Here is a 142,160-nt window from a genome sequence, read left to right as displayed (position 1 = left end):
GCATTTCCCTGATTGCTAAGGAGGTTGAGCATGCCCTTAAGTGTCTTTTGGCCATTCGAACTTCGTCTGTTGAGAATTCTCTGTTCAGTTCAGTGCCCCATTTTTTAATTGGGTTCATTAGCATTTTAAAGTCTAGTCTCTTGAGTTCCTTATATATTTTGGAGATCAGACCTTTGTCTGTTGCGGGGTTGGTGAAGATCTTTTCCCAGTCAGTAGGCTGCCTTTTTGTCTTAGTGACAGTGTCCTTTGCTTTACAGAAGCTGCTCAGCTTCAGGAGGTCCCATTTATTCAATGATGCCCTTAATGTCTGTGCTGCTGGGGCTATACGTAGGAAGCGGTCTCCTGTTTTGCATGCAAATGGATACAAATAGAAAACACCATCCTGAGTGAGGTAACCCAGGCCCAAAAAGATGAACATGGGATGTACTCACTCATAATTGGTTTCTAGCCATAAATAAAGGACATTGAGCCTATAATTCATAAAAAATCCTAGAGAAGCTATATAAGAAGGTGAACCCAAAGAAAAACATATAGTTATTCTCCTGGATACTGGAAGTAGACAAGATTGCCGGACAAAAAATGGGAAGATGGGGGTGGGGTGGGATGGGGGAGGGGGGAATGGGGAGATAAAAGTGTGAAGTGGAGGATGGGAAGAGCTTGGGGGAATAGGATGGTTGGGATATAGGAAAAGTGGATATGGGAACAAGGAATTATATATCTTAATTAAGGGAGCCATTCTAGGGTTGGCAGAGACTTGACTATAGAGGGGTTCCAAGGTGTCCAGGAAGACGCCCCCAGCTAGGTCCTTGGGCAGCTGAGGAGAGGGTGCCAGAAATGTACAGATCCTATTTCCATACTCATGAATATCTTGCATATCACCATAGAACCTTCACCTGGCATTGGATGGAGAAAATGACAGAGCCCCACATAGGAGCACCGGACTGAGATCCCAAGGTCCCGATGAGGAGCAAAAGGAGGGAGATCATGAGCAAGGAAGTCAGGACCATGAGGAGTGCATTTACCCATTGAGACAGTGGGACAGATCTAACGGGAGACCACCAAGTCCAGTTGGAATGGGACTGATGGAACAGGGGACCAAACCGGACTCTCTGAATGTGGCTGACGGTGGAGGAGGACTGAGAAACCAAGGACAACGGCAATGAACATGACCTCTACAGCATGGACGGGCTCACTGTGAGCCTTGTCAGTTTGGTTGCTCACCTTCCTGGACTTAGGGGGAGCTGGGAGGACCTTGGACTTAACATAGTGAAGGGAACCCTGATGGCTCTTTGTCTTGGAGAGGGGTGGAGTGGGGGTATGGGTGGAAGGGAGGGGAGGGAAGGGGGAGGAGATGGAAATCTTTAATAAAAAAAAAGAAAAAAAAGAAAAAGAAAGTAGTAAGAAAAGTTAAAAAAAAGTGAAAGCAAGTCAAAGAATGAGAGAAATATCCACCACTACCTATTTAATCAAGCATTTATATCAAAAATTAATAAAATTAGCACAACTCAAGGAAAAAAAAAAGAATTCCTCAGCGGCAGGACGGATGAACTTGTTAGTGAGAGTGAGCGCATGCAGGCAGAGAGCAAAGGCTTCTTCTTTCGCATCCTTTTATGTGGGCTGCCACCTGAAGGCGCCACCCAGATTTAGAATGTCTTCTAACCTCAAGTGATCCAGTCCAGAAACTCCTCCACAGGGATGCCCTAGCTGCTTGGCTTTTAATTGATGTAGGCAAATTGACAACCAAGATGAGCCGTCGTAGTGAGGGAAGGGTTTATTTAGCTTATTATAGGTTATAATATCTCTTCAGGGGAAGCCATGGCAGGGACGTGGAGACAGGAACTGAAGCAGAGGTCTTTTATTTATCAAATACCGCAGGACTGATTTAATCAGTATAAAATTGAAAGAGATTTAGGTTTGTAATAAAAATCCAAATTTGAGGAAGGGCAAACATTAAAACAGCAGCCAAGTCTTGAGGGAGGGTGAGGGCAGGCACACTGGACAGCGGGGCAGAGAACTGTCAAACCAGTTCTCGTGGAAAACATTTTATACACCTAAGCCCATCAGTGTCCAAGTGTCTGTTCCATTAGTAATATCACAACATAATATTTCATTTACTCCAATTCTGTCCCACGTGGGAAAATTAGATGGTTTCAAATACTTTCTTCAGCTCCACAATATGCTGCCAGTCTTCTGCATTTCGTCTCTGAACCAGTCTTTGAGGGCACTGATGGACTGCCGGCTGATCTTGCTCACAAGAATGACCATAGTGGGAGAGCGGGGGGAGCTCGGAGGAATGGGGTGCTTGGGATATAGGAAGGGTGGATATGAGAGCAGTGAAGCATATATCTGAATTTAAGGAGCTACCTGAGGGTTGTCAAGAGACTTGACCCTAGAGGGGTTCCCAGGTTTCCAGGGAGACGCCCCCAGTTAGTTCCTTGGGCAGCTGAGGAGAGGGAGCCTGAAAAGGCCAGTTCCTATAGCCATACTGATGAATTTCTTGCATATCACCATAGAACCTCCACCTGACGATAGATGAAGAAAATGACAGAGCCCCACCTTGGAGCACCGGACTGAGCTCCCAAGGTCCTGATGAGGAGCAGAAGGAGAGAGAACATGAGAAAGAAAGTCAGGACCGTGAGGGAACCTCCAGCTGGCGACAGATGGGGAAGGTGACTGAGCCCCACATTGGAGCACTGGACTGAGCTCCCAAGGTCCCGATGAGGAGCAGAAGGAGCGAGAACATGAGGGAGAAAGTCAGGAACGAGAGGGGTGCGTTCACTCATGGAGACGGTGGGACAGAACTAATGGGAGATCACCAACTCCAGTTGGAATGGGACTGATGGATCATGCGACCAAACCCGTCTCTCTGAGTGTGGCCAACAGCGGGGGCTGACTGAGAAGCAAAGGAAAATGGCTCTGGGCTCTGATTCTTCTTCATGGACGGGCTCTGTGGGAGCCTTCTCAGCTTGGTCGATCACCTTCCTGGACCTGGGGGGAGTTGGGAGGACCTTGGTCTTAGCATAGAGTGGGGAACCCTGATGGCTCCTTGGCCTTGAGAGGGAGGGAGGGGAGGTATGGGTGGAGGGGAGGGGAGGGAAGGGGGAGAAGGAGGGGAGAGAAAGGGGAGAAGGAGGGGAGGGAGGGGGGAGGAGGAGGGAAGGAGATGGAAATTTTTAAATATAAAAAAAAAAATAAACCATGAGAAAAAAAAAAAAAAAAAAAAAAAGAATGACCATAGTGAAGCAGAGGTCTTTGAGGAACACTGCTTACTGGCTTGTTCTTCATGGCTTGCTCAGTCTGCTTACTCATATAGCCCAAGGGTAGCATCACCCACAAAGAACTGAGCTCTTCCATATCAATTATTAACAAAGAAAATGCTCCATAGACTTGCCTACACACCAATCTGATGGAGGTATTTTTTCAATTGAGAATCCCTCTTACTAAATAGCTTATGTAAAGTTGGTAATATATATGTATATTATATATGTATATATACTATATATACGTTTTATATATATATATATATATATATATATATATAGTGTGTGTGTGTGTGTGTGTGTGTGTTAGGGTTTTTATTGCTGTGAAGAGACACCATGACCATGAAAACTCTAATAAAGGAAAACATTTAACTGGGGTCCTTAGCGTTACAGAGGTTTAGTCCATTAACATCATGGTGGGACATAGTGGCATACAGGTAGACATGATGCTGGAGAATGAGCTGAGAGTGTTACATCTCAATCTGCAGACAACAGGAAGTGAACTGTCTACCACACTGAGCAAAGCCTGAGCAAAGGAGACCTCAAAGCCCACAAAGCCACACCCTCCAATAGTGCCCCTCTCTGTGAGCTTATGGGGGCCAATTACATTCAAACTTCCACAATTACCTTATCTATGATATATCATATTATTTGTATCTATATCTATCAGGACAGATATCCAGGACAATGAATTGCAGCCAGTTGAATGAACAGATGGGCTGCATCCAGAAACCTAAGAATTTTTGAAATGGTTTATAGAGGTCCCAGTTGCAGTCGGGAGGCCTCTTTCTTTCCAGATGGTCATGTTGGCATGGAAGGTGAGATTGGCACCTTTACAGTCTATATGAATATCAACTCTGTTCCCTTGGGACAGTCAAGAGCTCCAGAGAGACCTATAAACTGGGCACTTGAGTTCCCAGGTATCAGTCCTGGGAGCAAGTACATCCAAGCCTTTACTGTTGTATAACTGGGATATCAGATCCCTTCTTTCACAAAGTAATTACCGTCTGGATAGGCTCAAGCTGGGGTGTTTTAATGATTGATCTCAGAGGTTAAGATGAGCTGTATGCTGTCCATGACTTCTTCACAAGAGTAGACAGCCTCTTCCTCCTCTGGAAGAGAGGTAACTGGGTTTAGTTTTTGTCAAGTCTCAAAGGCAATTTCAGGTTCCTCCCACAAAGAGGACTGATATTTAAGGAGTCTGCTGTCAGTCAGCTGAAGGTCCCCCTTGGACATTACAATATCCCTATATCATAAGGTTTATAGACCATGAAGAGGTACAAGGATACATTTTGGAGTTTCGGGAGTCAGAATTCTAACAACAGCAACTATGCATTAGCCTCCAGGCCAGACCTTTGCCACCTGATCTAATTCCTTAATTAGGTGTTTTACAGGTTGAGAAGAGGGGCCTATGAGCTGGGTAATCATCCTCAAATCTATGCCTTGTCTTTCAGCTGCATGCACATGAAACTCAGACTTGGTAGGCAATCCCAGGGCAGAGTCCTTGGCTAACATCTCCTGAAGTTCTGAAAAGCTTTCTAGAACTCAGGAACCCATTCACATTTTGTTAGTCCTCGAGACTGGTTTTCATTGAGGGCCGGGTATAGAGGTTTAGCTATTTCTGAATAACCAGGGACCCAATTTCTAGAATAACCTGTCATACTTAGAAATGCTCTCACCAGTTTAATGGTTGGCTGTTTTGAATGAATGGTTAAGTTGGATTGGATCTATTCAGATTCTAAGACTCTGGCTTGTTTGGACAAAACAAGTCCCTATCCCGGACAAAATCAAATTCAAAGTAAATAACTTTGGTTTTACATACCCGGGACTTTCTTCAAGACAGACTGTAGTTTCTGTCAGCTAAGACATTGAGAATAAATTTTGTTCCTCAGGACGTAAGTTCTTCAGTTGGCCTGCATAGAAAGAGGTTTTCTGTACACTGGATGAGTGTGGTCTCTGTAGTAAAGTATTCCTTCAAGTCTTGGGAAAATGCTAAGTCAAAGAAATGAGGTCTGTCTGGGAACCCTTGAGAGAGGACAATGCAAGAGATTTGCCCTGCCCTCTGAGTGGCTTCCTCACAAGCAAATAAAAGTGACTAACTGGACGGGGCAGTTAATGTCCAGCAGTGAATAATGGGTCCTATGAAAGGGACTCTGGGTGAGGAGTACAAGGGTTAGGGACCACAGTGTGGGCTGGACCCACAACCTCATGGGTCAGATCGAAACTGCAGAGTGGCCTCCGTTTATTGGGTCCTTTTATTTCTGAGATAAGGTTTCTCTGTGACATAGTCCTGCTGTCCTGGACTCACTCTGTAGACCAGACCGGCCTTGAACTCACAGAGATCCATCTGCCTCTACCTCCTGAGTGCTGAGATTAAAGGTGTGAGCCACCGCCGCCTGGCTTGGGTCCTTTCTTAACAACAAGAAAAAGAGTATGATATGGGTTAGAACTTTTAATTAGGAATCCTTGTTTTTTCAGTCTTCTATTATGGGAATCGATATCACTTTCCCTTTAGGCTTAAGGAGATATTGCTTTTGATAGAGGAAATGGGTAATGTTCTTAAAATGTATGCCCATAGGTGTGGCCATTTTAATCCTTCCTGATATATCTCCATCTGTCCATACTGAGATCTTGACATTGCTCTCTAATAGAGAAAAGCAAGGATACTGCCCTGGAAGAGAAAAATAGTTTAATATTGAGTTTAAACAAGAGGTATCTTTCCTATAGAAAAGACAGGGTATGGGTGACAACCAAAAATGAAAGACAGAAGTGGAGGGCCATCTGTGGGGCTAACCCAGTACATCCTGAATAGTTGTACACTTTCGAGATTGGAGAGCAGGGAAGAGAACAAAAAAAGAGCATCTTCCTCTGGAGTCTATCATAAATCAAAGTTCACAATCACCCACACTCAAAATTGTCCAGGGATCCTCTAGATCAATGGGTATAACAGAGCCAGCCTATTTCAGTTTTATTTAGAGGTGTGATAAGCATAAAAGGAAAAGGTAGGTTCAGACAAAATCCTGTGGCTAGTCAGAGAAAACTATGCTTAACAGAACTCAATGTCATCCAAGGTAAAACTTAGGAAGTCTCCCTAGAACCAGCTCTCAGTGATCAGTCCTAAGGTATCTCTGACTCCTGTCCCAGCCGATAGTTGACAGCTGGAGGTTTTGGTCAGAACTATCTGAAAAAAGTCTTTTGTTCTCCCAAACAGTCATTGAACCTACAGTTTAAACCTTCCATATCAGAAAGAAAGAAAAGATTAAATTACCAGCCCAGGACAACCACACACCTAGACTGTGGTGAGAGGTCTCTCTCCTCCCAGGATGGGGGAAGGGTACTGGGAGCTCAGTGGTCACACATTTTGATCCTTTCTCTATTTGGCTTGTTTTATAAAGACCTTGTTGAGTCAGTGGTCCTCAGAAGAAATCCTGAAACAAGGTCTCCAAAATAGTATAAATGCATTCTTGCTTAAATGATGTTTCCCTTCTGGCTCTGGAAAAACCAAAGCTCAAGTTTAAGAAAAACCTTGAGGACCAACTAATTCTTGGTAGCAAAATCTCTTACTAAAGTAGAAATGTTCAGATATGGCATCCTTCAAGTTGTGGTAAAATATAAAATAATGGAAATGGGTTACATTAAGATGTAAGAGCTAGCCAATAAGAAGGTAGAGCTAATAGGCCAAGCAGTGATTTAATTAATACAGTTCCTGTGTGGTTATTTTGGGGCTGAGCAGCAGGAAACAAACAAGCCACCTGCACCTACAAATTGACGTACTAACATAGTCTGAAACTTTTGGGGCTGATGCCCACCGCCTACTTCGGTTCGGGATGCTTCTGTGCCCACTCGGGGTCAGTAGTAAACTAGCTGAGACCATGCCCACGGCTCAGCACTCCCCACCTGGACAGGCGGTGGAGTCAGGTCTGCTAGGCGTACACAGGCAGGAGAGCATGGTGAATTCCCATCATACACAGAGACATTTCCCCAGCCACGCAGTGCGCTGCATGGCAGATTTAGTTTTGACTCAGATAAAAAGGGTTTGTATGCTGCACGGTGCTTCCCAGAGTTGAGGTGGTGAGTGTAGTGCCCAAGCTGCAGGGACCCCAAGAAGATCACCAGAGACACAGATTCACCAAAATGCAAAAACAAGGTTTAATCCTGTAGTACAAACCATGATAGGGACCTCGTCTAGCAGACTGAGGGACTAGCAGCAGGGACAGGGTAGGTGTCCCACCATTCTTAGGCAGGGTTTATAAAGGCAAAAAAAAAAAATCACAAATCTATTGTTATGGGCATAAGGAGTACGGGTGACTCTCTGATTGGCTCCAGTCTAGGGAACTTCCCACTCTGCAGACAGACACCTTCAGCAGCTAGGCTCCAGTCTGGGGAACTTCCTGCTCTGCTGATAGCCACCTTGGGACCTAGCACAAAATGGAGTTGGCTTTGTCCCTTCATTCCCCCCCCCCCCCTTTTCTTGTTGATCGACCCAATCCTGGGTCTCTTACAGTTAGTTTGTAGGTATCTTCTGTCCTGACAGGTCAATAGTTTTGAGTTCGCTGCACCATAAGTTGGATGGCCCCCAACCTTTCCTTCATAAATTGGACTAGCCTATTGAGTATACATGGTTCAAAAGTCAGCAGTATCAGCAGAATTACCAGGTGTCCCATCAGAGTGGAGATGAGAGTAGTCAACCGGGGAACTATGAAACCAGGATTCAACCATCCTTGGTTGGCTTCCCTTTCTCTCTTTCTCTTTGTAAGTTCTTCCCGCACCTTGGCCATGGTATCCCTTACAAGTCCTGAATGGTCTATATAGAAACAGCATTCTTTGGCTGGAAAGATGGCTCAGAGGTTAAGAGCACTGACTGCTCTTCCAGAGGTCCTGAGTTCAATTCCCAGTAACCACATCATGGCTCACAACAATCTGTAATGGGATCTGGTGCCCTCTTCTGGCTTGCAGCAGACATGCAGATAGAATACATAATAAATAAATCTTTAAAAAAGAAACAGCATTCTTCCCCCAGGACTGCACACAATCCTCCCTGTTGTTAAAGGATTAGGTCCAGTCCCCTTCTGTTTTATAAAACCATTTCAGCCGGTGAGGAGAGGGAGTCCTGCAAGTAGGAGACTGAGGTCTCTAGGCATTCTATGTCAACATCTATAGCTTCTCTCAAAGCAGTGTAGCGTTCACTTTGGCACAGAGAGAGGCAGTTCCTGTCCCCAACCCTGCGAGGCTTGCCTCTAGCAGGATGCTGAGTGTGAGGGTGCTCATGGGCTCCCTTTTTATTCTAGTTAGACCTGCATCCTGCTCCATCCTATCTAGGAGACCTTGGTAGTCATGATAAAGAAGCCGGGTACCAGGCTGATGAGGCCACAGTATCCGTTGGTGTCCTTTAGAGCTGTCGTATGTGCACAAGGGGTTAACCCCGAGGAGCATGCCCACTACGTATCATTGTGGGGGATTAGGTGCTCTGCAGCGGTTGTGAAGGGATAGGTTGAATTGCAAAGAAAAGCCTCAGCAGCGGGAACTTCACGTATGCAATGCCCCTGTCCTGTTACTTGTTCCAGAGTTGGAGAGTGTGGTGAATGCCAGTGACATTCAACAGATTTAGCTGCTTCTCGAATAAGGCCCTGGACAACAATTCCCTCCTGATTTGTGGCAGAACAAGAAGAAGCACGAACTCCTATCAAATGAGAGGAAAGGAGAAACTACAGGGAAACCCTGTCTCGAAAAACCAAAAAAAAAAAAAAAAGAGAGGAAAGGGAAGGAAGATGTCGTCCATCTCAGAATAAATGGAGAGTTCAATTCTCTACGGAACTGATTTCAGCAAGCTGCACTCTGACGTCCACATTCAAACACAGGCACATGCTCATGCCTGCACACCACACACACACACAATTACATATATTCTCTCCTCCCGTCTTGTATATCCTAGGGGTTCCTCTGTGGTGCAGGCTGCGGTGTCTGACGGTCACGTGTAGTTAACGTGCATGGCATGGCTACCCCAACCTCCCACTAGACCCCTCCTACTCCTTCTCAAGTTGACCTGAGTGAGTCTTCCAACCATGGTCACAAGATGGCAGCATGGCTGCACCCCTGTTCCCTAAGAACTCCCTGAACCTGAGCACATCAGACAGCCCTGTTAGGACTAAGGAGAAGCCACAAAGGAGGTGAGCAAGTTGACTTCCCCCTCCCATTAGGTCACAGACAGGAGGCAAGTTATAAACACGTACGGTTAGAACTGGAAGACCCTTTAGAGAAACACTTGACAAATGTGCTTGCAGATTGCCCAAATGACTAGCTTTTAAATGTTTTTAAAAGATGTACAACTTTTTAAAATTGCTTGTGTGTGTGTGTGTATCTGTGTGTATAATATTTTTTCTGAAAATACCTTTGCTTTTGAGGAGACTAGACATTTTTCAGACCTTGAAACCAAGTTTATAATAGACCTTGAGAGCATTTAAAATTGTGCATTCTCTCCACTGTCCTAATATGTACTTAACCAGTTTAAACTTAACATGTCTTCAGGAAAGCGATGGAACTTACCTTACTGTGCCTTAGACTGCTCATAGAGTCAACTTTCGGAACCAAAACTGAATGCATAGCATTACTGTCAAATAATGTACTATTTTATGCCTTGACCCAGAATGTACGTGCGTGTGTGTGTGTGTGGTACGAAAACAATGTGTGGATATAGATAATAATATCTGTAGGAGATTTTGAGTGCTACTTGAGGTCAGTAAAGATACTTCTTCTCTTGTAAAACTCTGTTAAAGATTTCTATTTATTTATTTATTTTTTTTAGACTTTTTGAGACAGGGTTTCTCTGTGTAATTGTCCGAAATGTCCTGGAACTCACTTTGTAGACGAGGCTGGACTCGAACTCACAGAGATCTGCCTGCCTCTGCCTCCCAAACGCTGGGATTAAAGGAGTGTGCCTCTACTGCCCGGGATGATTTCTAAATTTTAAAAAAGTGTTCCTCATTCCTTTCCCATAGCAAGTTTTCTGTGATGATCAACAAATACAGGTCAAGGCATGTTTTACAGACGGACAACATGGTCAAACAGACAAAAGACAAATTAGAGACTGATCACAGACAACGCACACTATGAACAGACAGACAGAAGATGCAGGAAGAAACGTGGAAAATTCAAATCGGGGCTCAATCTTGGTCTAAACTACCCAAAGAGGAAGTATCTGGTCTCATTCCTTCATCTAATATCTGTAACCCCCGCTTGGCGGGTCAGCTATTCAGGGTCCCCTGAAGGGGCGCTAACCTGCAAGACATGAGCTGGAGAGAGGAAGGAAACCAAGCAAGATTCTATTGTCAAGGTCTTCGTTTATTGGGGTGAAAGTTACAGCTTATATACCCCTTGAATGGGGTGGAGGTAGGGGTAGGCAGAAACTCTGCCGGGGTAACGGAAGGTCATCAGCCAGCACCTGGTGTAAGCCGAAGCATGTGATCCATTAACACTGGAGTAAGGGGCGGGTCCCATTAACAGATGTGATCCATTAGCAATGGAGTAAGGGGCGGGTTCCGTAAACATCCTTAGGGCAATGACCTCTACTATCCCTGTAAGGACGACGGTCCCTGACAAATCTATCCTTAGGAAAATGGTCCCTGACAAATATCAACACGCATGTCCATGTGCCCATATGTGCCAGAGGTGTTATGTCTTCTAGAGCTGGAGTTACATACAGGCAGTTGAAAGATACCTGAGGTGGACCCTGGAAATCAAACTGTGGTCTTCTGCAGGAGCAGGAAGTGTCCCGAACCCCTGAGCCATCGGTCTAGCACCCCAAGGTTATTACTGAACCGTGGAATGGATTCTTCTGATAGAACCTGAGAGCCTCTCTTCCTCTAAGTTACCACTATCCACAGTGAGAGGTATCAACATCCTGGGCTCCCTAGGGCACTAGACTGAAGAGACAGATCACTTCTGTGGCATCTGGGGAAAAAAATACAGATCTTAAACTCTGTGGAAAAAAATTAGATAAGTTCAAATCGAGGTTTATTCTTTTCAAAATGTAGTTAAAACTCCCCCAAAATGTTAAAGTCAGCCAAGTATTGTGTGAGTATTTGTCATTCTAGCAACTGGGAGCCTTCAGATCATAAACTCTAGGCCAGCTTGAGCTACCTGGCAAGACCCTTTTTGTTATTGCAATAACAACAACACAATGCTAATTGAACATGGTGTCACAACCATGTGATTCTACTGTTGCAGGGTATTTGATAACGCTGTCAACACCGAGATCATATTATTTACTGGAACAACTTGTTTCCAGTTGTGGTGAAGCTCAGCCCATAGCACACACCTTTAATCCAGAGCTTTCTGACTGAATGTTGTAAACAGGATTAAGTAAAGTCAATCATAGGTCAAGAGGCAGAGCAAGAAACCAGTTGGCAGGAAGTGAATTTAGGATTTTTAAGGGACAAAACACCATAGAGTAAAGAGGGAGTCAGGAGGATGCATAGAGAGATGCACTGAAGTAGACAGGAGGGACATTCAGTTTAAGGAGGTCTGGTTTGAGATGGCACAGGAGAAAGGGGGCTTCTGGGATAACGGCAGAGGAGGAAGGTCAGTTTAGTGCTTTCTCTACTTCTCTGAGCTAGCAGGTTTTCGCCCCAGCATCTGGCTTCTGAGCCTTTATTGGTAAAACCAGATGATTGATATTTTGTTAAAAACAACATTCAACCACTTGGCAGTTGGAGGCGGAAGGATCAAGAGTTCAAGTCTCCACCATGCAATAAACTCAAGGAGCGGGCTACAAGATGAGATGCAACCTGGTTTTAAAAAGGCCAAAAAGAAGGCCGGGCGGTGGTGGCGCACGCCTTTAATCCCAGCACTCGGGAGGCAGAGGCAGGCAGATCTCTGTGAGTTCGAGGCCAGCCTGGTCTACAAGAGCTAGTTCCAGGACAGGCTCTAAAAACGCTGCAGAGAAACCCTGTCTCGAAAAACCAATAAAAGAAAAAAAAAAGAAAAAAAAAAGGCCAAAAAGAGTACCAGACCAGCCTGCCCTTTGACCCCGATGATGCTCCATGGGAAGGTTCTTGTACAAGAGGGACTCTTTAGCAATGACTATTCTTTCTGCTTATCACAAAGCATCTACTGCCCTTGAAGCTTGCCTAGCCTATTACTGGGTTTCATGGAATGTCTAGCTTTTTTTTTTTCAGCTTCTAGACAAAGAATTAAAATTGTTTGGAAAACCTCAAGCAGTTCTTTTTTTAAAAAAATTTATTTATTATGTATACAATATTCTGTCTATGTGTATGCCTGCAGGCCAGAAGAGGGCACCAGACCTCATTACAGATGGTCGTGAGCCACCATGTGGTTGCTGGGAATTGAACTCAGGACCTTTGGAAGAGCAGGCAATGCTCTTAACCTCTGAGCCATCTCTCCAGCCCCCTCAAACAGTTCTAAACATAGAGTAAACAGCATGATGAATTTACATTTATTAGTGTCTTAGTTTTTTTCCTGTGAAAACATACTGAGAAAGCAATTGGAGTAAAACGGAATCGTTTATTCTGGCTCAAGGACACAGTCCATCATGGTGGGCAAGCCACAATGTCATCTGGTCACACTATTAACAATCAGAAATCAGAGAGCCGCTCAGCACACTTTCTCCAGCTGATATACTTCAGGATATCCTGCCCAGGAAATGGCTTTGCCCACAAATCTGAGTCTTCCTAGTCAATTAACATAATCAAGATAATCCCTTACAGATATTCTTGGATATTCTCGGAGACTAATGTTGTTTACAAAGGTGTGCCTGGAGGCTTGTCTCCTGGATGAGTCTAGATTCTCTCAGATCCGTAGGACTAACCACCACAACTAACACTGACAGCATCTGAGAAATTTTAAAATTACCAATGCTTGAATTCCCTTCTAGACAAATTAAACTAGAATTTGTGAATGAGACCTAAGCATGATTTCTTTTCATAAATATCTCAATTCCAAGGTATAGATAGCCATATGTTTTATTATCCATCAGATGTTTCCATGTCTTCCTCACCAAAAGGAGGTTTTTGCCCTGCATGGTGACTTAAGCCTTTAATCCAAGCACTAGGGAGGCAGAGGCAGGCAGATCTCTGTGGGATCCAACTGGTCTTCATAGCAAGTTCTAGGTCAGTCTGGAGCACACAGTGATAGCCTGTCTCCACAGCTTCCTAGACGAGGGATAGAGAAGAGGAGTTGGGCACAGAGGTCAGAAAGCAGCCACAGGGCACATAAGCAGCCGTGTGGGGAGAGAAGAGAAAAGGTGTCAGAGAAAGAGCAAGCAAGCCCAGAATATCAGAGAAAGCATGCCCAACCTCTTTCCAGTATCTGAAGGGAAGAGAAGGAGGAGGAGGGGAAAGAAGGAGGAGGAGGAGGAGTGAGGAGAAGGAGGAAGAGGAGGAGGAGGAAAAGGAGGAGGGGGGAGAAGGAAGAAGAGGAGGAGGAGGAGGAGGGGAAGAGGAAGAGGAAGAGGAAGAAGAAGAAGAAGAAGAAGAAGAAGAAGAAGAAGAAGAAGAAGAAGAAGAAGAAGAAGAAGAAGAAGAAGAAGAAGAAGAAGAAGAAGAAGAAGAAGAAGAAGCAGCAGCAGCAGCAGCAGCAGCCAGGCATGGTGGCACACAACTTTAATCCCAGCACTCAAGAAGCAGAGGCAGGCAGAGCTCTGTGAGTTCCAGGCCAGCCTGGTCTACAAAGTGAGTTCCAGGAATGTAGAAAGACCCTATCTCAAAAAAACAACAATAAAAATGAAAGTTAGCTGGAGGTTCCTAAAGGAAAAATAAAGCTTCAGGCTGCCCCCCTACTGCCAGCATCCTCGGGCCAGTGCAACTTTGGGCAGAGCCTGGCTGAAATAAGACAGCAGGTGATCCTATGCCTGTGGAGACCTGGGAGGCCTGTTTACCAGAATCTCTAACCTTAAATAACCCAGGAGCCAGGTCAGACGATAGCGACAACCTAGCCAACCACAAGGGAGTAATGTAGGAAAGTAACAACTTGGCAGGCAATCTTACCTCCAGCAGTGTTATTCAAGAGAGGACATGTTCCTCCTCCTCAGGGTTCCTTCCTGTTGCTTAGAGCCTGAGCAGCCACCTTGGACCATAGGGACAATGCTCACTTGCTAGTCACCAGCCTGTATTCCTGACCCTAGAGAACCCTACTCCAGCTCTGACCCTCGTGTTGTCTTGGGGGTGGTTCGTAGAGCTGAACTGGGAATGAGGAAGAAAGAGTCCTGCGACTTTGTGCAGAACGAGCTCAGGAAACAGCTAGCTGCACCACACGACTGTACCAGCAGAGGGCACCAGCACAGAGCAAATTCACACAAAGTGTGTGCTAAGATTAGGTTTGTACTGCGGGGGGTGAAGGGTAGGGGTAGAGGAGATATGCTGATCAGGGTGGGCAGGGCAGGAGTGAGAATAAGTTTGACCAAAATTTCTCTAGGTCCCTGGGGGATGGTGCTGCCTTAGCATGGGAATGGAGACAGGATTGTCCCACACTCACCAGACTGAGCACCCCTTCTACAACAAGTTACTTGAGACAATGGATTATAAATAAAGCTTACATGGAGAAACACTCTCAGGGAGGGGTGAGCCCAAATTGGGATCTCCAGACTCATTCAGCTCCCTGGATCTGACACGTGCATGCGAATCCATAGAAACCCTGTGCGTCCGCTGAGCAGCGTTACCCCAGGCAACTCACATCACCCAAGAACATCCTCACAGGTCTTGAGGACTCTATTCTTGGGACTCCCAGGTCTCTCCTGCCGCTCTGGCTGCCCCATGGTCCCCACTTCCCTACTGCAGTTACTGCTCCTGCTCCAGGCACAGGGCCTTGTCATCCACTCACCCAGAAGCCCAGGGAACTGCCTCTGGGGTTGTTCCCGAGGGTCCTTGAATTGGCATGCTGTGATTAGCATCAGCTGTCAACTTGACTACGGGGAAGGGTGAACCTCAACTGATACATTGCTTCCGTGGAATTGACCTGTGGACATGTCTGTGGGGTCATTTTCTTAACTGCTAATTAATGGAAGAGGGCCAAACCCACTGGGGGCAGAGCCAACCCTGGGCAGGTGGTGCTGAGTTATAGAGGGAAGACAACCGAGCTAGCCAGAGGGAAGCAGCATTTCTCCATTGTCTCCAGTTCTTGTCTTCAGGTTTCTCCTCTCTCCGGGATGTACTGCATTGTGTGGACCGGGTAAACACTTTCCACCCCCACTTTGGTTTGGTCAATGTTTATCACAGCAATAGAGAAATAAATGAAGGCAAGGATAAAGACCCTGTGTGTGATGGTCACGACCTCAGAGGTCAGCCTAGGAATCAGACCTCAGTTTTCTGAGGCAGAGTCCTGGCTTGGCTGAATATCTACCCAATATCCTGACTCCTACACTCAGGACCCAGGGACAGGAGAAAGAAATGAGGATGGTACCTAGCTGGATGGGTCATCTCTTACCTGTCCCCAGGCTACCATAGACACAATAGACCATGGGAGGGATATCAAGGCAGAAAGGGTACCATACCTCAGTTCAGGCCTGACTTCCTATTCTGAGTCATGGGGTCCTGAGAACTCGGTCCTGGATGCCAACGAGCCCCCATTTACACATGCCCAGCCCCATTCTGGGATGCTGAAACTTCTGTGCTCACCACAACTGAGCTTTGTCCATGCCTGCCCTTCCAGGGACCCTGGCTTCCCAAGCACGTCTGTCCTGTCCTAGTCCCTGGCTCACTGTGTCAAGTCTCAGCGTTTCACACACCCTGCTTCAGTTCTGCAGCCTTCATTCTGCCAAAACCAAAGCCACGCGAGGAGACTCTTACACAGATCAAGTGTGTGGATAACCACACAAGGTGCAGCGTTGGCCCCCTCCTGAACCACACTTCTGTATGCTGACCCCAAGGGAGTATTTCCCAGGAGATTCCACCTCAGTGATGCTCATTTCTTCTTAACCACAGCTGATTTTTCAGCCCCAGCTAAGCCTCAGCTGCCCCAGCAAAGGTTTCACATTGATGGGTGATGGTGTCTTGTTAATTGAAGCTGATTCTCCAGCCCCAGTTGGTCAGAAACTGAAAAAAAAAAAAAAAAAAAAAAAAAAAAGCCGTATGGTTCTGTACTATCCTGTAAAAACTGACGGTCCTGTAGCTCCTGTGCTGCTCCAAGGCCATACATGAGCCGGGAACTAGCCTGGAGACTTAAAAACACATAGACAGAGACAGACAGACAGAGAGACACGGACACAGGTCATCCCTGATACAAGAATGCCAATGCCCCTTTATTGTGCTCAGGGGCAGCTTGTATAGGGATCCTTAGCCACGCCCAGCTCTCGGGATCTTTCAGCTGCTGGCCCACCAGCCTGCCACCAGGGTCTCCTGCTCAGAGCAGCTGCAGGCAAAGAAAGCCAAGGGGCCAGGGATCTGTAGCTCCCAACAAGAAACCACAGATTTTTCTGTTCAGATTGACTATTCAAACTGCTCTGACAGAGTATGTCTCCAGGATGGCAATCTGCACACTATCCAAATAATGTCCAAAGATGAGGTGTTATCTCTAAAGGAAAAACTTCAGACCTTGGAATCACATGTGCAGAATGAGGACCAGAGGCTAGGTGCCTCAATGAAATCACTAGAAATATATAAGGAACCTCAGTAAAACCCTACTGAATACTCAGAGACTATAATTATGCCAGACAGTCATCTTGGAACTTAACCATCATTTTACTTTCATAGGATCCCATAGAAAGAACATTGCCTCCATGACAGCTGGAAGTATTTCTAGAAGACGACATCCCTTTTCCTAGCAAAATTTGTCCTCAGGGTTAGGTACATCATTTAGGGGTTGATTATAATTGGTATAAGGTTTGGTGTTGGGGAGAATTATGTAAAATCAGGGATCTCTTCGAAACAAAACTGAAATTGGATGGGATAATAGACTAGTATGAGCTTACTCAAACTAATAATAATAGTGAGTAATAGAGTGAATACATGTGAGCTATTATTTATAGGCAATTACATTGGTATAGATTCTTGTATATTGATACAAGCTTAAATTATATTGAATATGTTCCTATTTTCATCTACAATATTTGTATACCTAGGCAAAGTTATTTTGTCATATTGTATGCATGCATGCTTCCACCTCTGCTTAAGACGTCTTGTATACTGATACAATTTTAGGATATATTTATCGTATCGCAATATACATTTCTACCTCTGATCAAGATACTTACACATTGTTTACTTTTTTAGATCATTGTCCTCATTTGTTGCACAGCTGTTTGAAGACTGTTTAATATTCTAATACAAAGTCTTAGTCTTTAAGTTATATAGGTATTAAGATTCATAGGTCAATAGCCATCCATGTTTGTCATACTTATAGTTAGACTAATCAGGTTCTTTAGATACATAGATATTGTATTCTGCATATATATATATATATATATATGTGTGTGTGTGTGTGTGTGTGTGTGTGTAATCTTCAACCACTTCAAAGAGCTGTAGAATATGTCATTTAAATAACTTAGGGTTCTGTTGAAGTGAGACACAATTGTTCCTGGCAGCACCGATCTATTTCCCGAGGGAATGTTGAGCACTGAAGACACTCCACTTGGAGCTTGTTTCCTTGGCAAAACTGGCCTTTGGGCAAGGAGCTACCCATGCATCAACCACTGACAGAATGGATGGTGTCCGGACAGGACAAGCAGGACACAAGAAAAAAGATGGTCAAATCTTGCCAAGACAGGGTAAGACGATTTTCAAAAATTTCCTGCCTTACTTACTTACTCTAGGCCTTAGCCAAAGTTGGTTGCTCCAATGTTGCAAATGAGACTTTGGGTGATTGTACAGGTATCCAGTTGTCTCTGTTATTTGTTGCACATTTTGGAAGTTGCTTGATTGCACTTCCTGCTTACTCAAGCAATATTATTTCCCTTCTTGGGTCTGTGTTGGGGTTGAGGTCTAGGTAATTGTAGTTACTTTCCTCTCATGACTTGGCCAAGTTATTTATTATACAAGACTTGAACTCATTAGGGTAGGGTCATTATTGAAATATTTATTACATGTTTCTTGCTTGATATTGTTTATGCTGGTTGTAATTCTAATTTTTATACCTGATATTTGTTCTTATTGTATATAACTTTGTATTAGGCTTAAAACTTTCTTATTTAAACAAAAAGGGGAGATGCTATAGGAATTCTTACAGTCAGTAGCCTTTAAGTTACCTGCCCACTTGGGCGTGATCTCTTACGCTATATATGCCAATGTAAAGCATGCCTCTTGCCTCTTTACTGGCTGTGGGTTGGTTGCTGTTCCCCTTTCCAGCAGAGGGTTGTGATCTGTGAGTCTACCCGTAAATAAATAACCCTCTGTTATACTCAATTCTAAGCTAACGTGGGATTTCTTTTTTAGCATCCTTCTTCAGTCAGTAAATATTCAGTTGGCAGCTTGGGCAGAGTCTATGACTGGGTCCTATGATTTTCCCTAAGGACATCACTAGTACTACGGTACACTTTATAGACAGAGGTTTCTGTCCTGCCCAGTCCCACAGCCATTTAGTCCCAAATAAACACACAGAGGTCTACATTAATTATAAACTGATTGGTCTATTAGCTCAGGCTTCTTATTAACTCTTATAACTTATATTAGACCATAGTTCTTGTCTATGTTAGCCACGTGGCTTAGTACCTTTTTCAGCAAGGCAGTCACATCTTGTTTGCTCTGTGTCTGGCTTCCTCTATGTCTGGGTGACGAATGCAGACTGACTCTTTCCTCTTCCCAGAATTCTTGTTGCCCCACCTCTACTTCCTGCCTGGCTACTGGCCAATCAGCATTTATTTGAAATACGAGTCACAGGGTACAGACCATTGTCCCACAGCCACACTTGACTCTGAGTTCACCAACTCCTGACAATATCACAAAGCCACTGACAACAGGTGAGTGGTGAGCATATCACACTGAGGCAGGGCCTGAGTAGATGCTTTGTCTTTCCCCCAGGGAGACTGGTAGGTCTTGCCAACAAGGCACAGAACATGTTGGGGAAACTTTGCAGTGCCTGGCTGGAAGGACAGGAGACAGCCAGGGAAATGTGGGTGTATGTTGGCAGCAAGAGTCACAAAGGACATCTGTTGTCTTCCCAGATTGAGTGTGTCACCTAAAGGGATGGGACCCTGTCAAGACCACCAGGAAGGAAAAGATTCCCTGCAGCCATGTATGAGTCTCACACACAGCAATATGCTCACGCCCAGGGTATTTGGCTCACAACACATGGCACAGCCTTTACCTTGGGAGTCTGAGGCAAAATGCAGACTGAGGAAAATGAGTGCCCAGCATAATCAAAGGGAGACCAGCCACTCCAAACCAGGAATAGCAACAACTTTGCACTGCCTTGACCCAGTAAATCTACCTCTTAGTGCCTTCAGGTGTATCCTGTTCAAAGCAAGCATACCAAGGCCCCGAGGATCACAGCAGGCACTGCTGTCCTTTCCTACATCCAAGCTGGGCCACCCTCACTGTGCAGAACTTAGTTTCTAGCAAGAGATAATCCCTCATGCATGCTGCCCTGACTGGGTCTATACTGGGCAAGACCAGTCCTCCCCAGAGAGGACATAGGTAGTAGGTGTGGCAGGGGCTGGTGTGGGACGTCCTTCTGTATGCTGCAAATATGGGTTGCTTGTATTGGTTGATGAATACAGCTGTTTCAGACAATGACCAGAAAAAATAGAGCTAGGTGGGAAATCCAAACAAAGATGCAGAGAGAAGGAAGGCGGAGTCAGAAGACGTCATGTAGCTGCCGGAGTAACATGCTGGAGCATCACCAGTAAGTCACAGCCTCATGGCAATACACAGATTAATAGAAATGGGTTATTGTGAGAGCTAGTCAGTAATAACCCTGAGCTATTGGTCAAACAATTGTAATTTATATGAAGCCTCAGAGCGTTATTTCATAGCGGCTGCGAGGACCCATGAACGGGAAAGAAACTGGTCCAAGGGAACCAGTGGGACAGAAAAACATTCAGCTACAAGGGGCCTTGAGTCGTGATTTAGAGGACCATGTTTGTGACCCATCGCAGGCCTGGTGATTGGGTCGTCCCTGTGATGGGCCAAGATGTATGTCTGGCTGTGTCCTCCTTTCCTCGGCCACAGCCATGCATCTTCTGATAGCCAAGCATCAGATAGAACCAGGATACTAGCTGACGCCTTCCAGTGTCTCCAGAATTAACAAGTTCCATTGGTCTGACTCTTTAAGTTTAGACCTCATTTTTTTTTTTTTTTTTTTTTTTTTTTTTTTTTTTTGGTTTTTCGAGACAGGGTTTCTCTGCAGCTTTTTTTAGAGCCTGTCCTGGAACTAGCTCTTGTAGACCAGGCTGGTCTCGAACTCACAGAGATCCGCCAGCCTCTGCCTCCCGAGTGCTGGGATTAAAGGCGTGCACCACCACCGCCCGGCTAGACCTCATTTTTAAGAACAGTTTAGAGTTATAGATTTTAGGGGACACAGCAGGGCAAGTCCCACACGTCCGTCACTCCCGTTTCCCCTATTGCTCCTGTAAACTCAAGTTCACAGAAAAGAGCCACACCTTTGACAAATATTCGAAAAGCTGATTGACTAAAATGTCTGTGATTTTGGAGGTTTGGAATGTTATAGGTCTAAAGTCGAATTATTCTGGGCTATCTTTAATCCCCTTAATAATTAGGTACTCATTGACCACCTCTGTGTCGGACATAAATCCCTTATGACTATTAAATTCTTGCAATGTGTTAATTTAGCAGACCACTAGCTTTCATCAACCCCAGAGCTAAGAACATCAACGTCTCAGGTGGAGATTTTCACACTTTGCTATCAGCAGGCTATCTGATGTTAATATGAATGTATTTGGAAAATGCCTTGATTTGTGACCTTTTTTGTAACAAAGAACAAAAACAAAACAAAACAAAACAAAAAAAACCTTGATAAAACCATTTCCTCATTGGTGCATGGTGTTTTGGGACAATCTGGATCTGTGTTTTGGAGCCATGCTCACCCATATTCGGCTCAAGTATAAACTCTGCTTCCCTTTGAGACAAAGTTGTATTTTACATGCTACCTTCTTGCAGTGCTGAGCCACATGGACATACCAGTATCAGCCCAGCCATCTGGTTTTTAGTTGCCCTGTAATCTCTCCCATACACATGGAGCAGGGGGTAGTGACAGTGAGCTGGACAGGGAGGGGCTCCTCCATCTGTAGCACTCCCAGGGTCTGACAAAACACCCTCAACACTGCCACCAGCACAGACATCGGTGTTGGAACAAGGAAATGTGGTCCAAGGCTTCCAGGAGGAGTGTCTCAGTGTAGGCACCTCCCACAAGCTTTGGGGGCCCACTGATCTCAGAAAGACAATGCTGTCTCCAGAATGGGAGGCCACAATAAAAGGAAACCCTTTTGCAGCACATGCAAGAGTGAACGGTGCCATTTTTAGTGGAATTTCCCTTTCTGCCCAGAAAGCTTCAGGCTGGTCCACAACAGATCTCTCTTTCCTTTCTCCTCTGCTCAGGAAGGAATGCTTGTTTTTCTGGGAATTCAGGGTTGGCAGCAGGGTGTCCTCCTAAAACCCTTAACTGGCTGGATCTAGTTACTGTGGGAACGGAGCCTTGGGGAAAGGCTGACCTCCTGCTGGGTGAGAACATCCAGGAATTGTTATAATGGGTGGCAGGTTCCAAAACTGAAAAGGATCTGTGAATATTTACACACAAATCTTCCGCTGGCTGGGACGTGGTCCACCTTAATACCTAGGGTGCAGGGTGGGGGTGGGGATGATGAACAAGAGAGTCAGCAGGACCTTACTGTCTGCCCTAGAATGAGGAACCCAGAAGCAACAGCTCCTACCCTCACCATCCCTCAAAGGCAAGAGCTCACCAGGCAGGCTCCCCTGGGGCCCTGGTTCACACCAGAACTGCACTCTCTGGCTCACGGCTCTGACTGATTATGCCCTGTGTTGAAGGGCAGGCTACTGTGTCCAAACCTGGCTCCAGGCCCTGGTATGTGGTAGACTAGTTTATGGCACCTTTCTGTCTGCTTCTGCCTGGATGGGAATGAACCCCTCCCTTGGTTAATCCTGGGGTCCTGGATTGAAAGATATGCTGCAAGACCTGGGAACAGTTGACAGCCTCTCTCAGGCTGCTCCCTGGTCAAGTGGATGGTTATGAGTGTCCCTGACCAGGCATGGCCCTTCCTTTCTGTCCTGGGATGACCTGGGGCAAGCTTCAAACCACCTGTGACAGGCATCTAGGCTCTTCTTGTTCAGAGTCAGGCTTCTTCATTAGCACTTGCTGTGTGCAGACATGAACAAATCTCCCTTCAGGGCAGTGAATGGGGAGCTGAAGATAGAAAAGGACCATCTAAGCTTTCAAACCCCACTGTCTTCATCTGAACAGAGCTCCCAACCTTTGTCACCCACTGGAGTTGCAACCAAACACAAAGACCCCTCCCAAATGGGCACCGATGAAACTGACTTCCAAGAATAACATGGGGTCTGGAGGAACTAGCATTTCAACCCACGGACCACATCTATGACCTATGTATGTAGTGGCACCTGCTCTCTCTGTCTCCTCATTCCACTTTGGAAAGCCCAACCCATGAAGTCCCAAAACGACCTGTCCTATGTGATCCGGTTGAGAGGTGGCAGGTTACAGCCCTGTCTTCCTACCCACACTTCTGTCTCTAGATCTTTGTTTCTTTGGCATCTCTCTGTGGCTTCCTTTCCCTGCCTCTGTTTGTCTGGCCCTCCTGCCCTCTGCTCACTCAGGCTTCCCTGGAAACGCACCCTGGGTCACTCCCCACCTCCAGGGATCAGACTAGATGTGCTGTCTGAGTGAGGTCAGAGGAACCTGGTTCTGATTCTGGTGATCTTAGGGGTAGCTTCCCAGACCAGGGCTGGAGCCCTGCTCTGCCAAGATCTTTCTGACACAGGTGTTGAAATAAGTTCATTCTGTAGTTGCCCATCTGGGATGGTATCTGGAATAGTCTAGTTCAAGATTCTTCATGACTTTCTCCAAAATGAGGACTTGTGGGCCTCTCCTCCCTTTGGGCACTATCCCTTTTCCTCCCATTGCCACCAAGAGTCCCAGCTTCTCTCATGGACCCAGAGAACCCTGCAGCCTTTTTGTTGTTGGGGGTTTCTGTCTTGCCTGGTTCCTGCAATCGTTAAGTCCCAAAGAAATCACAGAGGTCTACATTAGTTATAAACTAATTGGCCCATTAGCTCAGGCTTCTTATTAACTCTTATAACTTATATTAGCCCGTTACTCTTGTCTGTGTTAGCTATGTGGCTCGGTACCTTATTCAGCGAGGCAGTCACATCTTGCTTCGTCTCTGGCTGGGTCACGACTGCAGACTAGGACTTCCTTCTTCCCGGAATTCTCCTGTTCTCATTGACCCGCCTCTACTTCCTGTCTGGTTGCCTTGCTTGTACTTCCTGCCTGGCTACTGGCCAATCAGTGTTCGTTTAAAATATAATTGACAGAATACAGACCATTGTCCCACACCACCTTTTCAAAGTGACCTAGGCTCTGATTAGACATACCTTAGTGTCCCTCCTGGAGGCCTTGGTCCAGGCCTCAGTGGTGGTATGGGTAGGGCCGCTAGGTAGCATGCTCTAGGCAATCCTTAGGACATGTAGAGACAGGCTGGGTTTCCATGGCCAGGGCTGGTGGCCGATTGGGGGATGGAGAGGTCTCCTACCTATGGTGTCTCATGACAGATATGGTCCAGCTCTGCTACTGACTTCCATCTGAGCCACTGTCATGACCTCTGCTTACTGTGCCTGTCATGGTGACATGAGCCATGTATTGGTACCTCTAGTTTGGATAGCCCTTGAGGGTCCCAACATGAATAAAGGGGTGCCATCCCATGGCCAGGGAAGTGTCTCCCCGATCAAGACTCAACATGCTCTGTGCAGTAGGAGGAAAAGACAAATACTTGGGGCAGAGTGGGTATGAAGGCACTTGGAAAGCATGGGGTTACGGGTATGGCCTACAGGACTCTGAGAAAAGTATAGCACCTGCAGGGTTAAGTCAGACCTCGAGCAGCAGTCAAAAAATTGCAGAGGCTATAAATAGTTTGCTAGCCATCAAGATTGGGATTACAATTATAGACCAGAAGCGTGTGGCCCTGAGGCCATGTCTGTGTTGGGAGGACACTGTGTTATCAATGTTTCCTTTATTTACTGAGACAGAGCAGAGACAGCTTAGGAAGAGCTGGATGTGGCGGTACATGCTTGTCCTCCCAGTACCTGAGGCCTGCCAAGGGTCCAAGGCTATCCTGAACTATAAATTGCATTAAAGATCAACCTGGGCTATAGCATGAGTTCACACAATTCAGACGAGAAAAGGGAACATGCAAAAAAAAAAAAAAAAAAAAAAAAAAAAAAAAAAAAGCAATAACTCTAGAAGTCCACTCATGAATCAGAGAAGAAGCTGAAGAAGCTCTCCTGTGTCCTCAGCACTCATGGCTCCTTCCTGGGCCCTGCCGCTCATGTGACAGTGTCCCCTGCCTATGTCCTGCTGTCTGAGCTTCCTCCTCATTCACTGTTACCTTGCTTTTCCAGATTCCATCCTCACCCCATTTATTGCTCAAAATTGGGGTCTTATGTAAAGCAAGTTCCATTTCCCTGTTTGTCATTGTAAAAAGTCACTAGACTTTTTATGGTTTTTCTCTTGTGCAGATACACAGCAGTGAGCAGGATCAACTGTGCTTCCCATGGGTCAGTCCTGTCTTGTCCCAGCCTAGATGAATTAAAGGCTCACAGAGGTGTTTCTAGTACCCTGGACTCTGGCCGCAGGACCCTCCCCATGGGAAACCCCTTAGCCCAGGTTGTGAACAGTGTGGCTAACATTTCTGGGTGGCTACAGAGCCTTGCAGATTCTGGGGACACTTGCAAGCAAAGGTCTAAGGTGAACAGAAGCCGTGACCAGAAATGATAGGTCCGAGTATTTTTCAGATTTAAAGGTGAGAATGTAGGCTCTTTGAGGGGCTTCAAGTTCTCACCCTCCTGGGCTCCAAAAGAGAAGAGGACCCCCTTCTCCACCATGCCCGTCGAGGGCCTTCTCTGAGCCAGAAGGGTGTGTCTAGGGCACAGGCACTCCGATCTGGCCAGTGCCTGTCTGGGCATATCACAGCATAAGTTTCACATATAAGTCCACAGTAAAGAAGCTCCATGAGGATTGCCCTAAAAGTTGTTTTAAAAATTCGAAATAAGGGGCTGGAGAGATGGCTCAGAGGTTAACAGCACTGTCTGCTCTTCCAGAGGTCCTGAGTTCAATTCCCAGCAACCACATGGTGGCTCACAACCATCTGTAATGAGATCTGGCGCCCTCTTCTGGCATGCGGGCATACATGGAGGCAGAATGTTGTATACAAAATAAATAAATAAATCTTTAAAAAAAATTTGAAATAAAAGCAAAGGGATAAAAAGAAAACAGTGGAGGTTTAAAGGAGATGGAAGGAGAAAGTTATCATTATCTATGACCTAAAAAAAAAAAAATCCTTGCAAAATGCCACGACTGAAGTAGAAAAGCATTTGAATAATACAATTTAGAATTACAGGAAGTAGCAGGTTACAGAAAAATACACAAAGCTCCAGTGTTCTCTTTCAGGTTTCCCTTTTATCAGAGCTGCAATTCCTTATAAGAGCAATATTGATGTGACTACGTTTGACGGAAAACCCAGGACCTGGGTGAGAGGTTTGGCAATGTAAAGACATCTGCTTTCAGCAAGTTTATAAACACATTTCAGCATAGATGGATCTGGATTTCCAGTCACCATGGAAACATTCCTCTGGGTGTGTCTGTCAAGGTGTTTCCAGAGAGGTTTAACTGTAGAAGGAAGAATATACTCTTTGTTTTGTTTTGAGACAGGATCTCACTGTGAGTCCTTGATTGGCCCGGAACTCACTATGTAAACCAGGCTGGCCTTGAACACCAACTACCTGAGTTTCACAAATGTTGGGATTAAAAGCATATACCATCACACCTGGTAGCAATATTCATCTTGATTATGGATGGCATCACCATCCCACGGGCTGAGCTTCCTCACTACATAAAATAGCGGATGTCAGCCAAGCACCAGCACTGACTTCTCTGGAGTGCTCAACATGACCAGCAGCCTCATGCTCCCATCAGCATGGCTTCCCCACCACAATGGTCCATGTCCCTCTTAAACCATGACCAAAATAAGCCTTTCCTTCAAGTGTTTCATCAGACATTAAGCAAAGCAAAGTTACTAATACAGGGACACTTAAAATATGACCCAGAAGTTCATCTTGGGAGAAAGGGCCAATAATGGCCTTAGAAATAATGAAAAAGATTGATTGGAGGAGAGGCAAGACTCCATGGGGAGCCTTCTCCTGCAGGGACAGGATCCTGAGATACAGGTGTGAGAACTCCCATCCTGGTTTACCCTCCCCCTGTCAGGCAATCAGAGGTTGGTGGTGAAACTGACTTCCTAAGAAAGAGGCCCAAGGGGGCTGGAGAGATGGCTCAGAGGTTAAGAGCACTGACTGCTCTTCCAGAGGTCCTGAGTTCAATTCCCAGCAACCACATGGTGGCTCACAACTATCTGTAATGGGATCTGGCGCCCTCTTCTGGTGTATGGGCATACATGGAGTGTTGCATACTAATAAATAAATCTTGAAGGGAGGGAGGGAGGGAGAGAGAGAGAGAGAGAGAGAGAGAGAGAGAGAGAGAGAGAGAGAGAGAGAGAGAGAGAGAGAGAGAGAGAGGAGAAAGAGGCCCAAGTCTTCAAAAGAGAACTCTATCTTCCTGCTGAGCTGGATACACCCTGAACAGTCTTCACATATAATTAGTGGTACTATACACAGCATCTAGGTTATACTACAGGCAGGGGCAGCTAAGTGCCCTTCTGCAGTCAGCCTCTCCTCTGCAGAGGGTCAGATGTGATGGGTTAGCTGAAAGCAGCCATGGTGGGACACGAGGATAGTAAGGACAGAAGCCCTGTTCCCTTGAGTTTCTTTCCTTCATTCTTGCCTCTTATGCAGATTTTGCTCTCTCTACTCTGCTCTGCAAGACACACATGCTTCAGAGAGGTAGGGGTTTCAGAGCCTGGTATTGGGCGCTATTAATAAATTCTCGAATGAATATGAAAACCATATTATATATGGTGAAGAACTATGTCGATAAGAACCACGAGCACAGAGTGGTTGGTGTCCCCACTTCCAGGAGTGTCCACTTGTTCCAGGCCTCCTGAGCCGCTTCTCAGCTCTCTCTCTCTCACCCTTTGCTCTCCCAGGAGTCTGGCAACCCAGGCACAAATCTAGGAGGTCACCGGTATGAAAAGCCAGGCTGCGGGGCCAAATGGGAAGGCAGAGGTGAGGCAGGGCGATCACCTTCCTTCTAGGCTAGTGGTTCTCATCTTCCTAAGGCTACAACCCTTTAATACAGTTCCTCATGTTGTGGTGACCCCCCCAACCTATAAAATTATTTTTGTCGATACTTCATATCTGTAATTTTGCTACTGTTATGGATCATAATGTAAATAATTTTGGAAATAGAGGTTTGTCAGATTTTCGCGACCCATGGGTTGAGAACTACTACTTTAGGCGCAGTAGCCAGCAAGGCTGCCACATACCCCTACTCCCAGAATCCCTTACTCTGGCCCTCAGAGGTCATTCATCAGATGTTCCTGCTCACTGCCCCTCCTAAGCCCTGCATGAGCTGTGCTTGGCTTGAGCAACTGTTCATTCCATGGCCTGCCCCATCCTAGCCTGGCCCTAGGCTAGGTCCCGCTGACCTGGTAGTTGTTGGTAGTCAGGGATGGGGGTGGGTGGTTTGGGGGTGTGGGGTAGGAGTCACTAAGCAACCCTGAAGCAACACTGAAGTGACCCGTCTGGAAAACAAAGATTCTGTCTCTTGGTGACCCGTAAGATTTGTACTGCTATCATCAGGCAGACCATCAAATGCCCTTCCTAAGCCAGATGCCCAACACCTTTCTGCCCAAGCATCACCTGTCTAGGTTCCGATTCTCCTCTGACCCAGCCCTCACCCAAGTCCCACTCCACTGCCCTTCCTCATCCTTGATCTTTGCTCTTCTCATCTTCTGTGGTCCCGGCCCGGCCCTCTCCCTACCCAACCCAACTTTCTTACCACCCCCCCATGCCCACCCCAGCCATCTTTTACCCCTTCCAGACCCACTCACTTCTATCCAGCCAGCTCTACCCTGACTTCGCCCGTCCCGCCCCTCCCCGCCCCTGCCTCGGCTCCCTCCTGCCCCGCCCCCACCTCGTGCCCCGCCCCTGCCCCGCCCCGCTCCCCGAGACCCACGGCAGCACCGGCAGGCTTCGCATCCAGCAGTCATCGCGGCGTCCAGCGTTCCGACGCCAACATGTCCCAGCGCTTCGTGGTGACTCCAGCGCAGAGCGGGATGGGAGACGCGGGACCCAGGACGGAGGGCGGCAGCGGCCAGCCTCTGTGCTTGGATCCCGACCCCGACCCTGACCCCGACCCAGATTCCAATCAGGTAGTCGCGCTGAAAACACAAGAAGTAGATGCGCTGCCCATTCTGCGCTACTGCCGCGAGCCCAGCCGCTATGGTAAGTGCAGCTGAACCTTCCTCCTAGGGGGCCACTGCTGTGCCTGCTGCCCAGGTGTCAGGAGGTGGCCATTGCCTGCTGGCTAAGGAATGGTTGCAGGTCACACCAAGTGTTACACTCTGGAATCCGCTGGTGTCCTTTGTCCCACAGTTTAGTCCTGCTAATCCCTGGCCCTGCCTGATGGCCTGTGGACCTTGTCGGTAGTAACATTCTGCAGAGTGGTTCTAAGGGTCAGTGGGATATTGGTAGTCAGTGAAGGACGGCTTCCGGGGCCGCCTTCTGATCACTAACTCTAGACAACCCCCTCCCATATATGTAATATTAGTACCTCCGAGAAAAAGAGCTCTCTCCTCTGTCCTGGTGTGGGATTCGAAGGTGCAGGAGAGACAGAGGCAGCCAGCCTTTGTTGAGAGCCGGTTGTAACTTCGCTGCTGTGGAAACCCCCTTGGCTAGTTGACCTTTACAATGACTTGTGACCTCTGCCTGCATCTAGGAATCCTAGAACCGTGCAGTCTATGGCTGGCCACACATCTGCTAAGCCACGTTTTCTGAGGAACATGCGACAGGAGCAGGCGCTCACTGTACGCTCTCCAGATTGTTCTAGAGCCCGACTTTGGGTCAGGGAGTGAAGATGAAACCAGGTCTGGTGCCTGGGTTGGTCTTTGCCCCACCCAGCTGGCAGTTAGCTGGCACTTGCCAGGCAATCCCTGAGAGACCTTTGCCTTCTGAGTACCAGTCTGCCTTCCTGGGTAGGGTCTCCAAAACTGGATTGCTACTGGTCTAAACAACCTGTCCAGTACTCAAATGCCCTGCCCCGGGCAGCTCAGGAGGCACCATCACAGGTACCTGTGACAGGTGTGTTCATGTTGCACACGTGCTGTGTTTTAGAGACCTGGGGGAGGGTACGCTGTGATGCCGTGACTTAGAGGAACTTAGAACTGTCACTTTTCCTTTGAGTTAATTTCTGTAACAAAATCTGAGCAATTGCTTCCCCGTGTGAACTTGGGCATTGCACAGCTGTGGTGTGTGTATGTGTGCATGCGTGCATGCATGTGCGTGTGTGCATATGCATATGGGTACACATGCATGCTACAGATACCTATTCCCTAGATTGGGCATGCTGAGCTGCGTCTTCCTCTGTCTCTATTCTGAGCTCTAGGTCAGGAGTTGTCTCATGCTTTAGTGGGCAGGGTTGCCAGGATGCTTGTCCCACTGGGTAGTGGTTGACTCTCCTTAATCTTAGCATGGCAGCAAGCTTGCAGTGGCTGTCTGCCTACTTGCCAAGGGACACATTTCTTTTGGGTTTCTTTGTGGGACCCAAGAAGCAAATAGTGATCTGTTGGGTCACCAGATACAGTGACAGAGTAATTATAGTGTCTGCAGGACCTGCTTCTAGGGAGCCTGCTTGACAACGAGGGCTAGCCAGGGGGTGTGGGTGGGAGAAAGCAGCTACTGGGGGCCTCTTGAGTTGCTGAGGCAAAGAGCCCCACTGGAATCTTGGAAAGTATCCCCCCACCTTTTAAGCAGAGAATCTGCTGATGGATGGTGAAGGACAGGGGTCTATGCCTGCCCTTGACCTGGGCTTTCTGGCTCCCCCATGATCTTAAGGAACTCAGGTCTCCAGGACTTAGTTTCACTTCTTGAGTAAGAAACTAATACCCAGGAATATTGAACACCTACAACACCTTGAGCCAAGAGCATGAGTCAGGCCAACACAGTAGTGTCTTCTGTCCCTTGTCCTCAAAGTCCTCCATGCTGGACTATAAACCCCATCAGAGGTCCTCGGAGGCAGGATGCTAGGGGACAGGTGGGGGGTCGAGACTTCTCCATGCTCCCCTTCCTCATTTCAGAATGCTGAAGTAATGTAAAGAAAGAGCATGACCCGAAATCCTTGATGTAGCAGGTGAGACAGGATTAGGTGGAGCCCACCAGGAGACCTCCCAGCCCTGAAATTCCCACCTTCCTCTTCTCTCTTGTAGATGGGTCTTTGACTTCAGTCTAGAAGGCCCCAAGGATCAGATGTCCAGGGGTCAGACCCCACTGGTGGCTGGAGGTAGGGCTGGGCCAGTCCCTGTCACCCTCATGTGGGTTCTAGGGATTTGGGCCTCAGTGCTATACTGGGACCCAGCTGTGCAGTCACCTGTCTGGCTAACTGAATCTGGCCATGGACAGCTGGCTCCAGTTGTGTGGGGACTTCATGTGGCAGTCCCAGACAACGGTCACTCCAGTGCTTTCGTGTCTTGCTTCTACGTGGGAACAGAAGACCTATTATTTGGTGTTTCATTAACACAGAGTAAACTAAGTTTGAAAACAAACAAAGATTTTATTGGTCCGACTTGGGCACAGTGCCAGGAGCCGAGCCCTGAGTGGGGTGTTGTCCTGAGTCAACCTTTGGTTACAGATGTGTGGCAAGTACTGAGAATGAACTTTTAGATCCCCAGAGACGTCAGGTCTCCTGGCTTGCAGCCTCCTTCAGGACTAGCTCCCACAGTTTTCCGCTTTCCATATTCACCATGATACGTGGACGCTGGCCCAGTTGAGCCTTTGACCAGCACCCTTCATATGAGTATTCTGGTCTCATCTCCTTGGGTGGGGTGTGTCTAAGAGTAGATAGCACACGGTCTCCCTTTGCTGTGTGATGGGATGTGAGTGTGATGTTGTTTCTCTTATCTGCAGAGCCTGCTCAGTCTGTGTCCCATAAGACACAGGTCTCAATACCAAGCCTTCGAACTGTGTTCTATTTGCTTTGACGAAGATGGCACCCATAGAGGGGCAGAAGTTAGTCTGTCATTTGGTAGGTGTGACCGCCTACTCCATGGTTGTTACTGCATCTTTTGTGAGCACAGGGGCAGAGGGAAGGGTACATGGACCAAAGGGGAAATCACTCAGCACATAAGGCCCATGGGAAAAATCCTGGTCCTATGGCAAGGGCCCAGAGAGAGGTCCCTCTCTGCTCTCCAGTTGAAGGAGTTCTGGCAGAGTCCTCATGGCAAAGACTTGGTGGAATAGTCCCACGGTATTCTCAGAACCATTTACTAATATAAGATGGACAGCCACCCAGAGTGCCCTCAAGACAGAAGGGACAAGGAGAGGAGAAGGTCTCCAGACGGCAAGAAGAGCTATAAGCACAGGGCTTCCCAAAGAGGGCTCCTGGGAAGACACAATAGCCTAGAAGGTCATACGTGGCCTGGAGTACTCTCTGCCCTCCTTAGTTCCCCTCCCCTGCCTGTCTTTTGAGCTGCAGACTCCTGCGGTTTCACTCCTGTCCAGGACAAAGACCAGTGTTGAGTCCCTGATTGGAGGTTGGCATTATGCTTCCCGTCACTGTTATGGCTGGTAGGATCACATGTCTGCCAAATTTCGATAATTATACTTCAAGGGGTGGTGGTGTAGGACTTGGCCACAGAGATCTAGTGAAGCTACCTGCAGTTATGCCTGCCCTCAAGACTCAGATCCAAGAGAGCATCCCACTTTCCATGACAATGGCCTCTCCAGTGAGATGCCCAGGGAGCCCAGGCTGAAGTATCCTGATGTGTACATATATCTGCATATGTGTGGCTGGGAGTCTATGAGTCCCTGTGTGTCTTCTTGTTCCCTGCAGTATCTCCATGCTGTGTGTCTTTGTGTTGTCTTTGGGTCTCTCTGTACCTCCATGTCTTACCACATAAGACTCTCTGTGTATGTGTCTTATGGTGTCCTATGGTATATATGTCTGCATGTTGACTCTTTGTATGTCAGTGTGCGTGTTTCTGTATTACCTGTGTGTTTCCATGCTGTCTCTGTGCAGTCTGCATGTGTGTGTGTGTGTGTGTGTGTCGTCTGCGTGTATGTCTCTTTGTACATCAGGGCTGTCTTGTCTCTGTGCTGTCTGTTGTTTTCAGTGTCTCGATGTGAGTTGATGTTGCCGTGGCGTGCCTGTCTCCATGCTACTGTGTGTTCCTGTGTCTCTGTGTTCACCACACGTGTCTCTGTGGACTCAGCGCTGCGGTTTGTTGCTTAGCGTATTTTCTGTGGCCTCTGAGGCAGTTTCCATGAGAACACTTCTGAGTTAGGCATGCCAGCTACATACTGTTTTCACACACTGGGCAATGTCTCTCACTGCAGCCCTAGGTTCTGCTTGGGAAAATTGTACCCCAGGCCGTACCTGGATTTCTAGAATAGAAATACTGTAAGCTGCCTCTCCCTGGCTGCTGAGGCTGGAGAGCTAATCCCAGGTGATGGCCAGACTCCGGTGCCTGAAAACCTGCTGCCCGCTGGGCAGACTGTTTGCTTTTTGCTTAAATATTTCATAGGGTGTGGCCCTCCTGGTAATCGGTAAGATGCCGCTAGCTCTCGGTGAGCCGTGCCAGCTCAAGTTCTGTCACTTCGCCGTGAAAGAGGTCTCGCTTTGGTGATGGTTAACTTGGCTTAGCAAGAAAACGCTCCGTGTACGTCCTGTTCTCTTCTTTGCTACATAATATTTAACTTGGCTTCTTTTTTCCTACTGGAGTAGGCTAGGGTTTGAGACACCACATCTCTTTATGGGAAGAAATTTTCTTTAAATAAAGCAACAACATCCAAAAGATAATCAGAACTAGGTCAGGAAGAGCCCAAGTTGGAGGCCTCAGGCTGGGGTCAGTCCTGGGACTGGGTTTCTTGTGCATTCCCCCCCCCCCCAGCAAAGCAGGGGACTTTGACCCCAGGGCATTCGAGAAGACAACAGCTCTGGTGTCTCCTGCTCCCGTGGGAGAAACAAACACGTGAAAACATGCATGTCTGGGTGACACCTACCCTCTCCAACCTACTAAAGAAACAAACTCACAGGAGCATTTCTGTTTAAGAGGACATAAGGCCTTCCCCAACCTGTCAGAGAAATAAAGAGATACACATGAGTATATCTGTGTCTAAGGTAACCCAGCATGGGTCAAAGCGGTCCTGGTTGCAGAGGAAGCCACTGAGTGAAATTGATGCTGTTCACATGCAGATAGCGACCTGAAGGGATCCAGCTATGTGTGTCTGTGTGTGTGCGCGCACGCATGAGAGAGAGAGAGAGAGGAGAGAGAGAGAGAGAGAGAGAGAGAGAGAGAGAGAGAGAGAGAGAGAGAGAGAGAGAGAGAGAGAGACAGGCCACTTACTGTATCCATGTATAAGAGGAGAACACAGTTTCTAAAGCTGTGGGGCCAGGGGAATCTGTTAAATGTGAATGGGTGGGACACTGGGAAACCATCTACCTGGTAATGGGTTAATACCCAGAATAGAAGGTCCTTCTGTAACTCTGTGTGGTAACTAAAACACTCAAATAAACCAGTTTTTAAAAAAATGGATGAAGGGGCTGGGGATGTGCTCAGAGACAAGGCACTTGCCTAGAAAATGCCCTGGGTTCTATCCTTAGTACTTTGAGGTAGATAAGAGGACTTAACAGATAGAAAAAAGGCTCCTGAAAAGATGTTCAACTGACTGATGAGCAGAGAAATGCAGGTTGGAACCATAGCTAAGGCTGAGGACATAGCTCAGGATTAGAACGCCTGCCCTCTGGCTTCTATCCCAATACCAAAATACAGCCCCAAACCAAAATAAAATAAAATAAAATAAAGAGTCCAACCAACAATGAAAAACCAGTTTACATTCCTGATGGCTACTTTTTTAAAAGTTGAAAATATCAAATCATATCAAGCATGTGGAGAAATCAGAGCCCTGTGCTTAGCTGACAGAAATGTCAATTATCAGATGCAGGCCCTGGGGAAGACAGCATAGAGTTTCTCAAGGGTTTAGATGTGGAGCTTATCAAGGTGGCTTAGAGGGAAAGGCGCCTGCCACCAGACACGACAGCAGGAGTTCAATTCCTGGGACCCGTATGGCCACAAGAGGGAACTGACTCCCACCCATTGTCTTCTGACCATACAAGTGTCATGGCACATGCTCTCCCACGCTTTCACACACACCTACACCATAAATAAATATAATATAATAAAAATTTTAGTTCAGTTACGTTAACAATCAAACAACCGTTGCATTCCTACATGTGCTGAGATCTTTGCATACCCACATCCGGAGTGGTTTTGTTCTCAGCCGTAAAGGTGCAGCAGCCCAGTGCCTGTTGGAGGTACTAGTGGTGTGCCATGAAGTCATGGGAGATGTTGTCTAGGTAGAGCCTCTGCTCTAGGCCAACACAAATTCCGTATCATCAGATGGACTCTTTCAGGAAGTAGGCAGGTCCCAAATCACTAGTGTGACACTCAGGCTGACAGAGAAGTCTCTGCTGCTTTAGCCCTTTAAAAAGCAGTAACCTGGGCTAACCAGTCGGGTGCTTCCTGTGGGTCTGTGTCCTGTTCCCTCTTACAAAACTCACCAGCCAGTGTTGGTGGTTCTAAATAAAAGGCAATTAGACTGTGGCTGAGTGCGTTAGAATCTCGCCCGTTGACAACGGAACATCACCCAGAAAAGGACACAGGAGACGGGAAGGCAGTGTGCCCAGTGACAGCAGAGGATATGTCTGGATAGTTCTGCTTATACGAAGCTGCTGGATTGTCACGTTGACAGAGACAGAAGGTGGTCCGGAGGTGGTGGGGCTGTTCTTTATGGGGATAGAGTTTCCACTCTGTAAGATGAGATCTGGATTTTACCAGGTAAGGCTGTATATACACAGGGTGTACAAGAGGGGCAGTATGCCGAATGCTGCTGAACCTCCCTTAGAATGATGAAATAGTAAAGTGTAATGTGTGTGTGTGTGTGTGCGCGCGCGCGCGCGCGTGCGCGCGCGCGTGCACGCACCACATATATACCAATGCTTTTGGAAGTCAGAAGAGGATTCAGAGCCCCCGGAGCTGGAGTTACAGATACTTGTGAACTGCCTGATGTAGATACTGGGAATTAAACTCAGGTCCTTTGGAAAAGCTGTAAGTGCTCTTAACCACTGAGCCATCTTTCCAGCCTTAAACACACACACACACACACACACACACACACACACACACACACACCAGGAAAGAAGATGCAAACAGGAAATCGAGGTCTGGCAAAACCACATCCTCCCTGTTCTCCCTTCCTGGAGGCGAGAGCACTCTCAGGGAGATTGGAGGGGTATCAGTCTGATTAAATCAATTTACACCAAGGTAGTTGTTCTCAGAGGAGTCCTTTATCATCTAAATTACTCACAGCAAGACATTCTTTGAACCGTTATTTTCGTCTAGGGATCTTCCTATTGCAAATTACATTCTATTATCTGTAGCTATCGTCCATGTACACACACACACGTGCACGCACACTCTCGTGTGTACAGGTAGCAAACTATCTTTGCTATAATGGAAGCCCTACATAGTGCATCGGAAGTTATTTTCAGCTCAGAAATCCTTTTATTTGCTTTGCGCTTTCCTCCTGATTTTAAAGGCAAATCATTAAACCATCCCATGCCTGTAGTCTCAGCACTCAGGTGGTGAGGCAGAGGGATTTTCCAGAGTTTGAAGTCAGCTTGGACTGCTTAGTGAGTTTCGGGATGGCCTAGGCCATAGAATCAGACCCTGTCTGTTATAAACAATAGAGACAAGGCAGCGGATACTGGTGGGGTAGCCACTCTTCCTCATGACTTACAGTGAGGCTGAGCCTCAGTTTCTCACATCACTCGAAACTGCCATGACTCAGAGTTTTCTGCACAGAAGTCTCTGGTACAGGTGAAGCCAAGCAGCTTTCCAAAGTGAAGGGGCAAACTCCACGTCCCCAGCAGACTCCCAAATGGACCCTGTGGCCAGCACAAAGGCCACAGCGTGGACCGCCTGGGATGGGACCTGCTGCTGTAAAATGGTGAGCCTCTGCCTTAGGCTCCAGCTTCATACTGGGAGGTGACAGGTATTCCTAATCAGTCACACCTCTGCGCGCCCTATTACGTCATCATTGGTGGTAAGTGATTGAGCAAGTTGGTCTGCCACTGTGATGCGGTGAAATTAGCAAAAGGGAGTGTGAACAGGACATCTAGGTGCTGACTGTTCTCTCCTTGATTGTTCTGCATACATGGCTGTCTCCTCTGTGATTCTTGGGAGCCCCACCTAGAGGCCTGTGAATCTGCAAGCAAGGACCAGATGATACATGTACACTCTACACTGTACAGCGTTGCTGTGTCTGCTCCATCTGACAGACAGACCCCTTGCAAAGCTAGTGCCCGGTGTGTTGTCTCCAGCACTGTGAGGACAGAGGGTGCCTCTCTTACCACTCAGAGCTTGTGCTGATCAAGAGTAATGGGTAAGGAAGGGTTGGCTACTCAGAATTTTGTCTATGGGAAGCCAACACTTCTGTGTGTCAGGGCCCCAGTGGTGGGCTGAGGTAGACTCAGGCATTCTCCACTCTTAGTGGATGCTGGGGGTTTCTAGATGCCTTCCTAGAAACTCTACATTTAAATTCTTTACTGGGTCTGTGCCTCAGCTTGAGAACTGTGAGACGAGCCTGCACAAGCCAGTGTATAGCTCCTCCTTGCCTGGGGGAGAAGTGGGGTGGGTTCAGCTAAGGAAGGTGTACAGACTGTGTACAGGCCAGGAACTGGGCATAGGCCCGCTTGGGTCATTCTGAACTGGGATTTTTCTAGTGCTGAGACCCTACTGTAGTGCTGAGTTTGCTGAGGAAAGTCTATAGCAGGCATCCAAAGGTGTGTGCAGAGGTGTCTGGGGCTACAGCACCACCTGGAACTCAGGATCCAAGAAAGAGCCCTGAGTGGGGAAACAAGACTGTGATGTTGGGCGTGGGGGAACCTCAGAAAATTGATGTAAATTCTTAAGTGATACATCCTGCCATGATTAAAGCCTTTGCTTCCAAGCAAATGTCCAAAACAGATCCTTTAAGGAGGAAATCAGAGCTAAAGGAGGCCTTGGTCTGATAGAACTATGACCTTATGGGAAGAGAGATCCCAGGGGCTCCCAGAGGGAATAAGGAAGATATAGAGTTTTAGGGTCCTCAGCAAACCAAAGAAAGAGGCCTCAGGGACACCAGCCCTTCTGGGCCTCTCGGAAAATGTCCTGCAGACACATGGCTCTCTACCTTGTGTCCCCCATTTAGCTCCTTGTCTATCTTCCCACTGTGGTCCACTAGGAGATCATGGTAGGCCTACTTGGCCAGCACCGTAACAGTCCCTGCCAGACCAGGTGTTTGTCATTGCTTACCAGGGAGTCCCCTGAAGCCACCTCTGCCAGGCTCTGCTGCAACCCCTCTGCTGGCCACCTGCGCCCTCCCTGGGGCCCTACACTCCTCTGATGCCTCCATCTCGTTGCTTAGCAACTACAGCTTTCTTGTCCCTCCGGACTAGATAGCCCAGTGCTGGGACAGCCTATGTTCCTGGGCAAACCAACGCCCCTAGTATACTGCTGGGCCTTCATCTCCGTGTTTACAGAACAATGATCCCTAAGGGGACTCAGAAGAAAGCAGTGTAAAGTGAACAGCAAGGACCAGCAGCTTGAAGTTAAAACACCTCTTGCTGTTCACCTGTGTCCATGAGGCCTAGGGTTTTGGGGGATCAGGACTCAGGTGCTCCTGGTGTGCAGACAGTCACAACTAACCTGGAACCCTGGAGACTCGATGTCCTCCCTTACGTGGCGTAAGCTAGCTACACTAGTGTGGGCAGGAATTACAGGTCCTGTGGGCTTGGATCTCTTCCAGCTTTGGGCACAAGAGAGACTATGTCTTCCCAGGAACAGTCCTCTACCACACTGGCTTATAGGCAGGTGTGCCCAGGACATGATCTTTGTACCTATCCAGCCCAGCACACCTCTGCTGCTCCCACTCCTTGTGAATGTAGCCTGGACTGTGAGATGCTGATACCCAGCCAGCTGCCACTAAACATAGCTTTTCACAAGGGGCCCCTGAGGATACAATGGCTCCCGTGGGAAACCCTTAACAGATGCAGAGATAATGTGGATCCCTGGTCAACATGTGCAGAGTATTCTGGGCATGAGCAGAGCTCAAAGGGTATAGTCTCAGTTGCATGCCACCCATGTGCTGTATGGTTTGAGGATGCTCTAGATGCAGGGATGCAGGCAGGACACAGGCAGACATATGTTGAACACTCTGGCATATTCTAGTATCTGTGACCACAGTGGTCTTCCTGGACAAGTAGGCTCCCCTACAGGGGTTACTTACAGTGACAATGTATCCTGGACAAGTAGGCTCCCCAACAGGGGTTACTTACAGTGACAATGTATCCTGGACAAGTAGGCTCCCCAACAGGCGTTACTTACAGTGACAATGTATCCATGGAAGGTTGCAGGGTTGGGGTGTTGAAGTGGAGGATAGCCACCCAGTGGGTCAAACAAGACTCATGTGGCCACTTACAGCAAAAACAACTGAGTCGACTTCTGACAACTAAGTTCATTGTGATCCTTTCCTTAGGTACGCTTGTTCCTGAGGACCGTTGGTCAGCCAGTTGAGGGGACTTGCGTGGCACTGTTACTGCAGTGTGGTTCCATTCTCAGAGGAAATGATTCTTACACTTCCCACACACAGTTGATGAAGGCTATTTCTTCCTAGTCTTGGTCTCTGTCAGCTATGCCTTTTGAGGACATACTGAGCCACATGGCATTGACTGAGAGTGTTCTGTGCTGCTTGGGAACTGCCTTTCCATTCAGGCATGGTGTGGCCACTGCGTCACTAGCCAGCATCCCTCCTGGGGAAGCCCTGCCAGACAAAGGCCAAAGGATGCAATCCCCAGAGGTGGGGGTAGCCTGGGGTATAGGGCTCAAGTTCTCCTCATGCTTGATGACCCCTGAGCCAGCCTGCAAGCTCTAGTGGTCAGAGCTAAGAGAGGGTCACCTGTATGACGCCATCCAGCAGGTGTGCTCATTAGAAGACCTGGTGTTATCAGGGTAAAGTTCCAGGCTGCCAGCTGCTCAAATGCCAAGTCCCAGGGATGCTGAACATTGGAAGGAAAGAATCAGATTTAAGGAAGGACAGTAGACCTGAGAAGGCAGGAGCTCAGTCTTGGGCAACTCAGAGCCACAAAGGGCTTTTGCAGGGAGGGAAAGAGTTCTGGGGAGACAGCGGGTGGGGAGACTACTGCTTCTGGGCAGTTGTTAAAGTGTGTCTAATTTTCCTGCTTAGGAATGCACACTGGGCTTGGACTTCCTGGGGACAGATCTGCCTCTGTCTTTTTCTAGACTGATCCCTTCAAGAACTGAATGTGGAATGGGAGGGGGCTTACTGAGGTCATTAGAGGTCCTGGGATCTGAATCTAAAGAAAGTCAGTGTGCTGCAAGGGATTGGGGATAGTAAAGGATAAGGGAGGCATGGCAGTCTTGTAGACAGTTGCCAGGGACGACTACCCAGAGAGCTGCCTGTCCTGCAGCAAGGTGCCCGTGTTGAGGAGAGGTACCTGTCAGATAAGTTTCTAGTGTGCTCCTGTTGTGCATACCTGCTGTCCTTGTCTCATAGGGCATCATGTCACCCCATCAGTGTGTCTGTCACTGTAGCATCTGTGCTATCCCATTATATGACTGCTGCGCATGCCTAGCTCAGACCAGAAAGTGCATCTTGGCTCCATAGTGATAGCCACTAAGCGTTTAAGCCCTGGCCCACTGGGGTAGCGCTCTCATTCTTTGGGCCTTCATGAAGGCCCTGTATGAGGCGTTCCCAGGAGGGCTAAGCATAGTAACCTAGCACTAGTGGACAGCAATGTGGACGGAGAGGATAACTCGTGGCTTAATTCCTAATTTCTTCTGACCTAAGCCAGAAATTCAATGATCAGAGCAGGGCAGCCAAAGGGGTCCTCCAATGGTCATGTCATTTGCTCAGAGGGGAGAAGAGGTAGATACCTAGGTGGGTCATTATTTCTATTGGACCACCAAAGCCTCTTGATTCTGCCTCACAGGACACCTTTAATTAGGCAGTCCTAATCAGCCCCCTCTTAGACCTTACCTCGGGGATGATGTCACCAACATTTGCAAATCCAGATTTCCTGAATAAAGTGAAGATAGCCCTCAGTGGAACTCTGGGTGAGTGGCATGTTCCCTTCATGCCCCTGCCTGCATTCTGTAGTAATCAGTGACATCCTGCACTTTGCTTGTGTTTGGTGAGAGCTTAATTTGGAGGCTCAGTTATGGCTTTAAACCATTTTAGGTAAATGTTTTGCTGGATGGCTGCTTCAGAAGCACCCTGATTTCCTGACAGTGACATCAGGTAACCATCACGAAACAGGAGTACAGAGCTCAAAAACGCTTGGAATTGGACCAGTAAGCCAGAGCAGACAGCTGTGGGGTGCCCGGCAGAGATGCCAATGTGATAGGGACAGTAGTCCTAGCCTTGTCCTAACAGAGAGGACCTGTGACAGCCCCCATTCACATGCTAACCTCATCCCTAACCTCTAAAACAGCAGTCTTGAGAGGTGGGACCCTGGAGATCAGCTAGTGCTGTGCACAACGCCTGTCTGCACTCTATGCGCTACCATACAGTTCACGAGCTTTGGGCAAGGGGCTGGAGGTTGAAAAACACAAACACAGACAGAGACATGACCTCTAGTCACTGGTAAGAAGCCCCTTTATTCAATAGCACCATGGAGGCTTACATACCCAAGTCAGGTGGGCCAACAGGTGAAATCCTTATCCTCTGATCCTCAAGGCCAAGGCAACACGTGCTCGTGAAGCAGAGCTGGTAAACAACTTTGACACAGCTTTCAGTAACTCAAATCAGAAGGAAAGTAAAGATCTCTAGCAGGGAAGAGCAGCTGGAGGCCAGGACTCTAAATGGTCCCAACAATCTAGGAGAGCCAAGCTGTTGGACCTTCCCCAGGATGGGTGACGTGCTTTGACAATGGCCTCTGTGAGCCAGGAGGCAGGCCATCAGCACTTTGTCCTGACCTTCCAGAAGAAATGTCTGCCCTTCATGAGTTACACAGTCTAGGGTCTCTTGCAGCCTAAAGAGGCTAAGGCAGATGGCCAAGCACTGTGTTTACTGTGGTGGTTATTTTTGGTTGTCAGTTTGACTGCATCTGAAATTCACTAACACCAAAGCAGCTGGGTGCACCTGTGGGGGATTTTTCTTAATTAAATCATTTGACGCAGGAAGACCTACCCGAAATCCAGATATTTTGAGGTGGGTAAATCCACCTTAAATCTGGGCCACACCTGGTGGCAGCCTATATAAGGACATGGAAGAAGGAAGTACTCTTTGCCTGATTACCCTCACTCTTGAAAGTTCATTCCTTCACTGGAATTGGAGCCTGTCTCTTTGGACTATGTCTAGCGTGTATTGAAGACAATCTGAGATATCCAGTTTTGTGGACTGAACAGCTACTGGATTCTAGGATTTTCTGTTGGTAGACAGCCATTGTTGGACTAGCTGGCGCACTGCCTGTAAGCTACTCTGATTAATCCATAAATAAACGAGTGTGTGTGTGTGTGTGTGAGAGAGAGAGAGAGAGAGAGAGAGAGAAAGAGAGAGAGAGAGAGGATGGGAGGAAGGGAGGGAAAGAGAGGGAGAGGGAGGGAGAGAAACCTTGACTAATACAAAGGCAGAGGGTGTTTATGAGGATGTTTACTTCCTTGTGCAGCTTCACTATAACCGGCTGGTCGGGTAGCTTGGATATTCCCCTTTCTTATCTGAGCAGGGGCTGCTGTGGTGCTAGAGCCAGTGAAGCCCCTGGGGGGCAACTCCTGGTTGTGAGCGTGGAGTTCACTTGGCTGGAAAGGGGTCCCTTGGCCAGCAGGTCCCCACGTGTGTTTGTGTCTTGTGGCTTTAAACCCAGCTCGGGTAAATGTTTTGCTGGACGGCTGCTTCAGGAGCACCCTGATTTTCTGCTGGTGACATCAGGTAGCTACTGCAGCAGGAGCACAGAGCTGCGGGTGCGATTGGGATCAGGCCAATAAACGAGAGGGGGCACAGCTGGGTTCCCCTTTGATCAGCACAGTTCTGCAGCCCCTAGTCCTTGAGAAACAGCCACCTTCTTCAGTGGAACTCCTCCCTAGCCACTGCGATGCGGGGGGTCGGGGGGGAGCGCTGAGGAAGGGGGTCACTGGGTGGGGGCGACGGGTGTTTCAGGAGGGTCGACTTTGGCAAGGACAGCGATGGGCCATGGAAATGTGTCTGAAGCTTGGAGTGGCCTAAGTCTCAGGGGGCCTCCTCCTTCCATTTGCCTTGCAAATCCTAAAAAGGAGTTCCTCCCGGAGTCTCTAGCTGTCCTGGTTTTCCCTGGAGCTCTTGCAGGGTCTCCTTGCACATGGGAAAGCCAGAGCCCCCTCCTCCATCTTTCTCCAGTTCTAACCAAGTAGAAAAGGAAATAAAGCAGCGGTTCTTTCCTCCTGTGTCAGGCTCCAGGGAGTCGACCTGCTCCTCTGTCCAGCAACTGTCCTAACAGCTCAGAAGCTGTTGCCCAGGTGCCGAGGCAGGAAGAGGGAAGGGGAATCTTCCAGGTAGGGTTCCATGAGTCACAGGCACAAGCATGTGCGCCACGGTTTCTGGGAGATACGGGAGGGTTCTGGGTTGCCATCTCAGTGGAAGAGCGGGAAAGTCACTCAGAGGCAGACTCTCAGGTTCACCAAACAAAAGCAGTTTTAGGATTTGTGTGTGGCAAGGCTTTTAACTCCTTAGTGGCTGAGGCTGGCCCTGAACTTCTGATCCTCTTATTTCCACCCCCCAAGTGCAACACCACACCCAGAGTCGTGCGACCTACGTTGAGAAAGGCCTGTGTAGGAGCTTACACTTTCCTGCTTAGGGGAAAGTGCAGAAAGGGCCTCTGCTGCCTTGCTGGCACTGACCCCACACCACACAGCTCCGCGGCCAGGTGTGACAATGACAGCAGGTGTGGTTAATCACTAGTTTCCAGCAGTGGTAATGTAGAGCCCGGAGAGAGCTGGGCTCCTGAATGTAATCTCAGCCAGAGTCTTTTTATTTCCTTCCTGTTTAATCATGTCCAGAAATTACACCCAGCGGAGTGGAGCCGCGGCCTCCTTCCTGAAACAGTGGGTGGGTGGCTCTTGAGATTTCTTGGGTTTATTTGTGTGACTGAAGCCCTGACGACAGCCGCCAATCATATGCTGGGGAGAATTTGGCTGATGCCAGCTAGGCAACCGGCCCATGCTTTCTCATCCCCTAGGGATCCCAGGGGGAGGATGAAAAGGGCAAAAAGGTGCCCTTATATCAGGGAATGTATCTCTGGTCACCTTGAGTCTCAGGTCAAGATTTCTCTCGTGGTGCCCTGTGTCATGCGTCTGTGAAGCCCCATAAGACTCTGCCTCAGAAAGAAGGGGAGCCGCATCTGTCACCAGTGCATCCTAGGCTTCACTCAGAATGTGAGTGAGGTAGCACTCTCTGCTCTCAGGCCAGCCTACAAGGATGGATAAGGAGCCAGCATCAATGGCAGCTGTGACTATGAGAGACTCTTTGCAGGAAGGCATAACTGCAGCTCTGGGTGCCTGGTGTTGCCATGACTTGCAAGGGTGCGGCTGCCTTCCCTGAGAGGTGCTCTGTGTGGTCATCAGGTTTGGCACCTCGGGATCCCACCCAAGACCTGCCAGAGTGGCCAGGGCGTGTGGGCTGTGGGGAGAGTAAAGCGGAGACAGAGCAGGTAATGGGGACTCAGCCATGCACAGAGAAGGAGAGGGTGTGGCAGATGAAGCCACGGAGCACTGCCAGGGTGGGAAGGCAGCCAGGGTGACTCTGAGGCTCGTTGTGGGCCTGTGGAAGCAGGTGTGCAGTTGTGCCTAGTCTAGGACAAGCCTGAGGGGAGGCGGCAAGGCGGATTCTGCTGCTGTGGGGGAAACCGAGGCTGCTCCAGGTAGATCTTAGTCAGGGTGTCTGTGTCCCTTTCCAGAGACATTTTATGAGGCTTCATTATATGACATTTAAATAAGGGTCAAGTCTAAGGGTATAGTTGTTAGCTGTAGAACCTGTCTTCAGCAAGACCTGGACTCCTCAGGGCCACAGCTCAGCCTGCTTCCCCAAGGACTCTAGTTATGGAAGATGTCCACTGCCAGCCATCCCCGACAGGTGCTTCAGGAGCGGATGGGCATCAGAAGCAGCACATGTGTGTTTGCACATACGGCACATACAGTGGGCACACTTCACAGGTAACACAAATGTGCTGCACCTCTCTGGAGTTCTCTTAGCCTGTCAGTTTCTTTTTCTTTTTTTTTTTTTTAAATTTTTTTTTTATGATTTATTTAACTTTATTTATGTGCATTGCTGTGAAGGTGTCAGATCCCCTGGAACTGGATTTTCAGACAGTTGTGAGCTGCCATGTGGGTGCTGGGAATTGAACCTGGGTCCTCGGGAAGAGCAGTCAGTGCTCTTAACCACTGAGCCATCTCTCCAGCCCCGCCTGTCAGTTTCTTGATGATGGATACAGTTCTTAAATTTTTTAAAAATTAGTTCTTTCTGTTTTGTTTTTCGAGACAGGCTTTCCCTGTAGCTTTGGAGCCTGTGCTGGAACTCGTTCTGTAGACCAGGCTGGCCTCAAACTCAGAAAGATCTGCCTGCCTCTGCCTCCCGAGTGCTGGGATTAAAGGCGTGCACCACCACTTCCAGGCAGAACTAAAGTTCTTTTAAAAATTATCTGGATATAGTGAGTGTCATAGTGTTGTGACTGGCACGGTGAGAGTCCGCGCCTGTGTCCCTCCAGGCTCAGTCCTCAACAAGTCAATTAAACAAGTAATGGTGAGAATCAGGAAAAGGTGTATTCAGTATGGCTACATTTGGAAGAGGAACTAAGAGATGCAGTGATTCCCCTGACCCAGTCTCCTGGATGTGAAGTTTAGGTTTAGAAGTCAAGATGGACGCATGACTAAGCAGTCCTGGTTCTACTGTCATTCCATCCATCCTTATTGTCTCAGCTCCAGCCTGTCCTACAAGGTGATCAGAACTGACAGACTTCTTTTTCCTGGAGGTACACTATCCCTCTGGGTAGCACTAGGCTTCTTTCAGCCTCTTCCTTCTTCCAGCATGAGATTCCTGAGAAAATTCCAATTTCTTGGAGGCCCATAGTTTCAATAGTTTGATAGCCACAGGGAGGGGCACAAGTGTCTCAAATATCTTCATTTCCGCCAGGATGGTAAGTGTTGTTACTGGATTCATCTCTAATTTCTCACCACTCGAAAGTCAATATTCGAGAAATATAAGCTGGAAGGGGAAACCAGATTTAATCAAGGAAAATGAAGGGTCTGTCAGTATCAACGCAGTCTGAGAATACTCCGGACTTTTCCCTGGGAGGACGCCAGGCATGGAATTATTGACAACCCACCCACAGCATCACCTCAGCTGAGAACTAAACCTTTGCAAAGAAGCAGTTTCCCATCAAGATCTGTTCTTCTGGGGTCAGGTCGTGTACCCTGTGATTCCCAGGCTAGATCCACTGTGGTTGGATAGCATAGTGAAGTCAGAACTGGTGTGTGAAGAAGCAAGCCACCTGGGGATGGATTTCCACGTGGCTTCACAGAAACCCAATTTAATCCCCCCATTGTCTTTATAATCATCCCTAGATCCACAAGGAGGGAACTCCCTGACTCCCATCCTGGGGACAAGATGGTGTTAGATTTCAGCAGTGACTCCTTTAAGGCATCAGGTTTTTGGAATGTGTTGCTTAAATCCTCAAGGCTTTAACTATTTTCTTGTGGTCATTCTGGGGCCGACTTTCTGCTCATTCCTTTGTGAACAGAGTTCACATTCTCTTTTCTTCCCATGCTACCGGAGGTGAGAAGTCACAGTGGAAGGGTAGCTCAGTGGAGTAAGAAGCACAGTGTGGGGTGTCCGGGTGGAGAGAGAGACGCTCTTATGCCAGCGTATTTCATCTTCTCTTGATCATGGGTTTCTGATTTTTGCTCTGTGCAGGGTTTTCTTTTTTTCGTCAGTTATCAAACCTGGTGTTTTTTTTTTTAAAAAAAAATATTTATTTTATTATGTATACAATATTCTGTCTGTGTGTATGCCTGCAGGCCAGAAGAGGGCACCAGACCTCATTACAGATGGTTGTGAGCCATCATGTGGTTGCTGGGAATTGAACTCAGGACTCTCTTAACCTCTGAGCCATCTCTCCAGCCCTCAAACCTGGTGTTTTAAGATCTCTAACTTCTCACAGCAAATTATCCACTCACTGTTCTCTTAGGTCTGCAGCCCCTTCAGTGAATGTCAGGAGTACATTTTCTTTTACCTCCTTTGGGATTGAGCAAACAGTATTGATTTGTTTGTTTTAATACTAGGGATCGAACCTAGGCATACGCCGCCAGGGACTTGTTCTATAGCCGAACTATATTCCTTTTGCGGAAGAGCAAGTTTTATGAGCAGGAATCCCATTCTTAGAATGTGGCCCTTGGTTTTCTTGAAGCAGCTGCCGGTGACTTGGTCAGAGGGCTCGTAATTAAGGCCATTTGCACCTAGACCTCTGTGCCCTTATTAATTACAGCCCTACCCCTCAGGCATGTCTGTTTTGGACTCTGTTCCACACAGCACTTGCTGCACTGTCTAGGCAGTGGATTAGATTTACCTTCATGGCCCCCGTATCTCTGGTCTGTATTCTGAACTTTCTCAGGATCAGGCCGTCTGCCTGAATGCATCCTTTGGTTTTATGGGTTTGAAATTGTCTTAATTCTGCCTTCATCTTCAAGGAGACATTTGCTGAGTGGTAATTTAGGTAAAGGACATCCCAGTCTCCTCAGTCCACCCTTCCTTTGGCTACCAAAAATAAGAATTCTGCCATGGCCAGAGATGAGGTTAAAAATGTGTTTGCTTTTGTTCTTTTAAAAATTAAGTTCACTTAACTGATATCTAAAAACACAAAGTTAAAGTTTGACAGTGCGCGCACGCACGTGTGTGTGTGTGTAGAGAGAGAGTTTTAAATCAGGGTGAGCATATCTAGCTCCTCAAACATGCACCACCACCCATATGATAAATCATTCACAGCTTTAGCACAGTAGCGCTGCATTACCTGTTAACCAACTAACTGGTGGGAATATTTTCTAACAGGAGCTCACTGCCGACGCAAAATAATCCCAATCAAACCAAATCAGACCAAATTAAAAGATATCCAGGTTAAATTGAACTCCTGCGCTCTCGGGTGGTTCATGGTCCCGAGGGGAACTGGAAAACCACCAAGGCGACCACGGTTGGGGGGTGGTGGTGCTTTACCTTTGCTGGGGAGGGGTCAAGTTTTGGCGGGCTACCTTGACCCTCCTCAGGGAGGAGTCAAGGGGCATAGGGGTGGGGCCTCCATCGGGATTTTCACTAACCTCTACTTGGTGACTGATCTCTCTGCGCCCCTCCCCCCGTCTTCCCTTCCCCCTCCCCTGCCTCCCCTCCCCTCCTTTCCTCTTCTATTAGGGCTGTTTGTTTTGAACTCAGAGCCTCATGCTCTGGGTAAGTGCTCTGCACACCTCAGCCTTAGCCCTGCCTCTAGAGAGATTTTATTGTTTTTTTTTTTTTTTGGTCTCTGGATTCATCCCTGTCCTGCTAGTGCACATCTTTGGATTGTGCAGTTTGTCTCATAGAAAGGATCTAGCTTCTAGCTGTACCTTGTGGGAGGCTGACCTGGTAGAGTGAGTTTAGATTTGTGAGGGCCATGTGATGTTCATGTACTTCAATAGCAATCAAAGCTCATTTTCAAAATGTATTTTTAACTCATGCCCCGAGGAAGCAGAAATTAATGACTTGCATTATTTGCACAAAGAAGTTCACTCCTCATGGCAGACAGTGTGTTTGTCTGACTCTGTCATGGGACATAAGCCAAATATTTAAAGTTTGAATAAGGTGATTAAGCCAAGACAGTTATCTAAGTCAGCAACTGCTAGGCAAACATATTTCCCCCTTTCTCTTCTTTTAACGAAATAGAAGAAGGGAACTGGGGCAAAGAGGTAGATTTTAGTCTTTAAAGCAAAATTTGAACTTTAAAACATGAGACGAAGAGCAGTTAGTCAGTTTGGCAAGTGTTTGCTTCCCTTAGCAACGTGCATGCAGGTCCCCCTGGCACACAGAGAAATGCTCAGAGGCTGAATATTTCCCAGTCTGGGGGAGGGACCACCCACAGTGCCTCAGTCTTCCGCTCCTGTGACCTTGCTGAGTGGCTGCCCCTCAGTGTGCAAAACCTGGCTGGGCAGTTTTACTCACTTATCTGGAAGTCCTTCTTCTGGGGTCCTCTGGGTTTTGAGGGGCTGGCAGTATTTCCCAGCAGAGCTTCCCTGCAAGATGCCTGAGCTCCAGGGTGAAAGGGCCTAGGGTTAGCATCGATGGCCCCTCCAGTGGGCTGAGGGCCCTGCAGTAGTTTCTGCCATGCTTGCTAAGGTGTCTTTTTGTGTAGCATCAACACACCCCAAGAGTCTGTAAAACTGGCCATCTCTCCACATGCCTCCAACCAAAGAATGACCTTTGTCACAGTCACTTATCAGTGCTAGGTTAATAATAGGACAGAGATCACGGTGGAAGGTGGCCTGCTTATCTCTGGGCAGTGACATCTGGTTAATTTAAAGGGTTATGAAGTATTTTTGTCTGGACAATGAGGCACGGGTTACACACTATGCTTGGTTTAGGCAGAGCAGGAGGTCATCCCCTAGCCCTACCGAACAGACCCCGCCATGCCACGTCTTGTTTTTCCCAGATAGATTGTATGTGAATATGTGGTTCTCTACAAAAGCAGTGGAAACCTTTAACCACTTTTGTTCTACTTAGATATATAGCCGGGAACTGTTCTGTTTACTAGGGGGAACTCGTTTAACAAGAAAACATGATTCACGATAGCTAAGAGGCAGAAAGAACTCCAGAGCCCAGGAGGGTGAGCACAGCAGAGTCCATCACATGGTGGAGTGTTACTGATCTGAAAAGGAAGGACATCTGACACAAGCTGCACCATGGACGGACGAGCCTCGAGGACATTGTGCTCAGGGATCCAAGCCAGTCACAAAAGGACAAATGTGTGACTGCACCCACGTAGTGTCTCTAGAGCCACCATACTCATAGACCGGAAGAATGGCAGGGGTCAGGGGCGGGGCTTCTTGGGGACAGATTGCAATTTGGGAAGAGGAGAAAGTGCGGGAGATGGGCCATGGTGATGCTGTACAGCCATGGGAAGCATTTCAGGCCACAGAGCTGTGTCCTATAGCTATGGAGTTAATATTTATGCTGTTTACATTCTTTTTCTCAATTAAACAGAATACATTCTTTTAAAAAGGAAAAAGCAAAGCTGTGTGTAGGGATGCATGCCTGTGATCCCTGCACTTGGGAGTCAGAAGCAGGAGGTTGAAGAAAGTTCAGAGGCTAGCCTGGTCTACATAGCCAGGTCAATGAGGACTATGCGTCAAGACCCTGTTAATATACCCATAGTCGGAAAACTAAGCCCCTCCCCCAAACCAGGAAAAAGCAGTCAAATAACTAGATTAATTTTTTTCTTTTTTATTCATTAGTATATGAGACTGGTGTGGAGCAGGGATAGATATGACATGCATGTGGTGGTCAGAGGGCAGCTTTGTAGACTTTATTCTTTCCTCCCTTTATTTGGGTCTTGAGTATCAAACTCAGGTAATCAGGCTTGAGTGGAAAGTGCCTCCTTTACCCACTGAGCCACCTTGCCAGCTCGAAGCAGATGTGTTCAACAAGGTGCCAGCAACAGCTAGAGGGACAGTGACCTGTGTGGCCAGCGGTTTTCATGTGACGTGTGACATCCGATGGCCACAGCTACTCCACAAGGAGGAATTACCAACTCTGATGTCAGCCAGGATTCTGACACTGAGTGGATTTGTAAGACTCACCTCCAATGTCTCTTTGACCTTGAACAATTCACAAGGGGATTGTTCCTGGCTTGGTCAGAGGGTCAGCATGTCTTGATCTTCAGTCAACTGGAAGGAGAATGAGTTGATGATACAACTTGCACATCAGACATACCAAGTCTAGAGCATGCAGGGGTAGAGGGGAGAAGAGGACCATGGAGGGAGGAGGTGTGGCCCTCTCTTTGCAGCCTGAGACAGAGCCACACCTGTCCTGCCGTGAACTCTAGATGCCATCTGGGAGCTGTGACTTAGGAGTGGACTGCTGGGCCGAGGAGGTTGGCACTGGACTCATCCTGTGACACAGGAGCCACACGTATCTTCTAGGTCACTCACAAGTCCCAAGTCACAGGATGCCAGTGTGAGCATCTATTCTGGGCTGGGATGTGCACCTAACTGCTTTTCCCCAGCAGAACCTCCTGAGTTCCTGAAGGCAGCCCGGGCATGTGTCCCATGGGGCCTGGACAGGGCACCAATGGGCAGAGACTTCCTGGCCCTTCCATTCACTCCAGGCTTCTAGAACTTGTTTTCTTATCTGCCTCTGCTTATCCATCCTTCTGCTGGGTGTGTGACCTTGAGCAAGTGACTTGGCCACCCTGAGACTCACAAAATAGGCATTATATTACTGTGCCTACAGATGTTTGTCCTCTCTTCCAGGGTTATTTGGGACTATGCACCAAAAGGGGTTAGGCTGTGTATTAGGGTTCTCTAAAGGAACAGAACTTACAAAATATATATATCATATATATGGGATTTATTAGAGGACTTACAGGCTTTGGTCCAGCCAGTCCAACAATGGCTGTCTACCAATGCAAGGTCCAAGAATTCAGTAGTTGTTCAGTCCATGAGGCTGGCTGTCTTAGATGGTCCTCAGTATACACCAGAATCCTGAAGAATCACTAATACCAGTGAACAAACAGGCTTGTCAGCAAAAGCAAGCAGGGAAAAAAGAACAAGCTTCCTTCTGTGCCCTTTATATTGGCTGTCAGCAGAATGTATGGCCCATGGCATCTCTTCCCACCTCGAAAGATACAGATTAAAAGTGGGTCTTCTCACTTCAGATGATTTAATTAGGAAAAAGTTCCTCACAGGTGTGCCCAGCTGCTTGGCTTTTAGTTAACTCCCCCTGTAGTCAAGTTGACAACAAAAAATAGCACCACAGGCTGAGAAGTTGACTCAGTGTATAAAGTGCTTGCTTCTCTTACATGAGGACCCGAGTTCATACACTTTTACACACTTGTGTAAAAGCTGGGCATGGGGCACATGCACCCGTAAACCCAGAACTGGGGGTTTCCTGGAGATAGTGGGATCTCTGGGGCAGCCAGTTTAGCTCAAACAACAAACATTAGAGTCAGTGAGAGATCTTGTCTCAAAAAATAAGGTAGACACCTGAAGTCAGTCTCTGGCTTCCATATACACACTCATAGACAAATGAGGCTGTACACACACACACACACACACACACACACACGGGAATCAGACTCAGGTGTACCTGGGGTAAAGTAAAAGACTGCTGTCCTGCCGAGAGGGCAAGCACTGGCCTTGAGTTTAGGCTTCTTCCCTATTCTGTGGCTGTAGAGGTTGTGAGCTACTGGGGAGATAGGTTTGTGGCTCTTTCTGGCCATGGTGCAGGCTGGCCACCATGGAGCCAGATCCATTGGGTGGGACAGATCACTGTCTGGGAATTCTGCTTGTAGAAATCCAGGCCTTGGAGGCAGACACCTTTTTCATGGCCTGGGGACCAGATGAGTTTTTTTATACTATATCAGCTTTGTGATTTAACAAACATTTGCTGTCTTGGATGTGTCAGAAATAACCCAGGTCTCTCCTCGCCCAGTAAGTGTGGAACTTGCAATGTAGCAGGCAGTCACTTGGGCATGGTGCGGGGAGCCGGGTTAGGAGGTTCTGGAATCTGTTACAACATAAAGGAGAAAAGTTCTGTACTTTCCAAGGCTAGATCAACTTCCTCTCTCTTACTTAGAGGGCAGTGCAAGCATAGCGAGACCCATTTCTGCAGTCTGAACTGAATTCTGCGCACTCAGTCCCTGTTCCCAGCAGATGGAGTCAAAATATGACCATCTCCTGCACGGGAAGTCTCCTGTATTCAGTCCACTCCAAACCACAGGTGGACAAAAATGTAAGCACCTGCTTTGACCCTCAGCAAGGTTGTGGGGCACCTGTAATATGTGTGGCACTGGCTCCAACTTTCAGGACTGTGTGGATACTCGGGCTGAACTCTGTTCAACATTGCCACTGTAAACATGCCCTCAATCTTCTGGTGTCTGTTGAGGTGGCATTTCTGGAGCACTGGCTTTCCTGGCCCCTGATATACAGTGTACCAAAGTGGCTACACACGCCTCTGAGAGCCTGGGAACTGGGTTTGCTACAGCAGGGTAGAGTTATCACTTGGTGCCGTCTCTTGCATGCGCCTTCAGGGACTGCCCAGGCATGCTGTCCTCTGTGGAGCGCTGCTCAGTCTTGGCCTTTTTCCTATTGTTTCATAGCTACCTATATAGTATCCACATGTGTACAGTGACTGTCATGTGATGGGCTACCTTCTATACCCGTGCTGTGGGGAAACAGGAAAGTGCAGATTTTCATGGAGGGTATTTTTCCAGTTGACCCTGGGTGAAGGGCACAATTGAAGGTCACAAAGGGATTCCAATGGCACATCTGTACCACTTGGCAGCTGCTGATGACAAACATTGCAAGCTAGGTTTCCTTGTCAGTTTCTGGGGTCCACATATGGGGTCTCCTGCCCAGCCAGGCTCCCATAGCTTGGAGGCATCTGAGCAGTGAACTAGATTTGCCAATCCCTACAGCTGAGCAGAAAGAACCTGAGCTGATAACAGTGATGTGCAATCTGAGACTATGACCAGACAATGACACTGAACAGTCTTTTGGGAGACACCCTGTGTATGTCTTTGGTCTAAGTGGAATGGTTTTGTATGAAGAAAGAATAGCATCCGGGAGCTGGTTGACTTGACAGCAGATGGATCTTACCAGAGTCCAAGACTGGATGCTTCTGTCCCTAGCTTAGTTCTCACAGAACAGTGCTAGGTGGTCCATTCCTGACCATTGCAGGAATAACGTGCCTTGGGGAAGCCCTATAAGACGTAGGATATGGCCTTGGTCTAACTCGAAGGCAGCCTCCTAAGGAAGGGTTCAGCTTGGGCTGACCCTCAGATGCCAGAGCCTAGTGGATACAGGAAGATGCTTTCTGCCGCCGGGCGGTGGTGGCGCACGCCTTTAATCCCAGCACTCGGGAGGCAGAGGCAGGCGGATCTCTGTGAGTTTGAGACCAGCCTGGTCTACAAGAGCTAGTTCCAGGACAGGCTCCAAAGCCACAGAGAAACCCTGTCTCGAAAAACCAAAAAAAAAAAAAAAAAAAAAAAAACCAAAAAACAGATGCTTTCTGCCTATGGTTATGTGCACCTGGGTCTTTTATAAGACAAGTAGTCACAGGGTGGGTGATACCATATCACTGGGGGTTGGAAGCAGCAACAGCTCCGCCTGCACTATACCACTGACCTTAGCAATACCTGGCTATCAGAGCTTCAGTGTGGCCTCCCTCTTCCCTGTGTGGAGGGCAGGCTCATCTCTGAGGGTTAGGCTGGGAAAGAAAGTGGCAGGATGTTGTGAGGAGAGCCGCTTGTTTGTCCTGGCCGCCCAGAACTGAAGTAATCACACCGAGACTATATTATTTAAAACACTGCCTGGCCCATTCGCTCTAGCTTCTTATTGCTAACTCTTACATTTTAATTTAACCCATTTCTAGTAATCTGTGCACCGCCACATGGCTGTGGCTTACTGGGTAAAGTTCCCAACATTTGTTTCCGACTGGGCTACATGGCTTCTCTCTAACTCCTCCTTTCTCCCAGCATTCCATTTAGTTTTCCCCACCTAGCTCTGTTCCCCTATAGCTATGCTATAGGCTCAAAGCAGTTCCTTTATTAATCAATGATATTCACAGCATACAGAGGAGACTCCCACATCACCTCCCCTTTTCTGTTTAAATAAAAAGGAAGATTTTAACTTTAACAGTAAAATTACATATAACAAAACAGTTATAAAACAAGAATTATAGTTACATTATTTATATCTATTTTATCTCTTATTATAACTAAGAAAAACTATACAATTTTTTTAACTCCATCAAAGACCCCAGAAGGATATAATATTGCCTAAGTAAACAGGGAATACATTGTAAACAACTTCCAAAACTCTAGAAATGACAGAGACATCTTGCTGCCTGGAGAGTCACCCAAAGTTCTTCTGTACCGTTGGGGCATCATCTTCAGCCCAAAGTCCCATAGTATCCAGCAGACTTTTTCTTTCTTTTTTTCTTTTTTTTTTAATTAAAAGATTTATTTATTATATATACAACATTCTGCCTTGATGTATGCCCACATACCAGAGGAGGGCGCCAGATGTCAGTACAGATGGTTGTGAGCCACCATGTGGTTGCTGGGAATTGAACTCAGGACCTCTGGAAGAGCAGCCAGTGCTCTTAACCTCTGAGCCATCTCTCCAGCCCCAGCAGACTTTTTCTTGAAGCAGGAAATTTCAAAGACATTTCCGCCTATACTGGCAGTTCGTCACTCACATTTTTCTGTGTCCTGCAGAATGTCTTGCAGACTCTTTCATGAAGCAGGAACCTCGAAGGATCATCTCACCTTTGGGCAAGTTTAGCAGTCATTTTTCTGTGGGTCCTGCATGCCCAGTTCATCAAGCAGTGCAGGCAAGAGCAGTTTCTTGCCCAAATGGCTAGCAAACTCCATAAGGAGCCTCTCCGATTTTGCATCTTATTTCTTGGTTTTGTGCTTTAAAAGCACTTCAGAGGGACTGGGGAGATGGTCTGGTTGCAAGTATTTTACTGAACCCCAGAACCCACACAGAAATCTGGGTACTTCTTCATACTTGTAATCCCAATGCTCCTGGGAGATGGTGGGTGGAGACAGGTGGCTCCCTGGGAGCTCAGTGGCCGGTTAAAATTATGCCATGTGTCAAAGTTCCAAACCAGTGACACCTACAGCACGACAGTGCGTGTGCATACACACACACACACACACACACACAGAGACGCACACACACGGGTGGGGCACAATGAAGCGTGTGATACACATCTCGTTGTGGCTGTAGAAATCTTACAATGTAGTGCTCATTGAATAACATGTTCCCAGAGTTTCCCAGCCTTTAACCTCTGCACATATGGTCTCATGTCAAGAAAAAAATGTATTTTCCTAGGTTGAGTACCCATCAGACCTTTGTGTCCTGTCCGAAGCAGTTATAAAGCACAGCTATGTTTCCTAAGCAGAACACGCCTTACAGCTCCCGGAAGGTCTGGTAGCTGGCCCACTGGTTCAATGTGAACCACTTACTTTCAAGTTAAAATACTTGGTGCTGCATTGGTTCTGAGACTTTCCACCCTGGGTTGATGGAAATATTCTATCTCTACTTAGTGGGAATGAAAACACCCCCATAGGCTGCTCTGTCCCATTCTGTGGGCTCTTCCTTCTGTGAGTCAGACAAGCTCAGCGGCTGCCCCCTCGCCCCTGGACCTCCCAGCATACGCGAGTGGGTGCCTCGGTACTCCTCAGTTTCGCTGGGTGCAGTGCTCAGTGTTGTCTGAGTTCTTCAGCTTGTGGGTACAGTAATAGACCTTGATGTGTGACCAGTCAGCCACAGGAAATGGGGCTGAGAGACAGACACGTTTGAAAAATGAACTATAGCTGGGCATGTCTGCACGTGTGTGTAATCCCAGTACTTGAGAGGTAGAGGCAAGATGATCAGAAATCCAAAGTAATCTTTGGCTATATATTGAAAATTGAGATCAACCTGGGCTATGAGACCCTCTCTTTTAAAAAAAAAAAAAAAAAAAAAAAAAAAAAAAAAAAACAGTTGTAGGGGGAGGGCAGGGTGATGGGGGCCTAAGTATCAAGTGGTTTGGTTGCCTGTCTGGAGAGGGTCACTTGTGGGGAGCTAAGGTTGAGAGGGTCCCCAGGAGGGCTTCTGGAGCTGGCAGAGTTCTGTCCTGACCCACTTCTATGAGGGGTCCTTGTATCTGGATCTGCTCACTCCAGAAGAATCCTTCCAGGTGACCCTTTTGTGCTCACTTTGGGGATGAGCCTAATAATATCACTGTTCAGAGAGGGTATCACTTAATTTTCAGTGCTGAACTCCCTGATACCTTCTTGGGGTGGTTGAGAGCTTTCCCTCAAGGGATTGTTTTTAAACTGAGTGGATACTTTTGTCCCCCTCCCAGCAATGCCTCCCCATCTTTCAACAACACACCACCACTCCACCCTCCCACCCCACCCCCCACCCCCGGGCCAAGGATGTTCTGAGGAGATCACTGTTTAGGTCCAGCTGATCTAGGGAAACAGGTGCTAGCCCCTCTCTGCTATGGATAGCTCCTGGAGGGAGGTGGGGTGGCAGTGTGGACCCAGCAAGCTGCATCCCACCCTCTATAGGAGCTGGAGTTAACTGTAGAGTGGGCCATGTTTCCTTCAAGCTCCTGACCAGAAGAGCCTTCCAGGTCGAGGGTAGAAAGCAGCAATGCTGGGCACAGTTGGGTTTTCACAGAAATGGCTTTTCTGAATTGGTTTAGAAATGCTTTATTCTCATTGGTAGTATATGCAAAGTCCTGTAGCTCCTGTGTCCCAGTCTGGTCACTGGCTTGGCAGCTGCCTTCCAAACCTTGTGCCTGGTTGAACTGGGCCACGTGTTGTGAGTAGCAACGAGTGTTTCTTTTTGATCATCTAAAACTGTTTTGGGTGATTTGTTGCACCTGGGGGCTATGGCTTTTGTGAGGTGTGTTGGGAATGATAACCAGGGTCTCTGAAATGGTAAGGAACCCTATCCTACTGAACTATACCCCAAGTTTGCCCCTAACATTTTAGTTCAATTCTTCCCTCATGAGTATTTGATTGCTGACAGTTTTTCACAAGACTTTCATTGAGAACAAGGTCCTGAAAGGAAGAACTGTGACTTCCTCCGTGTTTGTATTCTGGAACCCTTTGCTCAAAGCTTCCTGTTATTACCCTGGGAAGTTACCATATTCCCTTGGAACCAAACTCAAGGAAGGAAGCACCATTCTCCCAGGTTGAGATGCAAGGCTTCCCCAGGTTGGGTCGTGGGACACTCCTGCCAGCAGGTACAAAGAGGTTGGGGCTTGGCAGGCTAAGCCCGTCCCAGAGGCCAGTGACCTCTTGGGTGGAATTAACCTCAGGGTGCACAAAGCCCCAAAGGACAGCGCCCATGGCTAGCCATGGACCATTCCCGGGACTAGGTTAGCAGCCTGACCCTGTGAGGGCTCCACCCACGTTACCAGCGTTGTAGGGATGCTGAGCTGCAGACAGGCTGAGAGAAAGGGACCATGATCTGTGGAGCGGTGGGAGAAGAGCCCCACGGGAGTTTGGAGAGAGAATGGGAGAACTGAAACTAAGGGCAGGGAGCCTGTGTTGTGAACAGGGATGTGGTGGGGGGTGGGGGGAGGGGACGACGCAGTTCTGCGGGCGGAACTGGAGCCTCTCGGTGCTACGGGAGGTCTGCTTCTGCGTAAAGTTCATTCGGCGGTGGCCTCTAGGGACTGGGTTTGTGGGAGCGGAATTTTTTGAGGGGTACAGTGTTCCGGAGGGGTAACCCAAGGACTGTGGGCCTACAGGGGCGGAGATGCAGGAGGGCGGAGCCTTGAGGGGGCGGGGTCACTTGGGAAGCCGCCCGGCCCCGCCCCGGGCAAACTTTTCCTGGGCCGTGGGGGCGGGCAGGTGAGATCACGTGGTGGCCGGGGCGTGCCTGGCGGACCCCGCCCCTACGCCCGAGTCCGGCGGCAGCTCCGGAGCAGCGGCGTGTGGCTGCAGGGGACAGCCAAGTCTAGCGGAGCCATGCCCACGAACTTTACCGTAGTGCCGGTGGAGGCGCGCGCCGACGGCTCCGGGGACGAGGCTGCTGAGCGTCCGGAGGAACCGGGATCCCCCGAGAGTGCGGATCCTGCCTGCCCTACCTCGGGTGAGCTTGGCCGCACCTGCCGCGGGACAAAGGCAGAGACTGGGCCCTCCCGCCGCCGCTGGGCCGCTCGGGCTCGTTGGGTGGCAGCGGCCCGCGGCGCGTAGCGGGGTGATGGGAAGGGGTCAGGAGGGCTAGCCGGTGCTTGCCTGGCTCAGAGGAGTGACCCAGGACTTGGAGAGGATTCTTGTGCTGGTGGTTTGTTGGTCTTGTTCGTTCCCGTCCCTAGAATTCACTTCCCTGCGTCTTGCTCGGGCTGCACGGGGAGCCTAAGTCTCTGTTAGCCTGGCTCGATTAGCCCTGGGGGCGCGGTCTCCACCTCTCTGAAAGGCTTGTCTGGAGCACTGAGGCTTGAGCACCGGAAACGACTTGGTCCGATAACTCTGACGGGACTAGGGAGGAGTTGCAGAGCTGCTGGAGGTACCTATGGAAACGGGAAGGCCCAGGTTCCTAGGTGGCACCTGGGAGAGCTCGAAGTACCGACCCCTGGGTGGGTGGTCTCTCTGACACAGAACTTCCTCTGGGCCTGTTTTGCTTTGCTCTAGACCGGCCCGGGGCGGTCATCTAATAAATCTGACTGGGATCCCAGATTTGCCTCCACTGACCTTGTCCCAGCCAAACCTCCTTTGGTATCTTAGAGGAAGGACTGAGGCCCGCGTCTGCCTGGGGAGGGGGCTGCGCTCTCTGAGCGCGGGCTTCTCTTTGCTCTTCTTTGTTCCCAGGATTCAGAGCTCTCTCTGGCACTTTCACTTTCTGCAGGGTGGGGATGGGCCTGGGAATCCATCTCCATCCCAGCTCCAAGAACCCAGCTTCCCCCTGCTGAAGACAAGTCACCTTGAACTGGCTGCTTACTCTGATTCAACGCCTCTCTAGACCTAGATCCTAACAGGCCCTTTGCTTGGGCTGTTGAGGTGAAAAGACCTATCAAAGACTCACCAGCTGCAGCTGACCTTGTGCATGCCCCAGTCTCACTTTGGAGAATCAGGTTCCTGGCTCTGGGTTTGGAAGGGAAAGAGGGTGCAAGTCTCAAGGAATGGCTCTTTCTTGTGACCTCAAAACTTTTGCCGCCCAGTATATAGGCAGGAAAAGCTGTGCTTCCTCTGGCCACACTTTTAGGAGCCTGCAGACACAGGCTAGACATGCTGGCCAGGAAGTGGCTTAGCACAGGTTAGCCGCCTGCCCTTCTCACTCAGTGACCCTTCCCATGGGGTGCTGGACTGTTCAGGCTTTCTCTGCATAGACAAACTATGCTATATCTCAGCAGTTGCCTGGCATAAAATGTAACATCAGTTCAGAGGTGGAGGCAGAATCTAGAAGCCTAAACTCAGTGTCCCGCAGTCAGGGACCCTGAGGAGGAAGGGTGGACAGCATCACAGTGGTCCTCAAGAGTAGAGAGAGCCCCAGCAGCCCTTCCTGGTACCCAGTGCCCCGAGGCAGACAATTCTACACATCTGCTGACATCCAGCTTTAGTGTCTCAGCCAGAGGTAATTTTCCTTTTGATTATTTTTTTTTTTTTTTTTGTCCCCTCTACTATCAGGGCCCTTAAGTGGTGCCTGAGGTCAAGACTGAGGATTCAACTTCTGGGAAGGCAGGTAACCGTTAGGACTCTTTTATTGCCTGCACATGTTTAGACTAACAGGAGGATAAGCCTGCACTTTTAATTGATTGTTTTGAGACACGGTCTTTTGTAGCCTTACACGCAAAATGTAGCTGAAGATGACCTTGAACTTCTGGTTCTGGTGCCTCTACCAACTGCTTGGATTACAGTAATGTGTTGCCACACTTTTTTATTTTTTAAATATGTTGCTGATTGTTATTGAACCAGGGCTTGGTCCATGCTAGCAAACATTCTACCTTCTGAGCACACATCTCCAGCCCTGTGTATGTGTTTTAATGATCCTTTGATGGTCCAGGTTGAACTTAACTTGGTTGGGCTCATGTAGAACTTGCAGTTTGGTGCTCTGAGCACTTCATATTTATTTCTATGAAGATGTTTTTGGAAGCTTAACCTGCTGTGCCATGACAGGGTGAATGTGTTGTATTCTCAAGTCTACTAGGTTTGTCCTGTTTCTAACGGGAGCTTCAGAACCCAGTCCCGGTGGTAGGAAAGGGACCTAACACTTGGTTGTTGTTGGGAAAGTCCAGCTCAGTCAGGAAGAAGGTTTTCTAAAGGTCTGTTGTGTGGATCTTAACCATGTATGTGGGCAGCAGGCCAGGGCCAGTTTGCTTGACCACAGGAGTCACCAGGGTACACTGCTGTCTTGTCCTGCCTTCTATACAGATCCCTTGACGGTCCTGGGAAGTATTGTTTTCTGGACACGTGTGTTCTGCATGTTGCTTGTGCTGAAGTGAGTTTGGGAGACTTTATCTCGTGTGCCTACACAGATCCAAGCCGCGGTGGAACTGGCGAGGCCTCGTAGGCTACCCCTGCTTATACAGCCAGTGTCTTTGGGACCAGAACGAGGGTCTGGCAAGGCTGGGTCTGTCTAGAAAGCTCTTCAGCCTGCACATAAGTGGCTATAGGGAGCCAGCTGCCCTCTTGAGTCTCATGCAGCTTCTATCCTAGGGAAGCAGATAGTGTACGGGTAGAAGTGGACCTTTGCCTGGCCCATACAGTGGCCATCTTTACCTTCACACCACCCCCCTCCCCTTAGTGCTCTGTGACCCAGACAGGGCCTGGGCTGGCTGTTTAGTGGCAGAAATGAAATTGGCCCTATCTTCTAGATAGTGTGTGTCTAATTAAAAAGTCTTTGGCCCCATGTGAGGAGCCTGCCTCCCAGCCCATATAGAGTGAACATTTATTGGGCAAGGGGAGGGGGAGGGGCAGGTGTGGAAAATGTGACACCCACATTTTTCTTCCTCCATTTTTCTTCTGGTTTCCACTCACAAAGGGATGGTTCCCTCAGGGCAGGGACCACACCCCTTAGCCTTTCTGCAGGACCTGGACGGATTATATTTATTGTGAGATTCCTCTAGAAGTGGAAAGGGCATGTGAATTCGTGGTGTTATGTTGGAATATTTTCAGTGTGTAGGAGCAGAGAGGACACTGCGTGGGGCCAGGACACTTCCTGTCCTCCCTCAGAGTGTGGAGCATTGTTAGATCTCAAGTCTCTGGGAAACCATGTCAGGGAAGGCGAAAGGTGAGACGTCTCAGCCCTAGAAAAGGAGTTTCCACAATGGGCTCTTGCTGGAGTTACTGCAGGGTAATCACTGCTGGTGGCCCTTCCACTCCAGGTCAGAGCTGACGTCTACGCAGGCTTCCTTCCAGTCTGATTGCAGGTCCCCTTTCAGATTCCGTCCACGTGATTTCATGCTCTGTGGTGACTTCATCTTAGTTACCTGGGTGACTTCCTACTTCCCTCTGTAGAGGTGACCCTGTCCACTGATACACTGACTGAGGCAGCCTGAGTCACCTTTGGCTGGGCAGTGGGTAGTGTTGTGGGTGTCCCTCGGGGCTGCTGCTGACCGGGTGGTGAAGGGATACTCTGCCCGCTTGGCCATGGGGGTCACAGTGAGGATTCAGAGAACAGTTAGGAAATAGACTGAGCATGAGACTCCAGGCCCTGCCCCGCTAGGCTAGGACATCCTGGGATTTGTCAGGAAAGGATGTCACATGGATGCTGGAGATCCAGGTGGACTGGGGAGCATGGACTCGCGCACCATCTTGCCAGGAGTCCTTGAAGGTGGGACTGAATATGTGAGCTTGGACCCTAATACCGTCTTGTTGGGAGTTATATAAGGTGGGGTTGAGGGTCATTTACAGAGTCAGCAGCGTCTGACGTGTGCGGAATCAGAGTAGGAGGGGGAAGCATGAATTCAAACCAAAGATGGTGCTGGAGTTACTGGTCAGTGTTGCTGGCCTAGGGCCATGGGTTTGGTCCCCAGGATTGTAAGACAAGGCTGTGCAAAGCAACTAGAGGAAACAAAGGATCTGACCGAGCAGATGCCTGCTGGGAACCCAGATGGTCATGGGCTGTGCCCTACCTCCTCCTAGCTGTATCCATGCAACAAGCCCTTCCCTTAGGAACCAGTGGTACAGGTGTCAACACCCAGTTATCATGCCTAGCCCGTGTTCATGTGTGTGAGCATGCATGTATGTATGCCCTGTGTGTGCACATGAGGGTAGAGGTTCTGGTTATTCCCCAATGGAAGGTCACACGGTATTGGGCATTGTCCTTTGCTATGGTCAGACTGCTACTAAGTGTTTGGGTGTCACTGGTGTGACGAGGCACCTCTGTGTGCCAAGTCTGACTCTTTTCCCCAGCCATTATCTTTTCCTTGTTTTTGTTTAGTGTGAGGACCTCCTGGGTCTGTGTCCTTTCCTGGAGTGTTGCCCAGGCCTTTTGATCACTCTGTTGGGTGAATGTCTGAACTGCTCCAAGGGGTTGAAGAGACAGACAGCTTCTGTGATGAAGGACCCTCTAATGGCCCAACATAATGCCATGCCCCCTAAAGCCGAGCAGACTTAGACTGTCTGGGAACTGGACATTGCAGTCCCATTGATCCAGAAAGATCATTTACTAAGGCTGTGTCCCTCTTGGGCCTGGTACATCCGTGTCCATATGGATTCCCTGCCTCATCCTGGCACAGCAGGAGCCTAGTATGTTATGTGGTACAGTATGTGATGGAGAGTGAGATCTGGGTATCAAGGAGATACATGCAGGATGCTGATGTTGCCTATAGGAGCAGTGGGAGAGTGGCGGGCATGCATTCCTTTGGACATGGGGAGCAATGAGGACCCTTGGTTGGATGTTCAAGGGATGGATGTGAACCATGCACCAGTTATGGTAGAGACAAGCAAGCAGTTGGCTTCCAGAAATGCAGCCATATATATATATAGCCTCAGAGGACATGTGAAGGGCCTAGGCTGAGGTGAGTCAGGGTAGCCACAGGGTGCTGAGGTGGCTGGGGGAATTCCGTAGAAAAGATGGCTTTGAGCTTGGTAGATAGAGCCCTGTGTAGGTAGAGCAAGTGTGTGCATGCCATAGGGGCCAAGACAACTCCAGCAGAACAGGTCCGTATGAACTGTAGTGTTAAGAGGCTTGCTTCCCTTAGGAAGAAGCAGCCAGCAGTGAGTGGCATTACTGTGGCTGCTGGGCAGTGTGTCCTTAGCATACTGATTCACCTGTTTGTGCTGGGTGTGGTCCTGTGGTGTTACCTGCTAGTTCTAGTACATCACAGGTGTTGTATATGTAACCTACAGCAGCCAGAGCTGCTCTGGGCGTTGGACTAACTCTGGGAGTTGCAGCTAACCTAGGCAACCACAAGCCCAAACGCGGTATCACCTTCTGAACCCGGAGAGAACCCCCATTTTACCTTTTGTTCTGTACTCAGCTGTGGGAGAACACTAGGAACCCTCTGTGAGTGACGTTCATGGACTTCAGGGTGGTTTTCCTTTTGGTGAGTTCCCCCAAGTGTCCCTTACTTAGAGTTGTTTGGCTTGTGGTGTGGTCAGGAAGAACATTCAGAAAGAGGAGGTGCCCAGAGAGGAGAGAGGTTTTGTCGAGGGCATAGAGCTTGTTACACAGAGCTTTCAGCAGTATCTGGCTTCACGGGACCTTTGTGCATCCCAGCCAAACATCTCAGACTTTAGCAGGAATTTTGACCACATCCAAAAGACCATTTGGGAGCTATCACTCTCTGCCTGCCTGGCAGTGAATCAAGGAGTGCAGATGTCAGTGCCTCTGCCTGCTGGTTATAAGACCACCACCTTAGCAGACTACTAGATCCGACCAGGGAGTGTCAAGGCAGGTCTATGCTCCAGTGTTGAGGGGCAGTGACATTGGACCAGAGCCACTGCCTTCTAGTGCTTTAGACAGTGACTCCCTCTTGTCAGCTGTACAATTGGGTGTAATGTGGGGTCAGACACTCAGTATTGCAGCAGGGAGTTCAGCCGGCTGGACCGCCTGCAGTTGCTGTTACTCTCCAGACTTCAAGCCCTGCCTTTGCAGGCAGAGGGCAAAGTTTGATGTTCACTGTTAAGTATTAACTATTGGTCAGGCCCTGGCCAAGTGGCCGGGTGGTGTCATTTGAAGTGACAGCTGCACTGGAGGTAGCTACTGGAGTGTGATTCCTGCTAGGCCGGGCCTTCCAGAGGGAAGACTTCCTTACCCAGAGGCTGTATAGTCAGGAGTGAAAGATACTCAGGAGTAGGCAGATGTCTTGGGGCTGTGAGTGGCTCGAGGTTCCAGGACCCAGTGAACACTGACTGAGTCTCCACCAGGGTTACCACCTTCCTTTATGCAAAGGAGGGAAACTGCTCTTCATGGTGGGCTGTGCAGATAAGCCTTCCACTTCTGCTCAATAGCCGGCCCACCTTGGTGATGAGGCTGCCAGCTCTCTGTCCTTGTGTATGTCCTTGGTGGCCAGGCCACAGGCAGGCCTAGGGTTCTTAGTGTGTAGTTATGGGATTCCTGGGTCTGGATTGCTGAGTGAGCACGTCAGTTGACCTCCGGAGGTTTCTGTAGGATCTTGTCCCTGCTAAGTAAGGGACTGTGCTGCTTGTGTATTGGGGTGTGGGATGCCTGCAGGTGGGAGGCAAGACTGGCACCATCAGCCAGTCACTGGGGTCCCTAGGCTGTCTCCTCCTTCGTAGATATGTGTCCTCTTTAGGGTGATCCATTTCTGAAGATGGCAGATGGTTCTTGAGCATTTCTTTGTGCCTCAGTTTTCCTCACCAGGACCTGGTCTCTTACGAAGGTGGCTGTGACCTCTCATCTTTTGTCCCATCCTTCTGTGGGTGTCTGGCGCCAGCAGGCTGGGCCTGGCTTTTAGGGCTCAGCAAACATCTGATGGTCACTGGGGAGAGCCGAGCACTCTGGAGGTCAGAGCAGAGAGTGCCAAATGGCTCTTGGGTTTCCCTTTTCATTTAATGGAGGGACGTGCCCACAGCCCAGACAAGTTTGTAACTGAAGCTGTCCCCAGGAGGGTCTAACCGGTGTCCTGCAGGGATGCCGATCTAGGCACAGGTCCTTTCTTCTGCTTTGTCCTTGGCCTCTCGTACCTGGATGTTTGGGGAACAGCATGCCCCTTCTCAGCTCTCATGCTGCTCTGGCTTCTGGGGAAGGGAGACTGGGTGACATGGGATGTTGGAGAGTGAGGTCACCAGAAGCTGCCTTTCTGAAGGACATATCCTTTAGATTGAAAGTCCCAGGCCTAACTCCTGCTTATGTAACTTCTAGGTCTGTGGCCCCATAGATGCCCGATGTCTTGGGGTCTGTTTCCTCAGCGGCAGAGTCTGGGGCTCTGACTTTTTGTGGCTTTGTGTGCTGTGTATGGTGCTGTGCAGATGAACAATGGGGATGTTTGTGTGCATGTGGATATGAATGATATGCACAGTAAGTGCAGTGTACACGTGATTGTCATGATGTAAACTATGAATGGATGAATACGCATGTGTATATACGTTAGTACACATGAGTACACACGTCTGTGCATCTGCATGTGCATGTGTGTACACTGTGTTGGAAATAGTGTAATTATGGTGTGTCAGGCCCTGCAGACCACTTGTCTGCAGAGAGCCTTTTGAATGGCAGGCTGCAAAACTCCCCTGTTTTAGGTTGGTTTGAATTTCAGATTTAAAAGCCTATTGCACGAGATGCCTGCCCAGGCTGCCTGCTAAGGATAAGTGGGTATAAGGAAGGCCAATGACCTTGTGGGCCTGCTTTGGGGCTAGCCCTGCCTATTTCAGGGTAGGAGGTGGAACAGGCTATCCTTTGCGAAGCCTTGTCTCACCTGCTTTCTGTTCCCATGGGTCTTTTCAGTGTTCCTCTGAGAATCTTTGCTTTTCTGAACTGTGTGACATGTGGTGCTCCTGGGTTTGGGCTGAACAAGAGAGTGGGCAGCTAGTTGTGCGTGTGGGTGCTAACTAAGGCTCCGGGGCTTCCAGTCCTCCTGGACCTTGGCCTTGCTCATGCGTTTGGTTTGCCTGCTTCTGCTCAAAGCTGGATCTGCTCCCATGGAAAGATATGGAAAGTGGGACTGCCTGCCATGGTGCAGGTGCCCTGAGAGGCTAGGATGCCACTCAGTGTGGGGGTGTTATCAGGGCCAAAGCGCCTCCACCTGTTGGCCAGATCCCCACCTGCAGGTCAGCATCAGTGCAACGTCAGCCTTGTGGGAAGAAAGCGAGGCTGGACCTGAGTGCTGAGGAAGCTCTCAAAGCCACTAACTTCAGAAGTTCCCACACTGTGGTGGACCTCCATCTCCTCTGAATCCTGGTGACAAAGAGGCCAGGTGGGGCCTGAAAGTGTTGAATGAGACTTGGGGCAGGTGGGAAAGGGCAGGGCCGTTCCCTGAAGGACTCTTTACAGCTCTCTGCTGGACCTCCCTGTCCTGGAAACCTGAGATGGGAGGCCGGGGTTGGAAGAATGTGCACAGAAAATGCCGCAAGAACTAAGCGGCCCCCTTGGGCTGGAGTTGTCGTGGGTGGCTGTTTCTCAATATTTCCTTTGTTTTCTTTTTAGAAAGGGTTATTCATTCAGCCAGCAATTTGTTAGGGGTGCAAGGCCGTCAGCCCGGGGCCTATCACTCAGGCCCTGGCTGGCTGTCATCAGCTATGCTCCGGAGGCAGTCCCACTGACCTCAGTTTCTTAGGTTGCTGGGATTTTAGGATGCATGAAGGCTCAGAGAATCTGGAAGGCAGTCAAGGCCAATGGTCATTCTTTAACTTCCAGGGCCCTGGGACTCTGAAACTCATTCTCACATATAACCATTTCCCAGTGCACTCACCCGGGAGGGTTTATGGCAGTGTTCCCGGCTCGGCCCTTCGGAGGCCAAAAGACACCTTTGGTTACTGGGTGGGACTCCATTTTGTTGTGGGTGCTGTCAGCTAAGAAATCTGCCTCCCTCCACTTCCAAGCCTCTGTGTACAGACTGGGTTCCTCTTGACCCATGCCCCATCTCCAGTATTGCTAAGCTGGGTAGACTTTCCGCCTACACATTGATTTCAGGAAAGGGAGGAGGCTGCTGGACTTTGCAGCCGGCTCTATTGGCTAGCCTACTCAGCTGACCAGGGGCTATGGCTTGGAGTCTCAGAGTTTGCTTTCCACCCCTCCCTTGAGCCATTGAGGGATTGGTGGTGACGCCTTGGAGCCCTGCTCCAGGAAGAATGGGGGTGGGAGGAGGGCAATGTGTTGGCTACAGTCAGTGGAAGAGGCCATGCCTGGGTCAGGCTGTTAAGGTCTGGCTGCCTGGGAATGGGTCTGGGGGCCTGCCAGGTTGTGCCTGGTTTCTCCCTATTAAGATACGGCTCTGCAGGGAGGAGGCTGGGAGTGGGTATTCAGCTTGCTGTCCAGGAGCAGATCCTGGGCTGAGGGCCAGCAGGGACTCTGGCCCTGCTTGTCTGTGCCTATGAAACTTGGCTGAATACCACAATTACCTTATGTTTGTCTGATGGAGAGGTTGTCTCCCGTGCCCAGAGCCCTGGCCACCTCTGACCTATGCACACACCTCTCTTATGTATATTAGACTCTCTGAAGGGGCAGTGTTCCTGAAGCCTGCTGTTTGTAGCCCCTTCTCCCATGGGACTTGACTCTTGAGACTGCTGCTGCAGGAAGACACGGTGCATTTTGTTACCTGCTTGCTGAAAAGAGATGCTGTATTTGCATGTCTTAGAGGAATCCACTGAGACATATTTGAGAAGCTAGACCTGAGGTTGCCTCTGAGGACAGAGGCCTTTCTTTTTTTAATTGTTTTTAATTGATCTATACCTTTCCCCCCCCACCTTCCTCCTTTCCTTCTCTCTCCCCTTCCATCCCCCCCCCAACTCCCCAGGACAAAGGTCTTAATGGGAGGGTGTTTGAAGGGCTTCTAAGTAGCAGATGGGTAGAAAATTTGCATTTTTATTAGGTGAGTCACATCCAAACACAGCCTTAGGTGGCCTTTCCAGGCACTGTGCATGGGCACTCTGAAATGCGTCAGGTCTCAGCTAGAGTCTATAAGGCAGAGACAGCCTATAGCTGCCAGGCACATGTGAGCAGCTGCCCCTAGGCTAACATTGGGTCCCCACATAAGACGATAAAGTGGAAAACCAAGGTACAGCCTTTTCTCCAAGTTGAAACCCATCCTTGTAGCCTTCATGGTAGAGGTCAGAGTTGGCCAGAGTTTCATGCAGCGTACAACATCTTGCTGAAGCGTTTGATCTCTGTGGGCCCAGGGCTGTGGTCTGGGCTAGGTTCACTGACCAAATGATATTGGTTATCACAGGAGGCCCTGGAGTGGCTTTTCTTCTGTAAAGAGCTGCAACCTGTAAGGATAGATAGGTTTGTGGGCACTGCCAGACCTTGTGTGGTGAGGAGAGGAGCCAGTGACAGTGGCCAAGCCCCTTCATGTCATAAACAGGATGCCTAGAAACCCTGACTATTCAGGTCAGCAACAGGGTGTTTCAACAGATGGATCCCGTTAAGTCCTTGGGGTTCCAAGGTTGACAGGTTGTTGCGGTGGCTCATCAGGAGCTGGGGCTCCTTGGGTGCCAGGCAGGAATGATACATTCCAGCCTGACCTCATTCAGAGTTGTGAGTCTGTGCTGAACTAGTTACCACTAAAGAGCCATGATTCTGGAGGGTGTCTGCCCACTGATGCCTAGGGTTCTGTGGGTTTCCATGTTTTCCATTGATGTTTTACCTACATGTGTGTGTGTGTGCGCACCACATCTGTGTCTGGTGCCCATGGAAGCCAGAAGAGGACATTGGATGTTTTGGAACTAGTGTTAGAGAAGGTTGTAGTGTTAGAGAAGGTTGTAAGTCACCTTGTGGGTGCTGGGAATTGAACCCTGGTCCTCTGGAAGAGCAGCATGCCCTCTTGATCCTGTTCTGAGGATATCTAGTCCTAAGTTGTGATAGTTTCTCACACTCATTTCTGATAACCTGACAGACCTGGGAGTGAAGAGAGGGATCCTGGAAAGTTCCCTTTGTGGGGGATCATGTCCCATTCCCTGCCTGGGTCTGTGTCTGGGGAGGAAGGATTCAGGGGATGAGTGCTTGTCTTCATTCACTATCCCAGGATTCATCTCTGTGGTTCCAGTCTTGATCGCTGGGTACATATGTCTAAAGCACCCCTCTACACTGTCTCCACTCTAGGAAGCTCTCTTAGAGAGTTGGCTGCCCCATCTCTTCTCTGACTCGTCCACAGTTAGCCTCTTTAGCCTTGGGTTTGTTGTTGTTTTCAGCAGATGACATGAGGCTTACAGATATTCATCTGGTGGTATTCTGTCCTTCCCTGGGTTCTGTTTGGGCCAGCTGCCCCTGGGATGATCCTTTGCTGCTGAGGCATCAGCTGGTAGCTTGTAGGTATTACACAGGACAATGGGACATTGAGGAATTCTAGAGTCACGGGCTGCTGAGCTGCCTGAGACCTTTACACATGCATCTTAAAGGCCACAGGATACAGATGTCAGAAAGCAGCTGCGTGTGGTACAAGAGAGACACGGTACCTCCTGTTTGGAACCGCAGTTGTATCTAAGAGTCTGGCTGGCTTACCTTGGTTTTGAGGTTTGCTGTTTCTGCAGTTGACTCTGAACTAGTTTCAGATGTGATGTTGCCAGTGTAGACATCAGCTCATCTGGAAGGCTTGACAGACGCGCATGCCTTCATGAGGAACCTCCGTGGTTGGTGGCACTCTCTACTCTAAAGGAAAATGCCCTCAGTACCTTAGGTCCTCTCTTCTATGTCCTAGGCCCTGTGGGTCTGTGGACTCGGGCTCTGGGGGCTTGCGGCAGACACAAGATGACAGCTGAGCCTAGCAGTCTCCACTTTTCTGTTGTTTCCATGAGCAAGGGTTTGCAGGGAGGAGAGGCGTGCACCCGTAGCTCACGTGATCTAGTTTAGGTTTTATGGCTGAAGATCCTTGTTTTTTTTTTTAATATTTATTTATTTATATGTATACAATGTTCTGTCTGTGTGTATGCCTGCAGGCCAGAAGAGGGCACCAGACCTCATTTACAGATGGTTGTGAGCCACTATGTGGTTGCTAGGAATTGAACTCAGGACCTTTGGAAGAGCAGGCAATGCTCTTAACCACTGAGCCATCTCTCCAGCTCCAAGATCCTTGTTTTAAGATCTTGTTTGTTGTCGGTTTTTTGTTTTGTTTGTTTTGGTGAGCTAGGGACTCTCTATTATTGGGCTGTTCTGGAACTTGCTCTGTAGACCAGACTGACCTTGAATTCACAAAGATCAGCCTGCCTCTGTGCTAGGATTAAAGGTGTGTGCCAATACCACCAGGCTTTGTGGTATTTCTTAATAACAAAAGCAGCTAGTAGAGATAATCACTGTGAGAAGAAAAGAGATGCGGAATGACTTACCTGCATCTCTGTCCCCATCACCTACCCTTGCAGACCCAAGGTTATCTCTAAGTGGTGCCGTTCTGTCTCCCCATTTTGCCTTTAGAGGGAGTGCATGCCTTTGTAATTTTCTAAATGTTGATGCACCTCAGCTGGCGAGGGTCTGGGCTCAGCCTGCCCAGACTTCCATGTGAACTCTTTCTAGTTGTTCTGCCATGAAGTGGGAGGCCATTGCTACCTGGGTGTGAAATGGACAGGTTTTTAAAAGTATTTCTGAAAATGAGGGAAGGTAATCACTTTTAATCCGTAAGTGTGGAGGTTCATCAGAAATGAGTTTGTCTTCCTATTGCGGAAGAAAGGCTGACTTTGTTAGAGAGTTAGCCTTGTGGTCTTGTGACCTGGCCACATCTTATCCACAGGTGGAGAGAGTCTGCCTGCCTGGCTTCTCCCTGCAGAGTACCAGTGCCTCCCTCGGTTTTCCCCCAGCTGGGGTGAAGCCTGTGTTATGTGCTTGGCTGGCAGTGGATGCCCACCCTAGTGTCCACTCCTCATTATGCTGCCCTCTGCCTAAGATGCTTCTAGTTGTTATGAATGAGCAGACTGACTAAGAGAGAGGGGACACCTCAGGTGAGCAGCTTTGCCTTGGTGCTCAACAGTTTTCAGTTCTGGTATAACCCAGAACCCTCAGTACAGATCAAGGCCTGGCAGATGCTGGTGATATGAGTGAGCATAGGGAGGGGATAGTGAGGGGCTTGTCCCACATGTGTCCTCTTCTTCTGTCAGCAACACTTGTCAGAGCCTCCGTGTGTGCGCAGAAGGCCTGGTGACTCCTGAGTTCGCTCGCTTGCTTGTGCGCTCTCTCTCTCTCTCTCTCTCTCTCTCTCTCTCTGTGTGTGTGTGTGTGTGTGTGTGTGTGTTTAAATCGAGGTTTCCTTTGTGTAGACTTTATAACATACTCTCTCAAAACTATGATTCAGATTTAAGTCTTATTTAGATATAAAAGTCATTAGGGAAGATCTGAAAATTAACAGTCGTCTAGGTGATAACATGGATCGTGGTATTTTCATGTAAATACAGGTAGACTTCTCAAATGGAAATGTTTGATTCTTAATTATCTCTTGACTCTGGTAAAATTAGGCAGGCAGGACTCTTGGATGCCCTCCCAATGCCCTGTGGGTGTGAGGTACCATAAACACTCCCCATTTATTTGGTTCAGGTGTGACCCCAGCTGATAGTCTCCCTGAATCTGCCCAGCCAGAGCTCTCTGGAGCATGTGCGTGGGCACTGATGATGGGCGTGTCTTTTAACAAAACTGGTGTGAGGCTCGGAGACTAGAGAGAACGCTGTGGTTGATGACAAGCTTACTAGTCTTCAGTGCAGCCCCAACTGGAGGAATTTAGTGAAATGATGTGTTTTGCTGTTTTTAAGGTGTTTTTGTGTGTGTGTGTGTGTGTGTGTGTGTGTTTGTGTTGTGCATTCATACATTACTTTGAGCAATAAAATGAAAACAGAGGTACAGAAGCTACACAGTACGAGCCACCACAGCTTCTGCAATCCAGGTTGAGACTGTCACATTGACCCCAGTCTCCCCAGCCTTTGTTTGTGTCCTTATATTGTTTTCCAGCGTTAGCAGGCTTGGCCATCCTGTACAGATGTCCATTGAGCAGGTTTAAATGTCATCTGTCCCCCAGCTTCACAAGTATATTGCCACCTCATTAGTGCAGGGCACTAGTGCCCCCCTCTCCCGAGAGTATTGATCAGTCTCTGGAAGTGATGTTTCCTTAGATGAGCGATCATTACTGTATCTGTGTATCCGGACAAAGGGTCAAATAAGTTTCTTGAGGACACCAGCTACGACTGCTCATTTGGCATTATGGCTGCACTTTGTGAGAGACCCAGGCAGGTGACTCCTATGCTCAGGCTATGGAGCAGGCCGGAGGAATGGTTTCTGAATATCTCTTGCCCTCTGTGTCCTTCCTTATCGTCCCCTCTTCCCTGGAGACTAGCAACTTGAGCTGAGCTGGAGGTGAGCAGCAGAGACTTTGTTCAAGGTCATGAGCTTGAGTTGGCTCCATCTAAGCATCTAAGGTAGAATCTGAAACCTGTCTCCTAACCCTCTGGAGGGTAGTCGGGCTTTGAGTCAAACCCTGGTCCTCTCTGTCCTCAGAGCTTATGACACCAGGGTGCATTGCATTTGCATTCTCTGCTTTTTGTTTGTTTCCCAAACAGGTTCTTACTATGTAGCCCTGGCTGGCCTGCAACTTGCAACTATGTAGACCAGGCTGGCTTGTAATTTGCAACTATGTAGACCAGGCTGGTCACCATGGCTTGTGTGGTCCTCAGATGCTTGTCTGTGCTCCAATGCTTAGATGGTCTTGGAAGTGGTCACAGGGGACTATCCAGATGGTGCCCATTGCTTTTTGGTGTGCCAATGACATTTTCTGGTTACCTTTAGTCTCAGCATCCATCCCCCTGCCTTAGCGCTGTAGTTGACAGCACTCCTGTGTGTGGAAAGTGAGCTAGAGGGCCCTGCGTTTCGGCCTGTTAGCTGGCATAGCTAGGGAACTGCACGTGTGCTTGCATGTGGTAACATGTACACACGCTCTGAAAAGTCCAGAGTTTCTGCTCATGCTTCAGTTTTTGTCACACGTCAGTGCCCATCTGCGCCCCCTCTCTGATGGGGAGAAACTGGTCTCCACTGTCCATAGTATACCTGGGTGCTTGCTAAGTTTTGTATCACATTTATCAGAAGACGTGGAATACTGTTCTAGAATGGTCCTTAAGGACGAGGCTTCTGTGTTTGGTTATAGTGTTTCAGGGTGGTCAGCATAATATGTGGGTTCAAAGTTAGGTTATACTTCTTTCCTTTGGGGCAGTTGTGTTTATTTATGCCCACTCTCTCATGCAGAGAGCAGAGTCTCATCCAGAAGTGTAATCTCTCGTCTGCGTGAAGGCAGGGCTTGACAAAGTATGCGTAGCTTGTCCTCTCATAGCTGGAACCCTGTAGTCTGTGTGAAAAGTGACAGGTCAGCCCAGGGGCAGAAGGACCATGTTTGCAGTGAGCCTGCCTGCCATCTAGGTAGATGCTGGCAGTTCTTTCCCTTGAGGGTGGCCCCATTTCAGAGTATCTGTGTTTCACTAGTATATCTGTCTCTGTTTTGACTCCTCAGACAGCTCCATGGTGGTCAGGGTACAGAGAAATACATGTAGTGTCCCCCCGCCCCACCACCTGGTAAGTTTTAGAGCTTACCCAGTGTCCCATCTATGGCACCCAGCATCCAGAAGTCTAGTGTGCTTAGTGGCTTTGGGAAGAGGTTTGGAGTACAATTGACCCTGAATGTCCTTTCTTCTAGGAACATCAGTAGGTTTTCAGCTGCCAGTGGGAATGTTGTATGTTTGTTTGGGTGACCGTAGCTGCTAGATGGCAGAAGATACCTCAGCCAGCACATCAGTTTCCCTTTTGAGGGGACCCTGGATTGACTGGGAAGGAGCCAATCTGGGGAGGGAGATATACATTGATTGACGTTTGCCTGTCTCTGAGAATGGCATCATGGGAGCTGTGATCAGGGACCCCATGTCTGGTGCCTTGGCTGGTGTTATGTGCTCCTGTGGGAAGGGGGCCCGTGTGGGAACAGAGTGACCTAGGGGAAGTTCCCCTTCCCTCTATTGTGCAGTCCTACAGGAGACCTGGTTCTCCTGGGCTTCCCAGCGTCTCTCGCTACAAAATCCAGTATTATGAACTCCGTTTCAGTGAGTCCAGTACCTACCTTACATTTCCAGTTCTGTTCCTAGTGTGTATGACCTGGCTCTGTGTCCTCTTTCTGGTTCTTTACTGGCAGCCCATACAGAGAAATGTCTTAGTAGGAAGCTGTGGGATAGAGCTTTGGGAGTCATTCGGAATATTTGAGCTACACTGGTCTCTTCTCTCCTGGCCAGGGTCTCTCACACCTGATGAATTTCTACCTTGCTATGATCCACGTCCCCTGTGTCCTTTGGTGGTCCTCCATCTGTCTGTTGACTGTCTTGTGTCTTCTACATGTAAGATTTGAAGCTGCTGAGATGAGGAGACCCCACACTGGGGATAGTTGAGAGTACAGGTTCTTGCCTCCAGGTGGAAGGGGACTGATATGCATGATGCTGGCCTGGTGTCTGTGTGGTGGCAGGTATGGGTTTGTTGGGTACCCAGGGAGGTTGTGCCTTGGCGTATAAGCGTTCACTTGTGTGAAAAAGGCTCTGCATGCTCATCCATGGGTGAGCATGGATGCATAGGTAGATTCACAGGCGTCCCTCTGCCCCCAGCTTCCTAGTGATCTAGTAGAGGACCAGCCAGTCATGTTTTCAGCTTCAGTCCATGGTGGGCCATACAGTCCTGTCTCCTCCTGCTAGCTCTGAGGTCCTGATGTGAGCTGAACTTGATTGAAGGGTGTGAGGTCCCCACGAGGGAGACTAGACAGTGTGTCCAGAACACACAGGGTATGCAGGGCCGATCTCTGGGTGGGACTGTGCCTTGCTATTTATATCCCTCTGTGTCCCCAGAGCTCCTGTCCCGTCAGACACTGTGGAGGGGCATAGTGTGTCTGTGTCCTCAGCTGTCTGTGCTGCCCCATGAATTCTCTGCAGAGGACCGTCATCGTAGTTCTCTTCCTACCTTATCTCTGGGGAGGCTAAGGACCACGAATTAGGAAAACCAGGAACACCAGGGGAACTTGTAGCATCTGGGTGAATTCTGGCGAGGGAATCTCTGATTAGAACAAAGCCGCATCTGGGCTGTGGGCCCTAACAGAGGTTTCTCCCTCTGCTTTGGTTTTGTGTATGTAATCAGATGCCACATTTTTGGGGGGAGCCTGGTTAAATTCAGGGCAGGGCACTTTGTGTTCTTTGTTCCCTGACCCCCGATGACCCTGATTATTGGAGTTTGTGACTAGGACCTGGGTCAGGTGTATCCTGAGACAGAAAGGGCCTCGTGAGCACCAGGGAACTGCGTCAGCCTTTTCTGTGCAGGTGCCACCTGGATTGGTGGTAAAGCCATGGTCTGAACCAGCTAATAGGGTAGGAGGTGTGTGGGGGCGTGTCCGGAAGGCCGGCATAATCCATTGGGATTTGAGGAATTTGAAATTCAAAGCTCCTGTCAAAACAAAACAAAACAAACCTTGGTGTGTGTGTGTGTGTGTGTGTGTGTGTGTGTCCTCTCTCAAAGAGGGCTTTAGTCTTTAATGGGGCCAATCTGTCCATGGAGTTCTTGGCTTTTAAGATAGTTGTCCCCAGAAGTATCACACACACACACACACACACACACACACACACACACACACACAGTTTGTGAAACCCGACAGGGGACATAATGTAACTTGCTGTTCAGAGTTCTTTTTACCTGGTTCCTCCTTCCAAGTAGCTGCCTTGGAAAAGTCCAATTAAAGAATCATTGCCCTGCTCCCAGACATCACCACACTGTGCTGCTAGCCCAGGATATGCTCAGGGGCCATGGCTTTGGTTCCAGACACCAGCGCAGGGGACTCAACCCCATCACATCAGGACTTAGTTCTTGGTCCCCAGGCAGCTCTTCGTTTCTGTCACCTGAGGTTCTGTGTCTTAGTCGTACTGCCAAGAGGGGACCTGTGCTCCAAGAGAGAGGTCGCCCACCAGAAGTTGCCTTTGGGTTCTGTCCTTCTTTAAGGATGCTCCCTTCCTGCAGACTTCTGGCTGCAGTACCTTGGGATCCCTGCATATCCCTCAGGGGATGCCCGCCTATGTCCTCTGTGACTGAATGAACAAATGTCTACATCCTTGGGCATCTGGAACATGAGATATCCAGGCCATGGGCCCAAGCCTTGGTACTCTGTGTTCAGGAAGCAAAGTCCCTGAGGTGTGTTCTCTCATCCCAGGGGCCACGAGATTACACTGGCTACTGGACCTGCCTGTTCAGGGCCTTGAATTGACTCTGGAAATGGTAGAAGAAGCAGATCCTGCCCAAAGAGGGTAGCTATAGCAGAGCTTCCAAGGGCTAGATACCAAATGTACCAAGCTAGAAACTCCCTTACAGGATACTAGTATGGGCTGCATTGTGGAGCCTAACCTCTTGGCATCACCTGTCCCCACTCCGCTCTCTCTCCTTTTTCTCTCTCTTTCTCCCTCTTTCTTTCTCTCTACTCTCTCTCCCTATTTCTTTCTCTCTCTCCTCTCTCCCTCCCTCTCTCCTTTCTCCCTCTCTCTTCTCTCTCTCTTCTCTCTCCTCTCTCTCCTCTCTCCCTCTCTCCCTCTCTCTTTTCTCTCTCCCTCTCTTTTCTCTCTCCCTCTCCTCTCTCCTCTCTCTCCTCTCCCCCTTTCTCTTTCTCTGTCCCTCTTTTTCTCTCTTTTTCTCTCCCCTTCCCTCTCTCCTCTCTCTACTCTCTCTCCCCTTCTCCTCTCTTTCTCTCTTTCTCTCTCTTCCCTCTCCTCCCCCCTCTTGATTTTTTTTGTCCCCATCCTACCCCCTTGTTCCTACTCTCATAGACCCCTGAGGCTTCTCATGGCAGCTCTTTGTTGATTTCCCCATATTATTCCCATAAGGTGTTTGCAGTCAGACAGAGTTGAGCCATGGCCCCTGGACCATGATAAGGTACTAGGGCTCCAGAGAAGTGCTGCCCATTTTCTCCCATGAGGCCCTCCTCTGTGGGACCCTCCTCCCATGAGCATCTACCTTTTGTGCAACCCCCTTCCTGTGGTGACCTCTCTGTGTGGTCCAACTTGGCCTGGGTTTGATAAGTGACTACATCCTGAGTACCTGGGTTGCTCAGCCTTGTTCTGAACTCCCAGAGGTATCGATAAGGCCATATCCCAGTATACATGTCAGTCCCATCTCATGTGGAAACTGAGGCAGAGAGGATCAGTCTAGGAACTTGGCAGCATGAGGCATGCCCTGTGTGCCAAAGGCTGAGGAGTTCCTTGGAGATACATCTCTTCCAGGACCCGCATAGGGAGGGAATTAGAAAACAGATTCCTGTACCTACTGACTTGGCCACTCCCCGACTCAGGGCCTGAATGGTCTGGGATTGGCTGTGCTGAAGTATTGGGGCTGGAGAGCTGTGATTCAGGACAGATGTCCTTCCCAGAATCATGGTGAGCTATTCAGGTGGCCCCTGGGAGTGGATGGAGTAGGCAACTTCAGGGTCAGAGGTCAGAAACAGGAAGATACACCCTGGTGTTGGTGTTGGCACCCTGCCACCTGAAAACCCAGGAAGGCTCGTTTGTGGGTGCTCCGAGAAGGCTGTGTGGCCGTGCCTGCCTCTTGGGCTGAGAATCCCAGATGTCTTGTGGCTGAATCCTGAGTGGCCACTGTTCTCTGCAGTTTGGGTGATACCTCTCCTGTCACCTACATAGGGAACATTGAACGCATAGGGAACCATTGAACCTGGAAGCCAGTGTTCAGTCCAGGGCTTTTAGGTCCCATAGCAGAAAATATGAGGAAACTTTCTTTCAGTTTCCTTCTGAAATGGCGGGGTGCGCAGAGAGGGCCAACAGGTGCTCCTCAACCAAGGGACCAGCCCTACTAATGGGAGTAGACTTTCAGTCCTCATTAGTAGGCAATGTGAACAAATGGGCTGATGTTTGATTTTACACCAAATTACCTGTGCTGGGGACACACAGACTCTTGCGGGACATGGACGTGTGGGCAGGAAGAAAGCTTAGGCAAAGTGTCTTTAGCCAAGGATACAGATAGGGACTGGTGGCCATGGGAATGAGGTGCCCTGATGCCTGCTTCCCAGAGCTGCATGCTTGGCTTCTGCCACTTCCTCCTGAGACTGACCTGGCTGTCTTCCACAGGAGATGGAAACCCCAGGGAAAACAGCCCATTCATCAATAATGTGGAGGTGGAAAGAGAGAGCTACTTCGAGGGGAAGAACATGGCACTTTTCGAGGTAATTTTGTTTTAGTTTCTACACAAAGAAGTGACTTTCATGTGGAAAAGTAAAGGAGCAGCCATCTCCCACATCCTAAGCAAGGCATCCTGGACCCCTGATGACGGAGCAAGATGCTTCTGTCTGAGATCCACTGACCTTATCTGTCCCTGATAAGTGAGCTGCAGTTCGGGCAGGTGCATTCCCTATAATTCCTGAAGCCTTGGGGAGTCTCTCAGAACCCCTCTGAATCCAGACCTGCCGAGAAGATGTCTCAGGGTGCACAGATCCGGAGGCTTCCATGCATCTTGACCGTGGCCCTTAGGCTCCACATAGTCCTGGAATAGAGGTGTCTGCGGGGCCCGTTACCTGCTGCCCTGGGATGCTGATGAACCTGGTTCCTACCTCTCTGATGTTTTGTACCCATTAGGAAGAGATGGACAGCAACCCCATGGTGTCATCGCTGCTGAACAAACTGGCCAACTACACCAACCTGAGCCAGGGTGTGGTGGAGCATGAGGAAGATGAGGACAGCCGGAGGCGGGAGATCAAGGTACCTGTGCTGTCCTCTGTGTGGACAGCAGCCTTGAAACTTTCTGGTCAGAGAACACCCTTGCTGGGCTTCCACATCACACCTGTCCTCCTCCTTCATGAGGCTTGGCCATGCTTCATCTTTCTGGTACTGTGTCTCAGTGGATACTTCCAATGCCCTGTGCTTCTGGGAGACCCACAGACCTGGGTGAGAAGAAACAAGGTCCTAGCAGTTCTGTGAAGACTGTCCTGCCCACTCTTGAGTAGGTGTCTGTGGGGCCACAAACTCCAGGGAGCACAAGAGTGGCGCTAAGTCCTGCCTGAGATCTGGCGGGGTCCTGACATTCTGTTTCATTTGATTTATTATTTGGTTGTGCTGTGCATGTGTTTGTTTTTTGAGAAAGCCTCACTCTGTAACCCAGGCTTCCCTGGAACTCACTATGTGGCCCAAAGTTGGATTTGAACTCACTATCATCCTTCTCCCTCAGCTTCCAGGTATTGGGATTACAGGTGTGTGTCCACTATGTCTGGTTTAAAGCCATCACTAAAGACTTTGACTTTTATTCCCCTTTTGTTCTACCTCCCAAAGGTCCCTGTTTTCTCTGGAGGGAGGAGTCCAGTGCTGGTGAACACAAATGAAGATGTTCATTTGTGTGACACCTGCCAAGCCAGGTGACAGCCAGCTCATCTGCCCTCCACCTCCCCCTTCCTCTGTGTCCACCCTGTGTGTCACATCCAGCTGTTTCCTGGGTGTTTCCCATGAGCCGGTGCCCAGCCTGACGGTGGCTCCAGGGAGGTCAGACCACAGAGTGGCCTTAGCTGCCTTCTTTCCCTCCTAGTGTGAGCCCAGCAGAGTTAGTACTGTGTTGCAGGTCTTCACGATGTTCAGTGCTTTGAAACTGGTCAGATCTGGGGCCTCGTAGTCTTTGGGGACAGGGCTAAGGTTAGCAAGGGCATGGGCTGTCTTCCTGACTTCCTCAGATGTGTTCTCTGTCCATGCCTCTTCCTGCCCCTTCCCAGATCCTCAGAGACAAAGTCACAGCTTCCCAGATGTGCTGAATGAGGAGAATGTAGGGGCTGCACGTAGACGGAAGTTTCTGTCCCCTATCCCAGTCCTGCAGTCATTTAGTCCCAAAGAAACACACAGTCTTATGTTAATCATAAACGGCTTGGCCTGTTAGCTCAGGTTTATTATTAACTAGCTCTTACAACTTAAATTACCTCATAATTCTTATCTGTGTTTAGCCGTGTGGCTTGGTACCTTTTCTCAGTAAGGCCTTCTCATCTTGCTTCCTCTGCATCTGGCTTATGACAGGGTCTGCGCCTTTCCTTTCCCCAGAATTCTCATAGTTTTGTCTCCCTGCCTATACTTCCTGCCTGGCTATTGACCAATCAGCGTTTTATTAAACTAATACTAGTGACAAATCTTTACAGGGTACCAGAGCATTTCCCACAGCAGCTGTGGAAGTAGGTCTCTCACTCAAGTGCCTTATTGGGGTTTTGTTTGTGCTCTCATCACTGCCTCACGGTCCTACAGGCTCTTGGACCTCAGAAACCCCAGGTCTTCCCTGCCCATCTGCCCATCTCTTTTGTCTGCTGAAATTTGTATCCAAGGAAAACTTGGCCTGTGCCAGTAATAGATACTGGTCTGACTGCATCTTAGAACTGACTGAGGGTCAACTCTGCTCAACCAAGGCACTGCTCAAATTGATACCGTGGTTTAGTTCTTATTACCCACGAGTGGAACCCGGTAGGCTCGGCTGCCACTCCCTCCTCCCAGGGCTCCTTGCAAACAGAGCAGTCACATTTGGGGAGATTGTACTTAGTATATTTTACCCCAGCCCAAAATATGGCAATGCTTTGGTCAGTGTTTCCCTTGGGGACATGGCTCCTGGACTGGATTTCAGGTGATGAAGTTTTCGGCCCTCAGCAGAGGTGCTTATCTTGGTTGGAAGTGAACAGCTGCCCTACTTAGGGCTCCATTGGGTTGACGGGACAGGAGGAGGAGAGCCTGACTCTGGTGTCTCCTTTGATGTCACAGAAGCTTGTCCCCAGAGACAGGCATCACTTTTCATTGCTCTGTCTTCTGGGCTGTAAACAGGCTCAGTTCATCTGAACAAAGCTAAGCATTCAGAGTTGGCCATTCCCTTTAGAGGCATCTGGGACCCCAAGGCACTAGGATACTGGGGAGACAGCTAGCTCCTGAGCCTGTGTCTCAGTGGGAGCTGAAGTGAAACCATGTGACCTGGGCAGCTGCTTGTGCACTTTCAAACTGCCCAGCAATGGCCTGTTTACAGGTTGTTCTCTGCCATGCTTCTATGGGCTGTCTCTAATGTCCGCCTCACACTGTGGTCTCTAATCCTTCCTTCCTTTCTTCTCTTCTCTTCCCTTCCCTTCCCTTCCCTTCCCTTCCCTTCCCTTCCCTTCCCTTCCCTTCCCTTCCCCTTCCTTCCTTCCTTCCTTCCTTCCTTCCTTCCTTCCTTCCTTCCTTCCTTCCTTCCTTCCTTCCTTCCTTCCTATTTTGTTTTGCTTTTCAAGACAGGGTTTCTCTGTCCTGGAACTTGCTTTGTAGGCCAGGCTGGCCTTGAACTCACAGAGAACCACCTGATTCTGCCTCCCAAGTGCTGGGATTAAAGGTGTTTGCTACCACCACTGCCCGGCTAATTCTTAAGTTAAATTGTTTAATTTAACTGGGAAATCTAAAAGATGGTTTGGGGAGAGGGCTCAGCAGATAAGGGTGATTGCTGCCCTTCCAGAACTCCTGTGTTGGGCAATTCAGAACCACCGATAACTCCATTCCCAAGGGATCCAGTACCCTCTTCTGCCCTCCATGGGTTCTTGCACTCATGTGCATGTACCAACACATACATACACACACACAACATAATTAAAGATAAAAATACTTATTAAAAAAAGTTTCAAAGGCATTTCTCCATCTGGCAGCTTGCAGAATTCAAACCCACAAAGACTTCTGCCCCCAGAATGCATTGTCCGTACCTCAAAGATAAGGAGGCCATGAGGTCAAGGCCTAGGTCTCCCTCCATCTTGCTATATCTATCCCTTCAGTGTTGCCCACTGCTGCCCACTGGCCTTGGGCTCAGGGCTAAGGCCTCCAGGCTTTTAAACCCAGAACTTTCCACACATTCCCTGTTTTCCTGTGAGACCTCTTGTCTCCGGTTGGTAGAGCTCAGACTGCCCTGCTCTGGGTGGCTCTGTGGGACAGCCCTGTGCAGGCCTGAGCTGACATTTTGTCCTCTCAGGTTTAGGCGGTCAGTTTGTTCTCCTTGGAGTCTGTTCTCTGGCTAGGCACGACCATTCAGTACCACTCTTTAGCTGCCGGGCTCTCCCTGCCTGTTCTCAGGCTGTGGGACATCATCCTCAGAGAATGCGCCAAGCCAATGCTCCAGGGTCATTCTGTGTTCACCTACACTGAGATGAGCCTCCTTTGTGTTGGGGTCTGGCTTCTGAGCTATTGTGTCCTCAAATCTCTAGTCTGTTCCCTGTTAGGTTACTCGGAGACTCTTGAACTTTACAGGCAGCCTTACCTGTTTCTAGCTCCTCTCTGGCCTCCCGTCTTTCAGGCCTCACCCTTCCGGGATCCAAGGCTCAGGCCCCTAGCTTGCCTCACAGATACGGCAGGGGTCCTATCTTGCTGTTCAGACTTCCCACTCGGAATCTTCTCTTCAGTAGGGAAGCAGACTAGGAGGCTTGTCCCTGGGCTCTGCCTAGTGTGGTTTTCCTCAGTTCCGGCTCAGTGCCCTAGACAGCTGGGGTCTGCTCTAGGACCATGAATCTCATCTTATTTCTGACATGGGTTTTTGTCAGGCATCTTTGCTATCCTGTCTCTTCACTGTGTGGCTGCCATGCTCCTCCAAGCCGAAGCCTGGGTAAGGTTCCAGGCTGGTTTAGTGGGTACAGGCTGTGGGAGACCCCAGACATGTTTTTCTCTGTTCCAGGCCCCACGCATGGGCACCTTCATTGGCGTCTACTTGCCCTGCCTGCAGAACATCTTGGGTGTTATCCTTTTCCTGCGTCTGACCTGGATTGTGGGGGCAGCTGGTGTTCTGGAGTCCTTCCTCATCGTGTCCATGTGCTGTACCTGTGTGAGTGTTCTCAGCTGGTCCCGAGGAGCTGGGGCGGGGCCCTGGGAGAGTCCTGTTGGGGAAGCAGGCTTGCCCTTGTAGGCTTCTCTGTAGAAACCAGCTCCTGCAGAGAACATGGGAAAGACGCTGGCCCATCTAGTTTGTCAAAGGCCAGGTTCCCCACTAGTCTGAGGACCTTATTTACTGTACTCTATTGGAGTGGCATTTCTACATCTGGGGACACCTGGGCTGAAGGCGAGTCAGGGGCAGGTGCCTGTCACTAGGCTGTGGCAAGACTACCTTGGAAGGACCGTGGGCATTTTTCAAGATCTCTGTTTGTAGAGAAAGGGACACAGGTCTGTAGCTTGTTCAAGTCCAGGCTGAGGTCGGTGGAATGAACTCAGAGCTGCCTCTGTCATGTCTCCTTATTTCTAGTGACTTTTTTTTTTTTTAATTTTACCTTTTATTGTTGCTCACAGTCTATTTACCTGCTTTCTCTTCTTCCCCTTTCTCTGGTGAGAAGTATAAATTTGTTTTAGTTACTCAGGTGTCACTTGAAAGCACAAGGGTCCTTTCTGAAAGAAATTCAGATAATATGGTTGAATGGGAGCTCCTTTACTTCCTGCCCCAGGCCACCTGACCACTTGTTCCCTAATAGCTCATACTGTTGTGCCTATCCCAGGCTACTTACTGTCCTTCGACTGGTCATTTTTTCTGTCCCCTGACTGGTCAGTTCCCCCAACTTGTTACTTCATGTGTCTGGTCCTGCCGTGGCTCTCCCAGGGCATGTGCCTATGCTTCCTGACTGGTCATTCCATGTGGCCACTCCAGGCCTGTCCTCTGGTCACTCTGTGTGCGCACTTCAGGCTAATACCACTCTTTGTGTGGCTATTGACACCCCTGACACCCACAAATCAACTTTCTGGAGCAGAGGGTGGTTCCTGGAGGCAAGGCGGATGCAAGGTGAGGTCCCCTATATCCTGTTGGATGCGCATCTAGATACAGTGTCCCCTTGTGCCTCATGGGTTAGTAGAGACAAAACTGAGACTCCTTAGAGAGGTCAGGCGCCTGGGTAAAGTTCAGCTTTCTGGGCTGTGTTGGGCCGGGTGTGGAGCCTGTATTTTCTTTTACTTTTGGGAATGTATTTGGGGTTTGGGTAGGGAAGGATCTGTCTTTCCTGATTATTTAGCACCTCCTTTGAGGTCAGAAGTCTGCAGCCTCAGGCTCAACATGTTGGAGAATCTTGGGGCACACGTTTCCTGAAAGAGCTGTCTTTCTTTTCAGACAATGCTGACTGCCATCTCTATGAGTGCCATTGCAACCAACGGTGTAGTCCCAGGTGAGGATGCCAGCGCTTGTGACTCTTGAGTTGGTTTGTTGATCTTTTCACCGTGCAGGGCGAGCTATGTGTGTACGGTTGCTATCCCCTTCCCCGGACCCATGGTGACAATGACATTAACTGTTTGCATCAGGGTAGCACTGGGGTATTGGGCTGCCCATGAAGAGAAGAGAGTGGCCCTGTCCCTAGAGGCCCTGGTGTAGACCTCACTCCTGCCTGTCCTCTGTTAGTGAGGAAGGAAACCACATCCTAGAGGTGGACACAAACCTATATGAAGCTATAACTCTTTCAGCTAGCTGTGACAGCTCCACCAAGCACTACTTAGTCCTATGCATAAAAGAGTTGGCAGCCCTGTGCCAGTGTCTAACCATCTGAAGGCACAGTAGATTTTTCTGAAGACAAATGAGGTACTGGACACATCACACCTTAACTACCCTGCTCCTGTGGGCAAGGTAGACATGACTTCATTGTCCAAGGCTTCCTCCTGGTTCTATTTTGAAGGAAGACTAAAGCTGCTAATCCCTTCATGGAGACACCTCTTTTTGAATGAATGCTCCATGTTCATAATGAATGGTACTTCCTGACCCATGTTTTCCTTGGGCTATCTTTACAGCGGGTGGCTCATACTACATGATCTCCCGCTCGCTGGGACCTGAATTTGGAGGGGCTGTAGGCCTCTGCTTCTATCTGGGCACAACGTTTGCAGGCGCCATGTACATCCTGGGTACCATCGAGATCTTCCTGGTGAGTTCGTCTATGAAAGTCTTCCTTACCCAGGCACTTTACCTGTGAGCCCTACTCTTCCCTCTGACTGTCCTCTACCTTGCTGCTCTGGACATCTGGGCTCTCAAAACTGCTATCTGGGCTGAGGGTTTGGGTCCCTGATGGATGAGACCTCATAGTCTGTGCTGTCTTAGGAGCCATGGGCTTGTATAACTCCTTGACCAATGCTAGCTCTTGAAGGCAAAGCAGGCCTGCTCAGCCCTGGTCCTTACAGTCTTGCACTCAAAGGAATTCCCTGCATTGAAGTAGGACTTGTGCTCAGTGTCAGTGAGTTTTATAGCCTAAGTGTCTGTAGTATGACCCCCCCAACCCTACCCAGGTACGGTATGGTCAGCCTTGGAGACAGTATGTCTTCTGTGACCCTTGAAGATGAAGGTTCCAGTTGGAACAAGGCAATGGCTGAGGCTTGACCTACCTCACATCCCAGAAGCCTGGGGAATTGATTCTCTGTACCAGTTCTTTCCCAGTTGCTATGATGAACTATTACAAAAGCAACTTAAGGAAGGGTTTCTCTTGGCTTTCAGTTTGAGGATACTGCTCATCATGACCAGAAAATGGCCAGGGGCAGGTGGTCAAAGCAGCTGGTCTCATTGTTTCTGCAGCTAGGAAGAAGACAGTGACGAATCTTAGTGTTCACATAGCCTTTTCCTTTTTATACAGTTCAAAATCCCAACTCAGGGACTGGGCTACCCACTTTTAGGATGGTATTTCACCATCCTAAAATTAAATGCCACCTTTAAGATATCTCACTGGTATGGACAGAAGCTAATCTAATATGGATCACAGGTGTCCCCAGAGGCTTTTCTCCTAGGTGATCTTAGATCCTGTCAATTGACAATTAATATTAACCGTTACTATAACTATCTCCATAGAGTTGGCTCTTTTCTTTGGTACCCAGGTATCTCAGAGCCTGCAGGGAAGACATCCCATGCTAAGAAAGGCTTCCTGATATATTCAAGTTTGGAGAGTCTGGGCTGGAACCTAGGAGTCCATGTCCCCCTATGGGTCCTGGATTGCAGACAAAGGGGGATGCTCTAGATTGTCATGCCCATTCCTAGGGTCTGGTTGGTCTCTAAGGTAGAGCAGCTTGAAGGACACAGTAGCTACTTGCTGGCTCTCTGGAGAGTGTGCTCAGCGGTCAGCTGGCATTAGTAAAGACAGAGGAGATGCCCTGGGTTCTGCTGAGGCTGTTGTCAGGAGTCCCTGACCCCTCCCTGCAAGGGCTCACCCCTGCCTGTGAGTAACCTGACCAAGTCAGGTCAGCCACTAAGATACCACACAAGGGTTAGATGCCTGCTTTCCTTCCTAGCACCTAGTCTAGGTGACCAACTTCCTAGACTGCTGGTTTTCTGGCAGTTTGAGGGAACTGGACAGGGAATGACCGTGGGCTGGCACCCTGGGTCCATCTTGGGTGAAACACAGGATTCTGTCTCACTACTCCCAGTGACCTCAATCTGACAGGCTTTCTTTGCTAGTGTCAGGGAAGGAGCCAAGGTGAGGTCAAGGCTGGACGAGTCCCTGGCCAGGACCTCCTTCTTCGCTGACCTGCCTTCTTCCCGCAGACCTACATCTCTCCAAGTGCAGCCGTTTTCCAGGCAGAGTCAGCAGACGGCGAGGCGGCGGCGCTGCTGAACAACATGCGTGTGTATGGCAGCTGCGCGCTGGCACTGATGGCAGTCGTGGTCTTTGTGGGCGTCAAATACGTCAACAAACTGGCGCTGGTCTTCTTAGCCTGTGTTGTGCTTTCCATCATGGCCATCTATGCTGGGGTCATCAAAACAGCCTTCGCTCCACCTGACATCCCGTGAGTCCCAGGCTGTGCAGGGGGGCCTTGATCTAATGCTGGGTGCATCTTGCAGTGTTTCTCCAGGGGCTGGGCCTGGCCTTTCAGACCCTCGGTTCTTTTCTAAGGAAAAGCATGGAGGTGGCCTTGATAGTCACTCATTCCTGGGCTCCAGTGTGGTTTTGAGAAACCTTAGAGTATGGGATGGTAACAGTGCCCATGCAGCTGGTTCTGGGTTCATCTGTGAGAACCCATGCGGCTGGTTCTGAGTGCATCTATGAGAACCTGTTCAGCTGGTTCTGAATGCATCTATGAGAACCCGTGCGGCTGGTTCTGAGTGCATCTGTGAGAATCCGTGCAGCTGGTTCTGGGTGCATCTATGAGAACCCGTGCAGCTGGTTCTGGGTGCATCTGTGAGAACCTCTGCAGCTGGTTCCGGGTTCATCTATGAGAACCCATGCAGCTGGTTCTGAATGCATCTATGAGAACCCGTGCGGCTGGTTCTGAGTGCATCTGTGAGAATCTGTGCAGCTGGTTCTGGGTGCATCTGTGAGAACCCGTGCAGCTGGTTCTGGGTGCATCTGTGAGAACCTCTGCAGCTGGTTCTGGGTTCATCTATGAGAACCCATGCAGCTGGTTCTGGGTGCATCTGTGAGAACCCGTGCAGCTGGTTCAGGGTGCATCTGTGAGAACCCGTGCAGCTGGTTCAGGGTGCATCTGTGAGAACCCGTGCAGCTGGTTCTGGGTTCATCTGTGAGAACCCATGCAGCTGGTTCTGGATGCATCTATGAGAACCTGTGCAGCTGGTTCTGGGTGCATCTATGAGAACAGGAAGCTAATGAAGGTTATCCATACCTCAGGGTAGCCAGTGGCCCTCTGGATAATGTATTAGTCACTTTTAGGTTGCTGTGAAAAGCAGCATGATTACAAACAACCTATGAAAGAAAGAGTTTATTTTGGCCTACGGTTCTAGAGGGATAAGAGTCCATCCTGGCATGGTGACATGGCAGCAAGAATAGGAAACAGAAATCCTATCTTCAGCCACAAACATGACGCAGAGAGCGTGAACTGAAAGTGGGGCAGGACTATGAACTCTCAAAGTCTGTCCCCAATAACATAACTATGCCCTGAGCCTCCCCAGACAGCGCCACCAACTGGGGACCAAGTATTAAATGTCTGAACCTGTGGGAGACGTTCTCATTCAAACCCCCACAGTGGTTTTCCAGTGTGGCCCATTCTTATCCCATGAGACCTGGCTTCCTCATCGCCATAGAAAGCCCTCCAGTGGGCTGGCTCTTGTCCTCTTGTGGAATTGAGGAGGTTAACCAAGGTGACCAGGGTAATAGCAAGCAAGCAAATGAGTGTGAACCAAGCCGGGGGTGCAGTGGTTGTTTGGGTTATGTTGGGACTGACCAAAGCCATGGTCCTTGGTAGGGAAGACAGGAGCCAGGATGCGATGAAACCCCCAGAGCTGTGGGTTTGCCATCTTTTTGGAGGATATAACCACCTTCCTTCCAGAAAGAGTTGCCCTAGGCAGGAGGAAGGCAGTCCTGATCAGTTGAGGGCTTGTATGAGAGATCAGTCCCTAAAGCGTTGGAATCCGGCTTGATGCTTGCTCCTGACATGTGGCCCCTGCAGTAACGTGGGAGGCGTTGAGCCTCCCACTGAGTCAGCCAAGAGTGGTGAAATCGAGCTCCATCCTCTCCCTGCTCCAGGGTCTGTCTGCTTGGGAACCGCACGCTGGCAAAACGCAGCTTTGAGACCTGTGCCAAAACGCAGGTTGTCAGCAACGGCACAGTGACCACTGCACTCTGGCGCCTCTTCTGCAATGGCTCTAGCCTGAGTGCCACCTGCGACGAGTACTTCGTACAGAATAATGTCACTGAGATCCAGGGCATCCCTGGTGTGGCCAGCGGTGTCTTCCTGGGTAAGTGCTGGTGTGGAAGGCTGTGACCACTGCCCCGGGTTATTTGGGACTACTCTTAGGGCCCTGGTTCCTCTTGCTTAGACGAATCCTTGGGGTCCTGTCCAGCCAAACTCTAGACTGAAGTGGCCTTCTTCAGCTGCTACAAACCAGCTGGGTAAGGCCAGGCACTCAATCTTTGTTTGAGATAAATACTTTACAGCCCAGCGTGGCCTGGAAATCGCAATGTATCCGTGATTGGCCCAGAACCCTGTCATCCCCTTCCACATGCTGGCTTAACAAATAGGGGGCGGTGTCATCTTGGTGTGAAGGAACTGTTCCTGGAGAGCCTGCACACTCGGTCCTAGTCGTCTACCCTCTGTGAGGCTGAAGTTCTGTGTGCTCCCCAGTGGTTTGGTGTGATGTCAGTAGGCAGCTGAGGGCTGTGTCTGGGTGAGGGGTGAGGAGCACAGGGGTCCCTAACTCACAGGGCCTCCTGGAATCTCAGAGGTAAGCCCTCTGGAGGAAGCAGCTCCCAAGAGATCTCAAGGGAAGCATCAAGTACACAGAGATGGAAGTCCAGTTATAGAGGGGTCCCTATGGGGTGTTCACAGTCGGTGCAAGACTGCACTGGGCCAGGCTGGAATGCAGTGGGAAGTGAAGGCGGCCACGTTTCTTGGATTATTGGAGGAACTAATACCATTACAGCTTAGTGTTGCGGCCTTGTTGGTGTGTGCCCAGCAGGGAGGCCACTAAGACTGTGGGCAGCTAGCTGTTTAAGAGCATGTAAGTGCTGTGTGCAGGGATCCCCTAGTGCTGAAACCTTGTGTTGAGGTTGGTGTGGGGGGAGTTGCTTCTTGCCCTTGGTCCTTGCAAGCTGAGTGTCTTTGGAATCAGAGCCGTGGAAGAGCGAGAACCACCTGTGGTTGTGAGTGGTGGGTGAGGCTGGGCATACAGTCCCAGTGAGCATTCCCAGCAGATGGTGGAGGATTCCTGTTAGGTCCACTACTCCAGCCTGTTCTCCTTACAGATAACCTGTGGAGCACATATTCGGACAAGGGGGCATTTGTGGAAAAGAAGGGCGTGTCCTCAGTACCCGTGTCCGAGGAGAGCCGGCCTGGCGCATTGCCATACGTCCTCACGGACATCATGACCTACTTCACCATGCTAGTTGGCATCTACTTCCCCTCTGTAACAGGTGAGGCTCCCCGCCTCCCCTGCCTCTCTGTCTCTGTGTCTGTTTCTCTGTGTATTCCCCCCATGAATATCTTCCTTTGACTCTGTCTTTATGGCTGTTACTATCTCTGTCTCTTGGTCAGTCTCTGTTTTCTACTCTCTGTGTATATATCTCTCTGTCTTTGGCTCCTCAGAGACCATCTTCCCAGCAAGCAGTGGTGGTATCGGCCTGTCTTTCCTGACCTACAGATGAGTTGTGCCTCTAGGTTTTCAGTCCCTGTCACATCTGTCTGTTCTGCAGGGATCATGGCAGGATCCAACCGCTCTGGGGACCTCAAAGACGCCCAGAAGTCCATCCCAACAGGGACCATTCTGGCCATCGTGACCACGTCTTTCATTTGTATCCTTAAGGGGCCCTGCTGCCCTTGTTCAAGCCCTTCACTTCACATCCTCATTGTGCCCATCTGTGGTGCACTTTCCAGCTTTAGGGCCTGACCACAGCCTGCCCTGCTTGTAGCTCTGGCAGCCCTATGTGATGTACCCTACTAAAACATGGCACCTGGATTCCTGTTCTCTTTCGATCGTATTTGGCACATGTCCCTCTAAAAACCCAAGTGAGAACTAAGGGTTATAATTCAGTGGTAGAGTGCTTATCTAACATGCACAAGGCCCTTGCTTCATATATCCAGTAATATCAAAGGAGAAAGAAATACAGCACACCATTGGATTGGTCTGGGACACTCTAGTTATACAGCCTTGGTTGGGTGTAGTGTGGTATGTGGCATAAACACTGACCACAGTTGACATTCCAGGAGCCCAGTGTCCTCCCAGCAGGGTGGTCTGGCCACCAACCAAGCACTTTTTGAGTACCCTGAGGTTGCATTCTTTTTAGAGAGGACAGTGTCCAAAGGACTGTGGAGGTGTGGGATATAACCGTGGGGACAGGGTATGGGGATATCTTACCACTAAGTCATCCTGGGTTCAGCCCCATGGGATAGGACCCACTGGCCAGTATGCATCTATCTGGAACTTGCCCTAGGACTGACCACTCCTTGACTTCAGCTCAGATCTTTCCTGCATAGTGCTATTTGGGGCCTGCATCGAGGGTGTGGTCTTGCGAGATAAGTATGTTCGTTTTTTACTACATGAACTGACTCTAATTGGTATATTGTCTTTCCTGGGAGAGACTTCAGCTTTGAAACTCAGTTACCCCTGGGCCTCAAAATTGTGTATGAGCTAAAAGCTCTTACTTAACCAGTCACGCTGCCTCTTGCCTGACTAAACCATTGTGTCACCCCCTTGAGCCTGGAGCCTAAAGACTACTCAGAAAAGCTGAGGCCTGATGAAGCTGGAGATGAGGAGTAGACAGGGGTGTGAGAATGAGAGAGATGGGACCCAGAGACCCCAGCCCCGCTGCTGGGTCAGTGGGACTTTAGTGTAGACCATGGTGGACCCTTTCTTCTTATGGTACAAGTTTGTCAGAATTTCAGGGCTTCAGGGGGTCTTACAAACTGTATGGTGAAGAAATGTAGTCCCACCAGACCTAGATATGACTGCTGCAGAAGTGGCAATGGCCAACACCGTCTTGGCATAAGCCAGGGCTTTCTGTTCTGAGAGGATTCCGGCAGAACGGTGTCAGACCGCCAAAGCCCCTTCCGAGGGAAGCTGCCAAGCTGGCTGGGTCCTCCCACTTGGGTTGGGTTCTTTACCTCCCTTCTCCCTGAGCCCAGAGGTTCACACTCAAATAGAGGACAGAGATATTTTTTTTTCTGTCTTCAGATCGCTTTCTGGAAGTTCTACTGACCCCTTCCCTGCTCACCCGTAGGTTTGGGGAGGCCCTGCAAGGGAACCTGGTCATTGGCATGCTGGCCTGGCCATCCCCCTGGGTCATCGTCATTGGCTCCTTCTTCTCCACCTGTGGTGCTGGCCTACAGAGCCTGACTGGGGCCCCCCGCCTGCTGCAGGCCATCGCCCGCGATGGCATCATCCCTTTCCTGCAGGTGAGCTGCGGCAGATGGTGCTGGCTGCCCTGAGAAGAGCCTTGGAAGGCTATGTTTGGGTGTGTAGGGTCCCTAAGAGTCCATCCTGCAGAGCCGAACCTATGGAATGAAGACAGGGGATGTTCGTCCTGCCTTTGGACTTTATACTGGTCATCTCTCACACTAGCTACTGGGCTGAGGGTACAGGGCAGAGGCCGCCGAGCACTCTAAAGCCTTTTTCCGGTGGGCCGTATTTGTCCATGTGACCTATTGAGGCTGGGCTAAGGACGGTCCCACTGAGGTTAACCAGGGATTGGTATCCCTGAACCTGGCATCTATAGCTGGGACTGCAGTTACTGGAGTGAACCTAGAGGCGCAGGATGTAATGAGATCCCTGGGATTATGGCATCAAAGCATCATGACCCAATAACTTAAACCAAAAGAAGTTGTTTTCCAAAAATTCTGGAGGCTGTAGAGTTCCAGTGAGGCCCACTGACCACACAAAAGTGATCTGAAGATAGAAAACAAACCAAACAAAAAAACAAAAGAAAACCAGCAAGCAAACATGGAAGTCCAGGTGTGGCAGAGCCGTCCCCTGAGCCTGTCTGTGTGGCTGTTTAGTTTACTTTAGGACCTGGCTTCATGCAGCATCGTGGCATGTGACGAAAGCTGGGTTTGCTTGATAGTCTTGAACATCTCACTTGCCAAGGACACTGCCTTGTCCGCTTGTTCCGCTCACCCGTGGTTGGGTGTTCCCTTGCCCCAGCCCACCTACCTCTCTCTCCATACTGCAGGTGTTTGGCCATGGCAAGGCCAACGGGGAGCCCACGTGGGCCCTGCTGCTCACGGCCCTCATCTGTGAGACGGGCATTCTCATCGCCTCCCTGGACAGCGTGGCCCCCATCCTGTCCATGTGAGTAGCCTAAAGGACACCAGGGTGGAGGGTGTGAGGTGGCTACTGTCCCTTCCTGTGTGGACACAGGGTCAGGACATACAAGGCAGGCACAGAAGGCCAGGTGGTTGAGCTCTGGGTACACAGCTGTTGGTCCACTTGAACCCAAGGTGGTTTTACAGAGAGCTGCTGTGGTAGAGGCAATGGCTACGTTTGTGGTGTTTGGCCAGGGACAGTCAGGATGTGACCTGTTTCTCAGCTGCTGTGTGGAGGCACCAGCATGTGAACGGGGAAAGTCTCCCTGGAAGATGATGAGCAGTGTGTGGTGGGGCCCTGGCTGGATACCACAGTGCTGCTTTGGGGGCGGGGGCAGCCGTCTTACTGGGCCTTCCGCTCCAGGTTCTTCCTCATGTGCTACATGTTCGTGAATCTGGCCTGTGCTGTCCAGACCCTGCTGCGCACACCCAACTGGCGCCCGCGTTTCAAGTTCTACCACTGGTAAGGCCTTCTGCATGGATGCCCTGAGGGACCCACAAACCTGAGCACATGCAATCTGTTCTGGAGGCCCCCCCTATTGCTGGGCTTAAAACTGTTTTTGTGGAAGGAGCCCCAGTGAATTCCATGAGGTAATGGTCCTGTCCTGGTCTCTGAACTTTAAGGAAAGTCTGACTCGTACTTACACTCCTGGGTGCCCATGTGATTCTTGTCATTCTGGTCAAGTTGGAAATGTGAAGATCTTAGGACTGCTGGTCTACCTAAGGTCCCTTTCCAGCACAGTGCTTGGGGTGGGGTGCATAGAGCCCATTCTGTGTTCTGCATTGGTTGGGGTGTCTTGTCCATCTCAGGAGGTAAACAGGCATCGGCTGTCCTCAAGTTGCCACAATCTTGGGCCACAGTAGGGTGCCTGGAAGGAATTTCATATTTCAGGGCTGACTGAGTGACAGGCCTGGTTGTCGAGGGTCAGGGCTAATGGGCTGTTAAAAGGAAGGTTTTCATGATGGGGAAGGTGCGGTTTGTGAAGCAGTTTCAGGTGCCAGTTAGGGGCTGTACTGGCCTGGTCTGAGCTTCCTGTTCCTTAGGACCCTCTCCTTCCTTGGGATGAGTCTCTGCCTTGCCCTGATGTTTATCTGCTCCTGGTACTATGCTCTCTTCGCCATGCTCATCGCTGGCTGCATCTACAAGTACATCGAATACCGTGGGTGAGTGGCAGGCTCTCGCACGGCTGCGACTTCCCCACACTCCTCACGCTCACACGGAACCAGGGCTTGACCTGCGCCCTGCCTGGGGGCGCGAATCTGGGTGCTGTTGATGAGGTTTCAGAGGTTAGACACCCTGTGAGATTTGGGGGTACTGTGTCATCCTCTGACCCCAGACAGGCTGACTCCTCAGGTATACACTGATTTCCTGCCTGGGAGCCACTGTGCAAACAGCTGGGCAGGTTTTTTGTTTTGTTTTGTTTTCTGTTTTCAACGTCACGTGTGTTCTACTTTATCAGTGGGTACATCTACGACTGCATATAGGATCTGTGACTGTTACAGTCTGTTTAAGGAATTTTGCACTCTGTCAACCACAGCACTGATGTGACACCCATTGTAAACTTGTACACACATGCACACACTCTGGACAAGGGTGGCATGTATCAGGAGCTACCTGTCAGAGTTCCTTTCCCACAGAGTTTTCTTCGTCCTTCCCTGACTGTTCTGCCCTCACTCTGGGCCTTGGGGCCAGTCTGGTGCAGGACTTCCAAGTCATAGTCTTACCCTCGTTCTTCTTACCTCTGTCCCTGGTGGTCAGTGCCACAGAGGAAGTCCTGCTGCTTGTACCGTTCCATGTTACCCAGTAGCCCCTGCCTGTCATGGGAAGCCCCTTCATGTCTCAGGTTTACAGAAACTGTGAATGCCCCAGCCAGGCAAACATTCTTAGAGTGTTGCAGGGACAAGATGACCTTTTTCTCTACCCACACAGGGCTGAAAAGGAGTGGGGTGATGGTATCAGGGGCCTGTCACTGAATGCTGCCCGCTATGCCCTACTGCGTGTGGAACATGGGCCCCCACATACCAAGAACTGGAGGTGAGTACATCCTACAACCATAGAATAGACAGCAGAACAGAGCAAAGACCCTGTCCTGTTCATGGTTAATGCTGTCTCAGAAGCTTTTGCTGTTGGCCCCTGGGGTGAGATCTGACAGGGCATCACTGTCTAAGAATGGGAGATAGCCAGAGATGGGACCTGGACATATGTAATAAGCCACCAGCAGTATGGATCGGAGGCACACTCCTCTAAGAGCATTTCATTTGCCCTAAGGCCCAACTGAGCACCCGTAGCTGGGACACCAGTAGCCTTCGACACAGGGCCTGTACCCATCTCTCCTGTCCTTCCCACCTCACCTGTCTTACCCGTCCTGTGCTGTCTGTCTGCTGTCCTTCCCATCTCTATCCCATCTGGTTTGGTGAGCACTGGAACTTGGGCTGTGAGTTGCCGTTGTAACTCCTATCCTTGCTTACCCTACCACAGGCCCCAGGTGCTGGTGATGCTGAACCTGGATTCCGAGCAGTGTGTGAAGCACCCCCGCCTGCTGTCCTTCACCTCGCAGCTGAAGGCTGGCAAGGGCCTGACCATCGTGGGTTCTGTGCTGGAGGGCACCTACTTAGACAAGCATGTGGAGGCCCAGAGGGCTGAAGAGGTGGGCAAGGGAGTGTCATGAATGATGTCAGGGTTCCAGCTACCTAGAAAGGGTTGAGCCATGTCCTGCATCTCGAGGTTTAGGAGCCACGATTTGAACATGTGCTGTCACTTGTACCTGTCAAGGTGGCTGCTGAGTCTGAAATGGTCAGGAATAAGACTTGAAGAAAGGAGGTGTGTGGTCTCCTGGGACAGAGAGGAGCGGGCACAGCTCCACTCAGCGTGCTGTAAAACTCAGGCAGTAAGGGCCCCCGTGCCTAGTCTTGGTACTCTGCTCCTGGTGCCTGTTATAGCTCCGTTCCCATGCACCCCAGCTCCTTCTAGTATGTAGAAACGGTGGGTAAATGAGGCAGTGTGCTGCAGATGTTCTGATCCTGTGGATGAGGGGGAGAGTGACTAGAATGTGCTCCTGCAGTATTCTGGTACCATCCGTGTGGCCTGCTGCCCACAGTTTGTTGGCCGTGTAACTCCTGGGATCCTACGCGTGCTTTTTTATTTCTCTGCTTTCAGACTTGTGACAGGAAATCTTCAGCCTGAGCAGAGGCGAGCAAGTAGAATCATCAGTCCCCTCATGTCTACCTCTAGCCTCTGCTGTCCCCACAGGCCAGGGTCCTGTCACCTACCTTCCCTTTCCTGTGACATCCTATTCTGTCATCTATCTAGAACCCTTTCTGATTGTTCACCTCCAGTGTCCAGCTTCCCAGATTGTCAGAAATCTTTTTACTCCCCTCTCCATTTTGTGGACCTGACCCAGGGTTCCATCATGGCTGCCATGTATGGGTATCACTCTCTTCTCTGGAGGGGGGTGATCAGCTTTTCTCTAATGGCCGTCCATATCTGGTCTCGCTTGTACATTCAGGCTTCCTGCTGCCTGAGTATCTGCAAGCTGCAGCCTAATTTCTGAGTTCAGACCTTGCCAGGTGTAAGACTGCTCAGAGGAGTGATTGTGATCGTGGGTGGAAATGGCTGTTGGTGACCCTGGTCTGGAGTGACAGTCTTGTGGCCTTTTCAGTGATAGCATTGCTTACCCAGGCAGCCTTTCAGGTCACTCAGGTTCAGCAAGTTCAAGGAGGACAGGAAAACCATGGATCCTTCTCTTGCCCTTCCAAAGAGGCCAGCAATTGTCCATCAACATGTGGCTCCTTGGATCTAAACACTGGCGCCTGTTGACTGTAAACCCATGAATTGAAACATTGTAGCTATTGTCCTTAAGGATGGCCTTGTTCTGTCTTGTGAATTGAAACATTGTAGCTATCGTTTTTAAGGATGGAGTGTTCTGCCCTGTGAATTGAAACATTGTAGCTATTGTCCTTAAGGATGGAGTGTTATGTACTGTGAATTGAAATGTTGTAGCTATTGTCCTTAAGGATGGACGTGTTCTGTCTTGTGAATTGAAACATTGTAGCTATCGTCCTTAAGGATGTGTCTGCTAGTATCTAACCTGCAGCTGGTCCGGGAGGTATCCTGCTATGGGGAAGTAGGTAGCTCTGTCTTGGAAGTGCTCTTGCTTTTATTCTGTGATAATTCCTGGGCACAAAGAGTCCAGTGTCTGCTTTAAGCACTACTGTGCACTGTGGAGGAAATCCCTGGAGTTAAGACCACCCATTGGGCATAAGGGTGTGCATGGGCTCCTGTTATCTGGTCTCACTAGCAACACATGGGAAAATGTATTTGTGTGGAAGTAATGGCTACTAAGGACCATTGAACCCCACTTTCAATCTCCATCCTGATAAGACACGAGACTCACCCTTAGCTTTCTCATGTCTAACAGTCTGATCCACCTTTTTTGCAGTGCTTGGGTTGGGGTGGGGAGCCTAGGCCCCCATACATTCTAGACAGGTGTTCAGCCCTGAGCCACCCCTGGGTGGATGATTTTAGTCTCTAAGTGCTTTTAGGCAGAAGGTTATGAGAAAGGCTTTAGCTTTGGAATTCGTCATTTCTGTTGATCAGCAAAAGCAAGGAGGAGCTGCCCAAGGGTCCATCTGTCCTACATGTCAGTATCTGGGCCCTGATTCACTTTTCTGATGGAGCCCTGTCCTCCAATCAGACTGTTGTTGGTAGTATAAAAATAAGGACATTTGGAGAAAGGCTTTTTAATAAATCATCAAAGCTTGTTTACATGGTTTCTCCTTATCAGAATTAATGTTACCTTTCCATTCCACCGCACCAATTGCGTGAGAAGGCTTGAGAGTTTGAGTCTCTCCTTCCCTAACTGAGGTCCCATCTTCATCTCCTGTATGGTCTCCCTGCCCACAGTCACCCTGACAGATGTGCTGACTTGTCTGTTACAATGACGACCTGGGCTAGGTGCTTGCCTACTCAGGGCTCTGGCCTTTACAGCTTTAGTTAGGCTAGGCAGGAGTTTCTCTAGCAGTAAGGCAAGACGACCCCACTCCAGCTCCTTGAGTCTGTAGCATGGGGAAAGCAATGTTGCAGCCAGTGTCAGGGATGCAGGCATCACAAGGCCAGAGCAGTGGTGTTTTGGTGCCCTGTGAAGTCCTGGTCAGTTCTCCACAACTGTCTCTGCTGTGACCTTTAGCCAGCTTCAGCCTGAAGGACAACAGAATGTCCCCGCCACGTGCCATTGTGCTGAGTCAGCCTCTTTAGTACTTCTCCTATGAAACCCCCATCGTGGGCACTGTCTTTTCCTTCCTGCCTAAGAGCAGCTGTGTCCCCGTGACCACACCTCCTGCCTGGGCTGCCTCCCACTCCCTGGCATGTTCCCCTTTTAGGACAGTGTGTTTAGATTGTTCCCGAATTACGCAGAATTCTATAAGTGGAACATGTCTGTGTGAGCCTGGTCTGCCCTGGATGGGTGATGGGTGGTGAAGATGAACAGGAAGTAAGGGAGGAGGGAAAGGGATGCTGGGGAACCATGTGGAGCTCTAGTGCAGGGGGCACTGTGGGGCTGACATAGACCCCTGAAATCAGTCAAAGGAAGGAGAAAAGTGTGTCATTTGACCAGTGGAGCAAACCCAGACTGGGTGAAGACTAAGACTGAGCTGTGGGCACGGTGGGCTCAAATATACTTCCTCCCTCTTCTGGCTCTGGGGCTCCAGGCCTTTCAGCCTCTGCCTCTGTCTCCACACAGCTGCCTGCCTTCTGTCTCAGGTCTCTCCGCCTATCTTTTTAGGGTGACTTGTTACTGGACTTTGGGTCCTATTGAACAGTCAGGATTACTCTGCAAGGACACTTTTTCCAAATAAGGTCACATTTCCCCATCTTGGCTATAGCATGGTCATAATGGGCCTCTTTGGGAGCATCATTCACCCTTCCCTGGTCCTAGTTCCCCAAGCACATCTATCTCCCATGGAAACTACACTCATCTCATTACAGGGTCTCCAAAGTCTTAACTCTCACAGCATCAATACTAAGTCTGAATCTCATCAGGGACTACATGAAGAAGGACTCCTCCCTGTGCCTACATGAAGTGTGGAAAATATGTGCCTACAGTGATGTGGTCTTTCTAGACTAAAAGGGAGGGCGTAGAGGCTGAAGGTCACCATCCACATACATGTGAAGTCTGATAGGGCTGTTCCTCTAGGTTCTGTCTGACACCCTGCACCCAAGGGAACCTAGTAGGCCGGCCACTATAGATATGTAATGACAGCATCCCTAGGACTGTTAATTAGTGAACTATTGACCCCTAGTTGCTCAGGGGAGGAGGATGCCTGACAGAGTAACAGAAGTGGAGACCGACATTGTGACTTGTCTTACAGTTCTTGCTGGAGCACTGGATTTGCTCAGAGGCTGTTAAAGTTGACCCATTACTATGAAGCATTTAAACATTTAATGATCATTGTCTGATATGACTCCCCCACCCCCAATCCAAGTAATAATGAGTGGTTGGTAAAGACCGAGATCCTTTTAAGGTATTATCATATTTAATGCACTATCTCAGGGTGGTGACCCTCCTTGACCCTTGCACACAGCTGTGTCTCACGGTGCTAGGTTTACTTTGTCTCTCATACATATGTGCAGACACATATGTCTCACACATATGGCCAGCAACTCCCAAGCACTCCTCAGTCTCCATCCCTAAATGCCAGGCTGTGGCATATGTGTAGGGCCCCCTCACCGCAATGGTGACTGACCTGTGTCTTGACATCACGTAGTGACACTCCCCCGCAACTTCCACAGAACATTCGGTCTCTGATGGGTGCAGAGAAGACCAAAGGCTTCTGCCAACTGGTGGTGTCCTCCAACCTGCGAGATGGCGCATCTCACCTGATCCAGTCAGCTGGCCTTGGCGGCATGAAACACAACACTGTCCTCATGGGCTGGCCAGAGTCCTGGAAGCAGGCAGATAACCCTTTCTCCTGGAAGAACTTTGTGGGTGGGTGTGGCAACCATTTTCCCCCAAGGTTCCATGATGGCCCCAGCCGTGTAACTGTCAGACCCAAGTCTGGCCAGAGAGTATATATTTGGGACCTTTGAATGTGCTAGCCATGTTGTTAGTTCCTGGGAAAGCAAATGGCTACTTTATAATCTTTAATACTTTCTCCCCTAATACCCAAGCCCAATCTCCATTTGGGGGTTTTCCTAGAATGTGACACACAACCCTCTGGAGACCATGGAGTAGCTGGTTTCATGGAAGTTGTTCCTTGATGCCCTCCTGGGTAGATGACTTCATGGGACCCTGCCTTCTTAGCCAGCCCATGACTGTCTCCCCACTCTCTATAGGGAAGATAGCCCCACCACCCTGAGATCTCACCCATGTATGCCTCTTTCCACAGACACTGTCCGTGACACTACAGCAGCACACCAGGCATTGTTGGTGGCCAAAAACATCGACTTGTTCCCGCAGAACCAAGAACGCTTCAGTGACGGGAACATTGACGTGTGGTGGATTGTGCATGATGGGGGCATGCTCATGCTGCTGCCCTTCCTGCTGCGCCAGCACAAGGTGTCTGCTGCAGGGACACAGGGCCACAGCTAGGCTACAGGTACACCACAGCGTGAAGGGTATGGCCTTGCTTGAGTTCCTGCAGAAATGTCCCCTCCCTTCCCCAGGTGTGGCGAAAGTGCCGGATGCGCATCTTCACTGTAGCCCAGGTGGATGACAACAGCATCCAGATGAAGAAGGACCTACAGATGTTCCTCTACCACCTCAGGATCAGTGCCGAGGTGGAGGTGGTGGAGATGGTGCGTACCCACCTGCATCCTCTTGGTGGGTAGGGGAACCTGGATGTCATGCTCCTCTGGGTTACTGTGTGGTCTCCATCTTCAGTTGACAGCAGCTCTGGGGGACAAGGCCTGTGGTGTACAGTCCCTAGGGGTGAGGCCTTCCCAGAGGTCTGGAGCCCTTGGCTCTGTTTTGTCCATGAGTTCATAGTTCGATGTCCATCTGTGGATAAATAGGGCCACGAGTGTGGGGCTAACAGGTAGAATAAAGTGACTGGGTTACAGTAGATGCAATTTACTGTGACAAATGACTAAGGAGTGAAGTGGATTCTAAGATGCCTACTTCAGCTGTGCCTGAGGACCCAGGGTTGTCCCTATGGCCTGAGCAGCTCCATGGGGATGAACCATGTACCCTTCGCTCCTCATTGCCTTCTGCTTTCTCTGAGTGCCATGTTCTCAGTTGTGTGTTCTGGATGGCTTACTCTCTGATCGTCCATTTGATCATGACACCCAGTGCACGTTGACCCTGTGGTCTGTGCATGGCTGTGTAGCTTGGTCCCTGGAGTAGAACTGGGAGGGTGTCATATTTGGTAGAAGTAGTCCCAGAGAGGCTGTTTGGTGAAGGGTATTCCAGAAGGGCCCATTCCCTTTCCATGGCCATGTGGAGTGCCACCTTAGGTAGAGGGAGCCACTACCCTCCATGGTCCCATGGAGATGTCCCAGCTCTAAGGCTGCAGAGCTTGCAAACTGCCTGCCTCTGGCTGTGTCTCTTTAATCATGGATGAGGCCTGGCATCTCCCTGCATTATTGACGACCTCTTGCATTTTCTTGTCAGCTCCCAGGGAACCTTGTGGTACAGGGCTATGTTCTCCCTCTGTAAGAGCTTTGTGTAAAAGTCAGAGTGCAGGTTGGCTATCACTGGGTTTCGTGCTCTGGGCACATTTAGACGTTTCTCAGCCATTTGGAGTGGCAGACTCTCTCTGTGGCTTCTGCTTGCAGCCTCCTCTGTAGATGGCTCTCTCAGTCTGGCTGCACCTAGAAGTCATAGAAACAAGCATTGTTAGCAGTCAGAAACCATCGTTCGACTTAGTAACAGAAGCTGCCCAGAAAAGAGCCCTGGAAGGAGACAAGGTCTTGTGAGGCAGACCAGGGCAAGGCATGGAGACCAGAAGCCAGGCCCTGACCTGGACCTGTGTCTGTGATGTATATGTATGAGGCTGCCCAGCCCCTCGGTTTCAGTCTTGCTCCAGGAGATGGTTTCTAGAGTTAACTTCCATTTCTGAATATAGAGGTCTATGCCCTATGACTAGAAATCCAGTCAGCTGACAAGGGGCTACCCAGAGTGTAAGGTTTCGGGTGTTTGGGTGTAACAGGCAGGGCTATTCTGAGTCCCAACAGTCAAGATCCTCAAGTGCTTAGATGCTGCTGTCCCTCGGTTTGGTATGTTTACCTACGGACTTAGTAGTTCTGTGAGGGGTCAACTAACTTGTCTGAGACAGGAAATGACACAGTTATTTGGGAGTTTGTGTCCCTTGAGACCACAGCTCCTCCAGACAAGCCAGGAATGCCGTGTCCAGAATCCCGAGCAGCTGTGTGCTTGGTTAGTGTGAGATGCAGCAGCAGCATCGCCTGTGTGGTAGTGCTACCGAGACCCCAGGAGGGATGTAGGTAGGCTGTAACTTCTCCATGCGTCCATCCCTAGTCACACATACTCATTCCTTCCCGGGCTGCTCTGGGATAGTGCTGTGTCACTCACTCCAGGGGCACCGTGCCACTCACGGCCTAGGATGTGTGGCCACTGCTTACTTAGGTCTGCTTGACAAAGGGGGTTAGGTCGCTTGTTGGCAACGACACTGTTATGTATACATTGTTTACTTTTGTGGCTTGACCCGTTTTAGGTTGAAAATGACATTTCTGCATTCACCTATGAGAAGACACTAATGATGGAGCAGAGGTCACAGATGCTGAAACAGATGCAGCTGTCAAAAAATGAGCGGGAGAGAGAGGTATGTGCACCTGGGAGAAGAAAGTAGCTAGGGTAGCGCCATCTGGCCCCAATGTGGGGATCTGTGCGGGAGAGAGAGGTATGTGCACCCAAGAGAAGAAAGTAGCTAGGGTAGCGCCATCTGGCCCCAATGTGGGGATCTGTGCGGGAGAGAGAGGTATGTGCACCCGAGAGAAGAAAGTAGCTAGGGTAGCGCCATCTGGCCCCAATGTGGGGATCTGTGCTGATGATAGGGGCAGAGGACAACTCAGCAACACGTGGCTCTGGATTGACATAGTTCCACGGCATTTGGCATTGAGTGTTAAAGAAGAGCAAGCATGGCCCCCTGTGCCCGTTGGCACAGTGTGACTCTGAGGGCTGGCATCTTTGTGGTCACTTCTTACCTAGGAAAGGTACAGATGGTGAAGAACACGACATCCACCTCTTTGGAAGCTATGCCCATAGATCTTTTGTTGTACGAACTCCAGAATCTTATCTGTGACTTTGCAGTGGCAGAGTGGGTGGAGGGAATGATTCTCAGTGGGGTCAGTGATACGATGTGGTCACAGGGGCACAAGAACCCTCTGCCTCCCACCACTTTGTGACCTCAGTGTCCATAAGAATTGGCCATGGTCAGCACATGGATCACGTGACTAACAGCTAGGATCAGCTATGACAGCGGTGATCACCCCACATTCTTAGGAGAGTTGGGGGCATAGGAGACAGGAGAACTAGGACCCAGATAGGATGCCCTCTGTATCTGTGGAAGAGTCTATATAGCATGGATGCCTGCCAGCTGGCTCCAACACTGTCTGGGAAGACTTGGTGGCTTCGTTTCTGTCAGCGTCCCTGTGGACTGCAGGGAGTTCCAGTGGTAACCTTTCTGTTCTGGCCTCAGCCAGGACAAAAAATACTGGATTAAGTGGCGTCTTTAACCTTGAGAATTACTAAATTCAGATAAAGGAGGGTTTGGGGTATGGGAATGACATTCAGGAGTCTGACTTCAGCAGAGATGTGCCTCCATGTGGGACAGGGGCCACTAGCTTATTTGAAGCAGCTCAGCAGGATGGGTGGGAACCCTTCGGTTGCACTGCTAGTGTGGTGGGTAACCAACAGACTCTTCTTCCCTGTGGAGGCTGTGAGGACGTTAAGGCCATGGTGGGGGTGAGGGCACTGAGGGACTGTGAAGTTCAGACGTTGTTGAGTTAGCCCAAGGTGTCCATCGTGGAGGCCCCTGATGACCCCTGCTGAACAGACAGGCTCTGGATGAGTAGTGACCCTGGTGGACTTTGATCCACCCTGGCTGGGGCTCTGCAGGTAAGCAGGCAGCGAATCCTGGGCTCTGCAGGTAAGCAGGCAGCGAATCCTTACCCATACTGGCTAAGGCTGTGAGGGTCCGGCAGGTGCAGCTCCTCACCCAGCCGGACTCACTTGTCTGGACCCTACATGTGTCCTCATCAGCCAGTGGCTCGCTCACATTGTCAAGTATGAAGAAGACAAGTGGTCACCTCTCGTCGCCGGCTCCCTTTGAGACCCTGATTTGTCTTGTGGGGACATTTACAATTCCTAGTTATGAGGGCCTTCCATGTGGGGATTGCTATATATATCTTCAGCTTCATGTTGGCCCACTTAGGTTCCACGTGGGTGACTATGTTTACTGGAGCAAGGTCTCTTGAGTCTTTTGCCCCCAGTGAAGTCCTAGAAGTTCCCCTCTCTATTGTCTGAGCTTTAGCTGTGACTCTGAGACATACCATGTTCCATTTTGTCCCTGGCTGTTGACAGCCTGGACTCAGAGAATTAGTGATGACTGTCATAGCCCAGACAAGAGGAAGAACCGTTGAGACCTTTGCCTCTGGCCTAGGGTTGCAGGTTGGTCTCAAAGAGATCTTTAAATATTCACCCTGCTTCCTTGGTGCCTAAGCCAAGGGGCTGTTAGGTAGGCACTCCGCTTGTTCATCTTCCCAGGACTACCAGGCACCACCCTGGTATGACCCTCCAAAGCCTCTGTGAGCCTGGCAGGCCCTGCTTCCCTACGGGAAGCCAGAGGAGTTGAAGCAAGCCCCTCCCTGAAATGGAAGCTACTATAGAGGTGCACCACGGTGTGTCTGCTGGTCAGGATTGATGGTTGAGAGGTCAGGGGCTACACCACGTAAGGAGTCTATGGCACCAGTGTTCCTTTAACTCAGCAGAGTCCTAGATCCCTTTTTCTGCTTTTAAGGCAGGGAAGTGAGGTACGAAGAGGCAGTGGAGGGAACCAGAAGCCCATCTGGTAGTACAAGAGATAGGGAGACTGTTGTGGGTGAGGCTAGCTCCGAGGCCCTCTGTAGAGCTGCTGTTACACACGAGGAGTCCTCTTGGCTCATTGGTCTCACTGGTCAGGCTCCCTCCAGGGTAGCTTTCAAGAGCCACCGACTATTCCGAACGTCTTCTGTTCCCTCACCAGGCCCAGCTGATTCACGACAGGAACACAGCATCCCATACCACGGCCACGGCTAGAACCCAAGCCCCACCAACACCCGACAAAGTGCAGATGACGTGGACAAAGGAGAAGCTCATCGCAGAGAAACACAGGAACAAGGACACCAGCGCATCGGGCTTCAAAGACCTCTTCAGCCTCAAGCCGTGAGTGTCTGTGTGGGCTGGGCCAGTGCACAGTGAGGGCCGACCACAGGCCTGCAGAGAGCTGGGACCAGCCCAAGGCTATGCTGTCAGCGCCAGTGAGTCAGGTCACGAGGGGACTGGGCTGGGAACTACTCCCCTGCTGCTGACGACTTCCCTCCGCTTGGAGAGAGGAGCTTATTCCCCTTGGAAAGGTGGAGCTCCAGACCCCCAAAAGTCTAGGCCCCCATCATTTTGGCTGACTTGAGAACCTTAAGACTGAGGTCCTTGTGGCTGTCACAGATGTGGGGATGCCATTATGACAGGTTTAGTTAAGTTCCATTGACATAGTCCCCAAGCCCGAAAGAAAGCCAGGGGCCCCTTTGACCAGCTCTTCATGGTGGGATGATTCTAAAGCTCCAAGTTCCTAGGGAGGGAAAGAGGGCTTTGGGGTCCTGTGAGGTGAGAATCCATTGACGTACCATGGTCAGCCATTTTACCAGCTTAGCATGGCCACCATTACTTGAATTAACTCAATCGTGTGGAATCCTCTGCTGGAGTAACCTGCTCTTTGTGTTCTCTTCCATGTAGAGAGTGGGGAAACCTGTAAGTGCACCTTCGTTTTTAGCCTTGTAGACTGAGTTGCCTTGCATGCCTGCGTGCGTGTGTACAGCCCTGTGCATGTAGAGCACCGTTTGACCTCACTGCCTCCTCTCAGAGTCGCTCAGGGCACAAACCCAGATGTCATTTCCCCACGTGACACCATATGGTGTCAGAGGGCTGGTTCTGTGCTGCTCTGAAGGAGGCCAGGTGTGTGCTTCCTGCAGCAGTGAGAGGCTTCACCCACACCCCTCCTGATCTACTCAGTTAAGACAAAATTGCTTCCTTAGCTCACCGTCCATCCAGGAGGCTCCCATTCCTTCCTCTCCAGCGAGAAGGGGATGTGGATCGGTTCTGTGTGATCAGACTACTTTTGTGTGAGCTCTTGGATTGGACATCAGGGCCAGGAGTCCGAGGTGGGGATCTGAGGGTCCAGCTGCCAAACCTATGGGTGGGAGCATTCTAGGAAGACATAGGCTGGGGTCGCTCTGGTGCTTTCATCATCTGTGTTGTCCCTGTCCCCGTCTGCCTCACGTCATTCTGCGTTGTTGTCCCTGACAAGCAGGTAGTGTACACAGTACTGGTTATATGACTGTACCTGATATACTCAAACACTGTGAGGGAACCTTGAGAAGCTTGGCCAACTCGGGAAGCTGAGACACCCCACGCTTTCTGCTCTCTGGAAATCTAAAAGCCCCTGCCCCATAGTTTATTAAAACACATAATCACATAGCAACAAGGTTTGATCCCACACCTCTTGCACACATGTGCCTTTACATACGTATAGATGCCTGGACACACACAGGGAATCTTGGTGGGGTAATTACTTACCTCTCAGTACCTAGGCTTGCTTGCCTTACTCAGCCAGGGTCAGGAAGAAGCTTAAAGATCAGGCCCATTTCCTGGTTAGTCTAGCAAGGGATGTGTTTTCTTTCACAATTTCCCTGGAACCTATACGGCTGTGGGTGTGTGTTGGTTAGAGTGCACGCGTGTACCAGTTAAAAAAACGGGCACACCTGCTAGAACATGTTGCACCAGTTAAAGCTCATGCATGTGTTGCCAGTCAGGTGAGCATGTGTGCTGGTCTGAGTACATTTGTGTTTGTGCACACACCGGTGTACCCACCTGCATGCGTGTGTTGGTATGCACCTCTTAGTGTCTGTAGACATTTGAGTGCATGTATTTTCTATTTTGAATGGTCTTGGGCAGCTCTGTTGACAGCGTGCCAAGAACATGTGACTTTACCTCCTGCTGCCAAGACTGCTGTGTAGACTTAACTCCCAGGTCTGGACACTATCTAGAAAGTTCATTTGTACAAGACATTCTACTGATTAACTCTACTGTGTTACTGGGAGCAGAGATGGGATTCAGGTAGCTTCCAGAACTCAAGGGAACTCTCTGGTGTCTCTCTAACTCTAACAGGTCAGACCGAGAACTGACACTCAGCTTCCATGTGGCTGCCATAGTCTCTCACCCCTGGGCTCTTGTATTTCATGCAGTTTGGGAACTGCTGTTGGACCAAACACACAGTAATTGTGCCTTTCCCATGCAGTGAATTCAGGGTTCCTGTAATGAGAGGCCTGGATGGTGCCACAGAGACTGGCCTATAATTTTATCAAATTAAACTGAAGAGAGAAGATAAAGGGCCCATGACTGTTTTCTTCCTGGAAGAATGGCAGTTACAAGCTGATATATTTGGCTTAGAGTCGAGTTGATCAGTGGGTGTGATCCTGGGCATCCCAGGACCTCTCTATGACCCTCAAATGGCAGCTTCATATGCCTGTCCCTGTATCTGAGGCAGATGAGCAGGCTGGCCACAGATTCTACCCTATGCCCTGAGCCCAGGGATGTGCCAGATGTCCCCAAACAGATAAAAATGCAGATTCACTGGGACAGGAAGTGCTCTGTGGCAGTTTCCCAAGGAAGCTTCCTAAACATTGGTTCTACATTCGGTTGATAGAGTTCTCTAGAGAGGGGATGTAACGTAGATGAGAAGGCTAGCCTCTCTGGTATCCTCAGACTTACGTGGCTGTGATCCCTAGCGCCTGGGGCATTGAGGAATACAGAGCCTCATATAGCAGCAGGGCACATGGTGTAGATATCACTCTGCTCACTCTGGAGGTTACAGACATCTGAACCACACAGTGGTAAAAACTTAGTTCTTAGTCGCAGCTTGGCAAGGGCATGAAAGAGGGGTGCCTGAGCCCAAACCCAGTTCTCTGCTGAATCTCAGCTGCAGCACAGACCCTGACAGTCTCTGGGTGGTGATGTTGTGACTTTGGTAGACCTCCCTAGACCTCAATACTGTGTACTCAGTTCAACAGATGTGGGGTCAGGAGGATGCTGGGGATTCAGCAGTTGTAGCCCCTGCCCTGAGAGGCAGGCCAGTTCCCACGTCTGCCCAGACAGCCGCTGTGCCCCATACCCTGTCTCTGCCTGTACCTATGGCTGCTTCGCAAATGCAGCTGACTGAATGCATTGTAGTTTACCTGCATTTCTTTACGGTCCCTAGAAGCTTAGCAGTTTAGCAATGCGCTGTTCTAAAGTATCTAGAGCCAAACGCTTTCTGCTTCTAAGTTGCCCCACACCTGACCTCAGATGATCCGCTGAGCCCTTCCTAGCGTATATGAACAAAATGGGAGGGCTAGGTAGGCTGCAAGCCTCAAGCCCACCGTGCTGCCTGCTGTACCACCCTTCTCCCAGGGACCAGTCCAACGTCAGGAGGATGCACACGGCTGTGAAGCTCAATGGTGTTGTCCTCAACAAGTCCCAGGATGCACAGCTGGTGCTGCTGAATATGCCAGGCCCTCCGAAAAATCGTCAGGGGGATGAGAACTGTATCCTTTCCAGTGTTTCCTGCTGGGGGGGGGGGGGTGAACAGTATTACAGCTACAGCACTGTCAGACCTGGGTCCCCTTATTCTCGGAGCCTCTGCTCCTGCAAGCTGGGGGACACAGTGAGGTGTCCCCCTAAGCCTGCCGGTACCAGAGCATGCTTTTCTGCCTGTTGTGTACTGTGCATTGCCCTGGGGACCTTGGATAGGACAGAGGAAGGCAAGTGCCACTGAGTCTGAGCCAACTGAAGGGCTGGCTGGGTCCTTCTAGCATTTGGAGAAACAATGTTGCATTTAAGCTCCTGAGGATGAGTGACGGGCCCTTTCTTGTGGTGCCGGGACTGAGCACCTGTATGCTAGTAAGCACTCTACCTGGGCCACAGCCCCATCCCAGGATGTGCCTTTGATTTACTTTGCAATGGGAGGCAATGGCAAATCCATCTGGTGTGTCCCTGGGTGATAGGCCTGGTTCATAGGACACAAACTGGGTTCCCCAAATGCCTAGCAAGTGCAGTCTTGCCCTGAGCCTTCCTGAACAGAACAGTAAACACACAAACTGAGCCTACCTACTCTTGGTCTCAGTGGCCTCCCTCCCACAAGCAGAGCTGTCCTCAGAGACAGTGCTGAGACTCCCTGCCGCCTGGATGGGTGTCTTCTCAGCATGCTCCCTGGGCTGTTTCCCCAAGTGGCATATCAAGGGGACAAGTGTTACAGCTCAGCCTGTTGGCCACAGCCTTGACAGTTTGTGCTTTGTGGGTGCCAAGGTATCTCTGGGGTCTTGTCGGGCAACTACTTGGGACCACCGTGGCAGATTAGGGAGACGTTTTTTCAGGTTTCTTGGTCAGAGACCACCCAACCAGCAGGCTTCCCATGACCCAGTTGTTGGTTTCAGGGGGATGGGGTTAGTAACCGGAAGCTCCAGGACTATCTCTGGTCTCTGGAGGTGGCAGTTTCCCTACTGGTCTTTCCCGTCGCCACCCCCTCATCTCCTCTTAGAGCTCCCTAGCCCATCTTGGGGTCTGCCCATGTGCCACTGGCCTTGGTTTCTCGGGCTGTCTGTAGTGTGAACTGGAGTCCCTTGTGTGTCCAGTTGAGATTGGTATGGCCTTGACTATCACCACAGACATGGAGTTTCTTGAGGTCTTGACTGAAGGGCTGAACAGGGTCCTCCTGGTCAGGGGTGGCGGCCGGGAAGTCATCACCATCTACTCCTAACACCTGTAGCCTGGACACACCTGGATGGGGTCAGGACTATGCTAGCAGCCTCTGGCAGGCTTGGGCCCACCAGCACGCCACTGACCGATGGCCACTGCCCTACCAAGATGTCGCAGTGATCCTGGTCACTCTGCCACACAGGCTTCCCACAGACGTAACACCCCCTAGGCTTCCTCCAGGCAGGAGATGCTCCAGGGGCAGTGCCTAGAGCCGTTCTGACATGAGTGGCTCCGGTGTGCTTGTGGGCAATGGTAGGTATACCCAGGACTCCGGGGTCAGCTCTTCCCACTACAGGCAGGGCCTCGCCTCCAGATACTAGGATCACTTTTCTGTGGATGACTGTCCAGTATTTTGTGGCAGTCACATTTCATTTCCACCCTGTCCAGAACATGTGAACAAGCGCACAGTTCCCTGGGGCTAGAATGTCAGTGAGCTGTTCCCCATTGGCTTCTGCCACCTCTGTTTCTTTGAGTATCCTTGCTGTGCTTTCTGTACCGTAAGCAAGCTGAGGACTGTCCACTCTTACCTCCTTATTCCCTGCCCACACTCCTCAGGCATGGCTCAGGGTACCCCTAGAAAGTGAGATAAGTGTTTACAGGGTAGGAGTGGGTCACCCTTTGGGTGGGTGGTGCCTGCCAGCAGTGTTCCCGTCGCAGAGCCAGGGATGTCTGCAGCCAGTCTGCTTCCTCTTCTCACGAGAACCCAGCCACTCTTATTTCATAAGTACTGAGCTGGGAACCTCAAGCAGGTGACCACAGAGCACCGCAGCGTGACGAGCAAACAGCAGGAACACTGAGAATTCTGCACACAGTCCATGACAGCAGGAGTCTCCCAGAGTGTGAACCACGAGGAGGCGCAGCGCACCGCCTTGCACATATGACATGCCGTCCCACCCTCCTGGGGAGAATACCTACAGCATTAGCAGCCATGGCCCTGGGTCTTTCTGGCCGAGTCTCTTGTCCCCTGCCGTGGATAACCTCACTTAGCTGGGGCCACAGGCACCTCTGTACTTTCAAGACCCCGACATGATTTGCACTGTACCCTTGTGCACTCTGCTCTGTAGGTCACATTCTGTTCAAAGGCTGCGGGCAACAGCAGCGATCGGTCCCACGTGTTCTGTATGGCATATTTATTTATTTAACCCTCTCTGGGGAAGCGTGATAGAGATATCTTTTGTGTGGATACTCCATGTTGCCAGGCATGGTCATCTCTGGCTTCCCCCCAAGAGAATCAATCCTGTCCATATTCAGGAAGTCCCCGTTAGGGTAGAGGCCAAGAGTGCACCTGTGCAGGTTCCTCAGACTTCGTTAGGCACCCAGAGGTCAGCTGGCCAGAGTAACCACTGCCAAGCTCGTGTCCCCATCAGTATAGTGGTTTCCACTCCTGATTTGACTCAGACTCTACATAGCCAGAGCAGAGCAGGTGAGATGTCTCTGCCAGCAGTTAGGAACGCTCTAGGTGGCAGGCCTTTCCAGGTTCTGGGTCACTGCTCACAAGAGCCCCCGTCAGAGTGTCCTGCGTCCTTTCTCTTGCAAACTCTGTGCTCCTGGTAACTGGCCATTTGAATCAGTTTCACATTTTCCTTTTTATAGGCTTTTGTCTTTGTATGACTTTGTTTTAGTAGAAGAGTAAAGTTCTACGAAATGTAAGTGTTTGAAGAACCTATGTGTCTCACTTACTATGAAATTTAGTGATGGGAGAAGATGCACTGACTCATTTCTTTCCAGAGATCCTCAGAGAGGTCCATTGCGGGGCCGACTCGGGGTTAGGGTTGAGCCTCCTGCCTCAGAGAGGCACTACAAAAATACTAAAGGAAACTCTCCTGCCTGCTCGTTAGGGTTAATAACTGCAAGCTCAATACTGCCTTTGTAAGGACGCAACACAGAATTTGTCTAAGGATGAGAGCATTTGACTAGAACCCAGAGTCGAAAGGTTTATCCTGAAAGTGATGGGGTGCCTGCTGAGAAAGGGGCGTCTTGGTAACACCTTTGTTCCCTTGGTGGTTTTTATTTGGGAATGTACAAATATCAAGATGTTCAGTTCTAAGAACACACAGCAACTGCAGCCTTCACTTAACACAACCAAGGCCTTTCCTGCCGCCAGGTACCACCAACCCCATGGAGACACCGTCCTGGCACCCAGCACAGAGTAGACGCAATATTACATTGCAGTTTTACTTCTGGACGGTCATGGAGCCCTGCATCAACCCTGGCCACGTTACTGCACCTCAGCAGACCACCATCCTCAAATACATCTGCAGACACTAGTGACCACATCCACAGGGGCTAGCTGCTGGAGAACAAGGCAGTCTCACTATATATAGTCCAGGGTGGTCTTGAATTGTAGCCTCCCACATCTATCTAAACTATCTGACTTTTGTTTTGGCTTTTTTTTTCCATCTTGTTTACAAATGCTTTCCCATCTCTATAAGCCTCATACATGTAGTACAGCCTCATACAAGTAGCACTGCCACGGAGGACCTTGCTATCTAAGGCTTGGTCCTTCAGCTGGATGGAGTTGGCTGATAATCCCCAGGTCTCCCTATGCATGTGGGACAGCTCACAGAAGATATCACACTCAGATCTCCAGGAATTCCATAGGATTTAGTGTTTAAGGAGAGGATAAAGTATTGCTTCTCAACAGTCCGCATAAGCCGTGACCATGTAAGCAGATATGGTGCCCAGTGTTCTGTCAGCATGAGCTGAATTCTGGGTTTAGGGTTCTGATTTTCCTTAGACCAGTCCAAAAATATATCTTAGAAGAATTACTATGGAATTGTGAACTTCAACCAGCATTAGCCAAGATGGTTCTACAGCACTCAGCCTTCATAACACGTACCTTCATCTTCACCAGCAGCTACAAGGTATAGGTAGACTGACCACAGTGCTCAGAAAAGTCTGTTTTAATACAAGGTATGGCATGTTACAGAATGCACTATTTCGTATTACGCTAAGAAGGCATAATGCCACCTGTACAAACTCACGAGAGGTAAAAAATTGCCTTTATAGGATCCTGTTCTGGTGGAGTCCAAAGACCTTGGCTTGTTAAGGTTCCCATACCCTTGCAGCCCTCGTAGAAGGGACACTTAGGTGTCAGTTGGCTATGGTACAAGAATGAGCACAGCCTAGGTGAGGGCCTCCAGTGTGGTAGCCGATCCTTCTCAACCTGTGTCTTACCTGCATCCACCTAGGATGCTGGAAGCTCTGGAGACCAAGCCACTCATGCCCTCTCCACAGCTGCTGACCTCTTTGTTTTCTTTGCTTGCCATCATGTGGGAAACTAAGGACGTGGTGCACTGAAGAACCACTTCGCAAGCCCAGCCTGTGGACTTTATAATGAATAAACCTCACAGACAGCTTTCATCTCCATTGGCTCCTGGCCTTGTGCCAGGAGCAATGCAGGGCACCCAAAGGTCAAAGGATATGAAGAGTGTCTAGGCACAGTCTCTCGAACATCCCAGGACCACGGTGTGCAGCAAAAGTAAGAGCTGATGCTTTTCTGTCCTCGTGTATGGGCTTTATGAATCACGCAGGAGCACTTGTTACTGGGAACCATCAGCTGCATCAAATGTACTGGTATCCAAATGGCATGGAGAAGGAAGGATCTGTCCATGAATATCCAGCCTGGTGCCATCTCGACATCTGCAGCTGGGTGTTGGGCCAGGGAATGCTGTACTCTCTTCTGGGCACATGCCAGCACCTGCTCTATGTCCCTGAGGGCATGTGGGCAGAGTACTTGTTTGGGTGCTAGGATGGGTGGAAGTGGTGGTGGTGATGGTGGTGGTGGTGTTCATGGTGATGGTGGTGTTCATGCCTCTGGATCACAGGCACCATGTAGCCCTCAGGCCCCAGCATGGGAGGCAGGTCCCGAACCACTTCATGCTCCACCATGGTAGGCTGGCCATGTCCCTTGAGTGGTGAGTGGCCATCTCTGCCCTTCTGCCGGTACCGCTTGTGACCATAGGGCTGAGGTGGAGGCTGTGGTGGGGGCTGTGGAAGGTGGTGGCCATCCTGAGCACCCTGGGGCAGCGGGGCAGCCTGCAGGCAATAGCTGAGTGTTTTCCCTGGCTTGCTGCTGCCTGTTGTCCCAAGAGGTTTTCCTGGACCCTTGGGTGACCTGAGGAACTGCTTCTCCTGCCCCTTGAGCCGGGGTTGTGCAGCCAGGGCCCGGACAGCAGACTCATTAGTTGGTACGACATGGTCAGCCAGGACCTGGGACCTGCGGTGGTGTACAGCGTGGGCATCCGACTCCTGTGATCGGGACCTGCTTGGAATGTGTGTGGCCCTGCCATGATGATCTTGCCTGGCCTGCTCAGGTGGTGACCCTGGGGACAAGACACAGTGGTGGCCCAGAGTAAGGCTTGGGACACATGTCATACCTGCACTGTAGGTTTGCAACAGAAGTGACCTGCCGACTGGGTCACAGCTCAGTACCAGATCTATCTTATATTCCAGATGGGAGTCAGCCCCACATTAAGGACCCTGGATATCACTGTGTTACTCTTTAAAGAGGCTTGGCCACCCTGGCAACTTGCTGCCTGGTTCAGCTGGCCCTTTATCCCTGTTGTGGGTCCTATTACTAGAGATTGTCTACTGGCATAGTCATGGCTCTGTCTAGGACATGAGAGGACATCAGAAAGTTGTGTCCTATTAAGGGAACACTCCAGTGAAGGACCCCTTAATATGTCCCCCTTCCCTCTCTCCATAATACTCCCAGAGGGAAGGAGGAAGGGGGGAGAGAGGAGAGAGAACAAGCAGACTTCCAGAATAACCTGGTTGCAGCTTCATGAAATACTTAACCCTTAGGGTTGGCCCTGTGCAGTACCCTCAGTACGGGGGGGCTACTTGTGGTCAGACTCCCCAGTAAACTCTTTGGATCCCCTTCTACCTCTTCAGATGCCCTTATCAGAGGACTGAAGCTCTAGAACTAAGCACACGGAGCCAGTCCCTCCCAGGTGAGGATGAGCTTCAACCAGGGACCTCTAGCCCAGGTTATCTGGAACAGATTGGAGGGATTTATCAGAGATACTGCCACAGTGGACCCCAGAAATTCCTAGTGGGAAGGGGTGCTAGTGGGGGACTTGCCAGGCTGCAGCTCATGAATCTCTAACGGCTATAGGAGGCACAGCATCAGAAAGGAACGTGGAGTAGAGCAGTACAAGTATCTACAGTACTCGCTGTGCACCTATTCTACACAACCTGGCAATCCTGGAAGGCTCCGGAGCTTTCCAGTCCTGGAAATCTCCATTTTCCCTAAGCCAAGGCATGCCTCTTACACACACCCGGATGTTTAATCACCTTGCTTCCCAGGTCCCTGACAGTGGCTGGAGGGTAAGTGTGAGTTCACATCTATGCAAAGGGTGATGGGATGCCCAGGCGGGGTGTGGACACCTGAGACCCGGCACCATTGAAATTCCAGAGCCTACCCTTTCCTGCCTGCACCTCCAGGGAGGACTCTACACCAAGAGGGCAGATCCGAGCTGGGGGGTTCTCTAGTACCTACCAGGACCAAACTTAGATGTGTAGTTCTCGATGCCTGCAAGGTCCAGGTAGTGGTTCCTGCGCTCTGTGTTCTCATCCACACAGTAGGGTACTCGCACAGAGCAGGGCTGGGAATCAGCACTGGGCTTCCTGTGTGGAGCAGAGAGGATAGGCCAGAGCTACAGACATGGCAGGAGTGCCTGTGGAGGTGGACGGTTGTCTAGGAGGTGAAGTGGGGACTTTGACTAGCACCCACTGTCTAAAGAAGGCAGAAGGGAAGCCGTTGGGTAATATGTGTTGTCCAGAGAATTAAGGTTCACAGCTCGTTACGGCAGCCTACCGGGACCCAGGTTCCCACCCCAGGTCACCTCACTGGTGCCACAGTGGCCCCTGCTTGCTTCCATTTGCAGAGCATTTTACTCAGCCTCACCCAGGTACATCACCCTTCAGCACACAGGGCCTACCTATTTCCCCACGCTTCCTGACAGGAACCCGGGGAGGCCTGCAGGATGCGACCACCTGACCCCACACTTCACCTGCTGTAGGTAGACAGCCTTCTATCAGCCGCTCGGGGGTCCTCTGTGAGCTCACTCTCTGTTCTGCCACGAGTGGACTCCCGGTCTGAAAGAAAGGTGTTACATTCTTTTTGCCTCACGGTGCATGCGTTTGTTCATGCCTTACGTACCTGCCGATCCTAGCTTTGACTCAGACATTCTTCTGCCTGTCCTTCACCCACTCATTCTCCGTGTCGTATGAATCCATCCATCCACTCATTCTGTTTTATTGTCGTATTTTATGACGCACAGTCACGCCATGACCAGTGCTGGCCTTGAACGTTTAACCCTGTTGAACCCCTAGTGCTTGGGTTGGAGGTCTATACACCACTCTGCCCTTTGTTGATGAATTACTTTTCTTGCTCATCCATCCGCTCACTGAGCAAACAGTTTTGTCCACTCCCAGGTACCAGGTCCTGCTTGGGACATTGTGGAAACAAAGTTTTTGAGTGAAAGCAGACAGGGGACCTGAATGATGCCAATATCCAGGGGTCAGTAGTGGGGAGGCAAGTGCTACGGAGAAGAGCAAGTGTGAAGCGTAAATCAGGTGGTTGTAGGAGCGGCCCACTCATAGAGACAGCGCCATCTGAACAGGAAGGCTCCTGGCATAGACCCCTCACCTTGGCCAGTAGGACATTCCTTCCTCTTGCTGGAGGGCTCGGGGCTGACAGTTAGCTTCACTCGCAGGGTCTTGCTGCTGCCCGAGGAATGATTGACAGAGGCGTCAACAACCTCATAGATGGTGTGCATCAGGCTGGACATGTCCTGGGACCAACATGACAGATTTCAAGAGACCTTTACCAAGCATGTGCTCACCATCTTGCTACAGCAGGCACCTTGGGTCCACTTTTACTCCCCATCAGAGACTGCCTTACCTTATACCCAGAATTGCCCAGGATGCCATGCCTGGCTTAAAGGTAGTCCTGCTGACTGTCTCTAAAGCCATATCTTTTACATTCCAAAATTAGATAAACAAGCAGGTAAGCTTTCCAGCATCAATGTCACATGCAGATGCTTCCTCTGCCTTCCTGGACACAGCTCAATGGAGCAGGGAAACCCCAAGAACTCAGGCTGCCCCATGAAGGGTTGTTCACCCAGGCTTGGCCTAGGGACATCACAGCTATAGAGAAAGGCCATGCTGGACTTGATAAGGAGATTGTAGACTTCAGAGAAAAGCAATACCAGCTAGCAGAGGCTATAAAAGTGGGTCCCCTAACTGCCTCCCCTTCTATCTCAGGAAAGTTCTAGTCTTTTCCTCCTCCCAAGATTCATTCTGTCTCTCCGTCTGACAACTCAGACATCTGTCTACTGAACCAGACTGGTTCCGCACCTCTGACCTGAGCCCCATCCTATGGGTGGTTTGACGCCCGTGGGCACATTACCTCTCTGGTGACTTTCCCACTGTTGTCAAAGTCGTACAGTGTGAATGTCCACTCTTGGCGGTTGTCTTCTTCCACGGAGACATCACACTGGAGGGCCTGTAGGTGGTACGCAGGGATACAAGGAAGTCAGCTGTGGGTCTTCCTAGTTTCCAGCCAGGACAAAGAAGCTGAAGGGCAGTTGGCTTGCAAACCTCAATCCCTGTCCTTGTCCAGCTCCACCCCCACCCCAGTGATGTACTAACTCTATGCCTCATGACTCCGTTTCTCCCCTGTGGTATCTGTGCCTGTGTATGCAAATACTCAAGACCACTTTGAGTAAGAAGAATTAGAACAGAGTGTTCATGCTCCTTTGCCTGTGGGGTAGGAGATCCCACTGTTATTGCCTGTCTAGTAGTGCTGGATGACATTACATATGGAGATCCATCTGCCCAGCATGGCCAGGTCCACAGCAATACCATGCGGCCCACCAGAGCAGCACATTTTAGTCCTGCTTTAAGGTCTCAGGGAAGCTAAGGAGACCCCAGGGCTAGAATGTCCACGGTTCCCCTTTTAGGACCACCACTACTCATCCTGGCCCCTAGAGACCCCTCCTGTAGATGTGCAGGGAAGAGGACTTACATCGATGTTCAAGTGCTTCTTGCTGACTCTTAACGGGCCCTCATGGGTGGCTGCCTTCTCCCCATCGTCCATGCTGAAGAGCTGCCCCTGGCCCTCATGGCCCTCAGACTTCTCAGGGGGCAGCACAACTGAGGGAACAAGAGGAGGTGAGGCAGGGGCTTGTCCCATGTGAGTAGCATGAGGACAGGGGAAGTGGTTGACTATGTCCTCTCCTGTTCTACAAGGCCCTGAGCTAAGGATGTTCCTGTAGAATAGGAAAGTAGAGAGAGGCCTCACCTGGGTTAGCCTCAACCTGGTAAGCCCTTGCTGCACATGTATCCCATAGTGACCCCCAGTGAGCAATCTGTCTCCTCCAGGCTGACATTGTATGGATGGGGTAGGAGAAGGACCTTCAAGATTGTAAGAGTGATCTCCAATCCAGAGTCCTCACCAGACTTTTCTTCCCATTCTCATGGTCATTTTCCAACACCTTTAATTTGGAACCCACTTATAAGGACACTTATAAGGCTATCTGATGGCCAAGCAGTCTTGTCTCCCCTGACTCCCTGGGTGCTGGGTTCCCATAGTTCCTGGGTCTCAAGCTGTTTGCTCAGGAGAGGGGCCCAGGGCCATCGGTCAGGTGTCTGTCCAGGTTTGAGCTAAGAGGATACAGGGCTTGACTTCCAGCAGGCAGCTCTGGGAACCCCTCTGGGCTTCAGCTGCTGTCTGAAGGTGGGTCTGTGGGCCGGTCCTTTGCACCTACTAGCAGACTGGACGAACTTACCACATTTCTGTGTGGGGTGACTCTAACAAAATTGCACACATGATAGTGACTCAGATGGGGTTCATATGACCATGAGGCTCAGCAGAGGAAGACAAGTCACAAGTGGCATGTTTAGGACTTCTCCACCACTCCACACTGTATAATCATGTTAGCTCAGAATTCAAGAGTGCCAGCCCATGAAGCCGAGCCTCCCTGTTCAGTCCCAGAACTACAAACACTAAGTGAACAAGTGTGTGGAGATACTGTAGTTCAACATTTTGCTGCTGCCTGCCTGGTAAAGAATCACGGGTAATTAAGGCTGGTGCTTACTCAAGAACTAACCACTCTTGAGAGGAGGAACAATCCTGGCTCTTGTATGCCAGTATTGAGGGGTCTGTGGTGTGAGCCCTAAGGTCAGGGTGAAGTCTGGGAGCATTTGCTGTAGCTGGACTCACCTTCTAGAGAGCCTGTGTCCTCCCAGAAAGGCCCCTCCTTGGGATCCCCATTGGGAAGCTCCTGCAAAAGAACAGGGCAACGTGACGATAAGGCTCAGCAGAGCCGAGGAAGACAACAGATAGGAACTCTGTGAGGCTGAGACCTGAATACACGCCAGCATCAGACCTGGAGAAGCCTCTCAGTCTGTAGGCCCCCATACACCATCCCAGCTTCATACAACAGAACGCACAAGGAACATGTGCTGGAGTCTTTTCCAGAACACAGCCAACCCCAAAGTATAAGCCTTGAGACCAAGAACCCTACCTGGCATTAAAGCTGCCCCTATGGTACCCATGGAATCAACTCAGGATGGCATTCACTGGAGCTGCAGAGGGGCCACTGTCTCCTCCAGTCCTGGACCGAGGAGCAAGGTTGGCTGCCAAGAAACTCCCTTGGCCCACAGCTGATCTCAAGACCAGTTATGGAAAAATGGGAAGGACTTCAAACACATCCAGGCGATGTTTAAGCCAAGAAAACACTGCAGAACAAAAGCTCGCATGGTTCTTGTAAATAATCCACAGAAGCAAAGGCTACAGGAAAGGAAATATAAAATGTTCCATGGAAGCCAGCTGTAATCAAAGGGCCCTTCATGGTGGGGGGAACTCGTAGCCCCCAGCCCCACTCTTAGGGCCCCCAGGAGCATTTCCCACCGGTTTCCTGGCATTTATGTTTGACTCCAGGTGGCTTCAAAGCTCTGAGAGGCCTCAAGTCGATGGGAAGCTAAGACCCATCCAATCGGCCAGATGACAGTGTCCCTAGGGGTAACATGGGCCAAAGGATGCTTTTGGTTTGTAGCTGGAGGCAGTTTGAAAATGACAAGGTTCCCCAATTTTAAATCTCATCCAGAAGACTGAGTATTCCAGGTACAGTTCTGCACATTCTTACTCTGTCAGTGACCACAGGAACCAAGAAACACCACTCACCCTATTCCTCACTGGCGAATATGGGATGCCTGGCAGGCTGCCTAGCACCACCTTGTGGGTTCTGCAGGACACAGGCCTCACTCAAACTCAGAGCATGGAATGGCAGAGCATATGTAAAAACCTGATGCCTTTGTGATAGAGTGGGGAGATAATTCTGCTTCTAGTAGCAAACAAGACCATAACCATGAAAAGGCCCAAGCCTGAATGAACAGGCTGATTCTTGTGCAGAATGTGGAAGAGGAATACCAGAAACGCCCAGGTGCAAGGGACAGACAGGAGTACAGCCGTATTCTGGGTACTAGCTATGCGAGGTTGGTAAGGACAAACCCAGTGTTGGGCTCCTGAAAGGAGTAGAAACCAGGATAGGCTCCTTAGGGCTACCCCGGAGTGCAGCAGGGGGAAGAGGGAGGAGCTCCTCCCTAGTTTTTGTTTTTTTTTTTTGTTTTGTTTTTTTTTTTTTTTTGCTGCGCACTGATTTTGGGAAACAGCATTTGAGGAGCCCTCATGGCAGAAGATCAAAATGGTCAACAGTGAATGACTAGGACCAGGAAGTAGAGGAGACCCTGCTCATATCTGCATCTCATAAATACCTCAATCGTCTCTCTCTGGACCTCCCAACTCATGGGAACCATTAGGGAGAGGCTGCCTACTATATAGCTTGTTCTTAGGATGCCATTTAGGGGATTACACTGAAGATCGTCTTAATGGGAAAACCTCATAATTATTAAAAAGTCCCCTTTCTAGCTGCGTGTGGTAGCATTTCACCCTTTATCATACCGCTTGGGAGAGAGGCAGAGGATCTCTGAATTTGAGGCCAGCATGGTCTACTTAGCAAGTCTCAGGACAGCTGGGACTGCGCAGTAAGACCCCCTTCTTAAAAAGGTGTAGGTGTCCCCTTCATTCACTGACCAAATAGCCACAGACTCAAGGCTCAGAAGATCTGATTTTACTGAACTGCAAGGTGCCATGTCCTTCTGAGACTGGAGACCCGAGTCTAGAGGGACAAGGGCCAGTTTGTCCCAGGTGACATAAGATGAAATCTAGTCATTTCTAAGAGCCTGATTTGGGGCCTTTTTTTCCTTTGAAATCATAGAAACTTGTAAAGCTCTCTGTGAGGCATGGAAGCTGGAATCTAAGGACATGGACCTCCCAGACTCAGCTTTATCCTGGACGGATCCAGGGTGCTGTGGCTGACAGGTCCAGTGTCTGATTGCAAATCCCGGGGTTGTAGATTACTGCTGGAAAAATGCAGTTATGCAGGGAAACCCATGCTGGCTGATGCCAGGGAGAGGGTTGGAGACTCGAGTCACCGTTAAATGATGGGGGCAAGTGGAGCAGGCACTAAGATGGGCATCTCCTGATCACCTGCCTCCAGGACGGGCCTCTAAAGTGGTGCGAACCGAGATCAGAGAGGATCCCCAAGATTCTCAGTCCCTTCCCCCATGGAACTCCAGGGCCATTCGCTCTTGGTCAGAGCTTGAAGGAAATCAACAGGTGAATCTCATCTCACTGAGAAATTAATGGGTACAGCACCCCAAGATGAGATACAGCTGAAGGCTAGAGCCTAGGGCTGCCAGTCTCTGACTTACTATGACAGCATACCATTCTTTATCCTGTGTGTCAGGCTGGAACCACTAGCTTTCATGAATACCTTCCATTTATTTTAAAAATAATTGAGTACCAGGTTTTGGAGCGTTGCACGGACTTTAAAAGCACTGGTAGATGGAGAAACAAGGAGATTGAATTCAGAAAGAGAGCTGGGATGGGTCTAATGGAAGAGAGCTTGCGTGGGATGCACTGCAAGGAAAGAAGAAAAGATACAAGAAAAAAGTCCTACGTAAATTCTAGGCTGGTCTCCTGGGACATTCCTGAGGCTACAATAATAGGACAGGGCTGCTATAATTGACCAAGGCCACACCGTGTGGGCAGGGCCACTGCAGCAGACAGTCAGCATACACCAAACCCCAGAACAGAGGATTTTAAGCACTAGCCCAGGGGTGGCTGCAGAGGCCCTGGATCAAAGAAGAAAATGAATGTTTGTGGGGTAATTCTGGCCTCTGCCTGGTGATTTAAGTCAAATCTGTCCTGCCTACATAGAAATGCCCTCTAATCTGAGCTGCTTTAGTTAAATAGAAGAGCCAAGGGCTTTAATTACATCATATAAAACCTGTGCCGGGCCACTGGCCAGAAGTGGAGCCCCCTCCCCAATACAGCCAAGTCCCTGTGACTTAGGCAAGGCTGTCAGAGGCAGACAATACCTACCCCTGTTGTGACAGTCTCATTCACTTCAGTTCCTCCTGAGGAACCTGAGCCACACCCTCTGCCAGACCCTGCCTCTGAAGCCATTCCTCTCAGGTCAAGCGTTACATCTCTTTAAACTCTAGTTGCTAGACACCGATGTCTGGCCCTGTACTGGTCAGTATGGACCCCGGATGCCTGATGAAACTCCAGTTTAGCATTCTGCACATCTCTTCAGTGTCTGACCAGGGGCACCTCCCTCCAGTACTCACCCTATCCCAGGCCCTGCTCGCTGCCCTTAAAACATCTTATACTCCAATCTCTGATGGGGACCAGTGAGATGATGGTGGGGCCCATGCCACAGTGGGAACATGACCCATAAATAAGGTGAAAAGCATCTATTTTGTGTTCGGGATTAACTTGTGTTGGCCTAAGGGGCTCCCTTGCCCTGCTGGCTATATTCATGGATAGTCTACATCCTACAAACACCCGTTTATTCACACCCAAAATGAGGGGCCCACACTTCTCCACAACCCTGCCTTGTTCCATCATCCCATTCAGGGCATTCAGGAGGTAAGAGGCCCCCGGGCTGGCTCCGGTCACAAGTCCACAAACATTCCCTATAATTGCCGCTTGGTGGCAGCAGCAAGTGGGGAAGTTTCCAACAAACCCAGAGTCCTAGTTCCCTAAGTCAGTGGGCAACTTGTCCTGCGGTCAGCACACAGCAGAATCAGAGATGGTGACACACCTGTCCTTGAAAGAGGGTCATGTTCCTGGATCATATCACCTACAGGGCCTCAGCGTCTTCCAAATGCCCATTCACCATAGGCAGCTCTGAGAATATAAGCACAGGCAGATGGGCCTCAGGATAACTGTGTGCTAGCTTCTCACTGCCTGAAGTCCCCAAACTCAGACATGTGAGAACATTGTCTTCACCTGGGCCTAGTGCAAGGGTCAGGCAAGTGTAGACTCTTCAGGGCATACCACTGGGCTGCTGGAGGCGCACAAACAGACCAGAGACAAACTGGCACCAAGAGATAAAGTTCCTTTAAACCTGTCTCAGAGTTTCTAGAAACCAAGCTTCCTTCTTCTGGAAAGAAGATATGGAAAAGGGCACCTGCTAAGCATCTGGGCTTCCAGGGCAGCTGTGTGAAAGCCAGAAATGCTGGTGGACACATGCAGGTTCTTGACAAAAGGAATGGGAATCGATTCTTTCAAAGAGGCCAGAACCCTCCTTAGGCTCCTCTATAGGTTCCTTTTTAATGGGTTGTTAAGACAGGGCCTCTTGTGGGCTGGACAGTATCTAACTGCTGGCCTTCCTGTCTCCACTTCCCAAGTGCTGGAATTATAGGTATGCGTCACCACACCCAGCTTCTGAGAATTTTCTTTCTCTAGGGGGCAAATATTTACTCCTGTCTAGAAAACTATCTGGGTGACTAGTGCAAGAGATAAGCCCACATCTTCCTTCCTGAAGCCAGGTCCAAGGACTTCCGCTGTCAGAAGAATCCAGACTCAGGTAGAGTAAGTCATGCCTCTGGTGGAGAGGTGGACAGTGACAGCTCCCACAGAGTCCTATTCTCTGTGACTAAGTCCACATCTCCGCTCGGCCCACAACCTTTAAGGCTTGTGGAAACACTGGCCCCACCTATCAATTTCAAGCTTGATGTTGTGTGCCCCCTCAAACACAGACTAGGATGAATGGCCAGACCTTGTCAAATGTCTCAGAGATGGGGTGAGGTTGTGGGGAGGGACACGCGAGAGACAGATACAGTCGGATTAAAAAAAATAGAGGCAGAAACAGGCAGGGTTGGAGAGAGAAACAAGTGGGGATTTAGTGGTACTCTGGGGGAGAGGAGACAGAAGGTGAGGCCACTGTGCAGAGCTGTGCCCAACAGGACAGCTGGCACCATAGGGCCTCTGTGAAGGCTGTGTGGTCTAGAACACATGGCTGCCAAGTACTAGGATGTCTGTTCACTCCAACATCAGCTCCTGACCATCACAAAAATCACCCACATTAACCTAATTCCTGACAGACCCCTGCAGCCATTCTACCCAGCCACAGAACTCTCCAGCAACATGACAGAGGCCACCAGGATGATCTTTGGGTGTAGCGTTCCCACAGCATTTGGGGAAGTTTGCAGTGTCAGTCCTGGTCACTCTAAGACTGGTGCTGGGGGTGAGCCCAGGCTAGAATCGCCTCTGGAAGACAGAGCTGTAGGACGCCATGTCTGTGGGGTCAGAGAGTGGAGGGGTACAGGACAGCAGCCAGAACCCCAAGTGTATGCTATAAGCACCTGAAGGCCTGCAGGAGAGACAAGGGAGCCAAAAGAACACCTGGGCTCCTGCTTGGAGGCCGCTGATGCTGCGTGGGGTATTAATGTGGGCATCCCTCAGGCATCTCGAGATAAGGGCATAACCCATGGGTCAGCCTTGAAGGACATGACTGAAGCCAGGGCCGTCACAGTGCCAGAGCCAGCAGGGTCAAGAGGGAAATGAAGGGAAGAGGCTGCAGGGGAGGTACCAGTGGAGTAAGAATTCGGGAGAAGCAGGAGGCGAGGAGGAGACAGGGGAAAGTAGGCTGTAGACAGCCTTAGAGCTGGGAAGCAGTGGACCCCGGGTGAGGATGGCTTTGAAAGTCCTCAAATGCAGGGACCTTGTTCCTCAAATAGGTTTCCAGGTGTGGCATCTAGGCTCTGAGGAACAGTGTTTTCTTAGGAAAAGGTGAGGAGGCCACTCTGCCTGCCGCCAGGGGCTGGAATTCCACTTCCAGGTGCCAGCCCGCTCGTCTGTCTGGAAACGCTTGGCCAGCTTTGAAGTCCCGTCTCAGTTTCAGCAGCTAAACAGTTTCAGATGTGACAATCTAGTTTTATGGGCTTAATAATTCCGACACATGTGCAGTAGGGGCCCAGCAGTTCCTGCGGTGCCTGGCGGTCCCCTGCAGGGGCTGAGGGCCATGAGGTCCTGAGTTTCTGAATCCAAAACAAGATGTCCAAAGACAATGGCTCCAAAGCCACCACAGGAAGGGAACACAGCAAGTGCGTGTTAGCGTCTTGCTTTCTTCTAAGATATGCAGGGTGTTTTTGCTCTAAATATTTTTTAGTGGGGGGGGGAGATGGGGAGATTGGACCATTTTCATCAGGAATTTTATGATAACCGAAGCCTGTAATTTATAAAAGATCGATATCTGGGAGAGTGACAGGGTTTCCTAAAACACACTCATCCTTCACCTTCAGTATTTGCTCTCCACCATTTTCTGTCCAGGCCAGAAAATACAAATATTTCCATCATCCTCTTCCTCCTGTTCCTACCATCTTTTCCATCATTTGACAAAATAGAAAGCATAGCGTGGACCACATTCCCGATACCCACTGCTCCCAAAAATGGTCCCCTAAAGGGCCCACATTCGCTGCAGGATTTGATCAGCGATCATGTCCTGTGGGGAGCTGACCGTCTACTGTCCACAAGCACCGAGGAGCACAGCCCATGGCTAGTTCTCAGGGAATATTAGACAGTGGAAGAGGGTGCCTGAGTCACTGGATGAACGCATTACAAGGATGTACCTGGCCACTTGTGGGAGAAACTTTGGCTACGTGAGATGCTGCCAGGAAGGATTCAGGTGACTTGTATCGTGCACATTAACCCACACATGTGGGAAGCAGAGGGCTACTAGCCCCAGGCCTCAGCAAAGGAAGGAAACTCCACATCCTTCCCAGGAATCCATCGCAAACCAAGGCATCCACAGAAACAGAGGGCAGACCTTGAAGCAAAGTGCTTTCAGTACACACATTAAATGTATACATGCATGTGTCTATGAAGCCTGTGTATTCATGTCTGCACTCACTACATGCCATGCACCTCTCTCACACACACACACACTCTCTCCCCCCTCACACACAGTCTCAGTCTCTCCTCTCTCTCTCTCTCTCTCTCTCTCTCTCTCACACACACACACACACACACGCACGCGCACGCGCACACAGACTCTCACTCTCCCCCCATTTACACTCTCTCCCCCTCCCCTTCCTCTCCCCCCTCACACACACTCTCACATGCAGTCTCTCTCTCCCCCTCTCTCACACACACACTCTCCCTCCTCCCCTCCTCTCACACACATACACACACACAGATACTCACACACTCTCCCCCTTCTCTCTCTCACACACAGTCTCTCTCTCTCTCCACACAGTCTCTCTCTCTCTCTCTCTCTCTCTCTCTCTCTCTCTCTCTCTCTCACACACACACACACACACACTCTCTCTCCCCCCCACACTCACTCTCTCCCCTCTTCCCCCTCTCACACACATACACACACATACACTCACACTCTCTCCCCCCTCTCTCTCTCACACACACTCTCCACACACACGCACACACAGTCTCTCTCTCTCTCTCTCTCTCTCTCTCTCTCTCTCTCTCTCTCTCTCTCACACACACACACACACACACACACTTGCCCAAAGGATTAACTAACGTCAACCATGCTCACAACTTCCCCTGTCTCCACTCTTAGACATTGCACTGCTGTTCCTTTAGTCCTTGGTGTTCTGCAGTCGCTTTGCAGCTGGTCTACACACTGATGATCTTTCTTCAGTTATGCCTGATATCACAGCTGTCTTTCAACAAGGATGGCCAGCTCTCTCCGATGGTCACCACTCACGGGCCACAGAGGTTGCAAAATCACAAAACAGAACCCAAGACTCAGCTCCCTCTGCCTCTGCTTAGATATTTTTAACGCAGACCCCACACAGCTTCCCATCTCGACGGCTACTCAGGAAGCCCACTGGACATCTTTGTTTCTTTTCATTCCTATTAAAGCTTTATGTTCCTCATTTCAAAGGCAGATTAATTCCAAAGCTGGAAGAGAACATGCCTGAACCCTAAGTTACTGTTTTTGTTTTACTCTGGAAGGTACCGTGTGATGTGGTGTTCTTACCAGAGATAAGCAGGCTAAAACCCGGCGCCAGGCCCCTGGGGAGCTCACAACTCAGAAAAAGCAATAAATGGTGTTCATTTTTGTTAAGTGCTCTCTGTGGAAATGTACCCTCACTGGCTCTGCTGCCTGGCTGGGCTGTGAAGATCAAAGGGGGTCTCAGAGCTACGCTATCTGGCAGCAGCTGCATAAAGGCCTTAAAGGGACAAAGGCCAAACCTAGATCCTCCAAACCTACCCTAAGGAAATTTAGTGGGGACCCTATGACAAGCTTACATGGTCACCTCTTAGTTAATAGTCTGTTTCAGAAATTGGTACCGGCTCCAGGCAGCTGAAGGCTGCGCAGCTGCAGGGAGAGCTGAAAGGAAGTCAGTCCAGGTTTATCCAGACACAGAAGAGTAGACAGCCTGTACCCAGCAGGGGCTCCTAGGATATGAATCAGGTCCAAAGGGTCTGGCCAGCATAGTCTGGCTGCTAGGGCTGGAGGTGGCCAGCAAGAGGTGAGAACTCTGGCTTGGTTTCTTCACCCACCAAGGCTCTGGGCCACTGCAACATGGACAGAGATATGGTACCCACCGCTCCCCTAACTGCTTCCTGAGGAGCCCCAACACACAAACAGGCGCCTGTCTTCCTGTTTCTTGCTAACCTCTGTCCTATACCCTATGCATCACAAGCGAAAGGAACCCTGAGATGAAGTGCAAAGAACCTTCTAGCCTGCTTTCCCTCCCCACAGATGAGCTGATGCCCTTTCTGTCAGGATATGAACATGCCAAGACAGTGGCCAGTTCCTGCCGCCTTGCTATGCCTGGAAGGGATGGGGGGTCACCATTTCAGTGGTCTTCCCACAGACGGCATGCATGACGCTTTTATCCCCAACATCATTAGATGCCATTGGTTCCTCCTGCCAATCATGCCCAGCCACCACCGACTCCATCGGCTACTGTTCAAAACACAGCCGGGGTCCGAGGATAAAGTGCCAATAGGCTCTTTTCTCAGAGGCAACACCAGCTGTGTTTTTTAAAAAGCCCAAATCATCTGAAACAAGTCTGAAGTAAAGATAGGGTTATGCCACCTCCCTGCTCCACAACCATGGAGTGGGTTCCAGAATCCCCATAAGTCCAGCGCGGGGGGGGGGTCATCGCTCCCCAGAGTTTCCTGTACCTAACCCTTCTATCTGTAATGCCTGTCACAGACAGTAAGTAGCCTCCTAGAGCCTCAGAGAGTTCAGCACACATGTCATTGTTTACTGCAGCTCCTAGGAGGTAGGTGTAGTCAGTTATCTGTATATCCTTCTCCTCCTGGAACTGCACTGTTTACTCCTGCCTTGGGGCTTCTGCACTGGCAGGGCCCCTGTGATGTCTGGACAGCCACCTTGTCAAGGCTACCTCTCCTCTGATGTCCCCTCACCATCCTGTCCTGCACCCTCCGAAGCATCCAGAAGCCCTTATCTCGAGCTCCTCCTTCAGCCTAGTAATGGCTGAGGTATTGATCAGGGAGGCAACCCTGGGACAGGATAGTAGCTCATGGGTGGGAGGTAGGGGTCAGGAGACTCACACAGGTTAGGGTCCAGACTCCAGAACTCAATACAGTGTGATTTCAGTGAACTGCCAAACTCTGCTGTGTCTTAGTGCCTCCTTCCAAAAGAGGTCTTGGGGTAGGAATTGAGTGGTCCTAAGGATAAGCTCCGGCAGGTGGGGTCTGTAGCCAGCTGAGCACCCTCCTCTCCTTATTCCTAAAACCTTTCTTCTTTGACCGTTCATCTTTTCTCTTCAGATGCCCCCTGATGTGGCTTCTCTCACCCTGCTTGGAATACTTTTTGCTTTTACCCCAAACACTTCCTTACCATATTCCTTATCTCCCCTGAAGTCCACACAGATCAGGCTGCTAGAAGGTGACCACTGCAGCCGGTATTCCGTTGACAGTGTGTTGTGCCATCTTTCTAGGCCTTGTGCTGGGCCATGTCTATCCTCTGCGGCCTCATCTCAGCATTTTAGACTCTGCGTTCCACTAGAGCTCCACTTGGCTTCACCTTCTTTCACTGCTTGCTTCACCAGGGATCCTCGTAGCCTTCTGGAACCCACTCTTCCCTATGACGCAACTGTGAAGCATGTAGAGCCACACACACACACACACACACACACACACACACACACACACACGCACGCATGCACACGCATGCGCACACACATGCACACTTTCCAAGGAATTTGTCAAAGCAAGTGTAAGTGTGATCCCCTTTTCCCCACTGATCTTTCTCAAAATACAATGTCATCTTCAGATTAAAAGTAGCTCTCCCCAATCCCAGGAAAATGGCTCCAGGACTCCCAGTAAAGGTGAGGCTGGCCTAGAGTTGGCACAAGCAGAAGGCAGCTCCAGCCTAGCCTAAGCTTTTCACCTAGTAAGTCACTATAGGAGCCCGAGGGCTAATCCTGCCAGTCAACAAGAGAGAGCAGCAAGCTGGAGCCCCAGGGAACACTTACACAGGGAATGATAAGGACACAGGGAATGATAAGGACAAGCCAAGTCTAGGGACACCCTACTCATCTGGGAGACTCAAGGGCTTGACATCCTGAACTGGGTGAGATATATAGGGGGCTCTGAGCACCCCCAGGAGGGCAAGAGCCAGGGTTGCATAGAGCTTAGAGACCCAATTCCAGTGTAGTTGAGGAGCCCAGTCAGCTATGGGAAAGGGGGACTAAGTGGACAGGGGACACTTGAGCAGGGTATGAAGTCAGCAGTTTTGGGTGAGCAGTCAAGACTTTCTTACCAAGAGCACTAACAGGACAGGAAGGACAGGAGAGCACACTGACAGGGTGAGAAGGTAGTGGAAGGGTCTGGTCAGGCCATCTGTACTCTCAGTCTCTCTGGGAGAACACCGGAGGTTCCTCAAGTGATGGCTTTGTGCCAGGTCCTGGGTCGGGAAGGAAAAGGGACCTATTTTTCCAGGTTGGCCATTTCATGCAGGTTCTTCCTCAGAGGCAGAATGAGGTCAGGCTTTCACTTCAAGGAGATACAAATATCTCATTTCCCTTCCGTGTACACGCCAACTCTGGAACTCCACATCACAGGTATAAAAGATGCTAGGAGGCCCTGCCAGTCCCCCTCCCCCACCCGCAACAATGGCTAGCAGTACTACAATTCCGGGGACAAGCAGCAGGAAGGGCTGTGCTTCCCAGCACACAGAACATCCTTCACAGAGCTCTAGATACCGATCCACCAGGATGCCTGATGGTATGTTAAAATAATCTCCATTTGAATTTATGTATTAAAATATTACATGCTATTTAGCTTCTCTGATTTCAGGGCTCAAAACTAGATCTATGGTTAACTGAGAAGATCCTGCAGAACAAAAGTCAAACAAATCCTTCCTTCTGGCGGCAGGGCTTCCCTGCCATCAGTACATTCCAGCCGTGCGTGGCAAACAGGATCGAACAGACCCAATTTGTTCAATGCTGGCATGAAGGGCTGCCAGCCGGATGCTGCCAAATCTCCCATCAATGTGAAAGCTGATTACAGCACACACCAGCCCGGCAGGGGGGCGCAGCCTGCTGTGAGGCAGGTTGGGGGCCACTGAGGGCTTTTGATCACTAACAGGCTTATCTGTCAGTAGCAGCTCCAGCCAGCCAGTCAGTCTTGCCCAAGCCAGTGCTGTGTCTCCGCCCAGGATGGCCAGAGTATCTAACAGGCCATAGATGTACCCGGTGAGGTAGCCAGCACATGGGATAATTATTCTCACCTCTCATAGGCCTGGGGCAGTAGCCAGGCCATGTTCTAGGCTAGGTTTCAATGTTACCCCTCCAATCTCAGTTAATAAAACAGGATAGAACCCAAGGATCATCCTCCAATGGGTAGTCCAAGATGCTGTGACCTATACTGGATGCTCACAGTGGACAGAGGGCATTCGTGTTTGACAGCCCAATATAACTATAGAAAGCCAACAGGAAGGGGGTGGGGGCTGGGTGGATAAATTTCCATATGCCACCTCACATATAAGAAGCCTAATTTAAGTCACATGATCCAATGACCCTGGAGCCACCCTGGAGCCCCATGTTTCTCCTGAAGCTATGGCCACCTGGGCCCCACCTGCCTCTGCTTGCCAGCATGTCAGATCAAGCACATGGACAGTGTCCCAGCGGGCACAGACAGTTCTGTGCAGCATGAGGGCTTATCCCATCCTCTTTCTCACATAACCCAGGACAGATTTTGGGGACCTGCCCTACCTGGTCGCTCTCTGACCACAAAACTCACAAGACACAGAACTGATTTCTCAGAAGTGCTTGGGTTGGAGGGATAGGGGCCTCTTGGGTTCAGACCCTATCTCCTGTAAGAAGATAAGCCCACCAGGAGGTTATAAAGAGGAGACAGACACAGCAGTAACACACTCACCAGACCCTTCCGGTCACAAGTGTCCTGACCACCTTCCCTGTCTGTCAAGGGCTCAGGGCTCATTCTGGTCACTGGCTCAGAGCAGAGCCTCTGTGTGGATGAGCTGAATGGCATGAGGGTACGTACCGCTCAGTGCTGTCCACACTAAGAGCACCCACGGCAGCTCCATCGGATGCCAACCTCACTCTCAGTAATACAGCATATATCCAGGGGTTATACAAACGAGCTTTCTCCATGAACAACTCTTTCCTGTGACCCATGGCTCTGTAGGACTTCTCCACCAGCCAGTCAAGAACAGCGGCCTTCATGAGCTGCTGTGGGTCAGCTTTCCCATAGTCCCCTGGGGTGATACAAGCCTGTCCTCATAACCACAGACTTTCTGATACAGGCAACATTCCGGGTGCTCCTCTCGCCTGTAGGAAGAACAGGTCTATGTCCACAGAGTTCAGTTTTCCTAAGAGCAAGGCTTCCTAGCCACATACGGGTGGTTAGCACTGACTTCCTGGGGGACTAGCCTGGGAGAAGCTCTGGATAGCCTCTGCCAAGCTCCAGTATCCAATCACAGACCCTTACATTCATCCCCTCTTCTCTCCCGATATGAGAAGTATGTGAAGTCAAGGCCACAGAAAACAAGCTAAGCTGAGCTTCAGAGACATGTGGAAGAGGCCACAAGACATGGACACACGGCTAAGTCACAGCACTGTGGAGAGAGACAGTTTCCTGCCTCTTGACCATGGGGGAAAAGTCATGTTTTAGTTGGCTGTGGCATTTGGAGCTCCCAATGTTCACTCTGACCAGGGTTTTCAATGACTTCTGTGCAGAAGACCAGTGGGTACCCCTGACCTCACCACTGAGGCTTGGGAGTGAGACATGGTCCTGTCTACTTCTTGCTTATCAAGACACAGAAACTACAAATCCCTGCTCCCAGACTACAGAGCAAGTAGGGCTGTGCCTAATGCTGGGAAGCATCTGGGTCTGGATATGTAGCCTGCATATCAAGCTCTTGACAAGCCGTAGCCCCTGGGAAGTTGTCCAGCCTGTTCCTGCACGCAAAGTTGGACCACAGTTCTAGGAGAGTGCCCATGAGGCCAGGCCATCCCTCTGTATCTGGGTGGAGCCATGGTTCTTATTTATACCCCTCCTACTGGCCTTACCCCAGGGGCTCACCTCAGACCCCTCACTCCTCACCAGGGCTCCAGGTTGAACAGGACTTCTGGTCAAGAGTGTTAATCTCTCATTCACTATCTCAATGAGGAATAATTACCAATTAATACTTCTAGGAAGCCAAAATTTTAGCTCCTCCAGCAGCTGTGATTTGAAGCTGTTTTAGAAACCTAGACATGACAAGCTACCCAGATACAACCCTCAGTCCCAGCTGTCTATGAAACCCCCCAGTCTAGGTGGCAGCCTGGGGCAAAATGCCCCACATTCTTAGAGCCTTGGCCTAGGCACTTTATACGATGCTCCTCGGATGCAGAGGGGGGCACATCCACATCTGCACATATCTGCTCCCTCTGTGCCTGGCAGGGAGCACTTGCTGGTCTTCCTGAACCTCTCAAAGAACTCAAATCCCATGGGAACACACCTCCAACGACCAATGCACACAGAAGGCTGTGCAGGCCAACCCGATTCCCCACTGTAGACATCAGGAATCTGCCCCTCCAGCCTTTGTGGCCACAGCCCTAACTGTGGCCTCACGTGGTCAGGGTCCCAGGGCTCCTGCCATAAGACGGCGGAGTGCTACACAATGAGCAAAAGCAGAGCCAAGTATGCACTGCCTTTCAGTGGCAGAGTGCATCACAGCAGTTCCCACAAGTACCAGACTGGGTCAGACACTGAGTGCATGGCATTTGGCTAGTTCTTGAGGCCTTAACCCTTGAGATGACGCCAACACTTTCTGCAACACAGGGACAACCCACTGGTCTGTGTCTCCCTTCCCTTCTCTTTAGCGCCATCCACAGCGTGGGAAGTAAACTTCAGCCATGTGCCTGAAAATTACTCCAAGCTCCCTCCAGGTTGGGTCCGCAGGCCAGTTTTGTCTCCCCTCTCAGAGAGGCATTTCCTGCAAGGTGGTTCCCGGGGCCTCTGCTAGATCATCCTAATCCCCTTCGGTAAGAACCACTCAATTTATCACAGATTATGTGGGGGCCAGTGAGACACCTGCAACTTCAGAAGCAGGGAAAGGGCAGGGATTCAATGCCCCTTGACCACTTGATCTTGGGGAGCCTCAGTGCTCTCTGAGGTTCTCCCAGGATTGTCCTTGGTGTCCTGCACCAAAGTGGGCCCTGGGTCACTATGCACTTCTCTGCCAACTTCTCAAGAGTCAGACTTGGGTCCCAAAAGCCAGACCCAGAGGGCACAGAGAGAACGAGGGGTAACAATGAAGTGCTGTGATGACTGACACCCAGGCTACCCGCTTCCACCTGGTACCTCCAGGGCCTCCCTTCCAGCTGATCTGTGGGTAGTCCCGGGGAAATACTGCTTCCTCTTGGGGGCTCTCAAGCTTAGCAGGTGAGGACCCATCACCTCCCTGGAGCTCCATATCTTCCCTGCAGGTGGCTTACAGTCCGTGTGTCATGTCTCTATGTCAACCAGAAATAGGGAAGTATTTAGGCCGTGACAAAACATGAGGAGTTTCTCAAAGGCTAACATCTCCCCTTCCCTAGCAGAAGCAGGTAAGTTTTCAGATGAGGTAAGGCCTGGCTACCTCTGCCATAGCAGGACCAGGAGAGCTAAAAGGTTTAGGTCCTCCAGTCGGCTCCAGAGAATTCTAGATAGTTAGAAGGAATCAGAGTAGAGGCGAGAAAGCTTTTTCCAGTTCTGATGAACCTGCAGACAAGGTGATAATGAGGGTTGATTTTTTTTTTTTGTTTTGTTTTAACTAGAAGCCAAGGTTTGCACAGCGAATTCGGCCCTGGTCTAGAGTTCAGCCCCTGAAGGCACCACGGGGTCTCACACTGGTCACTCCCATGTTTTCCAAGGTTATCTCCTTCTGAAAGGTATGATATGTCAGCACACAGAGAATGGCCAGAGAGATGTGGGTGGAGGTAGTGAGTCACACTGTGAAGTTCAAGTTTGCCCAAGATGACCACACACAAGCCCTCAACAGGCTAAGTACCCACGTCCTTTCCTGTTACAGCTATAGACAGCTGTAGAATATCCACAGTCATGGACATGGCTCTCATGGCCTCCTGAACTTATACAAGCAGATCCCTCAGAATCCAAGTTAAAACTCTATCACTAGAGTGAGCAGAATGCTCCTTCCTCGGGCTAAATGGAAATCTGTGTTTAATTCACAGCAGAAAACAGTGACTCTTGTCTTCTGCGCAATTTCCTGTCAGCTTTAGGGGGAGCTGGAGAAATTAAATGTAGTCTGGTGGAACAGTGCACACATAAGGAAATTGTCCTAAGCGGAGTTCCATGGATGACAACTCATCTACACTGAGAAAAGCCACCACCAACTGCTGCCTGAACAACAGCCCCGTCAGTCCTGCCTCAAAGCCTGTGACCACAGTAGTTCTGACGTCACACGCTTCTTTCTAAACCATCACTTGGTTATTGCTAACAAACCTGTGCCCCTCCCTTTAGATCACCCCAGGCAAAGAGCCACATAGGCGCTGCCACACAGCAGAGCTTCTGGAAATAGCAAGGATGGTCACTCAGGGCAGGACGTGGTACCCAAGAGTCTTAGATGTGCATAGATGCACAGACCCCTGCAGCTCAGGAACAGAGTCAAAAGCAAAAGAGCAGATGAGAACAAGTCCCCCAAATGTCTGTGGCAAGCCTCTGAGGGTTCATGGTATGGAAGTTCTGTAGTGATCAGGGCTGATCTCTTCACGGAACAGCTCCTGGGAGGACACTAAGTTGGGCAGAACAGTGGACACTGTGAAAAGAAGGATTTGAGAAAGGACACAGACCCAGCTCTAACTGTCCCCACTGAGCCTTCCAGACAGAAGACACAAGGTGAGGACAGAGTACCTCCCAGACCTGGGGAAGGGCTGCTTAGTTCAGCCCAAGCTGCCAGGAACCAGCGCAGCAATGTGGCTTCAAGAATTCCTGAGTCCAGTGAGGGTAATGACTGGGCTAGGGCTTCAACTCCAGGTACGACCTGGCCAGGAGCCACAGCTAGATAAGGAAAACCAGGAAACACAGCGTTGTTGATTATAGATACTTAAGTCAGTCCTGCTGAGACTCTGCTCTTCCCACATTAGAAAGGCCTTATCATGAAAGAACAACAAAGCAAAGAGGAAACAAGGCAAGCCAGAACCCCACCCACCCACAAAAAAAAAAAAAAAAATTCCACAACTACACCAGAAGCACCTGCACTCTCCAGAAAAGATGCTCTGGCTCTCAAACTCCAGAGACACACACTTTCTCGTCAGCTAAATTGTGCCCCTTTCTGAACACCACTGCTCTCAAAGTGGGGATTCCAAGGGTATGCTTTCCCATGACATGAACAAGAATCCCAGGTTCCCACTGACAACCAAGAAGTTCAGAGACATCAGTTGGCCACCAAAAATTCCTCAGCAAATATAAGTGGTAATAAGATACACCTGGGCATCACCTTGGATGCCTCAAGCCTGGAATACTGATCTCATAGTCCCAGCTGATTCCAATCTCTGCCTCAGCCTCTTCACCAGCTCCTCCTGATGGAGAAGTGGAGCCACCAATCCACCCCTAACTTAGGGCGTGGGGATTCCAGTACCTCCACGCTATCCCCCTCTGGGATTCTATGCCAGATGCTGGGAAGGGACAGGCTATCCTGGCTCAGGCCAGCCATCTGAGTCATGGTTTCTGCATCTCCCAGTGATAAGAGGAACAGCTAGGGCACTTCTCCCAGTCTTGGGAGGCCCGCGGTTGCGCGACCCCGCCCACCACTCGGTCGCTTACCTGCTTGTCCCGTGCGCGATGTTCCACGCCGCCGCTGCCTCCTGCGCGCCGTTCGGTCTCTTCCGCGCCTTTGCGGCCACTCGCATACGCGGACACCACGAAGCTGTCCCCTGTGGCCCGCCCACAAACGCGTGGGAAACACAGCACCCACGGAGAAGGAAGGAGACCGTAAGCCCCGTGGGGTGCGCTTCTGCCAAGTCCGCCTCGAGGCGCCCACCCCGTCCCCAGAACCCCAGGACCACGCGCTCCCGGAGACCTATGGCGTGTCCCACCCGAGGGCGCGAGGCAAGGCGCGCCTCAAGCTCGGAGCTCTGCGCATCCGGCCCGGGGGCCGCCTTGCGCCCTGGCTGCGCCGGGGCTTACCTTCGGGGCTCTCTCTCCGCTTGCAGGCTGCTGCAGCTGCGGCACGGCCGAAGGTCGCGGGGAAAAAGGAAGGGACAGTGAGTGGCGGAGGCCCCCTCACCCTCCTCCATCGCCACCCTACCCTCCCGCTCTGGCCCGCACCTCACCGTGCTTGGACTGAAATTTCCCCATGTCGCCGCCGGGCCTGGACCTCCGTCCGCGCTCTCAGGTGCACGTCCGAGGTTCAGAGCCCGGGGCGTATGGATAGTGCGCGGAGAGCGACTCGTGAAGCCTGGATCCCGGACGGGGCAGTCGGACGAGGCTTGGCCGGGCAGCGAGAGACAGCGGCGCGGGCAGCGGCCGGACTCACTCTGAGAGCGCGCGCCCGCGACGGGGCTTTAACAGCAGCTCGCGCAGCGCCCCCCGCGGCCGCGGCCCAGAACGCACTGGACCCCTGTGCTTTGGGACTTTACTAGGCAGTTGGGAACCAAAGCAACTGCATTCTACCGTATTACACATAACCAAGGAGATGTACACAGGGTACCTATGAGGATAGACAGGGCCTGCAGTGGACTCCTGGTTTCTGACTCTCTGAGGTTTCTTGCGGGAGACATCTTCCACCCCCTTCCAAATGTTGGTCTTGAGATACCAAATTAAAGAGGTTGGTGAGTGTTAGAGTCCTCCTTTGGAAGGGAGAATCCAGGAGTCATCTAGGTCTTAGAAACGCTTCTTAATTACTTTGGCTGGGGAGGGGATAGACCCAGGCTCTGCGTAGAGCGGGCGGAGGTAGACCACAGGAAGGTACCTGGAAGAAAGGGAGAGCAGGTAGAACCAAACTGTCCTGGTCTGCTGGGCTGGATCCTTTTCCCTTCCTTCCTGAATGTCTGCCTATCTCTGGCCTCTTTCAATTCCACATCGATGAAGGAGCAGCTCGGCCCATCAGCATGAACTGGCTCTGCACGCTCCTCTTTGACTTTGACTGGGGCAGGGTCCTTGCTGTTCCTTGTTGGTCCACCTGGCTCTAACCAGCCCCTCCCCAACTGGCTAAATTCTGAAACCCATCTCTGTATCTCCTCCTGCAGCTTCTCTCTTGGAGGGGATCACCCGCTTTTGTTCTTTGGCCTGCTTACCTTCAGAGAGATCTTTCTCCCTTCTTTCTTGAGCCCCAGCTTGTTCTGATGATACTTCTCTGGTTCCCTACAGAGCCCTGTCTTCTTTAACACAATGGCTTCAAGAACAAATGCATCATTTTCTCTGTATGCCATGCCTGGTACACAGCCTCTGTTCATTTCAGCTTTGTTGAGATTTGATTCACATGCCTGACCACTCTCCCACTCTAAATCCAGTGGCCATTAGTCTGTTCTTAGGTGTGACAGCACAGTCAGTCTAGAAGTCTGACTTCTAGAGTAATTTATCTTTAGCACCTACTTCCTCCAAAGAACCCCATTCCCAGGAAACCATGAGCCCCTTTCCCCCTTTTTCTGTGTATTTTTCCTATTCTGGAATTTCCTACAAATAGACTCATTTGATGTGTAATCTTTTATGTTCTCTCTCTCTCTCTCTCTCTCTCTCTCTCTCTCTCTCTCTCTCTCTCCCACACACACACTCTCTTACTCTCTATTTCTGTCTCTCTCTTTGTCTCTCTCTCCTACAGGATCTGTAGTCCAGGCTAGCCTTGAACTTCTGAAGTCCTTTGGAGTTGCTGATACTGATGATTCTTGACTGCAAAAAACAGTGCAAATTTTGCTTACCCTAAACAGAACCATGTCACAGCCACAGACATGACAGAGATGGAATGGACTCACCTCACTATGGGGACTCCTTCCTCACCAGTTCACTCACCTAACCTCCTTTATCTGAGAGAGGGTGAGGAAGAAGAAAGGACTCGCAGATCAGTGTCCACAGCTGTATTTGGGGACATGTTAGCAAATACAGCCATCACCACCACTGAAGTCACATTGAGGAAGGCAGGCTCCAACAAGGACAGGCTCCACTGTCTCTCACAACCCAGGCTCACCTTTGGGCAAACCAGCTGAGGTTGACTTGGTCCATATCCTCTGCTTCATCCTGTTTAGGTGTAGGGAATGTAGCTTCTCAGGTGATGGAGACAGAGTTGGATGGAAGTTTCTAGGAAATGACTATTGTTCCTATCCTCCCTACTCAGCCGTGTGGGTACATTATCAGCCCATGGAGACAGGACCCAGCGAAACACTGGACAACAGCTTGGGCTGCATGGAGAGGCTGGGACTTGAGGCCCGGGAGGCAATCTGGGTTGGGAGTGGATTTCCACTCCTTGATCCTGTGTCCAGGCCTATCTCTGTCCCTTGAAATCATCCCTTTCAGCTCTATACTGCTGTGGGCTCTGAACCTTGAACCAAAAGCATTGACATCAAGAAAGAACACAAAGACTGTTATGTGGCTTTCTGGGGAGACATAGAGAAACATCTTTTTGCTCCCAGAGTCCAGACAGACTAAAGACAGTTCGATCCAAGAGCAGCTCGGTGAATCAATTAGTTTATTAGGGTTATTCACAGGAGCACAGGGGATACGCAGCAGAGAAACCACCCCTGGCCAATGTTTGCTTCTTACATAAATATTAGAGAGGGGAGGCATTTAGGGAGGTCTCCATAAGCTTTCTTGAACCTCCTGACTTTCTGCCTCCTTCCATGATAGAAAATTAATATAAGGATCCAGAGCAGGTGGCCACAGCTTCTCTGCTTCAAGACAGCAATGCTATTTCCAACCTGGAGGAAACTGCTTTACTACAAATCCACATGCATGAAAGCCCATCCTCAGCCAAGTAACAAAGCAGAACCCAGTTAGACAGAACCAACACCCTCCTTACATGCAGCCAGCCTGACATGTCCTCTCTGGTTCAACCTCTGCCCCTGGACACAAGTTTCTCAGTCTGTTTCCACCTCCCATTTCTCACTGCCAACTTTTGGAACAGCCTGAGCTTGGGTCCCTCTGGCTGGAGCAGCAGTTTCTCTGCTCAAATGCCCTTGTGTGTGGGAAGATTGATCACAATTGGGCCGGCTATATGAGGACTCGTCTCTGCCCAGTATCCAACATCCCGTGTCCTTGGGTCCTGTCCATCATCTTGGGTCCTGCATCCCACACCTAGTATCCTGCCTTACTCAGGCCTGAGGCTCTGGGAAGAGTTCATCAGGTGATAAAAATCAACTCTCAGAACTTTCAAAGAGCGAGGCTGTGCCACGGCCACACCTGTCTCATTAAGTTGTGGGCTTGAAGCTTTTCAAAGCACTTTGTCATTATCTGTCAGAGGCGGGTAGGGCAGTGCTCTTATCTCTAAGATGAAGAGACGCTGCCTGGCGTCCATCCCTACATCCAAGCTACCCATGCTGCTTGCTCATGTTGGTGTTCCATGCTGTGCCAGACCTCCAGTAGTAGTGTGTACTCAGCTCTTCAAGGCTAAATGAGGCGTAGTTATGGAGGTCCCTCCACAAGGACCCTGTGGTGGTGATCTCCAGTTGGGTCTGGCTCAAGCAGAGGAAGGGGACAATTGCCTTCATGAATTCTTCAGAAAGAAGCCCATTGTGTGTGTTCTTCACTGGGTTAGCGCGCATCACCCCTTAGCTGTGGCCGCTGAATGGGCTGTTCTTACATGGTGCTCCACCCTGCAGAGGGGCAGGCTTGTCCTGTTTCTGTGGTTGTCTCTGCTGTGGTTGCTGGTAATCGTCCCTCTCGCCTCTTCAGAAGTGAACGGAGGTCTGTGGTGTGTGTGGTGCTCTTCGGCCAGCTGCAGGCAGAAGGGGAAGAGGGAAGAGCAGAGGACCCTGGGCAGAAGGTGGTTCTGGGGCCCAGAACTGGGCACTGCTGATCCTGTCCTGTTTGAGGTCTCTCAGCACACGGGCAGACTGCTGCTTGAACTGTAGACCAGGGCATATACAAACAAGCCTCCTTGTGAGCCTGGGGCCTTGCTTAGGAAATGGGGCCTGCTTTAGAACAAGCATAAAACATTAGAGACAAAGTTAGATAGAATATGCCAGTCTATGTCTTCAACCTCCTCCATGCAGATTTCGCACACATGTAGAGACTGAGAGAATTTCCTTCTCACAGTATGTGTGCATCATACTGCGGCTGGATCACTGCTTCTTGTGCACAGAGTGCTCTCAGTCCCCAAACAGGCCCATGCTTTCTGCACGCCCCCCTCTGATGCACAGAGCTCTGGTACAGTGGAGGTTGTTTGTGAAATATTAGCTGCCAGCTCTCCACAGGCGTCTGTCCACTTTGCACCAAAACATCTTGGTATTTTACAGATCCTTCTAAGGCCTGGACAGAAAAGCCAACACGGTTCACAAACACACAAAGCTGTGTCCTCACGACTACCACCACATAGGTAGCTTACCCTGAGCACAAATGAGTTTCAATGCCTTTGCTGGTGTGTCAGCTGCTTCAAAGCCAAAGGGAAATGAATTTGAGGTAATGAGCCCTACCCCAGCACATCTGGAGGTTTCTACACACTGGGGTTTGTGAAGAGTTCACCTCATCACCCTGCCTGAGAATCTCCCCCAATAAATGAAGTGTATAACTCTGCTACTCAAATGAGGCTAAACTGGTCTTGCTTTGTGGATGGAAAGGAACTGTAGTTTTCAATCAATATCAGGCAATATTTGCACAAACCTTTCATGCAAATTTGGATTTACAAATCTAAGAGGGAAAAGTCTAGCCTATTTACTAAGTGGTTTTCCAAGCATGTCTTCAGGATAATTTTGTGTGTTACTGGCTTTAATCAAAGTTGTAAAACAAGAGCACATGGAATGTCTAAGAGAGCAATAGAGAACATGGAGGTTGAACCATCTCATATCTTAAGCACAAAGGGCAGACACCAGCAGGAGAATCAAGCGGAGGAAGGCAGTTCCTACAGGAAACACAGGCTAGGCAGAGAGCATCTGAGATAGTCCTTGTGGAACGCTAAAAGTGAGTATAGGGGGAGACATCTGGGAAGGTTGAAGCAAGGCGAAGAAGGCTCAGTTTTGCAGACTCAAGCTCATCTGGAGGCCTAGGGGC

The 142,160-nt window shown here is 49.9% G+C and overlaps 2 protein-coding genes across 3 annotated transcripts; one reads left to right on the top strand and one right to left on the bottom strand.

Annotated features, from left to right (window-relative positions):
• The first annotated feature begins 28,545 nt into the window (after nucleotides 1–28,545).
• On the top strand, nucleotides 28,546–111,799 carry Slc12a7 (solute carrier family 12 member 7). 2 transcript variants are annotated; one of them, XM_038321264.2, is made up of 24 exons: nucleotides 28,546–28,807; nucleotides 78,573–78,667; nucleotides 79,077–79,199; nucleotides 83,134–83,280; nucleotides 84,544–84,598; nucleotides 85,212–85,342; nucleotides 86,944–87,185; nucleotides 88,880–89,091; nucleotides 90,098–90,265; nucleotides 90,545–90,643; nucleotides 91,311–91,368; nucleotides 92,069–92,243; nucleotides 93,017–93,135; nucleotides 93,514–93,612; nucleotides 94,194–94,313; nucleotides 95,080–95,184; nucleotides 95,629–95,797; nucleotides 99,937–100,132; nucleotides 100,533–100,702; nucleotides 100,810–100,941; nucleotides 102,819–102,926; nucleotides 105,348–105,526; nucleotides 108,806–108,939; nucleotides 110,059–111,799. In XM_038321264.2, the coding sequence occupies exons 1-24, from the start codon at nucleotides 28,600–28,602 to the stop codon at nucleotides 110,148–110,150; spliced, it is 3,336 nt and encodes a 1,111-aa protein (XP_038177192.1). In that variant the 5' UTR covers nucleotides 28,546–28,599; the 3' UTR covers nucleotides 110,151–111,799. The 2 variants fall into 2 exon arrangements, with proteins under 2 accessions (XP_038177192.1, XP_038177193.1); XM_038321265.2 differs by lacking the exon at nucleotides 28,546–28,807 and adding an exon at nucleotides 58,306–58,500.
• Nucleotides 111,800–112,169: 370 nt separating this feature from the next.
• On the bottom strand, nucleotides 112,170–137,485 carry Nkd2 (NKD inhibitor of WNT signaling pathway 2). Its single transcript, XM_038321267.2, has 10 exons — nucleotides 137,297–137,485; nucleotides 137,151–137,186; nucleotides 136,788–136,897; nucleotides 119,382–119,442; nucleotides 118,185–118,312; nucleotides 117,567–117,662; nucleotides 116,805–116,949; nucleotides 116,167–116,251; nucleotides 115,653–115,780; nucleotides 112,170–114,474 (listed from the first exon to the last, which is right to left on the bottom strand). Exons 1-10 carry the CDS (start codon nucleotides 137,319–137,321, stop codon nucleotides 113,897–113,899), a joined length of 1,392 nt encoding a protein of 463 aa, XP_038177195.1. The 5' UTR covers nucleotides 137,322–137,485; the 3' UTR covers nucleotides 112,170–113,896.
• Between the last annotated feature and the right edge of the window lie 4,675 nt (nucleotides 137,486–142,160).

The sequence above is a fragment of the Arvicola amphibius genome, chromosome 3 (genome assembly GCF_903992535.2).
Source record: "Arvicola amphibius chromosome 3, mArvAmp1.2, whole genome shotgun sequence".
In the NCBI taxonomy this organism is placed as follows: domain Eukaryota; kingdom Metazoa; phylum Chordata; class Mammalia; order Rodentia; family Cricetidae; genus Arvicola; species Arvicola amphibius.
The sequence above is the reverse complement of the archived record's forward strand: the minus strand, read 5'-3'. Positions and strand labels throughout refer to the sequence as shown.

Coding starts and splice junctions, on each gene's coding strand:
- Nkd2 (XM_038321267.2), bottom strand. CDS start 137,321: ATGGGGAAATTTCAGTCCAAGCACG. Junction 117,663..118,184: donor AGAAGCACTTGAACATCGAT/GTAAGTCCTCTT, acceptor TACCACCTACAG/GCCCTCCAGTGTGATGTCTC. Junction 115,781..116,166: donor AGGCTGTCTACCTACAGCAG/GTGAAGTGTGGG, acceptor TGCTCCACACAG/GAAGCCCAGTGCTGATTCCC.
- Slc12a7 (XM_038321264.2), top strand. CDS start 28,600: ATGTCCCAGCGCTTCGTGGTGACTCCAGCGCAGAGCGGGATGGGAGAC. Junction 79,200..83,133: donor GCCGGAGGCGGGAGATCAAG/GTACCTGTGCTG, acceptor TCTCTGTTCCAG/GCCCCACGCATGGGCACCTT. Junction 105,527..108,805: donor GACCTCTTCAGCCTCAAGCC/GTGAGTGTCTGT, acceptor CCCTTCTCCCAG/GGACCAGTCCAACGTCAGGA.